This window comes from Marmota monax, unplaced genomic scaffold (genome assembly GCF_021218885.2).
Source record: "Marmota monax isolate L192 unplaced genomic scaffold, Marmota_monax_Labrador192_F-V1.1 WCK01_AAM20220418_F8-fsc00525, whole genome shotgun sequence".
Taxonomy (NCBI): Eukaryota; Metazoa; Chordata; class Mammalia; order Rodentia; family Sciuridae; genus Marmota; species Marmota monax.
Window position 1 is genome coordinate 186,456 of NW_026693628.1, and position 144,179 is coordinate 330,634.

A 144,179-nucleotide genomic window follows, 5' to 3' on the forward strand; every position below is an offset into this window, starting at 1 on the left:
GACTATCTACTGCTAGGCCAGTCCGAAGGCCCAGATCTTATAGTGGCATCTTCATAAAACTATGGTCCCAGGAGGTTAACACCATTTGGATCAAAATAGAAGTATTCAGACTCCTAATGGCTAATGGCCTAAATGCCAACATTTATTTTACATTGACTGAGATAGCTTAGTAAGACAAATATATTAATAGTGCAAAAATATGACATTTCTCTAAGCTTTGAGTCAAACTGAGAAGTCTACATAACTGATTTTGAGTCTTGGGGATCTAGAAAAAGTATTTCACAGGCTGTTCCAGGACCCACATCTTTGTAGAAAGTTCAGAAGCCTTCAGGACACCACAGTCTACTGATGGAACACTGCCAATAGCAAAAAAGTCTGAATAATGAACAAACTAGCTGTTTGTCTATCCACAGAAGAGATACTCTCAAAAGTCTGGCAATGCTCCCTGTCTGCACAACCCCCTCTTTCAGCATGGACGTTTTTCCACATTCTCCATGTGCAGCCTTCTTGACATTAGAGGCATCTTTAGGTGTGGGTTGGACTGTACAAAGCCTTCTCTTCCCAACTCCTGCAGCTTGGCTTACATTGCTCAAGAGTCCCCCACAGTCTTGGCATCTGGTTTCCTTCTGGGAGGCATCTGCCCTGCTGAAAGAACAGGAGGCTGGGGAGAGAATAGAGAGAATAGGATCCACAGGGCTCTAATTCTTAGGGGAAAAGCAACATGACCTTGGCCTAGTGGATCTGTTCGAAAGGGGCTTAAATAGAGGCCCTGTTGCTTTTTACAAGAAGTTTGGACAAACTGTGATGATGTGATTGGAAGAAAACCTTCTGAACACAGTGCAAATCCATGGCGTAAACAAAAGAAGCCTTTTGTATGCTTTGTATGCCCCCCACAAAGTGTGCTCAATAATAAACTACATGCTGTTCTGCTCTCTGAAAAATGAAACGACTGGAATTTTTAATACCGTTTCTGAGATTTCCTGTGAGACTTGATGTATACTTTCTACTAAGTTCAGAGCACCATTTTCCTCTAATTGTTTTCAATATTTCTTCATATTGTTAGCATCTTTCAGAAAAGCATTGGCAGATTGCTTTCCCTAGAGGGAATAGAAGAGAATAAAATTCCGTGATTTAATTTTTAAAAAGATGAGGATAAAAAAAAACTTAAAAACATCCCAATTCAGTGCTAGCTTTTTCTAGTTCATACATGTTAATATCTACATAATTTCCAAAAGTATGCAGTCTTTCGTTTATAGAACTAGATCACAAATCAAAGAAAATATTATTTTTTTTTTTCCTTTTTGGTTATGAATGTTCTCAAAAACACTGGAGATAAGATTTCTGTTCTTTCTATAGCAGAGTTTATAAATCATCAGAGAAACCCCAAATAGGGCTACCAAGTTCTGGTAAAGTAAAAAATATATAGTGGAAGCACAGAGCATGACTGATGAATAGTACACAAGGATTTTGTGTGTCTGGAGCATTTAACATTTATTGAATGCTTTAGATTGGATCCCAACCTGGAGAGAGTCTCCACTGGCTCGTTACAGGGCTTGTTCTGCAAATGAAGGGTGTCACTAGTTTTGTCCTTGCAGAAATGATATAGTAGGATCTGAAAACTTGCAACAACTCTCTTGAAGTCCCAAATGTCTGCAAAGCAGTCATTTATTCCCTAGATCCTCATTGGACCTTCCTTCTAATACAGATTTTACAAATGATTCTTTAAAATCACTTCTGATTTCAAGACTTAAGGAAAACTTCTTTGAAATAGACACTTATCTCTGCTGATGCCATAAAAATTTCAAGAGAAAAAAATATTTCAAGAGCATTGAGTCAATTATCTCTTCATCTGCCTTATTACACATACTCTCAGGTTGGAAAAAGTAACTTGGTTTCTAGAAAGAACTAATTTGACTCTAAGGTTAAAAACTCTGAGGTTTACTTGGCATCAGAAGAGTCTAAGGAGAAGCCCTATGTACAGCAGTCAGGTCAAAAATAGCTTAGGGTCAGGCACTCAGTATTCAGTTACTCTGTTAGTCACACTTTCCTCTGGCTTTATATGGAACTATGCACCTTCGCCAGCCATACTAGTTTTCTTGGGTTCGGTTCAACAACACAGACACTGGCCAAATCTTGTGTTTTGTTTCTATCACTGAGTGGCCAGGTTCCTCACTCTTTTTTGTCTTTCCTACAGAGTTCTTCTGCATATTTCTCCCCTGCTTATCTCCAGGGCGGCTTCTCTTCAGTTACTTCTTTTTTTTTTTTTTTTTTTTTTAATTTTTTATTGTTGGCTGTTCAAAACATTACATAGTTCTTGATATATCATATTTCACAATTTGATTCAAGTGGGTTATGAGCTCCCATTTTTACCCCATATACAGATTGCAGAATCACATCAGTTACACATCCATTGATTTACATATTGCCATACTAGTGTCTGTTGTATTCTGCTGCCTTTCCTATCCTCTACTATCCCCCCTCCCCTCCCCTCCCCTCCCTTCTTCTCTCTCTGCTCCCTCTACTGACATTCGTTTGTCCCCCTTATATTATTTTTCCCCTTCCCCTCACTTCCTCTTGTATGTACTTTTGTATAACTCTGAGGGTCTCCTTCCATTTCCATGCATTTTCTTCTTAAGAGGAAGCTGCTGCCAAATCTTTCCTATTTCATCAAGGGATGACAGCAATTGTTCTGAAGCAAGACCTCAGTCCTGGTTTCTGCAAAACTCAACTAACTCAACACAAGACAATCTTGTTTCCTTACTCTTTAAATCATGCTTTGTTTTTCCAGGTTATTTATTTATTTATTTATTAACATTTATTTCAAGCCAGGCATGCTGTGGTGGTAGAATGTGCATATTGTGGTGTGCAGAACAACTGTCTCAGCTTAGAAAATACCTGGCTATATGGCTTTGGGGAAATGATTTAACCTGTTCGGGTCAGGGGCTATTTTTATGGATTGTGATGAAGAGCTTTCAGATCAGCCAATGAAAACTATTGGCACTTACTCAGATAAAAACTTCCACCTCCTCCTTGACTTTTATATAAAACCTCACTTACTCAAAGACAAAGATGCGTGGGGCTAGGAACAGAGGAAGTTACTACATTGAAGAAATGCATACAACTTCTAGCAACAACAGTTGAGTTTGTCATAATTCCCTAAAACTCTACTACGATTTGCTTTGAGCTTGATCCCTCCTGTTGAAGTACAGCTGGCATTTTGAAAAACATTTCTCTTTGTTGTTTCACTGTGATAATTTTATAGGGAGTCTTGCACGTGGGCATAGAGAAGGCCGTGTTTGCCATAGATATGGAATGTGAGGAATACTCTTCTGCAAGAATTGGTCCCTTTTAAGGTCATTGAGAATGGGAAATTTCTCTTCCAACCCACATTCAGGGGAAATCTGGAATTGGTGAGTGGATACAAATGGATAAGTGTGGGAGGTTGTGGCACTATGACATTACCTAGCCCACCACCATCTTTGGAATCAAATTCCTGTTCTCTGCTTATAGCATCATCTTGTGTAGTCTTTCCTCCATTCACTGGCCTTACAGGTCCATGAAGACACTAAGTCCCTTCACATTTCCGGGCTGTTCCTTCATGCTATTTCCTCAGCTTCCAATTTGTCCCTTCTTTGGAATTTCAAGAACATGTTCCTCATTCTTTAGACCTGAGTTTCTGAGAGACCTTTCCTGCTGTCCCCTACCATTCTCCATTAGTCCCCATTTTGTTTTTACATAGAACATTCATCAAATTTATTTATTTTTGATCTATTTAGTCTCTTGTAAACATTTTATTGAAAGAGCAGTGTCTTAGATTAAATGAGTTTTGAGGGATCCTGGTAGGTCAAGTGACATGGGAATGGGAAAGACTGGCCATGGAACTGCAGCCCAATATTCTCTTTGTGTCTGCCCTGATCCTACACCTTTGTGCCCTCTGAAAAATGAAGAAGGCAAGGAAAGCCCAGTGATGTTCTCAGACTTTGCAGCTCAGGACACTTGTCACTTGATTCCGACTTGCCTGGTGATGTTCCAGTTTCTGCCTGGTGCTCAGTCTTGGACTCACCTGCAGTCTATAGCAACAACATTGCTGTCTTTGAACTTGGTGCTGGTCTATGATTTATTTCTTTGGCTGTAACTCAGCCTTACCTAATCTGACGTGACTTGGACTCAGCCACTCTGGTTTTGTCTACTCCAGACCACCATAAATAGTGCCCCTTTGCCCTTGTTCTGGCTCCTGGCTGGATCTGCTCAGTATATGCCACGATTCAGCCCAGCTAAGTCATGTTTCAGCCCAAACCCCTCTTTGGGCACATGCCAGGACATGTGCATCTCCCAAATGCCTCTTGCAAAGGATGCTAAATGTAAGGCTGAGTGAAACTCTCATTGGAATATATGTGCTTTCAGGGCAAGCTGTTCTTTTCGGGATCTTGTTTATAAGATAGAGAAGAGAAGTGCCTATATTGTAGCAGGCGCTGTGTTAAATGCTCTGTACAGATTGGCTCAGTTACTCTCACTCTTCTAAGATTATTAGTTGCTTTTCTTACTCACAAAGCCATTTCACAGTGTGACGCTAAGCACCCAGATAGACAATTCTTAGAGTCAGTGAAAAGAGTTTTTGCAAATGTCTTAGGAGATGAATTAGCTACAGTGTGAGAGATCAATTTGCATTGTATATTGCTTTTCCATTGTAGGCTTTTACTAACTTGATCCCATTACAGTATTGAATTAGGAAATAAGCCTGAGGCACAAATAGCTGTGAAAAAGTTTTGTTGAGTGTCCTGAAATTTGGATGCTTAACAGAGTTTGCAAAATCCTGTGAAATTTCATCACCCCCGCCCCCTCCATGTTTTTTTTTTTTTTTTTTTTTTTTTTTTGGCATTTTCCTGGACCTGGCCTTATTTTTCTTTTGATCTTATTTTCAAACTTGTACTTCAGACAGACCACTGAGCTCTGCCACGGACTGGAATTTCCAGATATGGATGATTCCATGAAAGAGGTGTTTCTGTCCTGCCCTGCAGAGCCTTTCTGTCCTAGAGATCCCATTGTGCATTAGGAAAGTCTCTCCTCCTCCAACCAACCCTGGAGCATGTTAAGAATAAAGCAGAAAACAGCAGGGCCCATTCAAACAGGAAGTCGTCCAAGGAAAGTGGGTGGCATTGGGAGGTGAAGACAACAGAGGAAATTGAGTTCTAGAATGTTCCAAGGGGAGACTGAACCCTGCATATTTGAGCTAGTTATGTAAGGAGAAATGTTTTGCTAGAGGAAAAAAATGAGAACTAGTTTTGGTTTTCTGCTTCTCAGGTAGACTTGGACCATTTCTTTCCGTTCAGTTTTTTCTTCAACTGCTGATATTGATTTAGAGTTTTGATTTTTACATGTATGAAGAAGAGAAGAGGATAAATAAGCTAAGATGCCAAAAACATTATTTGCAATTAATTTAAATCTATATTAGAATAATTCAAAACTCTGAAAGTGTTCATAGTGTTTACTCCTCTTATGGCTTTAACTCTTCCTGTGTAAATTGATCCTAAATTGATCTTCAGTCTCAGTCACTTCCTGAACTTGATTGGCTCTTCTACTTCACAGAGCGCTGGTTTCTTGGCTTCAGCTGGAATTCATTTGTTCAAAACTGAACTCCTTGTCCTCCCCATCAAGTGGGCCACACCCAGCTACCTCATTTCTTTTAGTGACACCATCCTTCTTCCAATTACCTTCTTCCAAATTCCATTGCTTCGTCCCTTTTTTTCTTTCCCTCCCTGTTTTCCTCATTCCACTTTTCATCTTTTTTTCCAAATTGGAGATATTTTGATTTCTTTTCCTACTCTAAAATGCATTTGTGTTTCCAAATCTTGTTACTGCATGTATTGTGTCCTGCCTACTGTTTTCATCCTCATAATACCACCTTAGTTTTGACCGACGGCTGCCCTACCATAATTGCCCATGTTTGGGCGTATATTTATTGTATCTTTTTTCATTTTTTTTGAAAAAGTGACCCACACAGCTCTCTTATGCATTGAGCATTATTTTCCTCATTTTATAGGTAATTCAATTGATGCACAAGGGCTTACTAGACTTGCCAAAATTCACACATGTAGTTAAGTATTGGAACCAAACCAGGTGCCCAACTCTTCCAAAAGTAACCTGTTGCCAGTAGTTTCTACTCTACAATGGACAATGAGTACCCTTCATGTACTTTATTCTTCATAACCAAGAGCTATGGACAAAGGTGTTTTATAACCTAAAGGGAGAGTTATGGTTTTAACTCTTCCTGTGTAAATTGATCCCAAGAGCTCTTTGGTTGACATTAAATATCCGCCCTAATTTATGAAATTTATGTATCTGATTATCTCTCACTCTTTTCAGTTACTGGAAAACTGCTTCAGCCAGATCAACCTAAGCCTTTTTCCTTAAGCACCCTCTGGATACATTTTTAAATTTCTGATCATTGGTTCCCTGTGCCTGAAATGCCTTTCTTCCTCATGATGAAATTCCATATTTCTAATGTAGCCTTCTGTGTTAGTCAGTTTTTCATTGTTGTGGCCCAAATACCTGACAATAACAACTTAGAGAAAAAAAGTTATTTTAGGCTCACAGTTTTAGAAGTCTGGTTGAACAACTCTATTGCTCTGGACCTCAAGTGAGGCAGAACATCACGGCAGAAGGGTATGGCAAGGAAAGCTGCTTAGCTCCCGGAAGCCAGAAATCAGAAAGAGAAAGAGGAACTAGGGACCAGGTAGATTCCCCAAGGCTATGCCCCCTATGACTTGGTTCCTCCAGTCACACCCCACTGTAGGCAGTGACCTATAATGACCACACAGGAGTCGGTTCAAATGATTAATCCTGCAAATTAATTAATCCAAGGATGAATTCAGAGCTCTCATAATCCAATTATATCACCTTTGAACATTGCTGCATTGCCTAACACATAAGCTTTTTGGTGGCCATTCCAGATCCAAACCTTAAGACCTTTCACATCTGCTCATATAGATTATATGCTGCTTTGGGACTAGTGTGACTCCTCAATCTGTATCTTTTTGGAAACATGGCAACACTACATTGCTCATACTCCCTTAGTGTTGTACTGGAATTTGTGACTGTATTCTGGCCAACGGTACGTGGTGGAACTGATATATGCTCCTTCCAATGTTGACCATATGATAGTACTATCTCTTTTTCTTTGGTAGCGACTTAGAAACTTCTATGTTACAGATGGTGTAGTCATACTAAGGAATCAGTTCAGATCTCTGGTTACCATTCAAAGGAGATCTACCCCATGGAGGGTCATGGAAAAGAATAACATTGCATAAATAAGACATGAGCTTTTATTTTGTTTAGTCACTGAGAATTTGGGGTTGCTTGTTATAGCAACTGGTGAGGACTGCCCTAATTCAGCATGATTCAGTGTGATTTTATGACATGGATATATCTGAATATCCCCATCCAGATTTTAGAGTTAAGAATTAGCATGCCACTTAGTTTTTGCCTTTTTTCTCCTTCCTGTTTCTTCGTCCCTTTTTTTCTTTCCCTCCCTGTTTTCCTCATTCCACTTTTCATCTTTTTTTTTTTTTTGGCTTTATCGAAGTTTCCATTTAATCTCAATTGGCAAACCACTAGAAGAGGGACTATGGTGATTGTAGAGAGTTAATAAAACTCGATCTAGACTCTCAAGAAAGTAATTGTTTGATGAGAATCTTACAGTCTAGTAGTTGCTAATAATTTAGATTTATGTTTCTGCATAAAACTTAACTCCATTTTCTTGGAAAAACAGATGTTCAGTGACTAGTCACTGACTACACATCAGGACATCCCAGGTTTTCAAAACTTCACTGTTCTTGAGTGATGTAGGAAAGGTTGGTTGGGGCCAAAATTTGTTTTGTACTCACATATCCCAGATAATCTTGGTCAGATAATATGGTTAAGCTTCTACAACCCTACAGGCTGCAGCACAGAATTGCAGATAATTTTGATTTAGAGAATGAATTTAAATGAGTATTGTTTATTATTTTCCTAGAGAAGGGCCATTCTGGGGTATCTGACTTTGTGCTCTGTGAAGTCTCAGTTCTCTGGTTATCAGATGTTATGGATTACCTTTTTTTTTTTTTAACCAGTTACCAATTGTGCTCTTCCAAAGCACCATGAGATTACCTGTCAGACTGTTATTTTAGTTTGCATACTTTTGCCCTGGACTGATTTTTTATCATTATGATGTCAGCCTCCATTTTTATGCTGATGATACAGTTATATCTGTCTTTGATTTTTGACATCCTTTCTCTTTCTCTGTCTGGCAGGCATTAAATCATTAACGTTTCAAAATCACATACAGCTGAAACTTTGTAAAACAGAATTTCTAGTGATGACTCCTTAAAATTGCCGAGATAATCCAGTTTTTTTTTTCTCTTTCTCTGTTTCTCTTTTTTTCTATCTAGGCTGACCTCCAATTTCAAACAGGTATCAAGGGGGTTATCTTTGATTGATAATTGTTTTTCTTGATCTTGTATGTATGAAAACCTGCCTTTTATCATGAAAACCTTAGTAGAATGTAGGTATTTCTATTAGTGATGCAGGGAACTTTTCAGTCATGATTTATATCTTTAAGATTAAATTAGTAGGAAATATGGCCTTCCTGAAGGCTGGCAATCTCAACAGCAAAAATTATACTGACTTTGCGGCTTCGCTTTTGACACTCACAATTCATCATTGCACTACTTGCTAATTAGCAGCTTCTCTGACCTATTTTTCCACTATGGGGACTTTGGTACAATTTTCTTTCAAATCAAGCTTCCATCTTACCTAACCAAGCATCTTAACCACTGAGATTATCTTTCCCTGGAGAGACAATGCTGGAGATCTTACAAAATAACGCAGTGACTCTTACTGAATGATCGGGGTGGGGCAGGGGTGGGGGTGGGGGGGGAGGAATGCATCTAAAAGGAGAAGGAAGGGAATAAGAAGCAAACTATTATGAGACTCATACATACTGGGTGACAGGCAAAATGTTGCCCTTTGATTATCTCATTTAATTCTTATTACTACTGTGCAGGCTAAAATCAGTTGAGAAAACTGATTAAGAATTAAGAGATCGAACAACTTGCTCAAGGCTACATAGTTAAAAAGCAGCAGAGCGAGATTCAAACACAGATATGTCAGACTTCAAAACACAGGCTTTGATTACTATAAAGAAAGAGGAATACTCTCATGCTAATGCTAATGCTAACACAAATATTCATAAAAATGATAGAAGGAGCATTAAAAATAACTAATAACAAGGTAAAATGCCAAATTAACTTATGACGTGATATTACAGACTGGGAAGCTGTTCCTGTTAATATTCTCGTACCTTGAATATAAAGTCCATCAATCTGAGAGCCTATGCTATGCCTTAGTGGTGAGTGTCAGGAATCTGAACACTGTTCAGAAGCAAGTGTGGGGAGGAAGGAGAGAAGTTGCTACTTGTTTTGCAAATGTACAGGTATAGTCCTAGCACTCCCTGGTGGTGCCCTTTAGGAGTGGGCAGAATTGGGAAGTGGGCATGTTTCCAAGAGACCACCAGATAGAGAATGAAAAAGAGAAGGCCCTATAGCCTCATAAGGGAAACAGCACTTCACTACTGGATTGGCTTTTCTTTTATGGATCTTTTGATATTTGGCATTTTTTTCCAATTTAGTATTAAATATATTTCAGTAATGATTTTCCCTTAATATTACCTGTTGTATTATTCATCTTTTCATAATGGTGACCAAAATACCCAATAGAAACAATTTAGAGGAGAAGTTTATTCTGGTTCTCACTTTCAGAGATTCAGTCCATAGTGGGCTAACTCCATTGCTCTGTGCCCAAGATAAGGCAGAACATCATGGTGGAAGGGTGTGGTGGAGGAGTGCTGCTTGGTTCATGGTGGCCAAGAGGCAGAGAGACAGAAAGAGAGAAGAGGGGAAAAGGCCACAGGGAAGATGTACCTTTCCAGGGTATGACCCCAGTGACCCACTTCCTCTAGCCATACCCCACCTGTCTACAAAAATTATCACCCAGTTAATGCATTCAGTAAGGTTAAAGCTACCATAATCTAATCATTTTACCTATGAACATTCCTGCATTAACACAGGAATGTTTGGGGGACACCTCATATTGAAACCATAATACCTGCTATCTTTTAATCTCTTGTGTCAAATTGTCTGTTACTTCCTTTCTTGAACTCCATCCTCCCAATCCCCTCACCAACTACCATCTGGGAGACCTTGGTTAAGTCTTTAAGAGCCTAAAGGGTTAATGCCTTTCTCCTACTTTATATATACAGAACATAAGGTATGATATATAGTACATATGTACATAAAATATATGAATGTGTGTGTATATATGTATATACCTTATTTTACTCACACATACATATAGTATTAAATATAGAAAGCATTTTGTCTTCTATACTTTATTAGATTACAAATGTTTCCCTATTTTTGAGTTCAGTGTGCCTATTAGATGGGTGATCTACTTTTCTGATTGCATTTTAATACTAAGGATCAATACTTTTCCCACTATTTTTGATGGAAATTTTAAAAACTATTATTACACAGTATCTGCCTTAGTAAAAAGAGGTTAATCCAAACTTTTCTGGGTGTTTTGGGTTCCCCATCACCATTTATCCTTCTGTACTTTAGATGTAGATTTTTGGCTGAGTCTGCCATAATGTGTTCCCTTAAATAACTTCCAGATCAGTTTCATTTCATTTGCCTCTTTCTTATAAGAGTAGAATTCAAAATGAGCAGCTGCATGGCTTCCTGGGCATTTGAATGAGACAGTTTAGTTACCAAAATAACTATGGACTCAAAGGTAGAATAGTCATTATTCTGAAACATCTCTCTGTGCTCACCTCTATGATGATACGTCTATCTTTGGTTAGCACCGTGTCTTTATTAGGACCCATTGTGTTTGGACAGCTTACACAAACCCTTCTCATTTCAGCATTATTATCACAGTTATGTGATACTGCTTGTATTTCCCTCTTTCACTTCTCCTTAGCTGATTTTTCTTCTCTCCAAATCATTTAAGTATATTTTTTGCTCTATTTATTTTATCCTATTCTATTTATTTCAATACATCCACCCTATTTGATAGAGAATTCTTCCTTATATTTGTCCTTAGGACTCCTTTCTTGAGCCCATATATTCTCTTTTGCTTTTATTATGTACATTTTTGGTAGAGATTTTCCCTAGAGTTCTAATCAATAGCATTGTCGTTTATGAATGAAAGGAAGACCTACTGCAATTTCTTTCAGATTTCAGTTCACACATAGTATCTGATCATCTAGAAGCTGCCTGAAGCATGAGAGCCAGTGGTATTCTACTGATCTTGTTATCTTTACCCAATGGAAAGGAATTTTTCTTGGTAAGTCTGGGGAGAGAACTCTAGTATATTACTTCCAATCCCTTTACTCATTATCCACTTTAAGTTGGGATAGAAACCCCTCTCCAATTAATATACACTGGTATAAGCTGTGTTCATGGCCAAATGAATGTGGCCTTAGGCAATTCTGTTATGGGAGTTTGTGGAAGTAGCCATTTCTCCAGGCAAAGACAGTGTTTTATTATAAATGCAAAAAACTTGCTAGGAAGAAGGCTTTTACAGTTTGGTTCTTGGAATGCTGTGCTCTGTTGGAAGTCATTAACCATTGGCGGAGACAGAGCCCTTTCCCACTACAGCTTATGTATTACATGGTTTCGAATCCAGACTCGATTCCAAAGCTTTCAACAACTGTATTGTCATGTCACTTGTTCTGATGTGCGAAAACATTTTTGAGGCTGTGATATCTTTTGTGCTCTATAATCCACTCATATTCCCCCTGTGATTTCCCCTGAGAAAAACTTTCTGGGACTGTGTTCCTCGAGATGCTGCGCCACAGTATGTACCTTTTCCATAGAATAATTTACCACAACAGTCATTACTGACTCTTCTGGGATCCTGGAGAGAATTCTGTCTCTTTTCTTCATTTTTTTATAGTGTTATTTTGATAAAAAGAAAAACGAGGGTGATTTTTCCGTCTTGTTTTTGAACTGATTGCAAAATAACCAAATGATATAACAGACAGTCAAACCCTGGTATGTTTCTTTTCATTGTTGTTCTTTACTAAGGGTTTCTACACACAAAGAAAAGGGCTCTGAGACAGATTAATGTAGCAAGAAGCTCTCCGTGCTCATTGAGGTTCTGATTGTTTCCTGGTGTTGGCTGTGGGAAGCATCTTCTCTGAGACTTACCTGTGATGACAGAGTCTCAAGTTTGATAGGTTGCAGCGCCCTTTCTGTCTCTACTACCTCCCTTTATCTGGAGTAACACATATTAGTGTTGAGATGACATATTTCAAAACTTCCCCTTAAATTTCTGCCTTCTTTGTATTGCCAAACCACCGACGTGTCTGTGTGTGTGTGTGTGTGTGTGTGTGTGTGTGTGTATGCACCATGCATCCATATGTTTATGGCCAGGAGATGTGGGGGTAACCTGGGGAGAAAAAGGGAGCCAAGGCACCAAAGACATATACTTGACTTTGAATTTAGGACAAAAAAGAGTATTTTGGGGTAAAAAGTTCTTTCTTTACCAGAGCAGACATTCAATTGTTTCTAGTTCTTTTGAAATACCCTCTTTTCTTCTGGTTTAAGTACTTAGTAATATTTGGGCAGCCCTGTTCCCCTAAATAAATAATCAGCATGTCTTATAGCTATGGCTGTAGCTTGGGGGTAGAAAATATAATGTATGAAAGAAGTTAAATGGAGTGAGCAATTCATATGTAAGGTTTAAGTAACTAAAATATCTGAATAATCAATTAATCATTTTGAAAATATTTTAACATGTTATAAAAATGATGGCAGCCAAAGGGATAGGTAATACTTGCATGTACCAACCAGCTCCTCTCTTCTTGGTAAGCCAGAGAATTGATTTTCTTTAGTTTTATAGATTTATGGAATTAAAGCAATTTATCTGAGGTGTGAAACACAATATAGAGAACATTCTAATTCAAGTCTGTTCAATGGACCATTTTTAGGTTTATAGGGCCAGTTAGTAAGGCTGATTATTTCCTTTAAGCCATTTTTTCTTTACTTTGGGTAAATTGTCTGGAGGTGAGCATCAATGAGTACTTTGGTTGTCATTTGTTTTATATTCTGAGGACTAGCCTTAGTTTAAGTCCTAAGTTTTAATCTCTTTACCAATAGTACCACAAATATTCTTCTCAATTTTTAAATGAAAATGAAAAATGTAATTCATTATTAAATTATCTAAACATGATAGCCTTCATCGATAATTAAAATCCCTCAAATTTGAAAAATTTAGAACCAACAAGTAGCTCTTGCCTAAAGTTTTTTTATTTTAAGGGTGAAAATAATATAATTAACAGCGATACAGCCCATCTGGCCGTCAGTGTTGTATTAACTCATTTATTTCTTAGTTTGATGAAGTAGTTAGGATTGTTATTCTTATTTTACAGATAAGAAACTTAAGCCTAGAGAAGGTCCTTTTTCCCCCTTCAGCAGAGATAGAAGGTTGCAGAACTATAATACAAACTCAGACAGTTGACCTCCTGAGGTAATGCAGTCTACAGCCTTGGAGGAAACCTAAGTGCAGAGAATAGAGGTGGCTTGGTGAGGTCACCTAGCTAGCTGATGGCAGCAGCACCATATATTTAAAAATGTGCATAAGCAAAACAAACAAATATAAAGGTCCATTACTTGTTATTTTTCTTTTAGATAAATTCTAAAATATTTTATTGTAATCAGAAATTCATTGAGATATTTCCTAACAACCAAACCAGATTCTTTTAACTTACATTAAAATTCTTTCATATGTCTTCTCTTTTAGGATAAAACTCCCTCGGTAGGTCTGCCAGCCTCTCTATTATTTGCCAGCAGCTCTCTTCTTTCTTTTTTTGCTAGGGGCAGAATAGGAAAGTATGAACAGGCCAAAATTCTGTGGTCTTTATCAGTGTCCTTGGTTCCAATCAGAAGGGGCTTCTTTTCACCAAATTTCCTAAACCAGAGTCAAGTATCTTGTTCCCAGCAAGCACGAGCTGCCCTTTAGAGTGCTCATAAGAGATTTGCACTTAATGGTCTCTTTAGTAATCGGCTATTTTGCAACTTCTATTGCAAGCTTTTTTTTGTTTTGTTTTGTTTTTTCCTCCCAGAGATCCATTATTTCTTTAGAACTGTTGATTTTAATGACTTCCATCTTTATTTTGGATTATTAAATTAACATATGTTCAATTATAAACAAGTTGGAAAATATAAAAACACAGTAGAAAACATCTATTACTATCCTTATTATTACATTTTATTTTCTCTAGAATGTCTTATTGTGCACACTTGAAAACAAATGGAATCATAATATAAATACCAACTTGTGTCTTTTCTTAACATGATATCATGAAAAATGTCTGTTATTAAATATTTGTCAAAGCCAATACTTTAGATTGCTGCATAGTTTATATTTCATCACTGATGGATCTGTACTTGACGTTACCATTCTCCTATTTTTAAAGGTTTGGTATTTTTAAAATTTTGCTGTGAGAAACAAAATTTAAAAATTACTTTCTTATCTGTCTTGGCCTGAATTTGTTTAGGTTAAATTTCTAAAAGGAAGAATGTAAGGTCAAAGTTACAAACATTTTCAAAATCTTGAAATTTATGACGATAGTTTTTCATAAAATTATTTTACCAAGGTTCACTGTTACTAGCAGTATGTGAGTGAACATTTCACTAAATCATAATCTATATTGATTAGTATTAAGAACGATAAAAACAATAATTTGATAGATATTTAAAAATGTGCCCTAATCTAAGTTTCCCTGATGAGTTATGAGACTAATTTTTTTTCTGAGTTTTTAGTTCAATCCCTTTGTTTATTTTTATCTTTTAGATAAATTTTATGTATTAAAATATTAATTCTGTGACAGTTGCATTCTACCTTAATTTTTACTCTGTTAAAGTGTCCTCCTGTTTGCCCATCCCTTGACAGGGCTAGAGAGGTCGCTTGCACACCGTACCAGCTTCTGTACTCTCTTTCCTGAGCTCTTGGAAGGATGCAAACATCACAGGAGCATCTGACAGACTCATAGGGATCCTGGATCATTAGAATGGCAGGGAAAGCGAGTTGGAGGTAGAAAGTCATTTAGTACTCTTACATAGCTACCAGTAGCCCCAGTTTGGTTCCCTGGTCTCTCCTTTTGTTTGTTATGCTTCTGTTACAGTATTATCTTCTTTAAAAAAAAAACAAATTTGTACATGGTACATAAGGAAAGGATTAAGAAATAAATTTCATGGTCTGGTAGGGAGAAAAAATTATCTGTTACATGTATTCTTAAATATGTGTGTGTACATATAGACAGTTATGCATGTAAATGTTTATAATTATATGTAAAATATGTATAAATAATGATATATGGCACATATAAACACATATTTAGCTATCTATCAATATATTAGTCTAAAATTGTATGATACAAATATTGTATGATATCTAATGTTATAAATTATAATTACATGTTAGTATATTAAGTATAGATAATTATTTAGTAAATTACATAGAATATAAGATAAATGTAATAATTGGTTGATACATGAAATTATCATGTACATATAAACATGGTATATAATATGAACATATCATATAGGCAATATGATGTACATGTGCCTGTACATATTGATATGTATACTCACACACAATGCTGGGTCATAATATATGCTAAATTCCAGCAGATTTGTACAGACAAGGTATATAGACAGCACCCTGAGGATGGTAGAAGCTTATCAAGTACATGGGGTTTCACTCAGCACTGAGGAACCAACTTCTCTACAGGTGAAGAGGCAGAGAGGTCATTCTTTTTTTTTTAATTTTTTTTTTTTTTTTTTTAGTTGTGGATGAACACAATATTTATTTATTTATTTATATTTATGTGTTGCTTAGGATTGAACCCAGGGCCTCACACATGCCAGACAAGTGCTTTGCCACTGATCCACAACCCCAGCCTAAGAGAGGTCATTCTTAAGCTCAACCAACTTGTTTCTGAGCACTTGCTTCCTCCAGCAAAAATTTCTTTCCAAAGAATCAAGTGGAAATAATGAACATATTATATTCTGAAGAGAATAAGCTAGTTTGGGAGAGGGCCTTCATTTAGGTGAATAGTGGTAACATTTCAGCAATAGTGAGCTGTGTTTTAAAGTGTTATGGGTTTTGACCTGTTAACTCTGTTTTAACCTGTGGTTAAGGAGTCAATGCAAGTTTTTCTGTAACCCATTGACATATGCAAATTATTTTTGTGAAGGGATTACATTAACAGCAGCAGTGGTTAGGGAGACTGAGTGAGGCCAAAAGTTGAGATAAGGAAGGCAAATGAGAGATGGTATCATTGACCTGGTGAATTGTGGTGAGGTATAAGGGGGTTGGGTGAGACATTCCTGGAGAATGGCTGGGTAGCTGATTTGGGGTGGCAAGAGGCAGAGATCACAATACTTTGAATAATAATATTATTGGCAGAAATAGGGCAGTTAAAAAAACCCAAAAGTTGGTTAGAAGGAAAATAAATGATCTGTTTTGTGTGGGCAAAGAAAAAAAATAAAGTAAAAAGCATATCACCTTACTTTAACTTGCTAATAAGTCTTATAAAATCTATCAGTGACAGGGACATAAATAATGGTGGCACATCATTATTACTGGGTTTTAGGTATCCATGTTTTTCCTTTCCCTATTAATTCTGAAATATAGAGAGACCATGTTCAGAATTTCAGAGAAGCATGAATTCTCTTGGGCCATTATTTAGACTCTATGGCAGTATTTTTTCCACTTGGAACAAACTATTTCCTTTTTGTTCTTTCTCTCCCTCTTTTTCTCCCTTCTTTCCTCCCTTTTCTCCTCTGTTTCTGTCTCTCTCATGCATTATGCATTCTACTCTGGTTTTTCAACTTAATAGCAGGTCCTTAGGGATAATAGTCTTTAAAAGTTGATGCTTAGTCACTCAAAAATAAAAGTTATGACCATTTTAGTTTTCCAGCATGGTTCCCCTCTTGTCTGGGTTGGCAATATTTGTTGTGGAATTCTGGTAGTTTTTAAAATAACAAAACAGCTATTTGGAATTTTGGTAGAGATTCCCTATCTCCTACAGAACTAACTGAATGCTACTTCTAATGGCTGATTATACTTTCTGAAGGTTCTATGTATTTACCATTGGAGGGTTCCTTCCATTACTTCTACTTGTTAATGGATAAAACTGATTTTAATAATGATACTTATGCACCAAAGCTCATATGGTGTTAATTATGGTGTTACATGTTAAACTATAAGATTCTGATTTTATTTACTAGAATTAAAGTATTGTTATGGGAAACTTAGGCCAGATATCTGAATGTGGGGTTCCAACACACTGGGGTCTGCCACCTGTCACCTCAGGCATCCAGGGACATGAGAGGTAATGAAGCAAACAAAGAATTTGTTTGCTCATATGGCCACACTGAGAAGAAGCAACTGGATGGGTGTCTCAAGCCCTGTATTCAGAAGTACTGACAAAAGCTCTATGATTATATAGGGGAGAACAAAAACGGGTTGTGTGTGTGTGGGGGGGGGGGGGCGGTCATGCATTAGTTAAGCAGCCTTAGTAAAACTGCAGTCTGGTTGATCATTGTCTCAGTCCTGGTTCTGTGAGGTTCTGCTTGTTCCGGGGAAATTGTCATTTGCTTATGTGAGCAATTTGGTACATAATATGGTTGCTCCTGCTTAAAGGGGGCAGCCTCAGTTCTTGTCATGGGGCCATTGCTCCCACTTAGGAAGTCAGTATTATCATGGGAAAATTGCCTGAAAGATTCACTGTTCCTGGAATTATTGAAAATTTAATCTTAGTTACTCTTATCTTAGGATCTTCAGTCTTGAAGGGAGATGAAGAAAGTCAAATAAATTTAGAGCTAACCAACTTTGTATTATCAGTTTTTATGCAAGTACTCCTTAAGTGCTTACTATGTCTATGTGCAGAGTTAAAAAGGAGTATGACCTAAAGTTTAAGGTAACAAAGGACAGATATAAACCAAAGGTGAATATGCCAAACTTTCATCCTGCTTTTATTTCCCACTGGACATTTCTACCCCCTTGTTAAGAGCCAAGAATGACATAAATACAAAGTGGATATACTTTAATTGCTTCTTCCTCTACAACGAATTTGAAATGGACAAGGAAATGATAAATAAAACAACAAAAAAGTATTTAACTTGAAATTTCAGGTAACAAACACACAAAAATGAGTTGGAAATTCCTACTATTAGAAATTCCTACTTCTATGCTCTTGCATATCTTGGAAACATTTAGCAAAAGAAAAAAAAATGAGGGGCAATGTTTAGGTTTTAAATTTTTTTTGACTTAATAGCAGGATTAAATAATTTATTATATATATACTTTTCATTTTCCATCTTAAAATAAGATGTTTCATGGATGCATTGTAAGTTTTTACAGTCAGGGTTTATTAAAGAATAATTTATGTATGGGTGATGGGCTTTTGGACATGCTACCCCAAAATAGGGTACTTAAGCATTTGAGGAAACAGCAGAAAAGGAAGGCCACAGTCCTCTTCTCCTTGCCTTCTACCCTAGAGCAGAAGATGAAATAATTCTCTGATCTTTCTTCAAAGTAAGTCATAACACCTTTATTCTACAGCTACCCATCTCTACTCAAATGAAAAGGATATCTTTATCCTTGAATACACAGAGATCCAAGAATAATCTGAACAAACAGGACTTGCTAAATTCTCTTTGGTTACCTCTGTTGGCCTGTAATCACGTTTCTCCCCAGTTATCCACTTTCTCATTAGACTTGACATGAAATATGATAATTTCCACATTTCTGTGAATCTTTAATTCTGCAGGCTTCCTGTTATGTAAAACTTATATTAAACAAGTTCGTTTGCTTTTGTCTTATTTATCTGTCTTTTGTGGTATGAGTCTCAGCCATGAACTCAGCAATGGGTGAGAAAAAGATCTTTTCTTCCCTGCAATGTAAAAAGTCACCCTTCTTAAGTGAGTATGTTGATGAGTTTGGATAAAGGTACAGAGTGTTTAACTACTACCACAATCAAGATATGGAACATTTTTATTAGCTCCTAAATTTCCCATGCCTCTCAGCAATTCCGGATGGCTAGGTGCTTAGCCTCTAGTGATCACTTATCTGTTTTCTTTTCCTAGTTTTGCAATTTTTTTTGTAGGGCATATAAATGTAATAACACAGTGTGACTCTTTTTTTTTAAACTTGGTTTCTTGCACTTAGACTAGTATTTTTGATATTTATCCATATTGTTGGTTGTATCTGTATTTCATTCATTTTCAGTGTTGCTCCCCCCTCCAGTTTTTAGTTATTATGAATCAAATTGTGTTAATATTTGCATGTAAATATTTATGTGTACTTATGTTTTTATTTCTTGGGATAAATATATAATTCGTGTTCTAAGCCTTTTTCAAATATAAGGAATAGTCCCATTGGTCTTATCCAAGTGCAAAGAGTTACAGTAGCCAGGACAAATTTTCTCTAGTTTAATTTTCATTTCAGTTCAAAGGGCAGATTAATGTCATGGAAGTTATTATTTACTTCTTCCTAGAGCCAAAACATTATCCTCCGATTAGAATTTTCTTTCTTGCTTTCATTAAACCAATATTGATTGATTGCCTATGATGTGACAAATGTAATAACAGCCAATTCCTGCTGGTAGTCAGCTTTTTGTTGCTTTGACCAAAATATCTGATATGACAACTTAAAGAAGAAAGATTTATTTTGTTTCATGGTTTCAGAAGTTTCAGACCATGGTCAGCTGGATGCATTGCTTTGGGAGAGGGTGGGGGACAAGGAGAGGGCCAGGGACAATATATAGTCCCTAAGGGTATGCCCCCAGTGGACCACTTCCTCCAACCATGCCTTACCTGCCTTCTAGTTTCTACCACCTCTCAGTAGTTCATTAAGTTATTAATGGGTTAGTCCACTGATGAGGTTAGATCCCTCATGATTCAATGACTCCCCAAAGCCCCAGTTTTGAACATTGCTGCACTGGGGTCCAAGTCCTCAATACCTGAGTCTTTAGGGGACACTTTATTCCCAAACCATGACATCTACTTTCTAGGAATTCTTGGTCCTGTGGAGGAGATGAACCAATAAATGAAAAAAATTATTAGTATGATAGATACTAAATCTCAGAGGAGGGATGTCTAATAAATTTAGTGTGATAATCCTTAGCTATTGATAGTATTATTTTTAACTAGATGCAGAACAGACTCTGGAGTGGCAAGGGCTAAAATTCATGTATGTGTCTGAGAGATTCTTCCCTTGGCACTAAATATGTGGTATCTTTTCCATGGTGAATTCTCTAATTCTCTGATACCAACTGAATATCCAGCAATTCATTTCTGACACTAACTCCTGGGGTTGGTTCAGACCCCATAGTTGGGCTCAATCCCACAAGATTGCCTCCACTTCAGATGCCGGCCACACAGGATGCATGGGCTACCCATGGTTCTGTCTGGCTGAGTACACATGTGAGGGTTTCCTATGATTCTCCCTGCCTCCTTCAGGTTCAAAAATTCAGTAAAATGACTCCCTGAAATCAGAAAGACACTTTATTTAACTACAACTGTTTTATCATAAAAGATGGAATTCAAGGACAGCCAAAAGGAAGAGAGGCACAGGGCCATGTGTTGGAGCAGGGATTTGTTCGAAGGGAGCTTCTATACCTTCTGTAGGCATTCCATCTTCCCCATACCCCAATGTGCTCACCAACCTGGAAACATTCCAAACCTTATTTTAAAAGAGTTTTAATGGAAGCTTCACTATGAAGGTTGATTGATCGAATATTTGGCCTTTGGTGATTGAATTGAATCTCTAGCCATTCTTTCTTCCCAGAGGTAGGGGAAGTGGGACCAAAAATTCTGGTACTATAATCATGTAGTTTTTCCTTTGGCAACCTGTCTCTGTCTTTCAGCTATCTAGGGCCCCATGGATCATCTCCTTAAACTCATTAAACTCAGGTATGATTGAAAGGGGCTCAATATAAATAACAACAGGCACTCCTGTCATCTGTCATTCAAGAAATTCCAGGGATTTTAGAAAGAAACTAGAATGAAATACTAAGTATATATATATATATATAACCACAGTTGTAAAGCTTATTATTAAAAACAAAAACAAAAACAATTATTCATAACAAAACAGTAATTCAGACTTTATTCAGGGGAACTATCTCAATAGGTTTCGGGACTTCTGCAATGATATTTTGCAGTAGAGGTGATATTTGGCTCAGCTCCAAATATAGTATGTATAGGTGGGAATTTCTGACCAAGAATGAAGGTGGGTGGATAGAAAAATTACCAAAAAACCCCGTCGGTGGTATAGGGAATTCTTGCTAAACCTACACAATGGAATTGTTGCTGAAGGCAGTCAAAGGTGATCTGGTATCACCTGGGTATGTTCGGGCATGAGGAAATTGACAAGATCAGATATTCAGACTCGGGGATTCTATGTAAACTGATTTAGTAGGATTCTGGTTCTTTATTATTGTTATTATTATTATTATTTGTAGATGGACACAATATCTTTATTTATTTGTTTTGTTTTGTTTTTTAATGTGGTGCTGAGAATTGAACTCAGTGCTTCACATGTGTGAGGCAAGCACTCTACCACTGAGCCCAGACCCTTGCCTGGATTCTGGTTCTTGACAAGGTCCAAGGATGGGGCTAAAGTAGCATAGGGAAGTCTGACTACAGAATGGTCAATGAGAGAATCTTTGTCATTATTTAACCCCAGGGTTTTAGGCATTTGGCCAGAGCCCATTTCACCTTTGGATGGTATGTGTGCACTGGAATAAGCGGAGTTCTAAATTTGACCTGAATTCTCTAAATTCAAGCATGACACTGGTAACTTTTATAAAGAATTTGCACATGTATTCTCATCTAATTGTGACACTGACCCTTTCCCCAAGCTTCTGTGCTCATAGACCTTTGTGGTAGCTTTATTGTAGAATGTAACTATTAATGTGTTTTTATATCAAAATCCATATGTTAAACCATGTGAGTTCCTTTAGGGCAGGGACTGAATCACATCATTTTATCCTCACATTCAGTAAATTATCCATCATAAAAAATATGCTAAATGAAAGAATACATGCATCAATTTCTTTTTCTATAAAGTAGAACTGGTGATTTATATTACCAGGGATTAAAATAATTCAAATGATTCAAGAGACTTTAGTGCATAGAAGATAAGTCTGGATAACAACAGGAAAGCAAAAGTCTAAGATCCTTGTTTAGATAATTTAGGCAAAAATACTCTTTTCATCTAAAACACCTCAATTATTTACTTTGCTCAGATAGGAAAACCCATTGAAAAGTGTAACAATGATCAGAGGAGCAATACCAGAAGAAGAAACAGGAAGGGTCATGGGGCATTTTTGTTTTACTTTACAAAACAGTTTATAATTTGAGGACAAATCTCTTAGAAAGGTGGATTTAAACTTTTTCTTTTATATTATTATTTTATATTTATGCTTGTATTTATAGGCAGAAAATAATATTTGTCAGATTTAATCTCTGATGAGTTCTACTATATGATTATGATTTCATTTTGCTTAATTCAGCATCATTTATAGATTTTCTTTAATGTACCAGGTGTGTTTATCATAGGACCAAGTGGCTTCTCTATGTCCAGGAGTTGATTTGAGTAAAAGCAGTAGGGACATTTATCATGGCATTTTACTTACATTTTTTTTTTCCTCCATGCAATATATGCATTCAACTTCCGAGGTTTGTCAACAAGCATTTCCAATTTTTTTTAATTGAAAAGCCTTCTTTTAAATGACTTATTTGCTTACCTGTGCTTACTTGTTTGATTATAGTTCTTAAATGTCAAGGACACAAATTGATAATCAGGGATTTATTTTAAGGTTTTTCTTTTTTTTCCTCAAGTCCACTGACAATGAATTGCTCTTGGTGTTCACCCTCCTCTTCCTTAAATTTAGATGAAATTTCCCTAAGTGTTGGTTTAATTGTATTTAATCCCCCCACAAAGAAAACAGCCATTGTTTTCCAAGTGAAATGTCTACCTTCCTCCCTCCCTTGTCACTTCCTTCTTTCTTTTCTTATAATTGGAGAACAAATCTCTTAGAAATCTCTAAGTTAAAATAGAAGAAGAAGTAACTCTGTTTTGTTCATCACTGCTTAAATTGAGTGTTGAAATTCAGGAAAGAAACTGTAAATTATTCCAGCTCAACAAGAAGGAGGAAGGTTTTGCAGCTACACAGATGAGGTCACAGTTGAAAGACCACGGGAAACATTTGAAGCATTAAGAATTAGACAACTGTAACATTTTATCATGTATGATATTTCATTTGGTATTTACAAGATATACCCAAAGGGATCCTCATCTGCTTTGCCATATGGAAAGTTTGCAAATGTTAGAGTGGAGAGTCAGAGCAAAATGTGAAAAGCAAAGAATTTTAAGGCAGGTTAGGTACTCAAGAGCAGTGGCAATTTTTGTTGTCATAGTTGGGAGAAACAGCTGTTGCTTTAGAGAAAGGTAAGCACAAATTATTTCCCTTTTTGCTCCTTTGGGGTTTAGTTAAAAATATCAGAGAATAAACAGTCTTCCATTTATTTTTTATGTCATGTTCTAAAGGTGACTTTATTCCATGATAGAGTTAACTTACAGAATCAATCATGTCAACGTGAAGGGCTTTTGTTTATTTCATCTCAAAACATATTTTAATAAATTGAAGATGGGACTAAGTTTCTGGAAAAAAAAAATCAAGGAGTTTATATAGAACAAGAAAACTGAGTATCCAAGATAAAGCCATCCAAAAAAGGACTAAAAATCAGGTTAAGTGTAGGAAAATATTTCATTTACAATTTAGAAGAGACCACATTAATTAACAGGAACATTCATACATCTTTCATAAAAAGGACAAACATACTTCCATGATGTAATGGGCTTCACAGGAAAATAGTTGCCTTTATTTAGAGAGGGGACTCTTCAAGGTTTCTGGGGACATCTTTTCTGTGATTCATGTAACATCCTGATGATTGCTGAAATGAAGTAAAAAATTCTGTCTTGCACTAAGAAGGACTGATTTGATTTTTTCTATTAGAAGTGATTCTAGTTTTTAAAAGAGTTTTGCTTTTGTCTAATTCTTCTGGTTTTTATATATTTATAATTTTATTCAGAGTCTGACCTTGAGAAATTTTCTATCTTTGGTTTCCAATGTACAACACTTATTCCTGATGGTTGCACCGACCTCTGTGTCTGAAGGTAGGATTCATAGGAGAGACAAGTGGGCTTCATGGGACATGGAGTCTGATAGGAGAGTAGAAGTAAAATCAGATACAGTTGATAAGGTTCAGGACATGCTATCCCCAAGCTTGGCATCTTGGCATGTGAGAGAACAGCAGAAGCAGGAAGGTTACTCTGACCTTCATTTGCCCTTCTCCCCTGAATTATGCAATAAAACCTAGACAAGAATTTTCTGAACTTCCCTGGCAACAATAAGACCTCATGTGAAAGATGCCACCCTGTAGTTAAAGGTGCCACCAGATCTCTGAAGACACAGGAACACATCTGAACAAGCAGGTCTAGTCGGCACACCACTCCCTCCAAGTCGAAGAGGTTCGTGGACACAGCACGTTCTGAGTAACCTGCCTTCCAGTCTCCCCTGTGCCCCTCACCCTATGCAGCACAAAGGGTATCAGAAACAGGGAGTGGTGAAAGACATCTGGGTCCTAGTCTGCACATCTACTCCCTCCCCTTCGCCTTCATTAAGGAATAGGGGCCTCTACCATGAACTCAGGAATGGGTGAGAGAAGTAATCTTTTTTTTTTTTTTGACACAATTTCCTGAGATATGCACTATGAGTGATCTAAGTGATGTTCAATTTGATTCCATTTCTTCTTAGAGATAAAAAAAAAAAAAGAAAATAAGAAAAAACTCCACACTTCCATTCTAACCTGGAAAGACAACAATGACTTATTATGTGAAGAAAAATTGACCTTAGCAAGAAATGCTGTTCTTTATTTTCTCAGTGAAAAAAAAATGCAATACAGTTAAATCATTTTTCATATATATATATATTTATCTAATGTTTCATGGTCATATGCCTGAGACTTTAACAGCTGAATATGTAGTTGAAAAATCTTAGGATAGGAACTTCTATTCCCATAGAGTCAATGGAATGTCTTTTCTATGGAACTTTTTTTAAAAAATATTTTTTAGTTGTCAATGGACCTTTATTTAACTTATTTATATGTGGTGCTAGGAATTGAACCTGGTGCCTCACACATTGGGCAAATGTTCTTCCACCCAGCTACAACCGCAGCCCATCTATGGTACTTTTTGAATGCAAGTATCTATACCCTGTATGTTTAGAGGTCCTCAAGTAAATCCTGGGGTCTTTTCTATCCTCATAAAAGTTTGCAAAAAGCTCAGATTCTTCCAAATATGGGCTAATTAAAAAACAAATGCAGATTAACTTCTAGTAGTACTGTTTTATCAGTAAATGGAAAATACTAATAACGTGAATTGCATTTTCTTTTAGAGTATGGAAGTAAGTTTTTTTCTGATACATTCTTCCTGTCATCTTCATGTGAATAAACACACACATACATGTGTGCAGACACACACACACACACACACACACACACAGCAATTGACTGGAAAATTCTCATTGTTATTCTCTTATTGCTATCACTACTTTTGATGTTTGAGAGTTTAATTTAGTTTAAGGAAGAATTTCAAATTTGGAATTCTCCTTGACTTTGTACTAATTTCTAGCCAATGGGAAACAGCAAAAAGGAAAAAAAGCGAAAAGAAAAAGTGCTTAGAGTTTCAACCCTAAATCAGTTTCATGGGACTATTTATTTTAAAACTATCCCTTAAAATGCATCTCCATTTCTTTGTATATTGTGTTACTAAACCTGTGTCTGTATTAATAGATAATGCACGTGGTCTACTTGGTCCTTTATATAAGTTCACACCATTGTTATTTTTCTTCACACAAGTCGGTAGAGTGTTCACGAGGGTAATTGGAGGGTGAGGAGACAGTCCTTAGGAGCCTAAGTACCAAGTAAGCTCTGTTGGCATTTTTCTTTACTGATGTTGAGAGGAAACCCCTCAGAAGGGGCACGGTGAACATATGAAAGTTTTATTACAAAGCTGCCAGCATTTGACCTTAGCGCAGGTCCAATTGACAAAGGAGCTGCAGGATATGAAACATTCTCATTATAATGTCATGGCAACATTACTGAAATTATTAACTATCCGAGTGGGATGACGGATGTTACAGGGTAGTGATGTCCTTGGCAGAGCATATTGCTTAATTATCTTTTAGTAGCAGTGTACAGTCACGTTCCTATGATCAAGTACTATTTCAAATGAATATGAATTGAAATCATAAGGAGAGAATATTTAAAGATCTTATCCAATAAAAGAGCAGATTAAATGTCAGATCTTCATTAGGGGTTCTTTAATCAAAGTTCCTTTTGTAGTTTTATGACAAATCCTTCCATTTTGGCACTTGAACCAAAGACCTCTATATCTAAAAAGAACTGTTCTTTCACTTGAACTAAAGGGGAATTTAATGATTTTTTAAAAGTAGAATTTATGGTCTGGTGGGTAGAAGTCATGAGTAGAATCTGGAAAACCTTCAACTTCATTGCTGCAGATAATGTCATCCCTGATCTGCGGGGTTAAGTCTTGTGACTTAGTTTCCCCACATGTTACAGAGCACACCATGCAATAAAATATATGAGTACTCATAAAGTTATAGATGGGTAAAATTTACCAGGTGCCATCAAGGTTCTTAACAGTCTGTAGTGGGTTCACATAATTCTGAAAAAAATATAGTTACTATCTCTAAGCAAATTACTTAATGAAATTGTCTGTTTTAATTAGTTTATGTTTGCGAGATACTTTAGAGATGGAATGGATAATAGGATATAATTTTATCCAGGCCCCACAGCAAAACAGGCTCTAATAGTCTTCTGTTTTTCCCATTGAGAAGTATATTACAGAGTGTGAAAATCCCCAACAGCAGAGAACTTCATGAATGCTCATCCAGGCAGCTTCTGTGGAATTCTAAAGTACCAGATCCCCAAATTGCAAGCTGTACCATAGAATGAGCTGATTCAGCAGAGGAATGAAGCGATATCGCTTTTGGTGGTGTTAAACTTGGAAATAACATTGTTCATTTGCTTTTATAATGCTGGTTATATTATATAGTATGCAGAAGTAAATGGAAAAAATAAAATAATAATTCGCAAGTGCAGAAATAAATAGAAAGTAAAGTCGGCTACCAGAAACCAAATATGTGTGTCTGTATCTTGGGAAATCATATGCTTTCAAAGTTGAAGTCGAGTATTTGTCTCATCTGAAAAGTTTTCATGTAAGAGATTATAGCCTTAAACCCTTATGTTGGGTTCAAATATGGGAGAACTTGTCCTACAGAAAACTCCCTTTTTGTTTATTGATTTGTATCAATTAGAAGTCTGTGAAAATTTTTGAAAAGATTACAAAATGCAAAAATGTTATAAAACAAATTATCTTGTAAAGCTCCAAAATATAAACAAGTGATCAACTAGTCAATTTGCACTTATGTTAAATTTGTATTTATATTAATTTATTTCAGCTTTTCATAGATCAGATATGACAAATACCATAACTGAGAAAGTCTTCTATGCTTTTCTTGTGAACTAGTTCCAAGAAATATGCATGAGAGGTAATAGATTTACAGAGGTTTGGGCTAATTTGAACAACTGTTTAGGGGATGTATTGATGAATCAACATTAGCCTTAAGAAGGTGTCCAGTAGTATGATAAAGAGGTATATATTCCATTCAGTGTATTTGTTTTTTTTAAATTAGTTTTTTTATTTATATATGACAGTGGAATATATTATAATTCATTTTTTTTCACTTTTTACTATATTTTATTGTGGTATAAAATACAAAACCACAAAGTGTATCATATAAACCATTTTTAAAAGTATACTACTTAATGGCATTAAGCATATTTACATTTTACTGCAACCATCAACACCATCTAGTCCCAGAACTTTTGATTAACACAACAGAAATTCTAAATCCAATTTATAGTTAATACTCATTTCCTCCAGCCTTGGCAACCACTAATTTGCCTTCTGTCTCTGTGGATTTGCTTGTCCTGTATATTTTATTTAAATGTGATAATATAGTATGTGCTCTTTTATGAATGGTTTAACTTACAATTTTTAAGGTTCATGAATGTATATCATTTACTAGTACTTCACTTTTTATGGTTAAGTCTTTTTATTTTTTATTGATTTTTTTAAATAAATGACAGTGGAATGTATTACAATTCTTATTATACATATACAGCACAATTTTTCATATCTTTGGTTGTATATAAAGTATGTTGACATCAATTTGTGTTTTATAGGAATGAAAGCAAAGTTGTGATATAGTTAAAAAATATAAATGTAAATATCAGAAAGTAGCTTAACAGCAGTTCTTGTGAATAAGACTTAGAGAATGAAACAGGATGTGATTCAGCTTCTGAAAGTATCAACAGGCAGATATCTTGACTTACTTGTATTGTAATCACTATAAACCAGCCTGGTATCTGGGATATGAAGGACACTCACTGTAGCTTTGATGAATAAGGGCATGTATGCTAACTGCTTTGACCCATAAACTAAGACGCTGATGACACTCTTTAAGTTCTGGGTGTAGTCCTTAAATACTAATCAAGGGTTCTACTTCCTGCTTCTTAGAAGTCATCTCTCACAAAAGTGCAACTATTTTGGAGTCATTAAACTACGATGTGACCAAGCCAAGTGGCAATTCCCTGAGAGGCTGAAAAGACAAGTGAAGAGGGAGAGGAGTAATGAAGCCACCTTATATGGACATCCCACAGGAGCCTTCAGATGACTCTAGTCCTACTGCTATTTGACTTGTAATCACCCGAGAGACCTGTATCAAGAAATAAAAATGGTCAAACCACCAAACTATGGAATAAACTGTTGCTTGAAGTTACTAACTTTGGGGATCATTTTTTAATATAGAAGTAGATAACTGGAACACTGAATGATATAAATAATTGTAATTAGAATCTAGATGGACAATGATTCAGATGAAATCCATCTCTTTTTCTAGGAAAGCAAAAAAAGGGGGGGGGGATATGCTAGTTATCCTAAAATATAAAGGGCTCTTGAGTGGGAGACTGAAGAAACTTAGCGCTTCCCCCGCCCCCCAGCAAACACTGAAAAAGGTTCACCTGCCTAGCATGCAGCAGAAGTCATGTGTAGGAGTAGGTCACTAGCTGGGGAGGGGTGGCTCGGCTAAAACCTAAAGGTGATGTTGTTTAGGTCTAGGAAGAGTGTGTTCCCATTTGAGTTTCAAGGAGCATGAACAACCTCATCTTGCAAAATTGGATTTTTCTTATTGTTTATTACATATATGATTCAACTATAAAGAAATGATAGATATCTTATGGAAACTACATTTCCTATCCATTATCAACTATGTAAGTCTCCAAGATTATATTACTTTGTGAAGAATTAGGCCAATTATTGGAACAATGTAGACTGTGTCTATTTTTATTTTTCTACAGAATACATAGTATACAGAAGCTATTTTCAAACTTTGTGCACATAGAATAACCTAGGGAGCTTTTAAAAAAAATCCCATTGCCCAGGCAGTTCCCCATGATAATCTGATCAGGAACTCTTAAAATATATGGTAAGAAATAAAGATTGAGAAAGAGTCTTATAGAAAAAAAAATCCACAAAGTGTTTAAGAAAGGCCTTGAAGAAGACAATTATAACCTCATTAGAGAAACATGGTCATGAAAACAAAGACCCAAAGTCACTTTAATTTTCTGGCAGTTTCTCTGTTCTAAGAGATTATATGATTTAAAGAGTCTAGATTCCTTTTTAATAAGAAACAAGAGGAGGTCACTGTTGCAATAAAAGTACAGGACTAAATGCTTAGATTTTATTCATTTCACCTCCTTGTCCTATTTTCTATATCTGAAAATGGAAATTATTAGTGTCACCATTTGGTATTCTGCGAGGGTCAATATTTTAGTGTTTTTGAGATTCTTTGAACTATTGAATGCAGGTATTGCTACCTTCATGAAATACATAGAAGAACATGCTTATTTAGATAAGAGGAGATTCAGTTTACTGATATTCTTCAAAGAGTGCTATTTGTGATATGTTAGAATACAATGGCATCTAATAATTTTAGGACTAGCTATATAACTAGGGTTCTAGGCCAGATGCTTGACCCTGGGAGTCCAAAAACACATGTTATGGCCACTGCCCTCTCCCCCCCAAACAAAGCAGAAGATATAATGGTGAAAAGCAGGAAAGGAAACTTTAAATCAACATTGGGAAGGCAAAGTGAGATCCAGCATCTCGTCCCTTCAGGCTGCAAACACAAGCTTCGGGTTTCAATAGAGCAATAATTGAGGCAGCCAGTAAGAAGTATGCATAATTCAGGAGTCTTGGTCCAACTGTGGTCTGGTTGATGATTCTCAGTTTTGCTTCTGCAAGGTAGCTCTGGAGAAGTCTTTATCATCTGATAGGGCAATTTCTATGTGTTGTTCAGGGCTTTTTCCTGTTTTTATTTTTTTTTTGTACCAGGTATTGATTGAACTCAGGGGCATGCCACCACTGAGCCTCATCTCTAGCCCTATTTTGTACTTTATTTGGAGACAGGGTCTCACTGAGTTGCTTAGTGCCTTGCTGTTGCTGAGACTGGTTTTGAACTCTCAATTCTCCTGCCTCAGCATCTCAAGCCACTGGGATTACTGGCATGCACCAGTGTACCCTGCTTTAAAAATTTTTATTTTATTTTATCAGACCTGTGATCCTGGTAGTGGGCGTTGACCGCTCCAAGAGTCAGTTGCTATAAATCTGACATTAGAATGTCCCTGCAAATCTTACCTCAGTGTTGGAGGGGGATGAGATTTAGATGAATTTGGGTCTAATAAACCCTTGTAGTACTATTTTATAGATGAACACTCCTTAAATGATTAATATGCTGAGCAGGGACCTGACACAAAGTTTAAGGTAATTAAGGAGATAGATACAAAATGAAGACAGAGATGCCAAGGTTCATCCGATTTTCAGTTACCTTTTGGGTATTCTCAGGCCTAAGAGTCACTGCTTTTAGCAAAGGCAGACTCTCTAAGACCCTGTTATGGCTAAGTTATTTCATGCTTTCTTTTCCCTCAACACTAAATGGCTTTCAAAGATTGCTTTGTTTTGCATGTAAATCTTGGCTACCTAAGTTGTTAACCAAATATTTCTATAAGTGAATATTACTTTCTTGTGGAGATAATCATTCCCACACAGGCATCACCTCTGGTTTCTTGAGTCAATAGCAATTCCTATAACTTTTATATTTCTTTAAGGACTACACATATTTTCTCAGTTACACATTAGCATGCATATGCTATTGTATAACTAAGAAAATTTATTTATTTAAGACATGTCTAATTGCCAAAGATAAAAAAAGTGGCAGTGTTTTAAGTGTAATTTTGTTCATGTTGCACATGGAAAGAAACTAAGCCCAATTTAAATGGCAAGGTAATTTTAAAATGACTTATTTCAGTAATAAAACAAGTTTAATCTAGACAGTTTCTTCTATAATATAGTCTCATCTGAGAACTCATCTTTTCTGCTTTACTACCATCACTAGATGAACCATTGATGAAGAAATTGGGAAATGTGTTTTGAAATCCTACAATGTTCATGAGTTTATGTAGAATTAGCTTCCATTCTGTCCCCCAAATTATAGTACATTTCAAAGGTCAGTACTAGATAGATTCACCTGTGAAAGGGGAAATATCCAAGATTCACTTTTGACTTTAATGTCAGTGTTTCTTGATTCCACTGAATGCTACCATTAGCTTAAATGGTGTTTATTGGCAGAAGGCATAGACTTAACTCTAATATCTGTAGGATATGGAAAGTAATAATAGATATTAGCCCAAATAGCTTCAGAAGAATTAATCATTTGCTCAGAGATAACAGATAAAAAGTGTGCAGTACTTCTTGATGGGCTGGGTTATACTATCTGTGATTTTCCAAAGTCACTATGTTAATACACAAAAAATTCTTACTGACGTATTGGCATATGCAAATGTCATCAGTATATCAACATAATATTATAATCATAAAATAACATGATTCATGATTTTCCAGTGTTTTTAATAGATTTAGAACATAATTCCTAAGATGATAATTAATACCAAAATGGATAATATTTTGAAAGTTTTAAAAATTTTAGAATAGTTTAGAATTCAGCTGAAATAGACACGCCACTATCCACTTAGTGCTATGAACTTATTATACATCTCTAGTATTTGATTTTTAAAACAATTTGTTGTTCTTAACATTTAACATCATAAAGGTGAAATAAACAATAATAAGAAAATGCCAAACCAACTTCTGGGAGCTCTGAAAGCCTCTTGCTGGGATCCTGTGATAATGTTCAAATACCGTATTTTGTTGACAACTTCCTGAATGATATTGGAAGATACAGAGCATTTCAAGCCAAACAACCATGACATACACTGTAGATTTGGAATGAATGCTATTAAGATAACATATCTCTCTCTCAAGGGGCAGCTGACCATGTGTGTCACCTCTTCTGCTTTATCATCGAGAATGACTGGGGTGTGATGGGGCCAGCAATGTTGATGGGCATTGATCTGTTTCGGAAAGGAATTAACTCAGAGTTTCAAGGACAGGGAAGTGGCTTCAGGCTTTCCCTTTTACAAAGATGATATCTCATTTTCTAAGTTCAGAGATGAGAAAAAATAGACATTGAGAAAAGCAAGGTAAAAACTCAAGTAATTTGGGTTAAGTTGGAAGGAGATTTTTTTTTTCCAATATTATATTTACTAGCTGATTATCCTACAGGGGAAGTTCATGTTTTCCAACTGGTGAGAGTTAATACAAGAATGTTGATTATTAATTTGGAAAGTGGATAGAAAATTATCCCTATCATAATCTTTTTTCATTTTATATCCCCCTAAGATAACTAAGAAAAAGATTGCTTTCATTAAACACTATAGAGAATACAGCCCTGAAATTCTAGTCATATAACTACTTTCAGATGGAGGCATAAAAATGATATTTCAAAATTTAGAAATAACCTGGGTAAAAATTGGACTTTGAATATTTGACTGCAGTGTTATTGCTTCCTCTTAGTGTGTGTTTCCAATTTTAGGGACTGTGGGGGAAAGACAAACTGCATGTGCGCGTGCGCACACACACACACACACACACACACACGTCTACCAATATTGGCTCCATTTGTTTAGAAAATTTAATGGTTTTATTTTTAGCACTAATGCCCTTGAAGCTCCTTAATAATTTCAAATTCCTCTCGAAAGTCTATACCTTCAGAAACCATGTCTAATAGAGTCATTTTTTTCTGATTTGTAGAGTGATATAATAAATTAGTCTTTATCACAGATATTACAAAACACCATCATTAAGCCAATTACTAAGAATGGTTCTAATGGGCAAGACTTGAATACTCATAGTCTCAGTATATTTATCCCACTTGCCTTGTGGGGAGTAGAGTGTGGGTGATTGAACAAAAAGATTGGCAGACCGCATCAGGTACAGTGGCTTGTGGGAGGAGACAAGTTCTTGAATGATCAGAATAGACTATGAAGTGGGACCTTAAAATATAGAGCAATTCATATAAATACCAAAAGCTGTCAAGAGCAATAAGTAGTAAAAAACGTTGTGGGGTATAGAAAACACATTCAAAGGTACATGAAGAAAAATAAAATGAGAAATTAATGAAAAAAATTGCAGATGTCAAAACTTGGGTATATTTGTTTGCAACGAATTTCTTCTCCATTTTGAACAACAATTAAATGTCTATTATTCTATATTAGTTCTTATAATTTAAGGACTAGGTTTTTGCTCAAATCCTATAAAATTTTTGGTATATATATGTATATTCATAATATGTATGTTTATATGTTTACATATATCTGTACATATATATCTGTATTTCATATATCTGTCATAACATTTTATCATTCACATATATTATGGACACATTATATTCGACAACTGTAGTACATTTAGTATATATGTGAACGTCTCATGATTGTTATCATAATTGATTAAATTTTCGAATAGAACATTGTTTAAATACAAATGCTGCTTTTACTCCTTTGGAACTTTGTTTCGGGAGAAAAGTTTCAACAGGCCTGCTCAATAAACCAACTTCTCAGAAGATGAAGCCTTTCCTTGAAATAGAAAGTTACAAAGTTTACCTTTTAAAAGTTCCCAGTGTGCATACATCACTGAGTTTTTCTCTTCCTTCATTATCAGAGACAGCCTCAAGTCTGAAGTCAGAGGCATCTATTTGAACCAGGAATGCTTTATCAAAGTCAGGAAGGTATAACAAAGCTGGGTTTTCACTGAGTGCATTTGGTAGGGTCTTGAATGTTAAATCACAAGGGAATCATTGTCCAGCTTTTTGTTCTGTTCTTCTCTTTCCTTCTTCTCCTCTTTCTTTCTTTCTTTCTTTGCAAGTCAGAAACAGCTTTGCAGAGATGAACTCCAAGCTATCTATTAATGGGCTAATGGTTCCCAGTTTCTATCAAAACTCATCTCATTCCAACTGTTTTCATTAATGTGCTTTTCTTATGAGGAATGTAAAATCTTCAAAATGTTACCAAGAGGATTCGTGTCTTGGGTGACCCATCAAGCATCATCAACACAAAGCAGATTTACCACAAAGTTTGAATGTAACAACTATGTCACATCAGCAGGGAGATACAGCATCTAGTTTGTGCACTCCTGGGATGCTAGATTTGTTGCTCCATATGCCAATTTGTTAAATAGACAGTAAACACACATTAACTGTTTATTGCTTTCCATAGATCCTTTAGCATCTCTTTCCTCAGGAACAGTTGAAAAACCTTATAACCTTTTAGTACTTTAGCTGACTATCCATTTGGATACTAGCAGACTGATTTCTCAGTGAAGCTACTGTTAAAATTGTGATTTGCCCAATTGAATGTACTCTGTGATTTGCAGTTTTCTGCACAGGAATCCATGGATGATGCTTAGGAGTGTCGTGTGATCAAAGAAAAGTACTTATGACACTTACTTCCCCAGAAACATTTGTAAAAGAAGTTTTTGAAATGTTATTTGCATTTTAGTGCATGTCTTTATTCTTTCCACCCCAAATAACATAAAAAATAAAATACAGAGAGAAGTCTCTATTTGTATTATCAATAATGGAAATATAATTTGTAATTAACAAGTTGTTACTATAAGTTGAAAACAGTTGGGTACCGGGCATAGTGGCATGTGCCTATAATCCCAGTGGCTTGGAAGGCTGAGGCAGGAGGATTGAAGGTTCAAAGCCAGCCTCAGCAACTTAGTGAGGCCCTATACAACTTAGTGAGACCCTGAGTCTAAACACAAAAATAAAAAGGCTGGGAATATTGCTCAGTAGTTAAGCACGCCTGTGTGAAATCGTTGTTACCAAATACCAACAACAAAAACCTGTTGAGTAATTGCAGTGATCACAGTTCACAGGTTGTAGTGATTCAGGGACAAAAGTTGAAATTTCTTTAAGCAAGAAAGAAAGTGCTCTTCTTTGAGTGATCTTCCCCTGGTACCTACAGCAACCTAGTTTTCTTGATTTCCATTGGTTGTCAGTGACTTGGGAGAAATAGGGCCACATACAGTTCATTGTGAACTCTAGCATCTGGGAAGGAACAGATTCTCATTCTTCATAAGTCTCTGTTTGATGCTGGGTACTTGTTCCTTATACTGTTCTCCATGAGCCATTTTTTTCCCCTGTCCTGCTAACTTAACTTTCCCCAAAGTTTTGGCTCCAAGAGCAATCAGACTTGCTTCTCAGACATTCCCAGAAATGGTCTTTGAGTCCTGAAATACATAGGGGTGGTGTTGAGAGGGAGGTACCCTCAAGGCAAGTCTGGTGGTTTATTACTCAGTTGCGATCATAATTCATGAGACCCCCACACTTTTCTTTGGCATCTGTGGAGGGGCCTTTGACATTTTACTTTCTTTCAAACTCAAAGCCTAGAGGAGTCTGGGTTACTCATAAGCAAGGCACAAACAGCAAAAATTGATTTGTGAGCTAGTCATTAAATGTTATTTCAGAAGTAGAGAAGTTCTTGAGTGAAGGAGGAGGATGACTGAACAGACTCATGCATGTGGTTAGTTCAGATCATTGAAGAGAGGGTTTCCATGATATGAGAATGACCCTGTCGAGAAAAAAAAAAATTAAAGTCTTTTAGAAAGGGAGCAGACACAAGGTCCTCATCTGGCAAACACTACTTCTTGTGTCTTAATTTTTTTTTTCAGTTCCAAGGGCCTTCATTTTGCTCTGTTCTTGAACAGCCTAAGTAAGCACCAGCTGCTGTTTCTATGGGTTGGATAATAGCAGTGGCCTCTAAAGTGCTTTACTTCTATGTGCCCATCATCAATTTCTTCTTTTTTAATTTGTTCTAATTAGTTATATATGATAGCAGATTGCATTTCAACTTGTACACAAATGGAGCACACCTTCTCATTTCTTAGCCTGTAAGTTAACCTTGAATTCCAGGTAGGGGAAATTTACCTGGTATCCATGTACCAGTGATGAACCCATGGACAGAACTCTGCCTTCAGTAATTGGTATTCATCTTAATCCTATGTATTTAATAAACATTGTTTATTGTTATTGTTTCTTCTAGCTTCATGATATTACCAGAGTTGTTCCAAAAGAGGCTGTGTCCCCTTCCCTCCAGTGAGCCTGCTGCCTAATGTTTTAGTAACTAAGGTGTCCTTATATCCCTTGACCAGGCTTCCTTCTTTAGTTTCTTTATTGCAGATTCTTAGCTCAGCAGACATGTTCCCATCCTCCAAGACAAATTCTCAAATGCCACCAAAACACTCCTCTATTTTGTCCTTATTTCATTCTAACCATTTTTGTTTTCATGTTCCTCTTTTCAGTATGAAGTCCTTGCGTCCAGGGTCATATCTTAACTCATCTTTGTATTCCAGTCATTATTTGACAGCAACTAAATGCTTAATCAAAAGTTGGTGACTATTTGAATGATGAACCATCTTATAGTAAATGCGGAAATCTGATTTTCCTTTCTCCCTATTACAGGATCAGTATCCTTATATTTTCTAACTCCCTCTGGAGATAAGCTGTGCTTCTAGGAGCCCTGAGAGTTCCTGGTGGGTCAAAGATAAATAGGATAAAGAAGACAAAATGGAATGGGAGAAGAAGAGGAAAAAGGAAAAGATAGAAAAGGAGGAAAGAGAGGAAGAAATTGTGGAGAGGTGGCCTGCTCCCTGCCTTAAGAGCATGAGTAAGTTGCTTCTAGCAGTTCACCCATAGGGGTTTGTGATTTCAGAGACTTTTCCCCCTTGTGCATATTTCTGATCCCTTGTTGCACATTCTTTAAGAAACTCCTTAAAAACAAAACAAAACAAAAAACAAACAACAACAAAAAAAAAACACCAAACCCTGTGGGCCTACAGGAATCTTTGAAGAATGCTAGATAAAATGCATCTTTTCTTATGTATATAAAATACCTCCAAGCTAGATGTTGTAATAGTGTGGTGTGTGCTCCACACCATCCTCTTTCTCTCGGAGGTGCCTCTGCATTTGGATGGAGAGGGAATGTAAAACGCATTTTCAGCTAGGTCTGGGACTTGTCTCCCCTAGCAGCACGACTGCAATTTTGGTATAATATGGACATCCATAAACAGCTGTAGTGATCTAATATTTTCCCCTAACCATCATATAGTCTTCTCTCTAGTCTGATATCATGCCAATCATAGTATGTATGATTGACGAGTTCCTTCAAGTCTCTCAATACATAGATACACTTGCAATGAGAAACATACTAAGCCCCTATCAGCCCCTCTTATCACGACTTCTGAAGCCAGCCTTACTCAGGCATGTCTGATAGAATAGTCAGCTTTTGTTAGAAGCTCTGGGGAGGAGGGTCAGAGCTGGCAAGGACAGCTCAAATGCCTTCTGTAAGAAACCCTAGAAAAACCAGTGACACCCTGATGTTGAGAAAACACTGATGAAAATGTTATCTCCAATTTTCCTTTAACTTCCCACACCAAGTATGGGTAATTCTGACACCCATGACTTTGACAAGCAAAGGGGTCTTTATGTTACAAAATTAAAAGGGAAAAATTAGACGTTTCTTCTTTTTTTCTTTTCTGTGATAGGTGGAAGTGATAAAAAGTTATTTGTGTAATTCAAAATGTTTCCATATTTTTATTTATATTTTCATTGACAAAAGTTTGTACACACTTAAGGTTTAACCATGTGATCTTTTAATATATGTATTCATTTGTAATGTTCAAATCTGGATAAATATATAAATATACCTAGCTCTTCAAATGTTTATCATTTCTTTGTGGTGATAACATTCAAAACCTTTCCTTTAGCTTTTTTAAAAGACATTGTTCATTGCCATTATGTACAGTCTCACCCTACTGTGCAATATAACTTAATTTTTTCTTCACTGTAACTTAGTTGATCTCATAGAAGTTAAGAGTAGGATTATGGTTACCAGAGGCTGGGGATAACAAAGGGGAGAGATGGATAGGAAGAGGTGAAAGAGGTTGGTTGGTCCTATTTTTAAAAGGAAATGATTGCAGTTTTTAATCTGAGCAAGGTCTTTCTGTAAGCTCTGGATGTATGGAACAGCTAGGGTTTGAATTGCATCTCCAGCTAGGTGTTTCCATGTTATAGTTGCAAGCAACAGGCTTGTGAGTGTGGGTATCCAAGAGTATGGGTGTGGGTATCCACTCTCTCAACCCTCCAATTTGTAAGCATCCCATTATAACCACATGTTCTTCTCCATGGGTTCAGGTCTTCTTGTTCCACGACTTTCAACTGAGGATGATGACTTCCCTCACAACTGTTCTAGTTACTGTATTAGTGTTCCCCAGTCCTGGGTTAGTGCTTTCCTTATGTCTCTCTGTGTAAACCGTGGCTCTGCTAACATTTTTGGGATGGATGATTCTTGGTTTGGAGGGCTTTCCTGGATATTGTAGGATGTTTTAGCAGTGTTTCTGGTATCTACGCACTAGATGCCAGTAGCATCTTCCCCAGCTGTGACAATAACCCCAGTCTCTGGATGGTGACAGATGACTTCTTGGTGGAAGTGGAGCAGAACTGTAATTAGGTGAGAGTGACTGCTCTATCCCTATCATAACAAACTGATTTAGGAAAGTCCCTTTCTTCTGTGTTTGCTGATTAGGTATTTATTCATTGCACAGATCTTAATTGCATAGCTACTGTGTGCATAAACAACTGCCAGTTTGGTTCTGTGCTACACAATACAAAATATTCCAGGATCTTTTTACATTTTTCTTGGCCAAATTTTCAGGAACTTGATTGATTAGAATAACTATTAAAATAAATGTAGTTACTGGTTAGGGCTGGGATTTATCTCAAAGGACTCAAAATCCAGTGTCTAGTCCATGAGGCTCAAACCCTCAAATTCAAGATGTCAAGAGACTGGAACGAAGACTTAAAAACTATGGAATATCTGTACTTTTGCTTTTGAGTGGCTTTGAAACTAGCAGAATGATATTGTTTTCTGCTGGCACATTGAATGCTGGTAGGCTGTAAGTCCATACTCAGAATGATTATGAATTTTGTAATGAGTTAAACCAGCTGAGACTTCGTGGGTAGACCCTTCGAAAGTGTGGTTAGATCCATTACCAGGGTGTTTGAATAGACGAAGCCCTGGGATGTGACACTTAAAATCAGCAGGCCCATGAAGAATACCACACCTCTTTAAACTGCAGCCTGTGGTGGAAAAATAAAAACGAGAACGAATTAGTCTTTGGGGGACTAATCTCCAGGTTGAAATGGAATAGAAATTTTAGCTGCAGCAACTTTCTGAATTATTTTCTCATGCTTCGTGCTGTTTTTTCATCTGTATTTTTAGTGTTTCCACCTACTAACTTCATTCTCTTTCCTGCTGTTTCTAATATACATCTCCAATGATGTGTTTTCAATGAGAATTCAATTACCTGGACAGGCAGATATGCTAAATGACAAATTCTGAGGATTATTTTTTTCTGCAAAGCTGACTCATGATTCCAGTGCTGGGCCTGTCAGAAGAGACTCATTGTCAACAAGCTGTTAAAAATGAAATCTAATAATGAAGAAGAATAGATGAAACATCCACTAAACCTCTTTGTTCTTGCCGATTGCCTCATTTAATTGGCACTCTTTTATTGAATTTTTAATAGAATGAAATGAGATTTTAATGTAATCTCATTGAGTTTAGACCTAATTCAATATATTAATTTATTATGAATCTTTCCTCATTAATTTGTTTTGTATGAAGTTATGCAATGAAAAGTTTCCCCATCTGCCAGTTATTTGTAAACTTTTAAAATTTTTCTCGTGAGGAGTTTTGGTACTTGTAATGATGTAAAAAGCAAAGTGAAATCCTTCAAGAATATTTTGTTTACTGCTGCCCTAGTTAAAGATACTGTGAGTTTTTAAGATGATGTGTGTTTGCATTTGCTAAATTTTCATTGACTTGGAGATTGAGTCTCAATCATTTTAATCCTTGAGATTGATACAACAGTGTCAATAAAGTATATGATTCTGTGATGTGCATGGTGATTGAAAATCGTGAGTGACTAGTGTCATTTAATGGTGTGATCTGAAGTGGGCCTTACTATAAATCACATGCTTAATTTGAGTTATATAATGTAATTTTTAAAAGGGAAAACCGTTCAGATTTCTCTGAAAAACTGGTGAGGGTGCTTTTTGCCTATTAATTATTCTGATTATTTTATTCCAAGGTATTCAGTGAATTAGCATTAGACTTCTAAAATAAGGGACTTAATGAACAGCAAATGCATAGAGCTACTATTTTAACAAGGGGTTGGTAAAACTGGGAAGACATTTCTAGTTGCCCAGAGGAAAAGTATCAAAAAATCACCTAATGACATTTAGTGTCATTAAATGAATAGAAGAAATTTTGGAAAAATGCATGATAGTTCATATGTTCACAGTTTTCTCACAGGTTTTGTTTTTTGAATAACTCCTCATTTATATTAGCAATATATGTTGATTTTTGAAATATTAGAAAAGTGTAGAGGAATCAAAAAAATCACTTATAATTTTATACCCAGACAAAATTACTATTGATATTTTGTTACAGAGTTGATTCTCTGTACCATGTACATCTTGGATTCAATCAACTGTGAATCAAAAATATTTTTCTTAAAAAATTGCAGCTGTGGTGAATATTTTTTTCTAGTAATTTCCCCCTAAACAATATAGTATTAAAAATAACATAGATTTTCAATATAATAGGTATTATAAGTAATATAGAGATAATTTAAAATATAGGATGGATACATGTAAGTGATATACTACATTATTTTATGTAAGTGACTTGACCATCCACAGATTTTGGTATCTGTGGGCATCCTGGAACTAATTCCCCATGGATATTGAGAGACTTTAATCAGATAAACATTTCTTCTCTTTGCATATTTTATACAACATGGGGAAAAACTGTGATATTTTATAATGGCAATAAACTATATAATTGTGGCAATAAACTATATAACATATATAGCTTATTATCTGTCAACAAATACATCACTAGTAGCATCCTTTTTAAAATGTCACCATAGTATCTTTTGGTATGGTTCTACTAAAATGTAGTTAGCCTTTTCTCCATGTTGGTTATTTAGTTTACATTAAATATTTTTACTACTATATATAATACTGCACAGATACTTTAACACATCAACTTTGGGTACTTTTGCACTATGATTTTATGTTAGATTTCCAGAGTGGGGGGGGGGGAATTTACATTGCTGAAAAATGGCTTCTAGAGAACTTCCGAATCTTACAAATAACCTGTTCCAATTCTTACGATGTTTCAACAAAGGAAGTAATATTTCAGTAGGCAGTATGTAAGGAAGTACTTCAAAGGAGAGATGCTTATTTATTGGGTGCATGGACAAGAAGGAAAACAGAAGAAAGAGTCTTCAGAGCAGAAGACTGTAATAAGTCTAGACATTTCCCCTAGAGTGGATATTATTTATGGAGGATCTGGGATCAATTGCTACCTGAACCCTAGCTGAACTAACTCGTCTTCATTACCTGTTCTGGGAAGAAAGAACACTGTTGGATCTTAGCACATCACCTGGCATTGTGACCTCCACACTTAGGTTATTTATAGAGTTTTCTTTGTCATTTCCAATAGTAGCACAACAAATTACCCAAAACTTAGTAGGTTAAAAAAAAAAAAGGCAACAGTATATTCTCTTACATTTCTGGAGGCCTGAAGTTTGAAATCAAAGTGTAGCTAGGTTTTTCTTGAACTTGGAGCTTTTTGCACTGTTGCCACAGATTCAGCTCTGTGACTGGTGCTCACCTTCAAGAAAAACAACAAGAGGAAGACATGCAAAAATCCTGGATTCCTCCCTCTCCTATGGGCAGAATCAGGCTTGTTTGAGAACCACTGGCTTAAAAGGAGAAAGAGTTGGCTCAGGATGAAAATTGTGCAGTTGTTTTGAAGGTCTTGCTAGCATTTGAGGCCAAAGAAAAGGCCTGATGTTTATTGTGGGCTTGATAAATATCTGTAAAAAAATGGTCTAACAAAGCCTGCACTTTCACATATTTCCAAATATGGATTTATGCACCTCTTATGGTTGATATGAGGCAGGTGCAGAATCCCTGCATTCTGTTTCCTATGCAAGGCAGTATTTTAAATGTTAGTTGAAACATTTTAAACTATTGACTTTCCATCACTGGTTTTGCTCCAGTAGAAAGCATGAACTGATCAATTCTCCCATCTCCAAATGTATAAAGCAATATGATTGATCCTACAAATACAGCAGGATTTTTATATTATTTTCTGGACAAGAACTCAATGTTAAAATTTGAGAAATTTTAGGAGAAAAATGTATTTTATGGATCTTGGCTAGGGGTTTCAAATGTCAATCAAGATATAGATAAAACAAATGTCATATTGAATTCATTATTTTTGTGACTTTGAGGAATGGTATGAAAATGTTATGATTAGAAAAAACACAGCAACTATCACAATGCATAGATGAGGAATAAATATGATAGAAACTTTGTGAAGCTGAATATGAAATGCAAAATGTGTAGCCCTTGTCTAGAAACTTAAGATTTCCATAAAAAATTATAATGAGTGTTAGGCTACTTAATGGCCAATTTCCACTTTTAACTTTCTCGCACATCATTGAAAAAATTTGAATATATTTTAGAGAATGTATACATATTAGAGAATATGAATATACATATCAGAGGAAATAGATAGTTCTTATCTTACAAATAAAGGACTCATTTGAATCTTTTAGGATCTAATTGTGGAAAGGAGGAAGAGTATTAACAACATACCATGAAGTTTGTGTTCCTTGAGTGATAGTATCTTGGGGTATTCAATTAAAATATAAAATGCATTTTAGAAATCTTATTTTAAATATAAGGCAATGGATTCACAGATTGAAATATTTTTGGTCTGATTTCTTATTTTTTCAGATTTCAAAAGGACATCTTCACTTAATCATCACCAAAAGCAGAACGTTTTCGCCCATTATCCTTTTTCCAACATTTTTATGATTACTAATAGTGACATAAAATGCAAACTTTGACCATTTTTATCTTGTTACTCTACTTTTCCACTCATGCATATCTTGTCATTAAATTCTGTTGCTGCTTTTCTATTTTCAGATTTATTTCCATTTACTGATTCCTTCATATTTCTCTGTGTCTTTTTTTTTTCCCCTCCAATCTATCCTGTGCATGGCAGTGAGGTTCATCTTCCTAAGTTCTTTTCCCATGCTATTTTCCATCACAGTCCATTAGTTCCCATTTGGATTAAATTAAGCTACACCCTCTTGTTTCATAAAACATCATCCAAACCAAGCACTTCTGAAGGAATAAACCACCAAGACAACAACAAAAATATCCTAAGACTCGAAGCACACTTTTCACTGTGATCACTATTTTGACTTAGATGACATATATTCATGGGAATATGGTTCCTTTTCTAGGGAACAGTCATAGCTTTCTCACTTAGGGAATTGTTGTGCTCTGTTCTATTGTGGTATTGTTCTATGCCATTGTGCAGTGAACCTGAGAAATCCTGATAACTTGGTCTCACAGAAGAATGGGATCTGAGGATCCATCTTTGGCAGGTGTCTGATTCTGAGCTCTGAGCCAGGTGTGGAAACTGAGGTCAAGTGCAGGTGCAGAGTGGGATGGTCCACGTCTAGAGGGAAGGAATGAAGATGTGGGTAAAGGTAGACAGGCAGTCTGTAATCAAAGAAAAAGATAACGCCAAACATCATCTCTCAAGGGGTTGGGTGCTGGAGAGGAAACCAGTTTGAAGCAATGAGACAATGACTGTAGACGGCTGAGAGGGAAGAGGAGGGTTGAAAGGAAAGCAGAGATGAAAACTGGAAAATTCCTGATACAGTGGAACAGGTACCAGTGACATTTTAATAAGGTAACTGGTACCTTGGTAATAGACAGGAAGAGAAAGGGTAGTTCTGATAACTGAATCCTGGGAATTTTATTTTGGATTTTGTAGAAATATTAGTAGCTGAAAATGAATATTAATATGTTAGACACTGGGCAGATTTTAGCTTAAAGGCCTTATGAAGTTGGAAAATATAATTTGGAGGTTTCTTTAATGTGAATTGAATGGTTTTAGTAGTGATTATAATGCTAACAAAAATGTTAATGTTTGGGTAGGTCACATTGTGTGCTAGGATATTTAGACCCTCGTCTACTCTGGTAGACTGAAAACATAGCCATAGGATTCTACTGCTTTCCCATTTGTCTACTTCTTGACTCTGGGCTGAACTGGTGACTTGCTTTGATTAGTAGAACATACTGGAAGAATCTAGGCCTAAGAGGCTTTGCCTACTCTTTCTTTAAACAGTGCTTCCTCCATGTAAGGAAGTCAATTTGTTTTCCTAGAGAATGAACAATCACATGGCAAGAAAGTCCACACCTACACAAGACCAGCACACGGGCAATGCAGTCCACACCTATATAAGACCAAGAAAAGTAGCTGCTGCATCCAGGAAATTGTGAAAAATTTGGCTCAGAAAGGTTTGCTGTGTTTTGTTGAGCAATATTAGGTAACTGATTAATCTACAATTTTGATAAGCTTTTGTTGTATGTGGTCATCGGACACATTATAAAGATGACAAACAATGTGAGGGCTTGGACAAAATAAGGTGGCACATCAGTAAATACCCCTGTCCAGGCCATTTAAGAATTTTTCTGTAATTAATAGAACTGGATGAAAATTGTGCTATGGCAATATAAAGATTGGCTATGAATGTTTTTGGTTCTAAGAGAATATAACACCCCCAAAATAGATTTTTTTTTATTCAGAAAATAAATCTCACATTCAAGAACTGATTGATTTAAAAAGAATTAGGTTGAAGATTTTGATGGATTTTTAATCATAACAGACACAGGTAAAGAGATGCTGGGTTTGAATTATTAGTCCCACGACTGACTAGATTTATGATCTGAGTGAACAGCCTAACTTTCTGAATCTTTGCTTCTCCATAAATGGAGACTAGTAATATTAACCAAGGTAGATTATTTTGAAGTACACAGTCAAATTACCCAAACTAGTATTTACTGCATAGTAATTTTCAAATACTGCAAATTCTCTTATCCTGGTGCAGTGTTTTTCCAATTGTTACACCCTGACACTGTGCATGAAAAATCAACTGGAGTTCATGTTTTAAAAGTGGGTGTTCAATCTCACCACAAGCAGTAATCAGTAATATTTTTATCTTTGAGAGTATTTGTTGATTATGTTCTTTTAAAATATTGTAAATGTGACACTGACTAGAATGGCTAAAAGGGAAAATACAGAATGAAGGGTTGGTTAGAACATGAAACAGCTCCTGGGAGTGTACATTGATGAGACTATTTGACAGTATTTACTAAAGCTGAACATTGCTTTTGACACAGGGATTACAATCCTAGGCATTTTCCCAGCCGCCTCCCCGTGCCCCCAAAAAACCCAAACCCAAATGTGTACATGTATTCACTAAAAGACATTAAAATGCTCATAATAGCACTCTTTTTAATTGCCCCAAACTAGAAACTATTCAATGCTCATCAACAGTAGAATGTATTTATAACATTGGAATGATATACAGAAATGAGAATGAATAAACTGCAAGTTTATGTTCTAGCATGGATGAATATTATGAATGCTTCTTGAATACAAGAAGCAAATATAGCAGTAAATACTGTGATCACATTTCCATAAACTTAGAAACAGACAAAATTAATCTAAAATGTTGAGAATGTATTAGTCAACTTTCTGTCACTATAATAAAATACTTGAGATAATAAAATTATAAAGAGAAAAGGCTTATTTAGGTTCACAATTTTGGAAGATCCAGTCCACAATTGGTTGACTTTGTTGCTTCAGGCCTGAGAAGAGACAAGCAAATCATGGTGGGAATGTATGGCAGAGCAAAACCACTCACCTCATCACCAGGAAGCAAATGAGAAGTGGAAGTGTTCAGGGCCTTACAGTCCCCTTCAAGAGCCCTTCCCAAGTGACTAATGGTCTTCCACTAGGTTTCATCTTTCAAACAGGACCACCTTGCAGACCAAGCCTTTGACAAAAGGGCCTTTAGAGGATGTTTAACATGCACACCACATCAGAGTCAGAATAACTATTATCCCTGGCTGTTGGAGTAATAATTGGAACTGGACTTGGAGAGACTGCTGGTATTATGGTAATGTTCTCTATTTCTTGATCCAGTTGCTGATTAGATAGTTATGTTCTCTTTGTGTGAATTCATTAATTTATACCACTTACAATTTGTATACTTCTCTTATACTCAATAAAAATGTTATGTTTACTAAAGAAACAATGGAACGCAAAGGGTAAGTCCTGTAAACTTTCTTGATGTCTCTACAATCTCTCCCTTTATTTCTTCAATGTGAATATTTAGAAAACTAAGAGAAATTCATATTCAATTAAAAATAATGTATACAAATGACTTTATGTTATTTCTCTTATCTCTTCCCCCATTCACAATGTGACCCAGAAGTGGCTTTTGTAAACAAGGGGAAAATAATACAAAAACTAAATGTTGCAGGACATACTACCTCTGAGAGTTGTAAGGATGAATGAATTGGTTTTGTGTAGTGACCTTCTCCCTGGTGCTGACAGACCTTATTTAGTTAGCTTCTCCATCCTCAGGCCCTGGATAAATAGCACTGCCAACTGGATTGTCCTGCCTCCATCAATTCTATTCTAAGACTATTTTTTTTTTTTTGTCTAGGGATTCCTTCTGTGGTATTTTAAAAAAAAAAAACTTGTTGACTTGATATGACTGCCCTGACTTCATTCTGTGTTTGTGCAGAACACTCATGCATTCTTCTATCTTCATTAAAGAAACTCACTTATGGTTTAAATTGATGGAAATAATTAAAGTCATTTATATACTGAATTTGGTGTCTATCCCAAACTCTAGTCTATGAATTGCCCATCTGTCCATTCACAGCAATTTGAAATGAGTTTTAAACCATAGAATCATTAATTTGGTGTTCTTCTAGACAGCCTAAAAACTTACTAGCCAATTTTAATCATTCTGTCAGTTTACAATGTGTATTTTATTTGTTTTGCAAATAAAACCAGGGAAATTTGCATGGCCTAGGGTGAGAGTAGTGGTGAAGGGAATCAATGTTTGTTGATGTCTTCATATGTGTTTTATAGGCTTTGTGTGAATTTTTATATGTAATCCTCATGGTATCCTGAAAAGAAGATAGAAGTACTCTCATTTTACATACGAAAAAAAGTGACTATGAAGATTCATTGTCCTCTGGTTGCTAACTTGTCCATTCAGTGAGACAGATGTCACTCACTCAATTAGTTACATGAAGGAGTGTCCCTAGGCAGCAAGGGACAACAGAGTCCCCCATGGCTCAGAAATCTATCCAGGGCAGTCTCAAGTCACTCTGTGTCATTCTCCTGACCAGTTGGCTAAGCTGTTGGCAATGACCCAGGAATCTGTGAGAGTGTAGCAAGGTATGACCATAGAGAAGTCCTGCCATCAACACTAAAAGGTTGTTTGACTCATTAGTGGAAAATCCACATCGGGTCTCTGTCAAAAAATGGCCGTCACAGGGTAGATGGTGTCTGCAACCCCATGCATACTGTCAGCTTGCTTGGCAGAGCCTTCTGAAACTGTGCCATGCCATCAGTAGACACATCCCTGAGTCTTGGGCCCCTGGAACTACAGGAGGAGCCAAAGCATTCACTGTGTTGCTTGGTCCTTCTAGTTGGCCAGCCATTTGTTTGTGGAACCTATGTTCCTGGCTAGGTTTGATCTTGAACGTACCATTTTCACTTGACATATGTTGAGTTAGTCCAGTTTTTTGGTGGGGTTTTGGTTTGTTGAGCCAGCCCAGGTCTATTGGTGGGGTTTATGAATACTCAGTAAGAATGGTCATTTGTGTCATAGATTCACATGTAGCTCTCTTGGACCTTGAGATACTCAGTCTTCACCAGTGCGCAAAGGCAGGCAAGAAATTGTCATACAAAAGTGAGGAATGCATCTATCTGCTGTTTCAGACAACTTATGTATCCAAACTGGAGAGGCCATGTGCCCCAGTGACAATTTTCTGTTGCTAAAGACCCCATTCAGCATGCATGGAGATTGTGGATGCCTATAATTCCAGTAGGTGTGCAGGCTCTAAAGGTTTTAAAGGCAGTACCAGGACTGTGGCTTATTGAATGGTTTCTAGGGCCTGCTGTGGCCAAAGGCCTGGTTCAAAATGGGCAGAGAAAGAAGGTAAAGATGAAAAGCCAGAGATGTCTTCCATCTGGAGAGCTATTCAGTGATATGATGCAGTAGCAACTTGAATTGATTAACACATTTATTTAACACATATTTAAAATTTCCACACTTGCAGAAAAGGTATACAAAAAGAAATCTGTTTCTCTTCAAATTTTGTATGAAGGCAACCATGATACAAAGAGAATATTGTATTTTGGTGCACTTTTAAAATTATATTTTATAATTATTTTTAAAAATATGAACAATAGATGACTGATTTCTTAATGCTCTGCCTATGTAGAGGCATTATTGTCAAATTAACCCTTTAGAGATAAACAAATACTAGACTATGTATAGAGCTGAAAGACAAGACAATGATATGGAAAGAGGTGTATCGAGGCTAATAAATTTGCATTTGAAAGTGATGCTGAACTCTTTGCCATTAGGATGCCAGGGGATCCGAATCTGAGACACTCATGACTTGTGGGGTCCTAGAGTCTTCAGAAATGGCTGTGTGTCGGTGTGTGTGTGTGTGGGGGGGGGTATGTGCACATTTGTACATTTTTCTTGAGAAAAGGTCCATCAAATGGACAAAAGAGCTTGTGTTCAGCAAAGGTTTAGAATGATGGGGCAGAAGTTAGTTTTGATCATCTGAGAGTATTTTTTTTTTCAAAAGAGGTAACCTATTTACCATTATAAGAGATCATCTAAAAATTACCCATTTTGTATGGAGGAGGGAATGAATCCAGATAATCAAATAAACTGATTATCCTTTAAAGGTTCTTTTTTCTTTATTTTCTTCTATTTCATTTCTATATTACTGGTATGGCATTATATTGATTTTTTTTTTTTTGTAATTTTGAAGGCAGCTATGCTTACTATTGTACATGTAGGTGTTCAGGTGGATTATATTATCTTCAAATTTCATTTCAAAGTAGTAAATGGGGTATTAAAGCAGCTTTATTTTTTTTTAAAGAGAAGGCTTTGGTCTAGTAGAATTGAGAACCACACTCTTATGCTATGAACGATTCTTATTAAATAAAATCTAATACTTACACACTGTCATCAGAGACTCCACTAATTTTAAGGCAAGAAGAAAAAAAGAATCTATGTAGATTCTATCTTTGGGACGGTGAAGAACTGCATGTAAATATAGAGAAAAAAAACAAAGTTCCACGATCAAGAAAGAAAAAAAGGAGAATGTGGATCTCTTCCTCTCTGTTCCTCCTTTATTTCCATGTATAAAAATTCTATCCTATCATAACTTGTCTTTTTTTTTTCACAGCTTTAAACAGCAATACTTGCACAAAGCAGGCATATAATATATTTGTTAATTGATTTGTATTCTGCTCAATCATCAACTCTCTTGTTCTTATCCCACCTGCAACAAGGTTCAATAGTACTAACAATGGAAAGGATAATAAGTGAATCTAAATTTAATCCCTTTTTGTTTAAACTAATCTCTCTCTAATTAATGGCTGCTCATACCATTATTACTAATGAATCAGGAGACCATTCTCTACATCTGTGCAAGAAGCACTCTATTAAGTCATCAATTCAAATTCAAAGGGACTAGCAGAGTCCGGCTCCCCACTGTTCCCTTGGTGACTTTCAGCCTAATGAAAAGGGTGTCTGAAATATGAAAACCAGATGGAGGCTCTCCCTTTAGTGGATAGGTCTTAATTCTGGACTGCGTCCTAGCTTTTTCCAGACACTTTAAAATCCAAATGTTGTAAGGATTATGTACTTTAGAATAGACAGTGGATTACACTGAGGCACAGCCAGGGATGGAGGCAGAGTCAAGGAGGGAGAGGGTCAAGTTATAAGGGAAGATTTTTTAAAAATATCTTTAAGCCTCAATTCACATTCTAACTGAGGTCTGGTGTCATAGGCTTAGTGATTTCTGAGCATGTATACATTGAGAAGCCTTCTCTGTATGATTTCTCTGTGACAATTGACCTCCACTCCCAATCCATGCACACAGGTGACAACCTTTGCAAGAGGCATTTATAGCAGTACAAGCAGACTTTCCTGGTAGTATATTGCTTTTCAAAAACAGGCAATCTTTTATTCTTTTGGAAATTGTTTTTGACTTTATTGTTTAAAATAACCTGAGAGTTTTGGATTTATAACAAAATATTACACATAATGGGTCACATATTGACCTTTCAAAGTGCTGAGAATCGTGCAGTATAATTGAGTATACAAAGATCAAAGACGAGGCTCCTGTCTTATGGTAACTCTTGGACAAGACATTCAGAGACACTGACATTGCAAACCTCAGCAGTAGAACATAGAATTAAACAGAAGTCTTGATACAAGTTTGCCACATGTGTTAATTGAGATTTCCAAATAGAATTTTTAGTCATTTCTAGAAGAATGTAAATATATATATCATGAAAACTCTCAGTCAAGTCAGATATCCTAAAACAGCATCCACGTAGAGCAGAACATCCTGACATGCAAAAGCAAGCTGTTAGGGTGTTAGTATATCCTATTTATTTCACTGTGGATGTGAATATATACAATTAACCCTGAGGGTAAAAATGCTTTTCTAGGAATATGCAATTACTGTTAGACCCAAATGCAGAAAGATGCTTTGGATGTGTTATGGAGGCCACAACTTAGGAACACGGATAAAAACCTATGTGTTTTGAGTATTTACATCTTGAAGAAAACAATTGATTATTTGGTCCACAGGGATGTTGATATATATTTTAATTTTACATTTATTATATGTTTATTGTTTACTAGCTTTAATATTGATCCTGAAGGTAGAAACAATGTAGACCTTGTCTTCAAAGACTTTGCAAGCTAAAGGGGGAGACGGCCTTATGAACAATCATTTTCATATCATGGGGCAAGTGCATCATCAAGTGTGGCAAGGCACAACTATGGTACAGTGGGGGAGGGATGAACCATGAGTTACCCAGAGAAAAGGATGGCTAAGATGCACTTCTAAGAGCAAGTGATAGCAAAAGAGATGAAAAGAGAGAGAGAGAAAAACAAACAAACAAACAGAAACCAAACAACAAAAAACAACCTTCTTAACAAGGACATGAAGGAGAAAACCATTGGTCTCAATTATTTGGTGGATTGGAAACAAGAAATCTCTGTGAAGAACTGGGAAACAGACCTATTGGAACCATCACTCTGGGTAAAGTGGTAGAGTTCCTAATGACCAAAATGACCACTTATTTGGAAAGTTTGGCTCACTGAGAACCAGTTGCTAGGCTATCCCAAGGCTAGGTATCAAAGTGCCACAAGTTATGATATGAAAGTGAAGTGATGCACCAATTTGTAGTCCCACCAGAAGTGTAGGAGTGTGTCTTTTTCCCCACATCCTCGCCAACACTTATTGTTTTTTGTGTTCTTAATAGCTGCCATTCTGACTGGAGTGAGATGAAATCTTAGAGTAGTTTTGATTTACATTTCTTTAATTGCTAGAGATGTTGAACATTTTTTCATATGTTTGTTAATTGATTGTGTATCATCTTCTGAGAGGTGTCTGTTCAGGTCCTTGGCCCATTTATTGATTGAGTTATTAGATTTTTTTGGTGCTTAGCTTTTTGAGTTCTTTATTTACCCTAGAGATTAGTGCTCTATCTGATGTGTGAGGGGTAAAAATTTGCTCCCATGATATAGGCTCTCTATTCACCTCACTGATTGCTTCTTTTGCTAAAAAGAAGCTTTTTAGTTTGTATCCATCCCATTTATTGATTCTTGATTTTAATTCTTGTGCTATAGGAGTTTTATTAAGGAAGTCAGGGCCTAATCTGACATGATGAAGATTTGGGTCTACTTTTTCTTCTAATAGGTGCAGTGTCTCTGGTTTAATTTCTAGGTCTTTGATCTATTTTGAGTTGAATTTTGTGCATGGTGAGAGATAGGGGTTTAATTTCATTTTGTTGCATATGGATTTCCAGTTTTCCCAGCACCATTTGTTGAAGAGGCTCTCTTTTCTCCAATGTATGTTTTTGGTGTCTTTGTCTAATACAAGATAATTGTAATTTTGTGGGTTAGTCTCTGTGTCCTCTATATGGAAAGCAGTATGGAGATTCCTTGGAAATCTGGGAATGGAACCACCATTTCACCCAGTTATCCCTCTCCTTGGTGTATACCCAAAGGACTTAAGAAGACATACTACAGGGACACAGCCACATCAACGTTTATAGTAGCACAATTCACAATAGCAAAACTGTGGAACCAACCTAGATGCCCTTCAGTAGATGAATGAATAAAGAAAATGTGGTATATACACACAATGGAATATTACTTAGAAATAAAAGGGAATAAAATCATGGAATTTGAAGGTAAATGGATGGAGTTGGAGAATCTAATGCTAGGTGAAGTTAGCCAATCCCCCAAAACCAAATGCTGAATATTTTTTTGATATAAGGAGGCTGATTCATAGTGGGGTTGGGAGGGGGAGAATGAGAGGATTAGATGAACTCTAGATAGGGCAAAGGGGTTGGAGGGAAAGGGAGAGGGCATGGGGGTAAAAAAGATGGTGGAATGAGATGGATATCATTACCCTAAGTACATGTATGAAGACAAAAATGGTGTGAATATACTTTATATACAACCAGAGATAAGAAAAAATGTGCTCTATATGTGTAATATGAATTGTAAGGCATTCTGCTGTCATATATAACAAATTAGAATAAAAAACAAATTAAAAAAAAAAGTGAAGCTATGAGGAACAGCATTCTCCCTTGCCTTCTCAGTCTCATGGCTCCCTATGCTTCTTAGATTGGAGCATTGATTCACTACAAAAGACTCTTTGTGTTTGTTTGGTACTGAGGACTGAACCTATGCAATGGGTTCATAGTTCATAGTTCATAGTGTCCTATGCAATGGACACTACCACGGAGCCCCTCCCCAGCCCTATTTATTTATTTATTTAGAGACAGGGTCTTGCTAAGTTGCCCACGCTGACTTTAAACTTGCAATTCACCTGCCTCAGCCTCTCAAGTTGCTGGGATTACATGCCCAGAACAAAAACCTCTTTTTATGATACTGTTATGGTTTGGAATAAGTGTCCCCCCAAAACTCATTTATTGAAGATATGGTACCTCATGCAGCAATAGTCAGAGTTTGGGCTTTTTGGAAGGGAATGGATCATGAGGGCTCTGATGTCCTCAGTGAATTAGAAATTTGATGGTATTACTGGGAGGTGGTAGATAGTATAGGAGATTCGACTATTTGAAGGGAGTGAGTCCTAGGGGTGTGCCCTTGAGGACTGTATCTTATTCCTGGCCCCCTACCCTCTCTTTCTCTGTTTCCTAAGTATTATGGGGTGAGCATTTCTGCTTTGCTACACTCTCTACCATAATATTCTGTCTTACTTTAATCACAAAGAAATAGAGCCAGGTGACCTTTGATTGAAACCTTTGAAACCATGAGCCAAAATAAATCTTTCCTCCGTTAAATTGTTTTCCTCTGATATTTTGTCACAGAATGAAAAGCTGACTAACACACCATCTTCATCTATAAGCTTCTCGAGGGAAGGGGCCATGTCTTATCTGAGTTTGCATCTATGTTTGCTTTTATGGTACCTTGCCTATATAAGGCACATAATGTATCAATGTTGCATGCATAAATCATTAGTAAAACCTGGAGGAAGATTTAATCAAGAAAGATAATTGATGTTTGCAATAGGTTAGGAACCAGCAGGACACAAATGCTAGAGGTTAATGCCAGCCAGTCTACAGAAGCAAGAGAAGATAGAGTCCTTAGCAGATAGGAAGCAATGCATCCTCTTAGGATGGAATTTATTTTGAAGCATTATTTACTTTTCTGATTAGGAGTTGAGGGCTTTCAGCTCATGGTATCAAATAAAAGTATTTTACAATTCATTCTTTCCTTCTTAATGGTTTAAGTGATTTTGAATATCTTAATAATCAAATGTGTAATAAATTAAGATGGAAAACTGCGCCTGTTAAAAAAGAAAAAGGTGTCTGTTAAAAAAGTATGCACTTCATGCTTGCTCAGACAGAGTGATTTGCTTTGTATCATCAAACATGGTGAGACTAGCGTGCAGAGAGCAGCAAACCCCATCAGAGGCTGGTCCAGGCCTGTGCCATGAAGGTAGGGAAACCAGGCAGGTCACGTGGTTCAGTACCATCAATAGGATTCTCTGCTATAAACTGAATATTTGTGTATCCTGATCTAATCCCATGTGATAGAATTAGGAGATGGAACTTTGGGAGGTAACTGTTAGTTATCAGTGCAGTAAATTTCTCCAAAAGAAAAACAAAAGACAAAGTAAGTGTAATCGCATCCAGTCTTTTAAATGATATTGGTGCACTTCTAAGATATTTCAGAGAGGGCCCCCTTGCCTCTTCAGCTGAGTAAGGACGTGGTGAGAAGGCACTGTCTGTAAAACAGAAAGGGGATTCTCAACCGAAACTGAATCTGCCAGTGCCTTGATCTTGGACTACGCAGCCTCCAGAACTGTGAGCAATAAATTTCTGTTGTTTACCACCCACCCAGTTGGAGGTATTCTGGTATAGCAGCTCAGATGGACTAAGACAATATTAATTGTGTAAAGCATAATCATTGACTAGGTTTTAAACCTGTTGTTGTACAGTTGTCCACATTAGAAATAAAGAAACACATTTAATGTTAATAAGAAACCAAGTAGTTAAAGTTTATAGTCAGAAAGTGTCCTAATCTCAGCTCTACCATTCATTCCTAGGTGATCTGGGAAAGGTACTTCGCTGGCAATCAGTTTCCTGTCTTGTAAAATAGGGATATTAGAAGTTCTTAGGAGATTCAGACATGCTAAACAGCTGAAACAATCCATGTCTGGAATCACTCAAAAAGAGTCAGTATCATCTTTGAGTATGCATATTAGAAGTCCATGATACTCTTCCTGCCATATGTCCTTACATTTGCTCCTCTCTTTACCTGTAGCCTGCCCTGCTTTTGTGTGCTTAACTCATTCAATTCTCACTTCAAGCATGACCTCCTAAAAGAGCTTTCCAGCCACCCTACCTATATTTGCAATTGCTATCACATTACCCTTTTTACTTTCTCCACCATGCTTTCCATCAACTAATATCCCCTTGATTATTATATTTGCTTGCCTATTTTTCTTCATTCTACTCCTAGTAGAATGAAGGTGCTTGAAGACAAGTATCTTGTCTGTCATCCTTACACCATATTCCCAAGCCCTAGAAATGTACCAGGACATGGGATGCACTTCATAAATACTTTTTGAATGAATAAGTAAATGAACCTAATTGATGCTTTTTCTTACTGACACTTGAAATTTTCTTTTTTTGCATTTCTAGTGATTGTATGCTGCGTCTCCTCTGCTTGCAGAAAACCCTCAGCATTTGATATGCACAATTTAGAATGCTTCAGGCAAGGATAAGAAACAAGCCCCATCTGTATCTGTGGGGTTCTCCCAGTGTGGCTAGAACAGATAGGGCCAAGAAAATATGGAAGAAAGGAACAAAAGAAAAGTCCATGTGCACTTAATATTTATCAGCATAGTAAATTTCTCCAATAGAAAAAAAGACTGTGTTAGTTTAATTGGATCCAGTCTCTTTGAGTGCCTTTTGTCTATTCTCCCCTGAAGAAAAGAAAGAGAAAGGGACTTAGCCAAGTAATGATTTAAATTTAGTCAAGTGTTTCTGGGAATGCCAAGGTAAGAAGTTGCTAAAGTTTATTTCTCTTTCCTTCACTGAGGTGAATTTCCAGCTCAGGCACCTGGGTTGGAATGGAAGAGCAATGAGTTAACAAAGAAAAAAAATATTTTGGTGTCTGTCTCTGTTGGAAAAATAATTGAAAGCATGAGTGTTGTGTGGTTTTGTTAAAACTTCAAAAGTGTACATAATCACAGAAAGGGGAATGCCATCTGTTTGTTGTTAGGGTCATGTTTTATTTTCCTGCTTATATTTTCAATATATTCAATGAACCTCACTTTCTATAAAGAAAATTAATTGTTTTTTATGCTAGGCTTACACTAGTGATAAATTTACTCATTTCCCCCTTTCCATTAGTAGTAGAATGGTGTTAGATAATAGATTAGAACCATTTGGCAATTAATCACAGTCGCCCACTCTTAGACGTTGCTCGTTGGCCAAAATAATCAGTAAAATACTACTCAGAAAAGAAAGAATCCATCTTTTGTAAACCTAATAATATGTTGGCAGGTTTGCAAAGTTTGGTTACAATAGCTTTTGTTCTTCCACATAAAGGGGTGCATTAGCAAATAGAATTTGTAGATTATTTGCAACCAGTATCCATCTTCTTTAACAGCTTTAGAATCCCTGATATTCAGCAATCAAGGTGTACAGTGAATAATACGGAACTACAGAACCATCCATCCAAAGTAACACCAAAGCTTAGTGACAGAATCGAGCCTTACATCCAGCTCAATGACCGCACCATGAGTGTTCTGCATAGTCACCATTGCCCTTTTCTAGAAGGGATGCCACTCACATTAATTCATGAGGGGCTTCACACATAAATTCACAAACATGTTTAGAGAAGACTATTCTAGGCTGTGTCGGGTAAACTGTTTCAAGATTTTGTTAAACCCAAACTCTAGAGAACAAGAGATCTCTGGAATAAAAGTGTTTATTGAGCCAATATGGATGCTAGCCAGAAAAGGGAAGGACCACTCCTAGGAGAAGTTCTGGCAGCCACCAATGGAAGGGATTTGTGACAATTGGAATATTCCTGCAAGAATCAGAGAGAACTAAGATTGTAAGTATTAGCGAAGGAAATCATAACCTACACTGGCCACAGATAAATGAGGCGTGACAAGGAAGACCAGGAGGAGCTTTGGAATAAGTCAGTAGTCTATCAGGAGAAGTAACGGTCACTTCTGGATTGGTTGGTCCTGGTGGTCTGCTCTGATGGACTTCAAGCATGGTTTTAACATACACAATCTTTTTGCTGGTTTTTTCAGCAGGTGTTAACTGATTAACTTCCCTTCTCTCTTATCCCCTTTATGCTATGTGAATAATGCTTTGTCATAAAACGTAGGACATCTCAGGACTTTGTGGCTTTTCTCAGTTTATACATACATATTCTTTAGGTTGGTTGTTGTTTTCACTAATTTGAAGTCCTGTCAGGCTTAGACTACTAATTCTCATTATGTATAAATTTAATTAAAGGTGCTGTGTATCAGTGGAGTGTTTCCCATATAGCAATCAATTATTAGACACCTTGAAAGAATTTTTCCAACTCATTATAGAAAGAACAGATCAACTGGTGCTGATTGAAAGGTACTTTTCCTCTAGGATACTGTGGTTTTGTTTGTTTAGTTTTCCTTTCACAACTTAGGTTATTTCTTTCTCAGTCTACTCAGTCCTCCCTCTACTGGGTCCTTAAACATTGGGGTTCCTTATGACCCTGTCCTTAATTCACTTCTCTGATCTCTTCCATAATTGTCTCATCAAATCCTTCAACTTCTCCGAGCCCTACAGTTTTTCTTATCATCCATAGCAGAAATTAACTATAGTCTAAAACAAACCTTGGGGGATTCTCCTAAAATTATATATCAATTTGGGGTATATATCATATTGTTTTTCTGGTTTGCAAAGGTGTCTCAGAATTCAAAGCTCCATTGATGTGGATGATTCCCAGGTCTGTATCTTCCCTCATCACTTGAGGCTCAATCTGACTACTTCCAGGATATCAGGATATCTCACAGCTGCCTGAGACTTAAAATATACAATGCCTGCTGTATCCCAGTTTCCCAATTCTTCCAAACACCTTGCCCTTCCTCCATTTGTGTTCTTATCATAGTCAATAACATCCTTCTCTTTCAAGTCGACCAAGCCAGAATCCAGGAATTTTCCAGAATTTTTCCTGTCCCTCACTTCACATAGCCAACCGAAGTCCTGTGGGTTCCACCTCTTAAGCCTCTCTCTAGTCTATTTCCAGAGCCACCACCTCATCCAGCTGCCATCATCCTTCCAATTGAAACAGTAGCCTCCCAGCTGATCTTCATCTAGTTTCACCACAATTTGTTCTCTATATTGGGACTTGAGTGTATTTTCCTTTTTAAATTTTCTAAAATATTTTTATTTGTTCTGTTTAGTTATATATGACAGTAGAATGTGTTTTCTTTTTTGGGGGGGTGAGGTACCGGGGATTGAGCTCAGGTGCACTCTACCACTTACCCATGTCCCCAGTCCTATTTTGTATTGTTTTTTAGAGACAAAGTCTCACTAAATTGCTTAGTGCCTCCAGTTGCTGAGGCTTTGAACTTACGATCCTCCTGTCTCAGCCTCCCGAGCTGCTGGGATTACAGGTGTGCACCAGTGTGCCCGGCTTAGAATGTGTTTTGACATATCATACATATATGGAGTAAAACTTCCCATTTTTGTGGTTGTACATTATGTGGAGTTGCACTGGTCATGTAATCATATACGAACAAAGGAAAGTTATGTCAGATTCAACCTACTATCTTTCCTATTTCGAGTGCATTTTCTAAAATAAAATTTGAGTACATCATTGCCAGGCATAGAAGCCCTTAGTGGATCCCCAAGCTCCAGATTTACATATCAACAGAATCACAGACAGAGCTTCTTGCATATTGTTTTATGTTGTTTCTCCAGTATTATGACTTGCTATAATCCCTCACCCTCTTTGGACAGGCACTTTCTATTCTACTCAAATATGCCATGCTCTCTCCTATCTCGGTCCCTGAAACATGTACCACCCTTCTTCTGCCCCCACCCCTACTTCTCTATCCTCCCCTAAGTCAACCTCCCCATCCCCCACTCTCCTGATTTGCCAGACTGACTGCTGTTCATCCTTCAGCTTCCACTTCCTGGCAGAAGGCTGATCTGACTTCCTGGAATAGCTAATATCTCCTGCTCTACAGGCTTTCGTAGCACCTCTCCTTTTTGCCTGTCCAGAATTTATTAAATAGTGTTTATGTGTTTGCTCTTCTTCCTCCAAGGACTGCAAGCCTCCTGAGGTCGAGGCTCACATCTGTCACATTTATTATCATATTCCTAGCATCCAGGATAAAGCTCAGTGCTCTCTACATACATGGTGATGAATTCAGAACCAGTTAATTATTTATTGCTTAGCGCTGCAGAGAGAGGCGGGACGGGGGGAGGAGGAAGAGGAATCAGTTTGTAAGGAACAGTGAAGTACAATTAGAGATCTGAAAAGGATTATGCAGTTGATTATACTCATCACCCAGTTAGCAGGGCTGCAGTTTGGCCCTGAAAATATGGGTGAGATACGGCAATAAGAAAACACACACACACACAGCCCAAGGGGTATGTGAAAAATAGTATTAAATCTAGGGAAAGTGAGCTGATTAGAGGTGAAAAGACAAAAATATGATCCGTGGGTAGCAGAGACACCAGAGATCCTGGGGGTTGTGGGAGGTTAATGTCTAGTAGAGGAGGGATTGGCTGAATTGTTGACACCAGGCAAAATGGCCTTGAACATGAGGGTGAACAGGGCTGCCATTGCAGTTCTTTGAGCAAGGGAATGACATGAAGCTAATGATACAATATTTTAGAAAGATTGATACAGCGTTTGTTTAATTTTTCTGAATCTTCAGCTATTTGTGAATATCTTCAGGATTTTTTCTATATCTGAGTACTACTTTTACTTCACATTACTTTATATTTTTCTTTAAATGACTATTTAATTTAAATGGTCTTTAAAAAAAGGAAATTGTATCACTATTATACATGAAAAACCAATAGCATGTGTCCATGTGTCATTAATTGAGACATAAATGTAATGAGAATTTGTTGAATTCTAGATTAGTATTGTTTTCTGCCTAACTTTCTAAGTTTGAGGTTTGTTCTCTCTTTGTTATAAAGAGATAAGCAAGTTTCTAAAAAGTAATAAAGATCCTTACCAAAATATATCATCTATTACATGTAACAATGATACAAAAAATTAAAAAGAGAGTGCATTTCTCACTGCGATTATTAGACATTATTTGGTCTCATATTTGGGACCACATAAAACCATCTTCACTCCAACAGTGTTACTTGGCCTGACTTTGGGAAGAAATGAGATACATCAGGAGCCTGAGAACTTTGGTAAATATCTTTGGCTTTGCAGGCTCCTGACTCTGTTGCAACAACTTAAGTCTGCTTTTTAGTGAAAGTAGCTATAGACATTATTTCTAAAACCTGGCAGGATACATGGCCTACAGGATCTAGTTTTCTGACCCTCAGTCTCTATTAGTGGCTTCCAAATTTTTGGTTGGTAAGAATTTCCTTGTGTTGTGGACTGAGTTGTGTCCCTCCAAAAAGGTATATTGAAGTCCTAACCCCTAGTGTGACAGAACATGACCCTATAAGGTCCTTATGGAGGTAGGTAATCAAGTTAAATGAAGTCATTAGGATGCACCCTAATGCAATATGATTGGTGTCACACTGAGGGAAGTTAATATGAAGAGTCACAGGGAAAAAACAGCTATCTACAAGCCAAAAAAGCCTTAGACTACTATATCCTGGGAAAGAGACCTGGCATAGATTCTTTCCTAGTGATTTAATATCTTCACCATACCTTGATTTCAGACATCTATCCTCCTGAACAATGCATTCCTGTAGTTCTGAGCTGCCCTGTATGTGGTACTTTGTTATGACAGCCCTAGAAAACTAATACGACCTGTGAATTTTTAAAAATGAAAATATAAAACTTGGTGCCCCACCTAAGACCAATTATGTCAGAATATTTATGCATTGGAATTAGGAATATGCTTTAAAATAAAGAAAAATAAATAAAAGCACTATGGGTTTCACAGTTGGTTCTAAGCCCACAGTTTCAGAACCACTGGTCTTCATGAAAGAATGGAGCAGGCAGAAATTGGGCTCGGACCACTTAAGTGCAAGAAAGTCTAAGAATCCACACAAGAGTTGATGGAGGGCTATATTAGAAATTGGCAGTGGAAATGGAAAGGAGGATGCTTTGATTGGTCTGATCCAAAGAATCACACAGTAAATATTTGGGGAATTTGGGATTGGAGTGAATAAATATACATATTCATTCCAGTGGAAATTCACCGCAGGCTATGACACATGGGTGTGAAGACTGAGTTAGAGACAGATGTTTTGGAATCATTCCCATATTTAACATGAAAATCAGTGAGTACTCAGTGGAAGAGAGGGATAAAGACTGTGACTCCAGAGAGGGGAGTGGAAGAACTAGTGAAGCAAAGAGCAAGGTTGGTCACAGAAGTACCACGAGAAACACTTATCAGAGAAAAGTTTTAATAAAGAAGGGACAATTTCAATCAAATCTTAGAAAGCAAAGGGAGGAAACTTAAAAGATCAGTGATTTGGGATTAATGATATATTGCCTGCTTTGAGAAGCCATTTCAGTAGAGTACAGGACAAAGTCATATTCATAAACACTAAAAGTTTTGTTGTAAAAGGAAAGGGAAAAATACAAAGAACATCACCAAATACACATTTTCCGCCATGGGAAACAATGTACACGTTTGAAGGCATGGAAAAGAAACTAGGGGAGACATACTAAAAATAATAAGTGCAGAGTGGCACTTATATTTAGAAGGGGAAATAATAAGTTCCCCTTCCCAGAGTACATGGAAATAAGAGGGAGTCTCTGATTCTTGGTGCTGTTTCTTTTCCCAATTTCTGTTTTTTGAACAGATTAGCCAGCCTGCCTTCCCTCCTTCTTCCCTATAAGATCTGTTTATTAAATATTGTTCTGGCAGTTTGAAAACTTGTAATCTGTCATTTCTTTAGAAATCCATCAGATAGTTGCTTTCAGAGTCTAAATGCTAATACAGGGATTGCATATATTTTTTTCTAGGAACTTCTTCCAAAGGCTCTGAAGTATTTATGTATAATTTTGTGACAGCTTATATATCTATCAGTTCACCTATTTAGTACACATTCTGTTTCTAAAATTGATTTGAGGTGCTACTATACACTGATGATAAATTATAGATTAATAGTTATAAACAATTCTGTTTTCTCAAAATAATGTAAAACTAAAAGCTAGAAAATGACAAATTAACCAATTTTGGTGATGAAAATATGCAGACTGAGACAACAGTTTAAGACCCACTACAGACAAGGGACAGAGGATGAGAGCAGGCTTCGTTCTAGGTTGATTGAATAGGAGCATCTGATTTTGCCCAGGGAAGACAGAGCCAGCAGAAGCGAACGCCAGAAGAGATGAGGTATGCGGTACAAACCCATGGACTTGATTATGACATCAATGACTGGCTCTGGACTTCAAATGCATGGCTATGGAAGAAAAAGAAGGTTTTTGGCTAATAGTTCAGCCTCTCTTCCAGTATCAACACAAAGCAAAAAGCAAAAAGAAAAAAAAAAGAAGTCCAAAAGATTAATACAAAATGGAAAGGATCAAAGAAAACAGAGGACAGAAAGAGTCTGAACACTACGAATTCACTAGTGGTCTGCCAGGGAGCATGCGGGTTTTAATGCCACTTGAGGGCCATAAAAATGAAATGTCCCACCATCTTAAAGGTTTGGAACTTCTAATAGGATAAGCATTTGATTAATGAAACAACATGTACTATAAAGAAGAAGGGATCATAAAAAGATGGTTTTTAACAGCCTAAGTACCTTTTGCAGCTTGAGGTCTTTTATCACCTTGTAAATCACCCCTGGAGAAAAATTACCAAAGTGAGGGAAGGCAGACATCCATAACCAGCCTGTCCACCTTGGGACCTTGGCTTGAGTTTCCCAAACACCTCGTCTTTGCTAGCTTTCTGTGTACTGTGCCTCTGTTATGGAGAAAGGAGTATTGTGGTGGTCCCGTTTTAGTGGAGATCTCAGGACAAATATGGCCTCTCCAGAGGTCATTTCCTCTCCCTTGATGCTTCTGTTCTGCTGTCGAGCACGCCTCTGTTAGTAGAAATTAACAGCCCTGTGTTTCAACCACCAAAGGCCTCAGATCTTGTTGTTTACAACAAAAACCACCATGCCTCCTAAGGTGGTGTGTCATTTGGCTGTGGTGGAGTTCAGAGCAGTTGTGCATGATTTTCATTTCCAGATCAGGTGAAAGAGAAGCAGCAGAGGGGCATGTTCTTCTCAAGGCATGGGCCAAGAGCAAAGGAAGATGAAGGAAACCTTGTGAGCTCATTTGGAGCTTCTGACTGGACATGATATACTTGAGGTCTACTCAGGTGCCAGAAAGCTAAGCTCAAAGTCCACGGGAGTGAGGAAGAGGGAGTATTTTTACCCAGAGACAGTCTGAATCAGAATGAAGAAGGGAGGGTAAATTGAGTTGGAATTATTCCGTGGATCACATCAGAGTTGTCCAAATAGATTGATCACATGGGCACCTATTTACAGGGCCTGAGTACCCAGTTGACAATCTCTGAGGTCCAAGCAAGCTGTTTCATCCTCCGGAGATATGTGTGCTCATACTTGTATATTTTACAAAAACGTCAGAAAAGAGCCCCAATTTTCAGAAGTTTGACTTTCTTAGATGTTTATAGTCTTGGCCTCAAGCAAATTCTTGATGAAATAACTTTTGACTCTTGAGGTAAATACAAAAAAACTCTGCTAAGAAGGTATGCACATGACCTCATTCGGTTCTCAGAACAGCCACTTATGAAGTCTGTCATGCCCATTTTTCTTCTGAAGGAATTGGATAAACTTCTATGCCACATTGTACAGGTGTCCTCAAGCTAGGAATAGGAAGTCCAGAGATGGGATCTGAACCATGTCTGTCTGACTCCAAATTACTATTTCATGTCAGAAGAATGTTTCAGGGCTTACACTTAGGGAGAAGCTGACAGTCAAAATATACTTGTAAAACTTGCTTGCACATTCATAACTTTTGCACCAACAATTCCACCTCAGGAGACATATCTTAGGGAAAATGTCTTTGATATAAAAAAGATGTTTGTATAAGGATGCTCAAGGTGGTATTATTTGTAATGGAGAAACAATGGAAATAATCTAAAAGATTAAACATAGGGATTTGTTAAGTAATTTGATACATTTGTAGACAGCCATAAAATATTATTTAAAAAAAATATTTAATGAAATTGAAATTGTTCATAGTGGAAAGAGACCATGAAGTCATATACCTGGTATAACCTCAAGTTTATAGAAAGAATTCTCAAATATTAATAGAAAATAATTCTGGGTAATGTGCTTTTAGGTGACTGACCCTCAAACACACCAAGTTTGTCAAGTAGATTTATATACACAGAGTACGTACATATGTATTTATTTTTGTATATTTTAACATATATACAAAACTCTGTGTAAGGAAACATGCTATGTAATGACATTTTGCTCATTATGCTACTTACCATAAAACTTTTAATTGTCTTTGGTTTTGAATGGAAAGGGTCTTTCCAGGAGATACACCAATGACTCTAAGAAAAACACTGGTTTTGGGATTTGATGGTTGTGTTAGCTTTTCATTGCTGTGACCAGAATGCCTGATACATACAACCTAAAGGAGAAAAGGAGGAAAAGTTTACTTTGGCTCATGGTTTCAGAGATTTCAGTACACAGTTGGTTGGCTCCGTGGCTTTGGGTTTGAAGTGAGGCAGAATATCATGTCAGAATGGCAAGGCAGAGGATAGCTACTCAGCTTAGATCAGCCAGGAATGTGGGGGGGGGGCAGGTAAAGATATATTCCCCAGTCTAGATCCCCAGTGACCTACTTCCTCTAACCATGCCCTACCTGCCTACAGTTTCCATCTCCTTCCTGTAGTCCATTCAAATTATTCATCCACTAAATGGATTAATCCATGGTCAAGGCTAAAGCCTTCATGATCCAATCATTTCCTGAAAACCTCACCTTTGGATATTGCTGGACTGGGGCCTAGACCTTTACACATGAGCTTTTGGGGGACTTTCCAGATCCAAACCATAATAGTGGCTACTGTGTTAATAAAACCAAACCAAAACAACAACCCACACCATGAAATTCAATATGCCTCATTTGAAGAGTTTTTGAGGAAGGGGAATATCTTCCTCATAAGTAATTTCTCTTTAAAGCAGAACAGAGAAGAAACAAGAACTAAAAGCATTTACAAATGTATACAAATTGTTTATTTGCCAAAGGCAAAAATTTCTCCAGCAGGAAAACAGAGCCTTGGGCTCTGCAATAATAGCTGTACTTATGAGCGTTAACTTTTATGAGAATATACTATGTATATAAATCATTTCCCCTTCCAAAACACATTTTGGTTCATTTTACAGTAACTAATTTCTGCATTTAGTTGATCAAATTTGCTCATTAAACTCCCTAAAAACATTGGATTGCTTTAGATCTGGTTTTTCTTTTCCTTTTGAAAGAGTATTTTAGAAACTCAATTTTATTCATTGTTTTTTTTTTTTTTCCTTTTCAACTCGTGACCTATTGGGTGATCCTAGTCATTCTATCTTTATTATTGTAATTTCTTCTTATGTAAGATGGTAATATTAAGTTCATTTTTACCTCAGGATTTCAATTACTTTCCATGAGCAATTTAGGGCATCATTAGAGTGAGATATAATTTAACTTAAAGAGTGAGTAGATAATATCTGATCTCTAGGATGCTTATAAACAGCTATTAACTTTTTAATACAATGCTGAAAGCTTTACCAAACTATTAACAAGTCACTGCACTTAGGCAAATGTTCAAGGGAGTAACTTATTCACAACTCTTAAGAATATAAAACTACCATCTCATTTAAACTTGTGAAGTTTTGAGAAAATATCTGAGTATTAGAGCTCTATACACATTAGAGATAGAGGGAGGCCAAGTGGATTTGATAAAGACTTTGGAATGGGCTTCTGGATAGTTGCATTTTATATTAATTGGAAAAAGAGCCATCAAATCCAAACAGATATTGTAAACATTTTGTTCTTTTCAACAAAATTAAATGAAATTTGTTAGTTAAGGAACCACAGAATGTAACAACAGGAATTATCCTTGACTTTATAGATGAGACAGTGGAGGTTCAGAGAGATGAAATATTGTGTAGAAAGTCACACAAGGATATTGTTCCAATGACTTTTGGCTCTTCGTACATTGACTTCTGATACCTAGGATGCCATTTGAAGGAGAAATTTTAAACTTTTATGAAAAGATCACTGCTCTCTAATATTTACCCTTATTGAAAATGGCTTTATTTGGAAAACCTGCATTAACTTCCATGTGACTGAAACTGGAGCTCTTTGGAGTTAATGTTCCATGTGGTGATAGTGGCATCATAAGCCGTTCCTGCACAGGTGATCCCTCTGTAGGACATAGGGGCAAAAAGAAAGGAATTAAGAAAGAACAAGCATTATTCTCAAGGGAAAGTGAGGAATTTCTTGCTTTTTGTCTAAAATAAGATGGATTTTATTAGTAACTATATTCACAGTGTGAAGAATAGCATGAAAAAGAAAATAGTTTTATTTGCTGATGGATAAGGGCCCTTTGGTAATTCATATGGTTCTGATCGGACTGTGCATTGTATAATCAATGGGCAATATCACTAGCCACCTCACTTTTTAAACTTAGAAGGAGAGTGAAAGTCATGATTTCAGGCCACCTCACATTTCGCGTCATTTTTCTTGTCTTTAATAATAAAAAAGCATGCAACTTCACAAAAAAAATGTCCAAAGTGAGTAGCTGAATCAGTGAGCATTTTCCAGCTATCTGGCTTCATCCTCTCAGTAGAAAACACATGAGTGATGCGGATGTGACTCATATATAATGCCCTCTTTTTCCCCCCGTTATGTAAACATTCCAAAAAGGGAAACAACATTAAAAATTGAACCCAAGAAAGATGCATCGTTATGAATTATGATTTAGCGGCAAAGTCACTGCCAGAGAAAGAGAATCTGTCTCTCTTACCCTGATGGTACTTGCGATAAAATACAGGAGGATGTGGCACCACTCTCCTTGATAAATTGAGCACTAGAAAAGCCATGAATGTGAAATTATCTAGCACATGATAAATCTGCTGTAATAAATAAAAATCCAATAGTCAGAAGAAGTAGGAACTGTGTGAAGTAAACTTTTGCTTCAAACTCTGCCTCTCTAACTTTGGACATGACACCAGGCTCTCTGGGTGCTGAATAATTAGTCTCTTTAGGTGATGATTAGCACCACAAAAAATGCTTGTCAGAAAGGAAAAGTCATGGAAATGCAAGTTTCACCTTTAAAAAATACGCCCAAAGGACTTGTCAGGATGAATGTGGAGTTAGATGAAAATTTGTTGTTGCTATCAAAGGAACAGGAGTGGTGTGGTCTCTCAAGTGACCTTTGGAGAAGTTAGCACAAGATGAGTCTTTTAAACATGTTCTTCATTTGCCTCTGCAAAACCTGCTCTATCCTCCAGGAAAAAAATGAGTGCCACCTTTTAAACTATTCTTGTAAAATTCTAGACATCATCATCTAGAAAATCCCATTTTGTTTCTTCATTATTAAACTTATCAACAAAGAGATATGAAACATCTCCAAGACTATCAGGTCACTCATGTCTTCATAAAAGCAAATAGAGATTTTTAAATTCATTTAAATTAATTATAATGATTTGTGAACAAATTTCAAGATTCAGAAGTTTGCTCATAATATTTTCTAGTTGTTGAAAATGTAACTCTTTTATAGATTTGAGTTGAGTAAGTGTTAAACTAAGTGATAATCTTTGCTCTAAAGGGATCTCCAATGCCTTAGGAAGTTGTTGAATAGATAGATCGATACCAAGTTGCTTCACACTTATCTTTGGCTTCCCAAAGTTCAGATCAGCAAGAATAACTAGGCCTGCAGGTAGAGCATGACTGATTTCAGAAAAAAAGTTAGGGGAGTTTCGTAAATAAGTACCAAAGCATTCATATGTTATTAAGCGTGAACTATGGATACTTGTTTAAAATGCTGCTCTACATCATGTTTTTAATATAGTAAAAAAGAATTACTTTTAACTATAATACTTACCTTTCTGTGAGTCTCTTACACTCCCTTCTCATTTTCCATTGATTTTATTTTTGGTGATAAGCCACAGCAGGAATTAATACATGTAGTCATTTATGTCCTTTATGACTCTTCCCCACTTCTGCTGAATCCAAGCCTGGGGATCAATCTGAGCTCTTTGCCTCAGTTTTAAGATATAACAGGGTGAAAAATCTAGTCTTTCTTTAATGTTTTTTTTTTTCTTTTCCTAAATGTCAACACTGTTAGGGAATCAGAGAAGATTCCAGGAAGCAAAGGAAAAACTAGAAAAGCTCCAAGACTATACAAGCTCATCTGGATGGGGGTAGGGTGGGCTAGTGTTAGAGAGAGCCATTAGGTGACAGAAAGAAATGGCTCCAGAGAGGTAAAGTCTGGGAATGCAGTGTTATAGATAAAGTCACTAACTTTTCCATCATATCATGTGGCACAGAAATCTGGGATCAGATGTTAGGACTCCATCTATATGTAAGAGAACCACCAACCAGAAAGTTGACACTTGGACAGAAATGTGTGTGTGGCCAATGGTGACATGAATGTATGTATGGATGATCAAAAGATTTAGTCACTGTCTGTTACTCCTCTTCTCTTGGCTTCAGTTTCTAAGGTGAAAAATGAAGGTTTGGACCAAATGATCTCCAAGGATCGACGAACTCTGACAATGTAATGCTGTGAGTCTTTACTACCCTGTTTGCCAAATTGTTAGTAGTATCAGATGAGGTGCCACAAGAAAAGCACTAATCTAGGAACTTGACACTTAAGTGGTCCATAAATGTTAATGCCTAACATCTTCCCTGCTTAATGGCATTATCTAGTGGCCATTCTTTTAAATTCAAATGTATGAGTCTGAAGATCTAATTAACATGCTAGCCTAGCCCATGATTTTCTCTTTTTTCTAAGTTCTAAATACAGGTCCTCTTCCGGAAAGCCACAGAATGGGTAGATTTATCAATTTATTTGTTCCCAAGAATTCCTGAATTCCTGTTTTGCAGTTCTCTCTCTCTCTCTCTCTCTCTCTCACACACACACACACACACACACACACACATACACACACAGAGCTGAGATTTGAAAGTTTTCTTTCTGTTTTTAATCTATGCTCTGAACCAGAGTGGTGATTAAATGATCGGATGGTGGGTAGGAAGATCTCTTTCAATAGTGGTGATATGTGAAGAGAATATTAATAATGTACGGTGTTAGCTTTTTGTTGCTGTAAAAAATATGTTCCAGAAGAATGATTTATAGGAGGAAATATTTTGGGGGGTCCATGGTTTTAGAAATTTCAGTCCAGGATTGATCTGACTCATTGCTTTGGGCCTATGGTGAGGCAGAATATCATGGCACGAGGGCATGGCCGAGGAAAACTGCGTAGCTCATGCAACCAGGAAGCAAAGAGAGAGATCAAGAAAGGGGCTACGGAAAATACACAGCCTTCCAGGGCATGTCCTAGTATGTTAGTCAGCTTTTTGTCACTGTGACCAAAATATCCAACAAGAACAACTTAAAGGAGGAAAAGTTTGTTTATTTTGGCTCATGTTTTCAGAGAGTTAGTCACTGTGCCCACTCCACTGTTCTGGGCCATGGTGAGGCAGAAAATCATGGTGGAGGGGCATGGTAGAGGAGTGCCACCGCATTCGTAGTGGCCAGGAGTTAATGTTCCATGTGGTGTTAGTGGCATCATGGGCTGTGTCCATACGGAAGTGGCCATATGGAAGGTGAACTCTTCTAGGGCATGTCCCAGTGATGTACCTCCTACCTCCATATCCCATCTGCCTACAGTTACCACCCAGTTAGTCCATTCAAACTAGGATAGATAGGTTGCAGCTCTTATAATCTAATCATTTAAACTCTGAACCTTTTACATTAACACAGGAGCTTTGGGGGATCATTTTATATCCAAAACATAACACCCAGTGATCCTCTTTGTCCAACTAGGCCCCACCTCCTACATTTTCCATCACCTCCCAAGAATAGTAAGTCAATAACTAGGGTCAAATAATGAATCTCAATGGGTTATTCCACTGATGTTAGAGCTCTCGTGATCCAATAATTTCTCCAAAGCCCCATCTCTGAACATTGCTGCACTGGGGATCAAGCCTTCAATATGTGAAACTTTGGGGAACATTCCAGATCCAAATGATAAACAATACTCAGTGTTGTACTTGGTTTAACCAAATTTGTGACAAGGCTGAAACGGAGCTTTCTGCAACTCTCTTGACATGCTGTGGTGTCATAGTGACCATCCATGATGTGATAATGACCTGCTTTGGTGTCATAATGATCTCCCATGGTTTCATAATGACCTCCCATGGTTTCATAATGACCTTCTATTGTGTCATAATGACCTCACATGATATCATATTGACCTGGTATGTTGTCCTAATTATCTGCTGTGGTGTCATAATAACCAGCTATGTTGTCATGTACTGCTCTGTTGTCATAATGACCTTCTGTGATGCCTTAATGACATCACACAGTGTCATATGACTTGCTGTGGTATATCATAATGATATTCTCTGATGTGATAATGACCTCTGTGGTGCCACAATGGCCTGTTATTGTGTCATAATGACACACATGATATCATAATGACTTGCTATGCTAAATCATAATGATCTGCTATGATGTCATAATTACCTGCCATGGTGTCATAATAACCTGCTATGTTGTCATAATGTATTGCTCTAGTGTCATAATGACATTCTATGGTATCATAATGACCTCACATGGTGTCATAATGACTTGCTGTGGTATCATAATGAACTTCTATGGTATCATAATTACCTGCTGTGGTGTCATGATGACCAGCCATTATGTCATAATGACTGGCTATGGTGTCATAATAACTTGTTATATTCCATAATTTACTGCTGTGATGTCATAATGACCTTTTATGGTGTCAAAATGACCATCCATGATGTCATAATGCCTCTCATTAAAAAAAAAATCTTAAGAAGTGTAAGCTGAGGTCATGCCCACAGCAAAGGAGAACAAATTCTCCTTCTAGAAAATTCTTTCTCCCTGTTCCTGCAAAAAAAAAAAAAAGAAGGAAAAAAAGGCCTCAGGGCCTCAGGCTGCCTATGTTGTCACCTTTGCATTCTGAGTGTCCCCTCTTTGGTGAAAACTTTTCCTCAGATTTACCCTACTTCTCCTAGTGGTTCCTGCAGGGAAAGGGCCTTACTCTGGCCCCCTGATCTCTAGTTGTGTCCAATCCATCTGATTTTCCAATCTCTAAGGATGAGGCTTACTTCAGGGCCCCTGGGATAGGCCAAAAGTACTCAAAGGAGTGTGGCAGCTTCCAGCTCCTGGCAATCCTGCCTGGAAATCAGGAGTCCTCCAAGATTCTAAATGCACTCCTCTGGCCTGATCACATTTTCTCTCCTAGGTTTTCAAGTGACTGCAGGGAGACCACACACACACACACACACACACACACACACACACCATAAGCTTATCTACATATGGCTAGAAAGGAAACTGATTATGTTCAAACATTTATCAAAACATTTTAAGACTGTTATGATGCAGAAATGTATCTGCTTCTTTGACAATATATTAAATAACAAAAAACAGCAACAAGTTTGATGATTATTGCTGAGTTTGAAGAGCTGGTGATCATAAATAATATTTTGAAATAACTTTAAAAACAGTACGGCAATGTAAAAATGTCTGTAATTTATATTGAAACAAAATCACAAGTACTGCTAATAACTCTGTGGTTTATCACATATTCATAATTGGAAGAAGTGCTATAAATTTTAGCTGGAGATTATAGAGAATAGAGATACATTTTCCTATTTAAGCCTTTTGTCTCCCCCATGGATTTTACCAAGGAACAAGGGCCCTGGAGATGTAAAATGAATTTCCAAGATCACAAAGTTGGTTCTTGGCCAAGTGGGATTCACTCTTGGATCCCCTTAATTCTTTCTGTTTTTTCTATGCTCCATGGCTTCTGTTTACTGAATTAGAAGACGTATTTTATTGGGGATTTCACTTTATGATTCTCCCACAGTTCAGTTTTCTCTGTTACATTTGATTTTAGCAATTCCATACAACTCCCTTTCAACGCAGTACCTCAATATTGTTTGAACACCAGTGCTGTGTGAATGAATGACAAACTCAGTTTTCTTTCTCTCAGGATGTTATTATGGGCTGATATGAAAAGTTAAGTCAAGCTGTCTCCAATTTTCTCAGACTCTTCATGAGAGATCACTCATAGAAGTTAACACCCTACCCTCACCCTCTGGCACCTAGACCTCAATACCTTTAAACTATGGAGCTATTCTGAGTAGATACAAGAAGTATGAATTTTAAGAATGTTCTGTTAGTTGGAACTTTGTACTTTCATGACTTATGATTGTACTTGCTTCATCTGCTACCTCCTTTGTGGGTTTTTTTGTTTGTTTGTTTTTGGTCTTAAAGCTTGATTCTCCACTTGCACTCTTTGTCGAGGAGGCAGAACTTTTTGCTTTCTACTTTGTAGACCCTGGCCAGAATAAATATTTGTCTTTTACTTCAAAAAGACCTGGAGTTTTATTTGGGACTTTTTGGAATTGCACCTTAACAATATGATGGCAGCTTCTCTAATATTTTTTTCATTGTGATCAATCAACATACTATAAACAGAATAAACAGAATAATAGCAAATAATCAGAAATACATAGAATTACAGCAAATAATCACAGGGAAAAAAAGGAAGAGCATCCTCCTTTTGGGCAGTGTGAGTCTGAGCTTACTAGATTGCATTTATAAGATATGATACTTACAGAGGGAACAGAAGAGATCAGTCACATTAATAAAGATTTTTGAAGACAGAAATTGTCTTCTCTCATCTGAGTGAGTCATTGTGAAACCAGAGAAGGGTAGATTCTGCTTGGCTCAAAGGATCTCCATCTCTAAGAGAGTCTAATTAAATACAGCTCTTCCCCCCCACTCCTGCCTCATGAAGCAGAATCTTATGAGGGACTATATCACTTGGGGTTTTATGCATTTGTAGTTCAACTAGTCAGTTCACCAGTTTTGGAATATTTTTCAGAGTGGGATAAAAAATAATCCTAAATCTTGAGATCTTGTGTTGTTATTCAATCTTTCTTACATATAATTTTATCTTCTCAACTAGACAATATACTTTTTAAGGTTAGGGAACTGGTGTAAAATATTTTAGTTCTTTGCATATTTGTTAGCTCTTGTGATTTTTCTGTAAGTATATATACACAGTTTAATGGTAAGAGCATCAACTCTCCACCCAGATAGACCAGGGTATGAATTCTGCCTTTGCTTCTCATTTTCAACATTTCAATCTAGGTCAGCTATGCTTCAGTTTCCTTATCAAGCAGTATCTACTTATTCATAGCTCTTTAGTGGGATGATACCAGATAGAAGGTGGTCAAGACAGTGCCTAGCACACAGCAGAGGTTTAAAAAAGCACCTATTATTATTGTTATTATTATGATTCAACAAATATTTGTTTTATCAGCTGCTTTTATCTGTTAGTGTCCAGGATGCCTCTCTTGTACTTTCTATGATAACAGTCTTAGAAAAATTTGAGCTAAATAAGTGAATGTTTATGGAGTACAGTATGTTGAGCTCACGTACACATTTTAGTGACTGTTTATTGCAGATGAGTCACGTCTGTTTGTCATCTTCTCTTTTCAGAGAATTGATCCCATCCAGCATGGGTCATGTTTTCACTTCAGCTTTTTACAGCCCTGTTTACTAAGTCAGTGAAATTGTTTATATTGCTTTCTGAGGGCTGAGAAGAGAAACTATTTGAAAAGGGGAAGAATTATATTGGGATTTCAGAAAGCTAATACATAACACACACTTACCCCCCTTTTTTTATCTTGAGTTCAGAATATATTGAGAAAGGGCTTAGAAGACAGATGAACAGAGACCCAAGTTTAAAAATATACATCATATGTTTAAAAAGTTCTACTCATGATGGAAAAGATGACTTTAGCTTTGTGGTTTAATATTCCCTATAAACTTATGATAATGAATCCCCAAACCAAAAAAAAAAAAAAAAACCCCAAAACACCACAAAATGGGAAACTATTCCCTTGCACATGCAGACAGAGCCTGCCCTGATAAACTATTCTCACAGTGGATAAAAAGGCATCCTCTCTCCAGGTTCACACATCTGAAAAAAGAGAGAGGAAGTTGCTCTGCAGAGCATGCTCAATTTCTTCTCCCAAGCGCCATCTCTCCTTCTCCCAGGCCACATTCCAAACTTTGCACTGCTGTGGGGGTCCAGAGATCTGTGTTTTAGCAAGACTTCAAGGCTATTCTGATGCAACTTAAGTTTAAACACTGTTTTTTTTTTTGTTTGTTTTTGTTTTTTTTGACTCAAGCTTCCTTAGCTCTTGGTTGCACATTAGCATCTCTTGTGAACTTTAAAAATTATTCATGTTTGGTCCCCATGGGCAGGACAGTGTTGTAAATCAGGATCTCTTAGCACATGGCTTTGGGGACTTATAAGTTTTGAAAGCTCTGAAGATGATGTGCAGGCAGGTCTGAAGGTTAGTGCACATTCCAGCTCAAGCCATGTGCTATGGTTGGGAAGTGTTCCCCAAAGTCTCCTGTGTTAAAGCCTTGGTCCCCAGCTCATAGCTCTGTTGAGAGATGATGAAACCTTTAAGAGGTGGGGGTCTTGTTAGAGGAAATTAGGTCATTGGGGGCATGCCCTGGAAAGGGATATTTGGACCCTGGGCCCCTTCCTCTGTCTCTCTCTTTGCTTCCTAGTTACTGTCAGGTGAACAGCTCCTCTGCCATAATGTTCTGGCTTCAAATGTTTAAAAAGTTCTACTCATGATGGAAAAGATGACTTTAGTTTTGTGGTTTAATATTGCCTATAAACTTATGGTAATGAATATATAAACCATATGATGAAACATATGGTGTTGTTTCAGAGCCAAAGTCATAGATCTAACTGACCATGGACCGAAATATCTGAAACCAGGAGCCAAAATGAACCTTTCTTCCTTGAAGTTGATTTTCTCAGGTATTTTGTCACAACGATGGAAACCTGAGTCACATCTTGGAGGTAGAAGTTCTGGGAAACATCACAAAGAACAAAGGCTGATTGTGACTTCAAATTCTCACTCTTGCCACTTGGGTGTTCTTAGCTTCCATCTCAGTACCTGGCACTGTGACCATATGAAGTTTCCAGAGATGCAATCTTGACCACCTTGTGGTATCCAGTGACTAAGTGCCATAGTGAGTAATTCAAATATAGGAAACTCACCATTGCTGACATCTTTAAACTTATCACATAAAATGTGGACTGCATTGTTTCAAGACTAAAAAAAATCCAAAGTAGGCAGAAACCACCTACTGTGTTTTTAAATTATTTCTTACATCTTTGAAAGGAATCCAGATTTGAGACTTTGTTGGCACTTGAGACTATGCTTCAGAGGGCTAGTAAAAAAGTAGAAGATAAAGAGAAACCTCTAGCTTTATAGAATGGTTGTGTATGTATAAGAACAAAAGTTCTTATTGGAGAAGGTTTCTGTTGGAAGTGCACCAAGAGGTCTCCTGAAGGTAATGTGGCTGACTTTTTGGTGGTCTTTCTTATGCATTGTTATATGCATGTTAAATTCATGAGTAGTTTCTCCCCTACAAATATGTGTTGTGTATCCCTTCAATACATTGCTCCACATGGAATGATTAGGAAGTGAAGTCATGTGAGCCTGTACCTCCCAACATTCTTCTGGGGACCCACCAGGCAAATTGCCTGTGTCTGTCTGCATGGGGCCACCTCTAGAACAGCATAGTCCCATAGAAATATTTAAGCTGCAAACATGAGCCTCTGTATAATTCACAAATTTCAAATACTCACATTAATAAAAGTGAAAAGCACATGTGCAGTTAATTTCAATAACATATTTTATTCAACCTAATATAGTGAAAATATTTTTGCTCCAACATGTACATACTAGAAAAATGTATACTGAAATTAATATAAGCTGTTCTCTCTTTTTTGTATCAAATTTTCAAAACACAGTGTATGTTTTGCATTTATAACACTTCTCAATTTAGATTGAGCATGTTTTAAGCAATTGATAACCTCTGTAGGTTACCCATGACTATATTGGACAGGGAGTTTTAGTACCTCCTTTTTTATTTATTTATTTTTTTTGGTAAGGTGCTGGAAATTGAACCCAGGGCTTTATACATGGTAGGTGTTATGGTTTGGATCTGAGGTGTCCCCCAAAAGCTCACAGATGAGACAATGCAAAAGGTTCAGAGAAGAAATGATTGAGTTGTAAGAGTCTTAACCCAATCAGTGATTCAATCCCCTGATAGGGATTAACTGAGTGGTAACTGAAGTGGTAGGGTGTGGCTGGAGGAGGTGGGAATTGGGGGGTGGCTTTGGGTGGTTCCTTCTATAAAAATATATTTGTACCTGGCGAGTGGACTCTCTGCTTCCCCGATTACCATGTAAGCTGCTTCCCTTTGTCGCACTTTTACACCATGTTGTTCTTTTCTCACCTGGAGCCCTGAGGAATGGAGCTGGCTGTCTATGGATTGAGACCTCTGAAACCTTGAGCCCTCAAATAAACTCTTCCTCCTCTGCAGTTGTGCTAGTTGGGTCATTTAGTCACAGCAGTGAAAAAGCTGATTAAAACAGCAGGAAAGCAGTCTATCACTGAGCCACATCCCCAACCCTGGACCAAACATTCTAGAACCCAGTCCAGGCACCAAGTTTGCCTCTTACCTTTCTCACAATCTGCTGCTCTAGCAATTGATAACATTTCAAGCTTGATTTTTGAAATGTAGCCTAGTGTTTTTCCTTGATATTCTTTATTTAGAATCCAAAGAACACCATCAACAGTGGTTTTAATGAGCATTAAGGACGTTTCTTCTAAAAATCCCGTTTCTCTTTTGCAGTTCTCATTTATTTTGAAAAAAATTAGCATTCTATCATAGCAACTTGGGCAGTGTCTTACAAAACAAATCAAAAACAAAAATCCTTGCTGCCTCCAGCTAGACAAGGTTGAGATTGCTTGATAATGCTAACTAGAAAGAAACCTGGAATGATTTTGAATACATCTAAAAATTGGTTAGCAAAAGCCCAGGAATTCTACAGATAAGGAAGGGTTAGAATAATATTTGATATTATTGCATGGCATGAACTGGAAAGAGGAATTGCTGCAGGAAGAAATACAGATGTTAATATGTTGGTCAATGTATTATAACAATAGTGGCTCCATAATTATTTGTTGATTGATTAATATGATATTGACTCTTGAGAAGAAGTAAGCCAATTGGTATCACAAAGAACTAACTACCATGCCAGGAGCAAGCACCCTTCAGGTAAGCTTGGTTTAAATTTTCACATCTTTTCTGACAATTGACAATGGTCTTGGTTTTTCTCAAGAACTGGGGGAATAAACTGTTTACCATATTTTGTGCATTTTAAACAAACTACATGGTCTTTCCCTCACATTTCAGTTTTTCTATAATTAGGATGCATCTTATAACTGATTATAATTTAACATTAATTGCTGTGTTTTTTCCCCTCCATGTTGCATAAAATAATAGGGTATCTTACTGTCTTTGATGTACTAGACTAGATGAAATTCAACTACATCGAATACTTGTTATGTGCCATATTCTGTGCTTTACTCTATCCAAGATATGGTCTAGAAATTTTATTTTATCTTCATTAAAGGTCCCCTACACAAACAAAAAAAATGGAGGCTAAAAATAACTCACTTATTTTCACATATTTAGAAAATTTTGAAATTCAAATGTCTAATGTAAGTCCCATATGTCCAGTGTCTCCAGATGTCTGTGTTCTCCTGACTTCTCATATTTGAGCTATATCTCTTTATTTCCAAAAATATTTTCATCCTTCTGTTTGAGCTCCTAATCTATATTTTGAAATTTGGATAGACATAACTTCCTTTGGGATGTCACCCCTACATTTCTGAATTGGAAGTACTGAATTACTAAAAATTTCCACTGCACCCTCTTCTATCACTAAGTTGCACTTCAAATTTTTATTTCTTGTCTATTCCACCAGAACATGCACACTCCTGTGTGCTTTAACACCTGGCAGAGGACTTGTTATGGGCCAGAACTTCCACATATATTTTCCCTCTAATATGAGGCTATACTAGGAATAAGTGGATGTTTTGGCCCATCCATGGTCTTCTTTATTTTTAGTTTTTATCCCTTTTTATTATTTAAGTTTCTAAGTATTTTGCTTCCTGTTTCCCTTAAGTCTCTCTTCAAGGTTGTTGACATCCTCATCATACATTACATTCTACGTTACATTTTTACCACTCTGTCCACTGGTAATTTCCATGTAAAGACCTTGGATACTTCTATACTTGCAAATAACATTCCCCTTTGGCTGTATAGTACATGATTCCTTTTTTCAAAGATTATATTAAATTTTTGATATTATGAAAGAATTGTATTTAACTACTTGACCTCATGTTAGCTTTTCTTATTTTGGATTCATTATCAGCTTTTCAGAAGAAAAGCAAAGAATTCTTTGAGGCTGTCAAAACAGGTAATTCTTGAGCAAGCTTGTATTTCTAAAAGAAATGCTTTTAAAATATTTTCATTTCATATTTTAAGAAAACAGATGGGGAGATGAGATGTGCATCAAAGATAAGAATTGATTCTTAGGCATAGTGCATTATAAAAGGAAAGGAGGGAGACGGATGGTAAAGAGGTGCTGAAAGCATTTGGTTGATGTCAATTAAGACAAAGTGAAGTCCTGATTCTCTAAGGGCATTGAATTAAAAAATTAGCTTCAGATTGGTGGTTCCTCTTATAAAAATCATTAACTCTAGGGAAATAGTGTCAAGAGCCTCAGGGAAAGTTGCTTAATTCTTGAGATATGTAAACATTTTCATTTATTTCAATTCTTAAAAGAGTTGGACTCTGTAATATACTTCCAAAAAACGCGACATCTAGACTCTAGGTTGTATGTTACATAAAAAGTAGTGGGAAGAATGAAGGAAAAAAGAGAAGGGAAAGGGCAAAAGAAATGGAAGAAAAGAGGAGAAAGGAATGGAAGGAGGAAATGAGGATGGATGAATAGAAAGAGACACAAGAATTTTATTTTATTTTTGAGGATATATATTGTGAATGGGGTAGTTGTCCTCATTTCCATTTCAGAGAATTTGTCACTGATATACAGGAATGCCTTTGATTTATGCATGTTGATTTTATATCCTGCCTCTTTGCTGAATTCATTTACTAGCTCTAGAAGTTTCTTGGTAGAACCTTTTGGGTCTGCTAGGTATAGGATCATGTCATCTGCAAATAGTGCTAATTTAAGTTCTTCTTTTCCTATCTTTATGCCTTTAATTTCTTTCGTCTCTCTAATTGCTTTGGCCAGTGTTTCGAGAGCTATGTTGAATAGAAGTGGTGAGAGAGGGCATCCCTGTCTTGTTCCAGAGTTTAGAGGGAATGCCTTCAATTTTGTTTTATACTGGTCATTATATTTACATGAGGACAAAGTTAAAAAATAAAAAATAATAATAACAACAAAAAAAGAAAGAGACACAGACAGGAAGAGGGAAAAAGAAAGTAGAAGAGGGAAGTTGGGTATAGGTGGCAGAAGGTGATTGAGTGTTCAGCACAGAGTCTTGTTGACCCGGCATTTGGCCTTTGGTCGGTTACATATCTCCCAAGACACTTTGAAATAATGAACTCTTTGGCCTGTTTTCAGAGATATTTTATGGCTCTTCATTCTTTAACTTTAAGAGGTGCTGCATTAATGGGATGTTATGATAATCCCACAGAGTAGAAATTAGTCCATGAGCAGCAGTTTCAGTGATAACAGCAGTATTAATTGGAGGTCCAAGTGAAAGCAAACAAAGGGTTAGCTCTACCTATGTACTGGAGGTTTCCTATTCTGACTCTGGAGTTGGAATTTATTGATCATTTGTACAAGAAGTCGTCTCTATAAATTCAATAGATATCTGAAAAGAAAAAAAAAATGAAATGACATTGCTATATACTGCTGCCAGTCGAATACCGAGCGAACATTGATAGAATTAATGTGCCTTCAAAAGTGAACAGACCTTTCACTGTCTTGAGGATCAGACCTAAATAGGGGTTGTTTTAGCAGTGTGAATGCCGGTTGTGATACCTGAGTTATGGTTCATTGCTAAGTCACGGTCCTTGCAGATTATTCTGGCAGCATACTTTGGAGTGGCAGGCTGAATCTAACCCATCTATCATGCTGCTGGGCCCAATTTTCCTTTCTGATTTCCTTAGCAGACTCTGGGTTCCCTTAAGGAAACTGTGTGACACTTGCTATCCTTGGGCGATTATTAGAGGTTGATGATCAATCTAGTTATCCCTGAGATATCTGATTTATGTGCTTGGAATTTTCTATTTCCTGGGCCTCATGATTTGGTAGAATAAGTTCAAGGTAACAAGAGTTAGGAGATATATATAGCAATAACTTTTAGTGCTCCTGTGTTTATTTCATGAACATTAGATAAATTCTAAACATATATAGTCCATGTCTTATTTGAATCTCTTTGGTGTACCGTGTTTCCACTCATCTCAGGGTCAGGAGTTGGCTCTATAAAGAATGTGAGGCTAAATGATCTGCTCACAAGTTTACTGCTGGGAAGTGACCTGAGCTATGATTTTCATCTGGAATATCTAGATTAAATGCTGGCACTTTGAATCAACTTATCATTCTGCCTCTGTATTCATTAACTCATCTAGTTTGGAAGCAGATTCTGGAGGCTATGGAAAGTGCAGAAATAATATATATAAAAGGTTTAAAAATAATGGGTAGTACACAATGGATATTTGATATGTTATTGCTTTCCTTTCAATGAGAGCTATATTATTTGATTCCAGAAAATGGTTTAAAGCTTATAAACCTATTTTAACTTCATCTAATCACAATTCTAATACATTTCTTATGTAGTTTGTAAGCCTGTTGATCAGAAGAAGAAAATTAGGATATAGAAGGGGTTTGTTACAGAAAAGTACAGTGATAATTTTGAGAACTGATATCTAAAAGCCTGAAAACAATAAAACCATAAAATTCTAAAACAAAGCCAAGAAGAACCTACTGAGACCACCTAGTGTAGGAGTAAAATAAATTATTAATTCCATAATCCTTGAGGACCACTTTGTCATAATGTACATTGATCAATCATATGTAATCTTGTGCTGTGATCTGCTAATAATGAATTATTTATGCTTTTGCATGTCTGAATAAATCTTTTCATTTTTGGAAGACATTTTCAATCATGGAGAAACTTAGGCTGTTTTTTTTTTAATATTTCAAAAATTTTAATCCACTGTTTTTTTTTTTCATTTGCATAATTTCCAGTGAGAAAGAAACTCTAGTCCTCTCCTTTGTTCTTCTGTGTACGACTTCCCTCCTTCCCAAATTTCCTGGCTGCTTTTTTAATTTTAATTTTTATCATTGATTTTGAACAGTTTGGTTATGACATGCCTTGGTGTCATTCTTGTTGCTGAGATCTGTGGACTTAATAGTTTTCTATTCCCATCTTTTGGGACCTCAATTACTTGTACGTTGACCACTTGAAGTAGTCCCATCCCACAGCTCTGTTCTTTTTTAAAAAATATTATTTGTTTTTGCCTCCATGTCATATAGTTTTGACTGCCCTGCCTTTAAATTTATTAACATTCTCTTTTGTAATGTCCAATATACTGTTATTTGTATCTTGTGGTACATTGTGTGTGTGTGTGTGTGTGTGTGTGTATGGTGTAGGGGACTGAACCCAGGGCTTCACCCATGCTAAGCAAGTACTCTACCATTGTGCAAACCACCTAGCCTATTCCTTTTTAAAGCCCCTCAGAAGGGCTGGGTTTGTGGCTCAGTGGTAGAGCACTTGTCTCACAAGTGTGAGGCACTGGATTCGATTCTCAGCACCACATAAAAATAAATAAATAAAAATAAAGATATTGGGTCTGTCTACAACTAAAACAATTTTTTAAAAAAATGTTCCGCAGAAAATTGTGATTTTGATTTTAATCTCTACCATTTCAATCTGGGCATTTCTTATTGACCTTATTGCCCCTACTTAATGTTTTAAATATCTGAAATACATTGATAATAACTTTTTAAAATCAAATTTTCTAGTAATTCTAACATCTTTGTAAATTCTGGGTCAGATGCATTTGTTTGATTTTTTTTTTTTTTTCATTCAGATGTATTTTCCTGCTTCTTTGAATGCTTGGTGATTTTTGAATGTCAGACATTGTAAATGTTATCTTTTAGTTTACAAATATTCTTGATTTTTATCCTAGGACACAGTTATATTAGTTAGAAATAGTGTAATTGTTTTTTTATAAACAGATCTTGATTTCAAGATTTGTTAAGGGAGAACAGAGCAGCACTTAGCCTAGGGCTAATTATCCCATAATACTAAGATAAATTCCCACTGAGTTCTCTATTCAATACTCAGGTCAACATCATTCTAAATGGAGAAAATTTGAAGGCATTCCCTCTAAAAACTGGAGCAAGACAGGGATGCCCTCTTTCACCACTTCTATTTAACATAGTTCTTGAGACACTGGCCAGAGCAATTAGATGAAAGAAATTAAAGGGATACAGATAGGAAAAAAAGTCCTCAAATTAGCACTATTCGCCAAGGATAGGATTCTATACCTAGAAGACCCAAAAAATTAAAGAAGACCTTAGAAGATGGAAAGATCTCCCTTGTTCTTGGATAGGCAGAATTAATATTGTCAAAATGACCAGACTACCAAAAGCATTACACAGATTTAATCCAATTTCAATCTATCCAATACTCTGTGAATGACGAGTTTCCTGCTCTGGCTTGTAGAAAAAGGACACTTCTCATCCCTATAAGAGTTCCCTGCAATTTGTTTGGGCAATTCTTTTTTCTTATCTCAGGTAATTTCCTTTCACAAATACATGGATTAGTATTTTGCTGAATAGCTCTAGAGGATGTGATGGTTCAATTTGTGGGTCAGCTTGAGTGGTCCACCGGATGCCCAGACATTTGACTGAACTCCATTTGGGGAGTGTCTGTGAGGGTGTTTCTAGGTGAAGTTAACATATGAATTTGTGAATTGAAAAGTAGATTGCCCTTCCTAATATGGGTGGTGTCATCTGATCAATTAAAAAACTGAATAGAACAAAAAGGCTGACAAAAGAAATTCTTGTTGTCTGACTGCTGAAGCTGGTACACTGGAGTTTTCCGACCTCTGGACTTCTGCTCTTCTTGGACATTTAGTCTGCTGTTTTCAGACCACATATCACCTCTCCAGGGGTCTCCAGCCTACAGATTGCAGATCTTTGGACTTTTCAGTCTTCATATGCACATGAGCCAACTTCTAATAATAATGCACAAACATACACACTATGTCCTTTTCTGTTCTGCTCTCTGTATATAATAGAACACACACCAATATCTGCTCTCTTTCTTTCTCTCTACTGCTCTGTTTCTCTGGAGAACCCCAACACAACAGAGTTCTTTCCGTGACCCTCCTCTCCAGCACCTTGATCTGCACAGACTCTTAGATCCCTCTCCAACTCATAGATTCTGCTGAAATATACCTGAGAGCGCATCTCTTGAGTATCATTATGATTTCTTAATTGGCTCGGTATCCTGAAAATTGTTTTATGTGGTTTTATTTCTTTCTTTCCTTTTTTTTAAGGTTTTTGCTTGTTTTAGGAGAGAAGGCAAACCTAGTTCATCTTGGCTAGAAATACAAATTTTTGATCAATATAAATTATAATTAAGAGTCAACAAGAAAACTCTAAAAACACTTTCCAACAAATACAGTGTTTATAAAGACAAGAATTGGTAATATATTTTACAAAATATTTTTATCCTTGTTCAAAATAAAAAAAAAACACATAGAATTTTAAAACCTCAAATATTTGGAAGTCTGATCTATAACTTATTCTGAAAGGGTTTTGGAGGTGGAGATTATCTAGGGCAATAACACAATTGCAGTATTTGGGAAGTCGGTATGTAGGTGTCTTTTAGGGGAAATGCTTTCTGTTTAATAAGTAGAATTCAGCAGAATGGTGGTTGGGGGTGAAAAAGCATGGCCAGAAAATGCACTGTGTGGGTGGGCTCAGCCTCTGAGAATATGTACACCATCCTTTAACCCTTAAGTAGGCGGGAAACTCCTGGGAGATCCATTAATATGCATTTTATCTTTGATGTACACGTGGCCACTGTGTAGCTTTTATTTCTTACTTTTAAAAATGAAGCTTCAGGAATAACTGCAGCTGACTTGTACTGTGTGTCCTTTACAGATCCCAAACCCGTTTCATCTGTGCCCTTTATCTCGGAGCTTCAGCCTGGATTATCAGCACATATGATAACGTAAAACTGAAGTCAGGCCTGCTTCTGCCTATTTCCTGCATCAAGTTAGCAAAGAGACTTGTATCCATAATCAAGTGGAAGAAGAGAAAATGGGTTGTCTATAGGTGTTAAGGAGAAATACTTCCACAGAGTATTTTGGGCCATTGGGAATGACTGTAGCTAGGTTCCACCTAATTCACTCGAGTCAATTAAATTGCCAACAGTTCTGTGTTTTTCATGGTGCAAATGCCTGACAGTGCCTTATTTTTAGATATAATCTAAATCTTCTTGTAGCTAGAATAGTGGGTGCTGTGTGTCTGTTAAAGTATAAATAAATTAATATAAAATTATGATCTATTCTTGGGGAATATTTAATGCATGCTACCTGTCATACTCATTGAATTTTGAGTTTTACAAATACATGGACTGCATCTTTATTTCTCAATGTAGTCTAGTCATTGTTGATGATAAATATTTGTACAATGAACAAATATATTCGTGGGTTATGGTCACACCAAAGCAGTATGTAATGTTCACTGAGAGAAGCATTATATGTCACACCTAAATATTATTAAGGAGAAGGGTTAGGGTCCAGTAGAAAAATGAAAATATGAGACACCTTTGCAAAAATTATGTCATTTGAAGACAATGACAGTGAGGCATTAAACCAAATGCCTTGCTCTGTGCAATTGCAGAGGTTCTATACCCATGAAGTCAGTCCTGTTAAGAAGTATTAGCCTTTAAAAGGTAAATCTCATTTTCAAGTTCAAAGAACAAAAACAAAACAAAACAAAACAAACAATACTGCATATATTTCCAAATTGCCCAAGGTTGGAGTTGATTTGGAAATAGAAGTCTGGTCAGATTTGCTATATTTAATACCAGGATTATGCAAAGTTAATAGTTGATGTCTTAGACTTTTAAAGTAAAAGATACTGGATATTTTGATGGCAAATATTGGGCTTCATATTTGGAGAAGACTTGAAGTCATCTTTCACTGCTGATCGCATATGTCATGGATATTCGAGCATCTTAAATGGGTTGCATTACTTTTATATTTCCATTTTGTATCCTGTCAAAGCAAATACAAAAATTTAAAGCTTTAAATTTAAATACTGTGGCTAAGACTATTAACTTGAACATATGAAACTAGGCTCCTTGAAATATTCCACATGAAAGATCTTTGCTTTGGGGGAGCTAAATAATTTTCTTGGGCACATCTTTTCTTTGTTTGATTTGTTTGGTTCAAAAAGAGCATTCCTATTATGGGTTAATATGCCATAAAACTTTGATTTAAATCTTTAAAAGCCAGAATAAGACTATCTACAAAACTGTCAAGATGCATTTGGGGCTGCTTCTCTCCTTCCATTTTTTCATTTCTTCAAAGGATTTAAATGCAATTGGGATTATAAAAATCACATTAAGATTGAAAGACTATAGGATAAGTTTCACCTGGGGTGCTTGTTAAAAAATGCAATTTCTGGTGTTTCATTCCAGATCCATTCAAGGAGACTCTGCAGGCAGACCCCTAGAATCTGCATTTTTTACACTTTCCAGATGTTTCTTACACATGCTGAAGTTTGAAAATTACTGCCCTCAAATTTAACTGCCATCAAATAGAAACTTTAATGAATAAAACCATAATTTCTGAATTATTATTAAGAGGACCTGCTTTTAATATACACTCACTAAAATACATAGCTGCATGAGCTGAAATATACAGATGTGTTGCCTTGCAGAAAAGAGGAAGAAAGTCAATCCTCTGACTCATTTGAAGTTCAGCTGTGGAATTTGATGGCTTATAGCTGAATCTAAATGCCAGGCAAAATGTGTCTGTGTTCTCCTCCCCTCCTCTCTGACACCATTTCACTGTCTTGAGGCTAATCTTTATGCAAGAATGGCTTATCACTGCTCCCTGGATTTCTACAGAGAGACATGGGCTACAAAGTCAAGAGCTGCTGACTTCTTTGGGTTTCTCATCTGAACAGTCAGTGACATAGAGCGGAGCTTGCCACTGATTTAATTTGATCTTTCCAGGGAGGATTAAAAATATTGTTCTCACCCCAGTTCGAATGGTGTTGTTAAATTTCTCTATGTCGGAGGCTTTTTCATTTTCTCAGTGCCAGTGCTGGCTATGATGGTAGGTGACAACGTTGCAGTATTTGCATTATCTTCCTTAGCTTGCACATTTTTCAACCATGTCAAAGAAGAAGTGATTGGAAGGAATACTCACAGAGAAAATGAGAAGGGCTCCTGTCCCATGCTCTGAAGGGTTGCAGATGGAGCTAAGAAATGCCCAGAGGAATGCCTAAAGCCTTCTCTCCTATTCCAGCACTTTGCTTCCACATGACTTTGTATGCCACAGGTTGAGGCTGGCCAGTTTGCTTCAAAATTGGAGATCTCAGTTCAGACTTTAATAATAAAAGCCTAAACTGAGGCCATGCTTCTCTGTCAGTATATTTCCAATTTAAAGATGGTTTAATAATGACCAGCTCATGTAGGTAAAAAAATACTTCAGACTTGCATTTACATCATCTCATTTAATTCTTGTCATGATTTTGTTTGGTATGCAAGGAAGGTACTATTATCTCTCCTATTCAAATCAGGGGAAAAAAAGTGCAGTAGGTAATAATTAGAGGAACCAGTGTTGGTCCCAATGTTTTTGAATTCTAAGATATAAAAGAAATCATATCTTTGGAAAGAAAATTGTTGTCAACAGCACATCTGGTTTCTTGGCAGGAATGGGGAGAGACTGTTTGGCATCTGTGTTGTCCCTTACATCAATATCAGTGTGCACTATGCCCCGCTATCAGGAGGATGACATCACTTCTTCCTACTCTAGAGGCCATGGGGTGATGTTCTTCCAGAATTTAAAAGGTATCTTGGCTGTTTTTTAGGGTGCAGCATTCATTGTTCTTATTTGTTACAGAATGCATGATTAGAATTTTAATGGCCATTATGTTCTAAAATATGAAATGGTATATTCTTAGAGTGCTTAAAACCCTACCTGCTGATCTGATGGGCTGCCATCACAATTCTTCTCTGTTTACAGCTCTATGGCCAATGGGACATCTCAAGAGATCTGAATACCTTTCCTGTCCACAAGCAGAACATATTAGTGGAGGTTTCTGTGATCAGAACTTATTAGGCATTAAATTTCTAATACCTCATGCTTGTGGCACAAGATGATAATAAGAATTGCTAAAGCCACAACATGAATCTATGCTCACAGCCAAGGTTATAATGAGAACAGAGGAGGAAGCTGCAGAATGAACCCATTCTCATTAAGTTCTAAAGCTAAATTTTCTGCCCTTAACATGAATTGTATTGTCTGGGCTCTTTCAGTAAGAACATTCCATTGGAAGAAATGCCTATCTAGCAGAAAACATATTCCACCTTTGAGCACTGTAGAAGGAACTGTTTTCTTATTCAGTTAAATGAATTGAAATAAAAGCACTATTACAGAGGCCTCAATGTAGAAGATAAGCATGTGAGTATGTGTATGATGATCATTGCTAATTAAAGATAACATTTGATGCAAAGTGTGGCTCACATTGCTATTCACTTATCATACTATTTCCAAAGGACCTGGACTATATGCTCTGTGGCCAAAGTATTTTGCTATATTTTTCATGACGCTTTGAAAAACCAGCCTCTATCTCAGAGCAAAGCCTGTCCAAGAAAGGGACATGACCTTTGTCCTTGGAAAAACCCACAGAGCACTCCTAAGCACATCCCCACCCTGCTAAGTTGTTTATCTACAAATAACAGGAGAGATCTGCTGTGCCAGGTGTCCCTGACTCAGTCAGGCTAGGTGGAGATCCATAGCAACCCCCTAGCAGCCACCAATCAGCATGAGACAGGGAAATACCTGGGATGCCAGATAACCCTCCCAGTTTATGGTGGTTGATAACAAGTTGGGAAACCATGTAGTTCAGCACATACACCCCTCTTGGCTCAAACCAATCAGTTCAAACGAATACCCCTTTTGTACTGATCAATCACCCTTTCCCAACTTGTTCCCGCCAGTGAATGCGCTAATCATGTTTTAGAGTTGTTATTTGATTTTCCCGCGGTGTGTGATGATTTGCTAAAAGAGGCTATGATGTATGTGAAGTCCCTGCCTTCTCCAAAAAATGTATAAAAATGCTGCAGTCCCTGGGCTGGGGCCTCTCAGCGTCATCAGTTGCTGTGTGTGCGTGCGGAGGACCGAGCTAGCTCGCAATAAACACCTCTTTGCTGCTTACATCGATCTTGGGTCTCTGGTGGTCTTTGGGGGTCCTGAATTCGAGCATAACAGCTTCCAGCTGTGATTAATGGAAAGATTTTAGTAAATGTTGAAGCAAAATATTCCATTATTTTTGTTTTGTTTTTGTTACAATTGCTTTAGGCATTTGTGATTTTTTTTTCTTTTCCTTCTGAGAATAATGCCTCACATTGCTCTAGACAATGATAAAGCATGTTATTTTATTTATTTTCCTCTTGGTGTCATTTGAGAAACTTGACTGGCCAAACAGTCCTGTAGGTCAGTGGGTGTCCTTTTGAAGCTCCCAGGCTGGCTCTGTTTTGTAGTTGCAAATGGGATAAAGCAACCAATAGAACCCAACAGAAGTGTCAGACCAAAGGTAATTGCTCCTGTTCTATAACTTCATAAAATGCCTTTTGCCTCATTTTTGTGGGAAAATAATTCAATTCAGAGCAGAACCTTCTTTGAAGTTGCTTTGGGTATGATGATGATGAAGGATTGCAAAGTCAGATCATTGATATTTTTGATATGGTATATACTAATATTGTGAAGGATATTAAGTTCCCGCATGCCTAAGAAAAACTACATCTTAATTGGTAGCTTTGTAAATCCCGTCTTCCCATGTGTGATGTCATTTATGACATATTTCCAAGTTGGAATGTTTTTACTGATTGAGTTCCCATGGCTTCTTCTTCTTGAACTATTCTCCAATCAATCTCATTGATGTGTCCTTCCTAAATATTAATGTTGTATATGTGTTCATGGTGTGTTCAGCTGTCTGTGTAATTTCTGTGTGTTATTGAGGCTGATGGACATGGTCATGGGAGAGGATTGGAGCATGTAAAAGAAAATGGGTACTGTGTTGTTAAGTCAGTGTGAGCGGGAGGAATACAGCGTGGCATAGGATGAGTAAAACCCCATAAGTGCACTTAAGAAAAGACTGAGCAGGGTGGGAAGAGAGGGCTGGTTCAGGGTGATCAAATTTGCATAAGTTGCACAGAGGTGGGAGTGGGTGGCGGTGAAAGGTGAGAAATATGTGCTATTCGCATGCAAATAACAACCTTGAAATTGAGTCATCCCTTAGCTACAGAGTGGGATGCTCCCTCTGTCACATCAGTGAAAGGTCTCTGTCTGCCTACCTCTTGAGCAAACCTGTTCACGTGGTGTGATTTTATGACTTTTCCTGCATTATTGACATCTAGACTTTTAAGAGGCAAGAGAGACAGAGGTCACAGTAGAATCAATATTTCTATTATAGATAAGAAAATCCCAGAAGGAGGGCCTACATAGATTCATCTGTATATGACCAATCCCAGACTTAAGAATCTTTTGACATTAATACTGAAATTGTGTCTCAAATTTAATTTTAAGCTTCTTTCTGGATTCTCCTTTGCTTTATATTTGTGCTCTTTTTTTTTAATCCCTCCTTCAAATGAAATTGGACAATAGTATATTTTAATTTTAGGAGCAAGGGCTATGAAATCATCATTTCACCTGCTATCATTTACATTGAATTTAAATGCCTAAAGAAGTACTTTGTTAATTCCTGGTGAAAATTAACTTAGACCCCACAGGACCTGATTATCAATCCACACTTTGCTCACTGAATCCTACAATTGGCTTTTTTTTTTTTTTTCAATAGAGGAAGACAGCATGAGAGTGACAGGCAGGGAAGGAGGAGATAACAGAAGCTGCAGTTACTGCAGTTAGTTTCTTGTGCTTCATCCAGGCTTTCTCTGGTTTAGGCTCTGGGACTGCAATGACATGACACCCTGCACTTTCATCCAACCCTAAACTAGACGTACTCTTCTATTACTAACTTTAGTATGAGAAAGATACTCAAGCTCAGCAAGTTTCCTTGGCTTTTAAATCTTAGGAGACTTTCCTCCTCTGATTTAATATAATAACTTCTAATTCATCTTGGTGTTCTTACTCAACCAGTGGAAAAACTAATATCCATGTGGAAAGTGTAGGAAAAAATACAATTAGAGATACTCCTAGACATTTTTCTTAATTGAAGAATTGAAAAAGTTATCTCCTACATTAATAATTTTACATTTAATTCAAACAGGTCAACCTTAAATTAACAGATCATAATAGATCATAAATTGATCTATTTTTCCTAGGGGATTAAAAAAATCTTGCTATTTCTTTCAATTTCTGGTCCTACTTTGAAGGCAGCAAAGATTCCTTCCTTTTTTTACAAAAAAAAAAAATTGAGTACAGTAACTTTCAAGGTCTTAAGTTTATTGGCATAATTTAATGGAAAAATTTATGCTCCAAAGCATTCATTTTTCTTCCCAAGCTTTGTGGTTTCCAATTTCTCAACTACTGGGTGGCGTTTAGTTTACATGGCAGAACAGAATCTTCTTCTTCTTCTTCTTCTTTTTTTTTGATTCTTTTAAACAAAATGTGCAGTGAAGGACTAAGCCAAAGTTTGAGTTGATCAAGGGTATGATCTACAGCTTGTTCTTGTCCTTGTGATGGTTGAAATGCAGTTATTCATATATAACTGCATTCATACACACACACAAATGTATATATATATTTCTAAGTAATAACATCAGTTGTCCTTTTTTTTGACTAATTTGTTTCAAAAGTGATTAAGCCCAAGCACAAATAATAAAATAATAGTTAAAACAGTAAGGTTTCTTGTACACATTAATGCCATTGTTATTTCTCAAGATTAAATGACATATTCTCCTCCCTGCTTTCTCTGTGCCCTTCCTCACTGAATATGACACTATCTGGAAAAGAAATTCAGGCAAGTGAAGAAGATATTAGTTTAAATGCTGCTACTTTATATCAAAGTATACTATCAGATATGCATTTCTGAATTACATGAAAGGATGTTAATGGATTTACATGAAAATTCCTGTATTCCATTTCATGAAAATTGGTGGATAGACAGGGTATGGATTTGTAAAGTAATTTCAGAGATGACCTCTAGGGGCCGCTCTAGGCCAGAGTTTGGTTTCTAGAAGCTGCTCCCACTTCACATTTAAGCCACAGGTAAAGCCCCAACCCTGGAAGTCCTGAGCCTGCCCCCGCCGCCCCCTCTCTCCTTTTAGTTTTTTTTTTTCCTTTTTTTTTTGGTGTTCTAAACTGCACTGTCGGGATCTAGGTGCATTTGATGTATACCTCAAGTATATGATAATTCTTCAGAGCCCTAGAATGTGCTGATTCCTCAGGTAATCATGAAAGAATGAAAGACTGACAATAATTTCCAGGTTTGGTGGGGGCCTATTGTGAATCACTAAGCTGCCCAGGTCAGAGCAACCATCCCGTGTGAATTCTGTCATTGTCTTTCTTTCCCTCTATTATCAGTCAAGCTTCATGGCATCCCACCAGGTATTCTGTAATTTACCACTTGGTATGAAAAGTGACCTGGCATTGTTTTGTAGTCAATAATTTGGGTTGTTGTGTACTTATAATTTTATAGACTAATAAGAAAGGACAAGATAGAATATGATTTGGGGCAGGAGTCTGGTCCATGTGTTGCCCCTCTGTAACAAGGCATTACGTATTTTGATGTTGGAAGGGTCCTTAAGTTTCAAGACTTTTTAAAAATGAGAAAATCGAGACTCAGTAAGAGTAGGGGGTTTACACCTATTTTGTGGCAGAATTAGTATTCAACTCTAATTCAAGTTATCAGCTCTCCTGTGTTAGATACAAGTCTTTTTTGAGAATCCAAGAAACAATAAGATTCTAGTTTCAATGAAGATTTGGTTCCCACTTTGAGATGTAGACCACTTTAGCAGCAAATACTATGACAAAGCTTTATATATAGTCCTCTGTCAGGTTGCCTTCAACTCAAATGACTGTGTTCAAAATAGCTACATCTCTTCTAGAAGCCAACTTTGTTTGATCATAATGTAGACCGTGTTTTCATCCCATTTTGAAACACGTTGATTGTAGGTAGCTATATTTACTATAACAGTTGAAAGGAGAAAGCCATAAAAATAAAAGTCTCTTACAAGTAGGACAGTATTTCATCTGATTCAGAATTGTGGAAACTGAAAGCAAAAATAACTGAAGGTTTCCTTAAAAGAAGTTCTAGAAAAGAGAGACAGTGCTTTATTTCCCTCCAGTGATCTAAGTAATGACTCCAAAAGTGAATGCAGTTTTGGAATGTCTATGAGTATTCCAAGTGTAATGTTCCTCTTTTTAGGACACTGCATATTTCTTTTACTCCTTATTCTTTCCTCTACTAAGCCAGTGAAAAGAAGGCCTGGATATATTTCGTGCTTACACCCAATACAACTACCATTTTTTTTTTCCTCCCCTGTTTCTAAGACAATATGTCATTAGGTAGGAATGAGTGTGCAGAAAGTGGTAAGGAAAATTTTTACTATTATTATTTTTTGTCTACTGCTTTTGTCTTTAGTGAGTTGTGAAGTCATTCTCACATTTTTGTGGACAGAAGAATCATCTGGGGCTTTTTAAAAAGTATATCCCTAGACCTGGCTCCCAGGAATCAGTTCCTTCTGGAAATACCCTGTATGGTGATGCCTGTGGCTCCAGGCATTTTGAACACTCCTAAGAGTCTGGAGTGTTTTCAGAAAGGACTGTTGCTGGAGCTGTTTTCAAATACTTGCTCTCCTAATCATAGCTCTCAGTGAATTGGAATTCCATATTTTTGCATTTGTTTCTTCTGATGTTAAATCTTCCCACAGTTGAAGCTTTTAATGGCCAACTAAAAAAAAATGCAAATATATCAAGTATTTGCATGTCAAAGGAAAGGATTCCTTGGCAACCCAGAAGGAGATCCAGAATTTAAGTTATTTCCTCCTATTTAGCTGTGCAGCATATGCAGATGCTGCTGGGGAAGCTGCATGAAGTGGAGAGAGGAGGAGAAATTCCCTGTCCTCCCTGACTTCTGCTCTGCAATCTCCTTTCTGGGCTTTCCATTTGTTGAACCCAGCCAGAAGCCCACTGAGCCTAGGAAACAGCAGCTAGCAAGGTTCATATCCAAAGATGCAGAACACAGCTGGGGTTGGGGGACAAATTGAATCTGAGAACAAACAATCCAAGGATTTGGAGGAGAGTAATCTTTGCCTCTCCTAGTAGAGAATCTAAGGCAAGGACATTATCTAAGATGACCTTATGGGGAGGTAAAACCAACTCCAGGGAACAAGAAGGGTCATGTCCATTCAAAATAGAGCTGTCTGGGCACTCTTTTGGGAGCCAGAGTGAGGGGCCCCCAAGAAGACTGTGTACTAGGAAGCCTAGATTTTTCAGAAGAGAAGGAACGCCTTTGGTGGCTAGCCTTCTCATTTCACCTTAGCACCAGGACAGGCATTTTTAAGAACTACCCTAGTTCACCAGAGCTGTGTCTGGCACACTCATCCTGTCCCCCATCCTCAGTTTGTGTCTAATGTCTGTTTAGAATGTCTGATCTCACTCTGTCCATGTGATTAGAATGTGCAGAAAACTGTGATTGGATCCTGTGGGGAAGTTAAAAAATAAGCAACCAACAATTATATCACCTGTCTTAGTGAGGAATGCAAACACAGAGCAGATGTGCCTTGGGTGAGTGTTTATTTTCTGAGTAAAAATAAATTCAGTTCTTATTTTCCAACTCCCCTCTGAACGCTAAGAAAGTGAATTTGGAGTCAGGTGGTAACTAAAGAATTTGGATTCTTTTTTTTTTTTTTTCCTTTTCAAATTACAGAGCTCTTTAAGGACCAGCAAGTAATGAAATCTGTGATGAGTGCATAAAACCAAATAAGTGACAATTACAAAAATCACAGTCTGAATGGGGCTTCATAAATCCACACCATGGAGAGGTTTCTAAAGGCATCACTGCTGCCCATTCAACATGGGCTTCAAAGGCTCCTACTCCCTGGGCTCCACTCAGTCTCTTATCCAGAGGCCCCTCCTTGGAGAAGACAGGCAGCACATCACTAACACCTGGCGATCCAACTTTCACAAACACCCAGAATTTTTGATGTGGTAATTAGCACAGGTCCAAATAACATTTCTTACAGTGAGCTTGGGTTTTAACTTTATTTTTTTACAAAATAATTTCTTGTGTTTCAGGCAGATGTAACCTTTTGCTTTTTGACTGAGGATGCCAGCCAGGTATTCCAGCTGATTTGACTTTGGGATATCCATCATTGTTTTATTTATTTTTTTCTTCTGCCAGTCTTGGTTTTAAAAATATAAATATTGCTTGCCCTGTTCAATCCATCATTTTACACTTGAAAAGGTCATGGTTCTCTCATCAGGAAACTTTTGAGAAATCCTTGACTATGATTTATCTTATGTTACATGCCCTGATGGAGATTCTCAGGAAGCAAGGTCCATTAGTTTCTTGTAAGGTCATTTCTCTGCTGTCCATTACAAAATGAGTACCAATTGTGCATGCTTGAGTTTGAAGCACTCTCTTGGATTATTTAAAATGAATTGAAGGAGTGATTGGCTTGTGTGTATCACTCACCTGTGCTGGACAGGTGACCTATGGGATAAAGTTTCCTTTGTAGGTGCTACAATGTCAATGTTGTACTTAGATGTACAAATCTGCTCCTCTGATATTTGGTTCACAAAGACAGCCACGGTCTAAAATATTTAATTTTTTATTGTCTTATTATAGTCACATTCTGTGTCTTTTTGAAAATCCTTTGGTATATTGTAATCAGATGGTCTTGATTCCTCTTCTAAGCTTCTTAGACATTAATCATTACTGACAGGAGGGGAAAAAAGCAAATCTATATTAGATTTTGAAACTACAATGTTCAAAAATAATGTTTAGTAAATTTCAGTGCAGCCATTTCTATTCTATTCAACATTAGAAGATGTTAGTGTAAAGACCAGATTTTGGGGAAAAAAAGCACTGTGAAGAACTGGGGCTGTAGCTTAGTGGCACAGCACTTGCCTAGCAAGTGTAAAGCACTGGGTTTGATCCTTTAGCACCACATAAAAATAAATAAAATAAAAGCATGCTGTCTATCTACAACTACAGAAAGTAAATAAATAAAAATTAAAAATAAAGAAAGAAGCACTATTTAGTAAATGATTTGTTTCCATGTCTGGGAGGACATTTGAGGGAGACTAGTTTTGCTTGTATGATTTCTTTGTGATGAGGGAAAAATCAAATATTAGATCCAAGGCATTTATGATGACCATTCAATTGTAAAATCTCATTATTTCCCTCTGTAAAATCTCAACCACCTAAAATATGTCAAGTGTATATTTTCTGTTCTGTCTGGATATATCCTTACTTCAAATGTTAATTTCAGCCAGGATTATTTATTGGAGAAGCACTCTTTTGTATGCAGTCTTATGTTGATTGCTGGAATTGAAACTGAATAAGGCACATGTTTTACCTCAATGAGTTTCCAAGTATAATGGGTCTCCTGGCATCAAGTTCTGCCAGCAGGATACACACGCTTAGTTGACTCTGGAGAAGCTTGTTAAGAGGCAGAAGGTAATTGTATAAATTCAAGTTCAGGTGTGAGTGGTGCACCTGAGATCCTTTCCCATCTGGCCTTGCGATGGGCATGGTCTTTTCCATTACACAGGGGTAGGGATGGGAGAGGTGGCGGGAGTGGGGGGGTGGGAGTGGGGGGGTGCATTTGTTTTGCTTCCTCCAGGTGCTATCCCCAAGGTGACCTTCAAGCAAGGTGTGAAGTTGCAAGGCTGTTTAACACTTGACTTAATTTTATGTCTGTAGTAAGTTCATCAACACAAGAGTTGAAACTAGAACCTGGGCTTAGTACTACAGTTCAACCTGTTACGGGGCTAGGGCCTTCCAGGAACCTGAGGCAGTGCAGAGACCCCCCTTCAAACCTTGATTCTTGTGATCAAGTCAGAAGCAGTTTAGATGTGTTGCTTTGAGTAACAGACAATGAGTTTATTGAAAGAATAGGAAAAGGGAAAGAGAAGAGCCTAAAGGGAGAGAGTGGGTCCTCTCAGAGAGGAAAAGGACAACATGTCTCTCCTGCACTCCAATTTTATTGAAGATCCCAGAGAAACTTCCAGAGTCCTGCCTAGTCCACCTCTTGACTTTTGACTGACAGCAAGATGACATCAGACTTTCAAGTCTCCTCTGCCATGACAACTCTAGGTCACTTTGGCCCATGCTGACTGGTTCTATTGGATTCTTAACCATAAATTTTTACAGACTTTTTGGTTAGGAGGATATCTCCCTGAATTTTGGGATGGGGTCTGTAAAAAGGATCACAAAATTCTTCCTCTTCAGGGTAACTTGGGTTCCTCTTATCAACATTGTTTTGGGCCTGCATTTCTCCTGCAGGTCACAGGTAGTTTCCCAAGGAATGTGACATGTCCTGCTTACTTAAGCCAGACAGGGCTGCAGTTAAATTGCTTATTGGAAAAGAAATCATGTGGGGGTCAGCACAGTGAGCTCATTTTATAGAATCATTCCCTTAACCTTGTGTTTCCATTACTCATATCTGTCTATCCCCTATCAAAACCACTAATGTTAATAAGTCACACAAATTACATCTAAAGACTTAAATGGAAGAAAATTTGAAGATTACTAGGTGACAAAAAGTCAGGTGAGTGTCTTCTGGGATGTTTATATGGTCCTTATGCATACTTGGGAACATGGTTGTTCTTCTTGAAATCAGATCATACACACTGTTAAGTTATTCTCTTTTACACTTTCAGTTTCTGAATTTGTGTTACTTTCTTAGCTATGACAGTGACTAAAGAGAATATCAGACCATGTTCAGAAACGATGCTCAGAGTTTTTCATTTAAGGCTTTTTTTTTTTTTTGAAATTACCTAAGCAGAAGGATATTTTACTGGAAAGTTCTTAGTGGTTTCATTTTAGAAATATGATTTGGCCCTACGAATGATAGAAGAGAAACTTGTTCCTAGTTCTGAGAAAATTAAAGCTTATGTTGCTACTTATGTTTGGTGAACTAAATATAAAGGAAAGAAAGAAGTTTTTATTATATAATGATTCAAATAATTGGAATTAGATTTTAAATTTGTCATAGTGGGTTGGCTTGCTTAGTTCCTTGATAATATGCTCCAAAATCCTATTCTGACTGCCTTCTTCTGGAGAAACATTTGACTTTCTTAGTTCTCCCCTCCATTGTCCTTGAAAGGATTGTGCCATAGTGGAGTGAGGATTAGATTAATATTTGGAAGCTCGAATTTTAGTCTAGCCTCCAATATTTACTCTCAGCAAATCTCTAAAGTTCTTTGATTTCAATTTCCCCACTGATTTGAAAGAATTAAATGATACAACCTCATGTAAGACACAGAGTCTCAAGTGGGATAATTGGTATGAAAAGATTATTAAAAATGCAAAATAGTCTGTAAATGTATTATAATGTATAGATTCTGGTTTAATACAAGATATGACATACATTATACACATGAAAAAAAAAAATAACCATGCAGTACAAAACAAGTTTTCCTTTTTAGTAGCACATAGTTTTTCAGTGTGTGATGTGCTGTATTACTAGAGATTTAAGGAACACTGTTTGATGAATTTTCTTGTTTGTGGCAAATAGAAATGAGTAGAAATCTGCATGCTGTTGGCTTGCCGAGCCAGTGAGTTTCTCAGATGTGTGATGAGGTTCATGGAGCACCTCCTAAAGGGCTGGAAATCACGCTGCCCAGGGACATGGCCTTTCAGCGACAGACACAATTTCACACCATACGTTATTACTTCTTGCAAAAGCTGTTGCTCCCCCTTCTCATCTCTAGATCACTGGATGACAGTTCTGGCAGAAACAAATAGCAGGTGGGATGACATGTATTTGTGGATTTTAGGTGATAGTTTGGCTTTAACATATTGCCATGTCTCTTTTTCCAGACTTGCCTTCCTTTAGGCTCAACACCTTTTTTTAACATAATGATTAGATTCAAGGCCTGCAATTCAGGCAAGATGTAGTCACGGGTCACTGTGCTCCTATTATCACAGCTGGGGCTGCAATCCCACTTTGCCTGGTCCAGAACAGCGAGTGTATTCATTTCAGCTGTGCCATCCTGGGCAATGTCAAATGCTCCTCACATTCTTTCCGGAATAGCTGGTCTCTTAGGTTTCTTTGGTTTTTTATTATTTCAGGGCCCATGAAACATGTGTCAAATGTCTCCCTTTAATTTGTCTGTGTTTGCCTTAGAGGTCAGTTTCAATTGGATACAATCCTAATGACTACACACCAGAATACAAAGGGGACAGGATTATGGTCATGCAGAGAGGAATTTACAAGGGCAACGTAATCACTCACTTTTCACCTGCCCATAGGTAAAAGTAGATCATATAATCATGATTACTACTTATGAAATTCTAAAACCATGAACAAAGCATCTCTTTAAAATGTTTGTCTCTTAAGTCTGACAAATACAGTTGTTGGCAATTTTGGTCATTGAAAACTAGTTCAGCCGAGGAGGAGAAATTGAGGAAGCATTACCGATAATAGTCAAAGAGAAAGACAATCAGGTCCATTATTTCAAGAAAAATAATAAGGAAATAAAAACACACTCTGTAGATTCACAAGTGGACTTAGAAATAGGCTTGTAGGTATTTATTCAAGATGATGTTTTGTTAAAGTATTATTTGTGCCCCCTTTTGAGAATCAATATTCTAAAACAATCATATGATAGGGTAATTCCCAATAGATAAATTTAACACAGCATGAGCACAAAATAGGGTTGAAAGGCCAAGGTCTGGAGTGAAGGTATGAATAATTCTTCTGTTTATTAAAATCAATAAAATGGCACAGTGATTGGACTACAAAAACATTTTACAATCTTAAACTAATGAGCAGTGTGATTGATTTCCATTTATCATCCCAGAATCACTAGATATTTTTCAGCATCTCCTTCTGCAGTTTCAGAAATATGATTGGAATTAATTTTTGCTTGGATGCAGTCATTATGTACTTTGAGAGGAATTGTTTTCTCCTGAGTCAGGTGTTTATTGCCATAGTGATTCCATCACTATGAAATGATGACCCCTCTCCTTTCCCTTTTCTGGGACCATCTTGGTGCCAGAGACATAGAATGACTTGGATTCTTGCGTCATGTTGGTGTAGCTGAATAGCGGTTTCTAAGAACCCTCATGTCTGATAGATAGGGGCACATCGCTTTAGTTCTGCCCTGGTGACTCTAGCTATCTTGGCCGCAGACACTACAGTGCTGCTTGGAGGAGTGAGGTTATTAGGTACCAGCATTTCCCTCTCCTCCAAGCTCCATGCCTTATATCTTCTCTTTTATTCATCCTCATCTATTCAATGTTCCCTCACTTCTTCCCCACCCCCAATTTCTGTCTAGTTTTCTGGCTTTACATTTTTATCAATTGGAGTGACTCAAATTGCATACTTATTGAAAATGATATTTCTGTGGTTGCAGAAACATATTTGGGTTTATTAGTGAGACATGAGAATTATGCTAATGATAAGTAGGACATGTGTTTAGTTCTTACACTCTGTCAGCCATATATTGTCTCCTTTTAATTTTTTCAGCAATCCAGTAAGGTTTGCTGAAAAAGTACCAATACCAGTGGTATTTTCATTTTGGTTTTAAAGGGAGCTAGGTCACTTATCCAGGTTACACAGAGAACATCAACTCATACTTACAGCACCATGCTATATCGTACTTACCAACCTGCATGTGGAGAAATATCAAACTGTGGAGAATAAAAATAGGGACATTTTTAATCTGTAAGTAACCACCACTAAGTGCACTAGGAACAATACCTTGAAACTAAGAAATGTTTTGGTCAGATTACATAATGGTCTTGTCATTTAAGTTAAGAATTGTCCCATTGTGTTTCTCAAAACTGTTCTGGGCTATTTGCTTTTTGAGATATAATATAAACCCAGAAAAATGTGTAAAATGGCAGCACAATAGATTTTTATATGTAAAAAATAAGTACATATAAAACCTAGATGGACATATAGAACACTTATAGTGTCACTGTTAGGCTCCTTCCTGGTCAATAGTGCTCCCTTCAAAGTCATTGCTATTCTGAATTCAATAATCATGTTAGTTTTGCCAAATCTTGAACATCAGGTAAATGGAATCACAGAGCATGTATTCTGTAGTGCTTGGCTTCTTTCTTGCAATGCAAAGTCTATGAATCATTTATGTTCTCCTGTGAAACAGTAGTTAGTTCGTTTTTATTCTACTGTTTGAGAATTCTTTCACTTCTGTAACTATTCTCTTGATGAATATTTGCGTTGATTTGGTTTATAGCACTGTCACAAATTTGCTTCTATAACTGTTACCTTAAACGTCGTCCTACCAGACCCTGTCACCTTTGGATTAGTCAAAACTCTCAGTCCCCATGTGGTTGTTTGGGAAATAGCCCACTTGGTCCTCACCTCACTACTCCAAACCCCACACACCCCACAACTGCTGGCCATGATAAGGCCTAATGGCCTAATGGTCAACACCGGAGTTATGTCACTAAGTGTCTTCTTTTACAACATTTTTGTTTCCAAAACTGATCGATCCACAGTCCCCACAGGAAAACCTCAGTAATAATGCTCAAGGACCTTACTAACAGCATAATTCCATGTACACATTCTCTCTTTCTCTCTCCTTCCATCCACTGATTGACTTCCCTACCTCCTCTAGACCTCATGTTGTACTTCTATAGGCATCTTTAACCTCCCTGGGACCTCTGAGCAGCACATTTTTTTCTGTGCTTTTTGGTTTTCACTTTCTCATTGCATCTCCCTGATACGCATCCAAACCTAACTCCCAACCCAATTGTGATGGTCAATCTGGATTGTCAATTTCATTGGATTGAGAGATGCCTTGGATTAAGACACCTCCGTGTGGATCTATGAGAAGACTAGTGTGTACGACAGCAAATGGAGGGGAGAGACCCTCCTTGAATTTGGGAAATACAGATTAAATAGGCTGGAGCACAGATAGAACAAAAGGCAGAAAAGGGAGGGAGTCAAGGTGGACGTAGTTTGATTCCTCTTGAGTGGCTGCTCCAACTGCTGCTGCGTTGCTGGAGAACTGTGGACTCTGGCTCCTTCATTCTTCCAGTGTGGACTCTGAACAGTGATTCTCCAGGTGAGTTCCTAGCCCTTCAGTCTGGGTCTGGGTCTGTAACAGTGGTCCCTTTGTTGAGTCTCCAGCTTACTTGGACTGACCAGCTACTGGTTTCTCCAGCTTTTTGATGTGCAGACAGTCACTGTGGGACTATCCAGCTTCTCATTATGTAAGCCAATCTAATAAATCCCCTTTTATAATCAGACATAAAAATATCCTGTGGGTTCTGTGCCTCTAGAGAACCCTGACGAATACATTCTTATCAAGGCTTTTCTAGAGAGTGGCTGTCTTGGCTTATGCCAACTCTTGAGAGAGACTTCAACCCAATGAAAAGAAACCATAAAAATAAACATTGCAACAGACTGTTATGAATAAAGGTGCTATCAATGTTTTTGAAAGATGTTTTCTGATGGACTCCTGGGTTAGCTCTTTTTGGGTGTGTAGTGAGGAATGAAACTGGTAGGTCAAAATGTAGCTGTGCGTTAATATTCTCATACATTGCTAACAGAGTGGTCAAACTAAGTGTATTCCCACCAGGAATGTATCACAATTTCTATTGTGTCACATTATTAACTACACTTGACATTGACAATTATTTTTATTTTAGGCATCCTGGTAGGTGTGTAATAGTGTCTAACTGAGGTTTCAATATGCATTTCTCTTATAAGTAATGAAGTTTACTTTTTTGTACACATATTGAATTTTTTAAACAATTGCTTAGCTCAAATGTCTATTTTACTTCTTTGCCTATTTAAAAAATGAAGCTGTCACCAGGCACAGTGGCACATGCTTGTAATCCCAGTGGCTCAGGAGGCTGAGGCAGGAGGATCTCGAGTTCACAGCCAGTCTCAGCAAAAGCCAGGTGCTAAGCATCTCAGCAAGACCTTGTATATACATAAAATATAAAAATAGGACTGGAGATGTGGCTCAGTGGTCTAGTCCCCCTGAGTTCAATCCCTTGTACTGCCCACACCCCCCAATCAAGCTCTCTCTCATTGACTTGTAGGAGTTCCTTACGTAGTTTAGATATGAATTCTTTTGTAGGTATATGTGTTGTAAATATTTTCTCCAAGTCTGTTTCTAGCCTTTTTTATCTTTTAATGCATTATATAGATAGAAGTTCTTAGTTTTAACACAGTCCATTTTATTAAATATTTCTTATATTTGGTGGTTTTGTTCCTGTGTAAGAATTTTTGCCTACCCTTAGGTCATATACAATTTTCCTCCAATCCTTTCTTAAATAGTTTTTCAAATTTCTTGTTTCATGGAGACTTTATTTTTTAAAAATCTTTTCATGGAGCTGCTAAGTCAAAAGAATTACCTGATTTTTTTTTTTTATTAAGTAGTTAAGTCCAAAGAACTTATTAAGGATTTATGTCCTAAAAGCATGGCAGGTGTTTAGAAAAATAGTACAAATTAAAGAAAACTAGTATTTTATTTTATTCTTAAACAACTACAGCTATTTAGTCGTGGAATATGTATACTTTTGCATTGCATAATTTCTCAAACCTTGAAATTGTGCTGTACATCATCACTCTCATATTCTGTTCCATGTTAATTGTTTGCACAATACTCGCTTTTAATTGTAACCATCAAATCCTAATTTTGTAAAGATAGGTGTAGAATAAAATGTAGCATAATTTAGTGTTGAAACTGTGAACAAACTGCACCTTGTAGCTTGGGAGGGATCTGACAGAAGTTTATATCACTTTGTTTCCCTTATAAATGTAAAATATCCCATGAATATTTTGAGTTTGCTGCAGCACAGCATGTTACCTTGGCATTTAGTTAATTCAATATTTATTGTTTAAGGTTTCACATTTAGGTTTATAATCCATCTCAAACAATTTTCTTATGCATCATGACAAATGGGTGTCAAAGTCATTTTTTTGCCATATAGATATTTAATTGCTTCAATATCATTATTTGTGGTAAATCAATTGATGTTATCTATGTGAGTCTATTTCTGACCTTTATTCTGTTTAACCTATACATTTACTAATGCTTGTAGCACCAACACAGTCTTAATTACTATGGCTTTTTAGAAAGTCTTGAACTCTGATAGTATAACCTTTTTCATCCTTGTTCTTGTTCAAGATTGTCTCGACTGTGTTTAGTCCTTTGCATTTGCATATAAATTTTAAAATTGGTTTGTGATGTTCTGGCAAAGAAACTTCTTTCCAATACAATTAAACCAATCTAATACTGCTATGACTTGGAGTGTGTAAAAAAAAAAATGAAATTGAAAAATCTCATTAATTAGCCAGGAAGAATGGGTTCTTGTTGTTGGTTGTTGTCCTCTCTTTGATTGCCTGTTTCTCTTTCTTATTTCTCAGTAAGTGTTGTTTGGACTTTGAGATCTCTAAGTGAAGGTATTTAGATGCTGGTTCTTCCACTGGGGCAAGTATAGGCTCATCATAGGGCCACATGGGGATGAGGACCTCTCCATTGTGCAGCTAAGAATTAACCTTTGCTACACTGCCCTTCACCTCTGCACAATCAGCCTCCCTCTTCTTCATCTCTCCTTCTGCTGCCATCATCTTCTTGCTACTGGGATCCTTTATCTAATGTGACATCTTGAGTGAAATACTCAGTGATCTTTGTATGGTTCTACCATCCTCATAGAGTGCTCACACTTTCTTTTCTTCTTCTTCTAAGATCCTCTTTGTCACACTTGGTGAGATAGGTGGTAACTGGTGAGTCCATTGGCTAAGCCAACATAGAGAATGAAGTGCTAATCTTTCTTGTAGGTCTCATCCATGTTTGCAAATGATTATTTTGGAGTCTTCCTTCCAGTTTTGGAGGAGTATGGAGAGTGTTTTGGAGAGTATGGAGGTATTGTTAGAATAATAACTTTATTCTAACAATACCTCTAGCTATAAATTCATCTCTTCATCTCTTTTGGTGAATAATGGTGTTTGTTATTGGGGTTAGATTAAACTGAAACTTCTCAGTAAACTGGGCAATACCAGTCTTAACCATTGCCAAATTGTCATCAGAATCCAAACTCTGTATGTGTGCTGATTAGTAACTGGTCTTCAGTTTTGGACTGAAGCTATGATTTCCTTCTTCTAAACAATAACTTGTCACAGTAACATGAACAACAATTAATTCCATGTTCTTTTTAAGGCCAGCTTGGTTTTAAATTCTAGAAGAACTAAAGACTGTTCTTATACTTGCCTTTAAAAACTGATAATCTATGCTCAGCAAGAAATTGTTTTCTTTTGTCAGCTTCATTGTATAGTGAGTGCAGATATTAACGAGACCAACACTTTCATGTCCGACAAGGTTTTTTGTGTTATGCATTGGTCTAACTTCTAGGTCTATACATTAACACATCTGATTTCATGCAGATAATTATTTGTGTTAGACATTAATATTTGAGTTTTAGCTAAAGAATGCCCCTAAAATCCTGAGGATATTGATCTTCAAGAGGTCCAGTTAGTTTGCTATTTTAATTGTAGCCATTTCCCTAAAGTAAGTTATTTTTTATGGGAGCAACCAAAAGGAACGTGCTGGCTGTGCATCTACCCGAAGGAGCAACTCAAAAATATATGACCTGTTGATATATCAACTGTGATCTCCTTATACAAAAGAAAGCACATTAAACATTGAAAGTCTGAGATGATTGAACTTCCACCCAAAGTGATTTTTCACTGGAATCTCTGGAGACTATAATCATGAAGTCAGTACTAGACCAATAATTCACTTTTACATTCCTGGAATTTCTTACTTGTTTCTTTGAACTAGAGACAAATAGGGAGAAAGCCAGAACAAAACCACTAAGTTTACTTCATTTAGCTTATTGACATATAAAAGATAGAAGAAATTTCCAAAAGTGTATATATCTCATGGTTTGATATGATTCAACCGTGCAGGTGTTTGGGGAATCTGAAAAATATAAAAACATGTCAAAGTCAAAGAAATACAGTCATAGTTTCCTTAAATGTCTAGAAAAGTTCAAAATAGTCTGAATCTTGAAATGAAGTTCTTTTCCTTTTCTTCATACTTTCCCTCCTCCCCTCCCTCCCTCCCTCCCCCCCCTCTCTTTCTTTCTTTCTTCTTTCTTTCTCAGAGCAGCATCCAATTCTTTCAGTAAATATCCTTCCCTGCATATTCCCAGATTGGTGTTTTTAAATAAGATTTTAATTTGACTATTGACATCCAATATTAACCTAAGAATTGTTGCATGGATTGGGGCCAATACTTTATATTTTTGGAGACTCTCATGAGAATTTTCAGTTCTTTATTTTAATTGTATATGTTACAAAAACCATAATCAATCTCACTTGAATTTGATTTGAACTGTGATTACTTGAGACCTACTTACTACTCCTTAATTAAGATGTTGGAAAGTTTGTGTTTATATTCACTTTAATGTATTATTTTTTTTCTCACACAAATATGAGTTTTATTTTATTCCTGTGAAAAAGGAAGAGTGGTAAATTCTAACCATGATTTTATCATATGGAGCAGGTGGTCCATATCATTGAAATTTATAAGGTAAGTCAATGCCATTTATTAGATACTAAATCAGAACAGATGAAGGGTCTTTCTCCTGGAGTTAGAGAAAAATGTAAAATTACATTATAAATAATGTAATTTTAGCTTTTGCTGTTTCTTAATTTTATAACTTGTAGATAATGCATGCCTATACAGACATGAGACTTCTTCAGATTTTAAATTTTCTAAGTAGAACCCTTTAAGTTGCATTCTAAATTGAATGTTTTTGTGTCCATATTGCAGATTACTTGTGTCAGGAGTCTTGGTAGCTGTGATGAATACTGCCCTTTTGTGAGAAAAATCCCCCCAAAAGGTCCTTACTTCACCCTTTCAGGCAGAAAGTTCTATGGAGTTTCACACATGGAGGCCCCTATTCATTTTTATGAAAGATTCCTCCCCCTCCAAAAGAGTAATTAAAATGATATAGATATGATGTGTCAAGAGGGATTATTACTCTTAATGATTGAAAAGAAGGAATTCAATTCAATAACTGTTGAAAATATTAATCATGAGTTCAAATTCAAAAATATTTAATTGAATTTTGATTTTACTGACAAAGTGAAAGGCAAATTCTTCATTCCTGCAGAATCACAGATTTCTGAATTCAGGTGTGCCATATATGGAATTATTTCTTATTTTCTATTTAATCTCACATCTCCAAATAGCCATAAAAGATTTTTAATATGATATACTTTTCTTCACATCTAATGAAGGCAACAGCATTGCTTGGGCTTAACTTCTACTTAGATTATAAGACTGGGAATGAGATCCAAAGCTAAAGTGAATTTGGAGTGATGCTGGGAAAATAACACTTTTAGTCTCTAGTCTCTGGTAATTTAAATACAGAAAACCTTCACATGAAAGTCAGTCATTCAGCCTGTGCTCAGCATGAAATAATGAATCAAGAGAGTAAGGAGCATAATGTAAAAAAAAAAAACCAACCACTCTGTAATTTGTTGAGAAGAAGAGGGATAGGGAGAGAAAAAGAGTATACAGCAATTAATGTGAGGTTAGTTCTGTCCTCTTTTATATTTGGCAACATAATATAATTGTGGATAAAATTTAATATTTATATAGACTAAATGAAGTTTGCAGATTTGAAAGTAATTTTCTTCTGCTTCATGTTTCTCTCTTGTTCATAGATAGACATTATAAAATGAGGATGTGTTGAGAACTGAGACATAACAGACTGTGGTGATCTCTTCTGTTAGGAGTTGTGTTGACATGGATTAAATGGATTAATGCAGTAATTAGGATGTAGCTCTCATAATCTAATTATTTCATCTTGAAACATTCCTACATTAACAGGAGCTTTTGGGGGATACCTCATATCCAAACTATAAGAGAGTGTTTCTCACACTTTCCTTGTTTCTTTTTCTCCTCCTCCTCCTCCCCCTCCTCCTCTTCCTCCTTCCTTCTTCTTTTGGTACCAAGGATTAAACTCAGGGACACTTGACCACTGAGCCACATTCCCAGACCTATTTTGTATTGTATTTAGAGACAGGGTCTCACTGAGTTGCTTAGCACCTCGCTTTTGCTGAGGCTGGCCTTGAACTTGAGATCCTTCTGTCTCAGCCTCCAGAGCCACTAGGATCACAGATATGCACATCCTTGTTTCTTATGACCATTGCAATTTTCAGAAATATTGGTTAGGTATGTTAATCAATACACTTTCATTGAAATCTGATGCCATTCTCATCATTAGTCTAGGTTTAAGTGTTTTGGGGTGAAGATCACAGAATATAGTATCATATCTATCACATCATATCAAGGGCACATATATCAAAATGATTCATGGCTATATATCTTAAACTTAATCACTTGGCTGAAGTGGAGTTCATCAGAATTCACTGCTGTGAAGTAATCCTGTTTTTCCTCTTTTTATACTGTACTCTTGGGAGTATGCTATACTCTACTATACTTTTTGGAAAGAAGTCACTTTTTTGTTGCTTTCACTTAAGGAGAGCCTATATATGACAGAGTTCTTATTTACTTACTTATTTATTTATTTTACAAAATTATCTCAAATTTCTGAGTTTGGAAAATAATTGTAGCAGGCTGATTCTAAGTCTCTTGTAGACCTTCTCCAAATATTCATAAAATTCACATGGAGAGCAATTATAAACATAGAATCCATGTATTCTGCATTATTAGTATACAAAGAATATACATATTAAACCCTTCAAATTACCATAAAAGAGAATAAAATACACAAGTGCCAACAGAGCTCTCAGATACCCCATTACAATCTAAAGATGCAGAGTGGAGGGGCTTAAAGACTGTAATAAAAGGTTAGATGGAAGAGAAAGATGTGCATAAAATACAAGAAAAAATATTTTTCAACAAGGAAAAGTGCAACAATGTATGGCAAAATATGGAATAAAGGTTGAGACTTACAATTCAGTGAAATTCATGGAAAAGGGGCTTGGAGTACAAAGAACTAAAGCCTCAGAGAAGGATTTCTCCTGATGGAGAATCACATATATGGGTATGAGACCCACTGGAGACAAGACAATAAAAGGATGAGAAATAAAGGATCAGAGGAAAAAAAAAAACTAAGAATTTTGTCAGTTCTTTTTTTTTCTCCCTATTCCATCAACACCCACAAAAAGAATTTGCCTAACAAAATGCAGAACTGCCAGAGAGGGAACTTTCAATCTGGGGACTCTGGCTATGAAATTAGTAAGAATAGATAAGAAGCATATTACATACAGAGCCTATTTAAAATCAGCATGTACAAATAAAAGCTTCAGTTCTGATTAAAAGTCACCCACAAAACCATAACACAATACTCCAAGCTGAATTACACATTACCAAATAAGCATTTGGGAATAGAAAAAGAAAAAAAAATGAAAACAATGATAAAAGATGGCAGAAAAGAACTCGGAACCATAAAAAAAAATGACACAAAAAACAATAATAACTGACCTAAAATGATAAAAACACGGGAAATGAAACAAAAGTTGATTAAACTTGAAAGAAGTAAAAGATGAAAGTCACATTATAAATGAAGACTAAATGAAAAAGGCTAATAGGATAATTAATTTAAAAGAAAATGACATAATTGGCAACTGTATACAAGGAAAATAAAACTAAGAAAATAAAGATGATATAAAAGAAGACATAAAAATTAAAAGGAATGGTATTCAGCAAAGAAAGTCCAACAGACATGTAATTGTTGACTTATTATTGACTGTATACAGTCAGTATAATTGTTGACTCTGAAAAAGAAAATCAAAACCATGACACAGAACTTATTCTTAATGCTATCTAAACAAAAACATTTCAAAAATAAAACTTGACACTACAATGAAAAATTTTAATTTTCAAGATAATGACCTGAAACAATCATACTCCAGATATACCCTGATAAAGCTGTTAGACTTTAGAGGTAAACACAGAATTCTTAGAATTTCTAAGAAGAAAGATGGAATAACATGTAAATCAAGATAACTAGACAAACATGATTTAAAAAAAAAAAAAAAACAGCATGGGAAGGAAGTCACCAATGGAGGTTTATTTTTAAGAAATTTAAGGAATGTGTGAATCAAAGCTAAAACATCTCTGCCTGGATTGTCTTTCTTATATCAAAGCATACTTTTTGGTGCACAAGAACTCAGGGAATACTAGGCAAAATTGTCCTTCCATGGGCCTTTACTAGAAGATATGCCTCATCTAATGCAAAAACTTCTGGGGAAACTTTAGAAAGAAGACTGAGTAGGTTTTGTATCTAATTGCAGATATAAGAATTGCATAACCGTGAAGTAGAAGAATTATATGCATCCATTACATATTATGTGTTCTGATAAAGTAGAAGAAATAAAACCCATGAATGGGAGAAATTAGAGAAATAGAATAAGATTACTTATTTCTTTATCAGATTGAAATCAGTGGACACTATTTGAAACCAGTAGATCAAATAATAAAATAAGGAGAAAAAGAGAATTGAAGGCTTATAAAAAATTTAATTAAAAGTTAGCTAGTAAAACAAAAATTAAGATTCAAATCTTCTTAAACACCAGAAGAAATTTTAAGATAATCAAAAAGGACACACTAAATCTAATAGACCCTTCTCTTCTTATTTAGTTACATTAAATAACAAGAGAAGCAGACATGAGAGCAAATAGAGCAGCCGCATTAATAAGTATTGATGAGCCTGACTTCCTTTATAAAATAAAATATTTTATAATTGACTCACAAAACAAAACTCAATTCCATGCTACATATGAGGTCTACTTATATTTCAAAGGTTTAAAATGATGTAAATAAAAGGCAGACTAGAGATCTACCAATTCAGTTGAAACAGTAAGAAAGCAAGGGTTATAATCATGGTGCTACTTAAGGCAGAATTTAAGCCACACTGAATAAGGCAAAAAACACTTCATAATGTTAAAAACTACATTGTCAATGAAAATATAACAGTCATCAATTTCTACATGCCAAATAATATAACAAATATACATAATAAAGAAGAATTTGAAAGACTGCAAAGAAAAATAGATAAAACATGTTTATTTAGTAGATTTTTAAAAACATACCACCCCTAGTACAAATAAGTAAGTGGACAAAATATAAGGATATAAGGTAAAATAAAACAATACAGTAAGGCAAGGCAGAACTTTCCAGGTATATATTGAACAAGACACCATCAAAAAGAAAATATCATCTTCTTAAGCATATATGGATTGTCCAAAAAATCCTGAACATATCCTAGGACCTATGAGAAAATATCTGTAGGTTCCAGAATGCAGAAATTTTCTGAACAGCAGTTTCTGATCGCAATGAAATAACTCTGAAACTAAAAATGAATCCCAAAACGATTTTTTTTAAAAAGGGCTTATCACCTGGAAATTGAAAGACCTATTACATGAAAAGAGAAATGTAAACATTAAGAATTCCCAAAATGCAATAATAATGAAAGTACTACAGATATGAGAGTCTACAAAATTCATAAATTTAAGGCAGTTATCACAGCAGTACTCATAACGTTAAACAGTTCTTAAGAAAAAGAAAATGATGAAAGAGTAGAATTCTCAGCCAGCCCCAAATATAAAACAAACAAATGAACCCAAACAAACAAAAACAAAGAAAACAAAATTTAGAAAAATAAGAAACAAATTATAAGGATAAAAGTAGAAATCAATGTGACAATATTTGTTTTGGCTAAATTATTAAACCAAAACCTGGTGCTTTAAAAATTCAACAAAATGGGCAAATTACTAGCTAAGTTAAGGAAAAGAGGTTAAAAGAAAAGTTAAAAAAATACAAAAAGGAACTGATAGTTTAACATAATTAATGAGTAATTTTGCAAGACTCTTAAAATAATTGGCAAACAGACACTAATATTGCATTAATTATATATACATTAGCCAGGGTATCTGTAAGAAAGAAGAATAGAAGCTTTAGACTGTCCTTCTTGTGTACACACTAATTCAGTAGCAATATGTGGATCAGCTCCCTTTGTAAGAAGTCCAGGAAATAGTTGAGAGGTTGTTGCAACACAGGGGAGTGTTTTTAAACCAGCCACATCAAAAACAGCTAAAAAAACCAACAATAAAAATTAAAAAAATCAAAAAAACAAAACAAACAAACAAACAAAAAAAAAACAGCTAAAAAAGTAGAGCCACCCTCCCACCATAATCCCTCCTGCTAGCACAGTACCATGTAACTGGGAGGAAAACAAGTGCTACCAAGGGACCAGCTTCTCTTACAACTATCTCACAGTGATAATGAAACCCAGCATAAGCTAGGTACCTAGGAAGGCAACAAAGAATACAGATAGTGTTTCAACTAATATGTGGACATTCATCACAATCTTCTTATTGGTTCAGTACAAAATAAGTGGGTGAAAAGTTCCTAGCTCCTCCCAGCTCTTTCCGGGGAAAGAAAAAAGTAGACTACACGACAAATATTCTAACATTTTCTGAGGCTGACTTAGGGATGAGCTTCTATTTTCCCTGTCTTAGGTTGTTGATGAAACCCAGCATGCACTATATGGCTAGGGACTACCGATAAAAAGAAGATGGTTTGAAGTAGCACACAGATTCTTGCCACAACCTCTCTTCTGTCCCAGTGCAGAGCAGTTGCACACAAAAACTCCAGCCTCTACCTTCTCCATAGGTTGGAAAAGAATTAGACCATGTATCCAATATTCTAGCCTCTCTAAAGACTTTCTGATTTTGGAGTACTCAAATGCTCTAGATACCTAGAAACTGCTAAGAATGAAGATAATATCAAGATAATATCTTGGACTAGCTAGAAGATTTGAGAGGCCCAAAGAAGGTCTGAGGTTAATTGGTAAAGGCTTTCTCCTGTACTATACCAACCTATGAAGACTAGGAGAGGTTTCATGTAACATGTGGACACCAACATAAAACATCAAGGAAATTGAAGAACCAGGGAAACATTATCCAAACAAAAGAACAAAGTAAAAATCCCGAAACTAACCTTAATAAGTGGAGCTATGTCAATCACCTAACAGAGAATTAAAATTAATTGTCATAAAATGCTCAATGGTATTAGAAGAACTGTGTTCAAATTAATGGTCATAAGAAAGAGTTATACAATTTAAAAATACATAAGTGGTAATGTTGAAGAATGCAATAACTAAAGTGAGCCCCATGTTTACTGCAAATAAATATCTATAGTAGTTATACAAAAGAGAAAGGAGTCAAAATATATTCATACAAAAATAAAATCAATGAAACACAAAGGTGTACAGTAAGAATGAAGAAAAAAATAAAAAACGAACCAAAAAGTAAACATAACAAGGTGGGAAAGTACCAATAGTAAATCCTTGCTAATGAATAACTAGTTTAAAAGTAAATGGAATAAACTTTCCTATCAAAATATATTCAGTAGATTTTTAAAAAGGGTCCAATAATGTGCTGTTGACAAAAGAATCACATTAAAGACACACATTAAATTGAAATTGAAGGATTAGAAAAAGATCTTACATGCAGATGGTAATCAAAAGAGAGCACGGATTGCTATATTTTATCATACAAATAGACTTTTAACAACTATATATAGCAAAACACAAAGAAGGACATTACCTAATGATAAAAATGTCAATCCACAGAAATTTGTATTTATCAATTATGAATACACATATATTCACATTAGGATATGAGAAAATATATAAACATTGATGGAACTGAAAGGATAAATAATGCAGTATTAGTAGGAGACATGAATACCCCATTTCAATAAAAGATGTAACAACCAAAGAGAAAATCAACAGAGAAAAAGTGGACTAGAACAGCTGTATAGACTAAATGAATGTATGTTGTAAATCTGTACAGAACATTCTAACCAATAGCAACAGAATATACATTCTTCTCCAGAGTACACAGACTATTCTCTAGAATAAATAATATGTAACAAAACAAATCTGAGCAAATTTAAGAAGACTGAAATCATGTCTAATATCATTTGACCACCATAGAATGAAACTGTACATTAATAACATAAGGGAAACTAGAAAATTTACAAATATGTGGAAACTAAACAACGCACTTTCCAACAGCCAATATTTAAAAAATGTCTGGAGTAACTAAAACCATGGAATAGTAAATAAATGAAAACAGATAGTGAGGGTCTGATATATATTATGTATATGTACGAATGAGAGAGAGAGAGACAAAGGCAGAGAGACAGAGAAGAAAGGGACAGAGAACAGCAAATAGATAAAATTGAACAAGAGGGCTTTCTCTGTTTCCTGGCTGTCATGAACTGAGCAACTTTTATTCAACACACCTTGGGTCCAGAACTGTGGAGTCTGTGGAAGATAGACTGAACCTCTGAAACCAGAATCTACAGATGATCTGGGATTCAATGCTCTAGAAAGTTCTAAAGCCTACAAGCTGAAATAATTAAAGAAAAGCAGATCTAGCTGTTTTGAGAATCCTGTGCCACAGAGAATGTTCTGCTCCGTTGATGTTAAGCAAGGGCAAGTAGCTGGAGCCCTGTACCACCTTAGATTGAAGGTGGAGGTAGGAGGAGTGTTCTTTCCCTTGAAACCCTATTCATCCTGACTTGTGTCACAGAGAGAGACTTGTGTCACTCAACTTGTTGAGTGCTTGGGTTTTGTGCCTACAGCCAACATCAAATGAGGAGACAGTGTATTTGATTATACAGGAAACTTGATGTTCAATTCAGTTAATTCTCTCTACTTCCACTCATTCAGTTGTGACCAGCCCAAGGTTAGAGGCCAATCTAAGGATCTTTGGTCAGTCTAAAGATATCTTCCCCACTCTGAGGAACCAGGGTATCTGGCTTCTTGGGTAGGATTTCTCCATCCTTTCAGGACTCCCTGGAATCTCATTTTGTTGGATTGGTGTGTGTGTGTGTGTGTGTGTGTGTGTGTGTTTCAAATAACAGTCTTACTCAATGTTTTTATAAGTTGAAGAAAAATTGAGTAGTAGATGATTTTTATTAAGGGAGTATGAGTGTTCTTTGCATTATTCTTGCAGTTATTTCTTTAAATTTAAAATTATTTCCTATTAAAATATTTGAGTCACAGAAATGGAGTTTTAAGGGTTCATGAAAATACCTGGGAGCAAATTTGAATATTCCACAATGCTTAAAAATAATTTTTAGTTAATAAATGTATGTCTAGTATTATTTTCATCTTTCAGTGTATTTTTATGGTATAAACAGTTGCTAAATATTTAGACAGATTGTTCTCATCAGGGCAGAAAATTGGTGGTGGGAGGTACAGGCAGAGGTCATGGAGCAATGAGAGAAAGCATGGGTCAACAGAAAATGAACAGCGCTCTGATGATATCCTAACTCTGAACCCTGGCCAACAGCAATTCAATATAGGCTCAACCCAGAACTTCAGAACATATTGTTCTTCAACTATTGGGTAAGCGTTCAGCAAATCAAAGATTAAGTTTGGTCTTTGAGAGTATGAGTTATTCTACATTTCAAGAAAATAAAAGTCTTCTTTTCCAGTGTATTTTAGAATTTGCATAAATCTTTGGTTTTGTTTGACATCTAAAGTATTTCCCTAAAGAAACCAAACAAACAGCAAAAGAAAAGAGAAAACCTCTCTGATTTTCCTATGGTGATATTTGCAATAGTTAACTCATCTCACTGTCATATCTTTAATTATATATTGTTAATATATAAATAACTATGCATATATTATTTTTCTTTCCTCTGTGAATTGCCATTTTCTTCTAAGCTACCTATGAATGGAATTCAGATCCAGTTGCTCTATAGTCCCTTGTAAATTTAAGGGTGAACTGGGCCCTCTTCTTTATCTCTGCATTTACACACTTTTATTACCTTTTAAGTAGATTTCAAAGATCATTCAAAAATTCTATTTGATCAGTCACACCTGCCAAACTGTATATTCCTTTCTATAGTTTTCCTTCATTTTAGGCATTGAAGAAAAAAACTGGACATCTGTGGCGTATAGATACCCTTCAAAAGCAAAATAAAAGGTGAAAGAAATTAGAAAGGAAAGAACAGTATAAATACATTTCCCTCTTGATTTCCAGTAACTGGGTAATTCATGCTTGGCATTTTGATTGTCTTAGGTTTAAAATACTAGGGCTTATAACTACTCTAAAGGTCATCATTTACATCTTCAGGAAATGAATAAATGAGGAACTAGGTGGAAAATTAAGAGTGAGCAAATTAACTGGAGTCACAAATGAACCAATATAAAGAACCAGAGCCAGAGACTTTATTTTTTTTATATCATATGGTACAGTCTGAAAGTTGCATTCAAAGTTGTTTCCTCCATTATATCTTGACTGTTCTGCCTTTCTTTCTCTTGCCCAAGTCAAAGACTTGGGCAAAAAGGGTAGCAAAACTGCTTTGTTGGAACTGAAACTGCAGAGTGACAACACATCTTTTAGGGCTGAGAGAACTTGTGGAATCCAGTGATGGTGGAAATAGAAAGCACTTTGGCACTCACCTATTTCAACCCTTCATTTTCAGCTTAAAATCAAATAGCAAGAGCAAACAAATAAGGTCCAGAAAAGTTTATGGTTGTTCAAAATCTCATAGCAAAACGATTAGGCAACAATCTCTCTAAACCTTAGATTGCTTATATGTTGAAAATATGCACAGGCCTGTTGGAAAAATTTTAAAAGATCATGTTTATTAAACACTTAGTACTGAATTAAATTTTGGTCTAAGGCTATCTCTATACTTTGAGTTTTTATGTAATGAACAGCAATTGCAGTTAATATGCAAACAAACTGAATTCTAACTAATTTGGACACACACATACACACTGTTTGTGTGTGTGTGTGTGTGTGTGTGTGTGTGCGCGCGCGTGCGATGAAGGGCTAGAACCTTGCAGTCAAGCTTCAGCCAATAATGGCAGCCAACTGATCATAGATGTTCAAATAAACCAAATGTTTAGTGTTAATACTGTAGAGCTGGGGCCTTTTGAGAAACTAAGGTAGTGTGATGACCAGCCCTTCAAACTCTGATTCTTGCAATTAAGTCAGAAAGATTTCAATCCTATTGCTCAGATTAACAGGAATGAATTTATTGAAAGAAAAGGGAAAGGGGACACTCTCAAGGGAGAATGTGGGTCCTCTCAAGGAGAGGGATAATGTGCCTCTCCTACACTCCAGTTTTTTTTGGGTTCCCAGAGAAGTTTCCAGAAAGTCCCATTCAGATCCACCTGTTGACTTTTGATTGACAGCAAAATGACATGATATTTTCAAGTACCCACTGCCATGACAATTCTAGGTCACAATGGCCCATGCTGACTTATTCTAATTTCTTTTTTAAAAAATATTTTATTTTTAGTTCTAGGTGAACACAATATCTTTATTTTATTTTATGTGGTGCTGAGGATTGAACCCAGTGCCTCATGCATGCTAGGCAAGTCCTGTATCTCTGAGCCACAACCCCAGCCTATCTAATTGGATTCTTAATCATACATTCTTACAGATTTTATTGTTAGGAGGAATTGCCCTGATTTTCCTGAGTTTCAGGATCTGGTCACAAAAGTCTCCTGGGTTCTTCCCATTGACATTATCTTGGACCTGCATTTCTCCTGCAGATAACAGGTAGTTTGCTGAGGAAAGTGACATATGCTGTCCACTTAGGCTAGGCAGGGCTGCAGATAAATTGTTTTTTTTTTTTTTTTTGGCAAAGAAAAGCAAATGGGGCTTAGCACAGTGAGCTTATTTTATAGAGTTATTCTCTTAACCTCATGTTCCCACCATCGTCATCTGTCTGGCCCTGATAATAACCTACAAGCCATAACTAAACTTTACTTTTCTCTTTTGCCTCTAATAATTCACTTCTCTTCCCTTACTACCACCTTCCAGAGCAGAGCTCTCTGCATGTCTTTGGGTGTAGAGTGCCACAAAGTCTCAAGTCACTTTGTGCTCAAATAGGCTGTTAAATTTAATCTGTATAAAGTTTTCTCTTAACATTAGTACAGTGATAGACATTATGAAGCAGTCAATGAACGTGGGCTTCATTATTATAGTTGTTGTTCAGATTGTGGCTTGAGTTTTAATCTTATTAATCATAATAATTATATTTGTTATTGGCTCACTTCAAAGTAGTAACAGAACTTTTGACTCCAGGCTGGTCCTCTATCTACTCCCTGACACTTCCCTTACATTTTGTAGTCTCATCACTTAGGACGTGTGCTTGTTTGAAATCAGGGCCTTCTAAAGCTGGAGTGGTGGAATTTAAATACAGGGGTCTTGTTAGAGTGAGCCTGAACTCTAATCAGAGTTGGAAACGTCTTGGGTCCAGCACCTTGTCACACGTGGTAAGATCTAGTCTCATTTGAAGTTATGATCAAAGTTTTTCATGGTTCGTGCTGAGATATTTTTTTTCCCTTCATCTCCCATGTGCCCCTTGCATTAGTTTTGCTCAGCTTTAAAACATTTGTTCTATTTACATGAATGTATTCAACAGGCAGATTGTTCCTTGCCTGAGAATTCTTCCCTTGAATGCAAATAACATTTCTTAATCTCTCACAGCTGGTTCAAAAAATATGCTTGATGAATCACCTAGAGGAGATTAAAAAAAAAAGGGTAAAGAGAAGAAAAACAAATGCAGAACATTATACAACCCTTGAGTAGCCCATTAATGATTTAACTTATGCAAATATGCACTGTGTGAGGAACTGCTTTACAAGACTTTCTCTTGGGCCTTCAAAAGACAAGGTCAGACCTTTGATACTTTAAAAATGCGGAAAGCTACGATCAGATGAGATTTCCATATCAATTTTGTGAAGCAAAGTTGGGCAAAAATAAATCCTTTTGAAATCATAAACACTTATGCCTAAGTCAAAGCCCTTTCCCTATTGGAGAGGGAAAGTATTTTTCTCAAGATTCAGTTCCTCAAGTCTCTTGCTATAGGTCTTCCCCATGGCTTTTCTGGGGAAATTTGGTACCTACACTAGCAATCTTCAATTTTATTTACCAATTAAAAATCAGCTCCTAGTGTAAGGCTTGCTGTTCTTTCCCTCAGAGAGGTGTTAGGAAGTTGCTGGCAGCCATAGGTACCCTTGTCAGCAGGCACAGAGGGACACTGCTGCTGGGTTTGCAGAACTGTGTAACATATTTGCACACTCAACTGAAGTAAAGAAATGGACATTATGCTCCCATGGAATTTCACTCCTGTAAGAAATATTCTCATGATGGAGGAGAAGACTTGTAGGAGGAGATGAGCGAGTTGCAAATTAGATCTTCTTCTTTTTTGAAAAATCAAATGCAAAAGTCTGGCAGCAATTCTGTGTCTTGCCACACATTTTAAGCGGTAGCTTTCAAGGGATAGTTGGCACATGGCTCTCTTCTTTCAGTGAGTTCTGCACGTGGAAAGAAGCAGTTGCAAAGGACCAAAGGGGCAGAGTTCCTTACTCTAAGGCGGTGAAGAAAGGATAGTAATAGGGAGTGCAGAAGACATGGAACTAAGGAGACGCAAGCTATAGCGGAAGTTTTAGGATTGGCAGGAAGTCCATTCACTTACCATTCCTTCCTTCATTCTGCAAATATTTACACTAAATAAAACAAACTTCTCAGATGCTTGTGACCATAATGATATGGTTCCTGCCTCCCTCCCCAACCTCATCTTATGCCCTCTCATCCTTTAGTCTCCTCTTTGGACACAATGTTTTCTTGTTGGATTCAAATGCTTCTCCCTATAGGAAATGCTCCAACCCACTATACCCCCACCACTGACACACACTGCATGTCCTGCGTGTGATCATTCTCACCTTTCTAATCTCATCTACTCCAGGAGACTTCCTCCTGACCACTCTATCTAAAGCAGGTATTCCCTGCCCCCCTTTCATCTCAATCTTAATGCTCTACTTGTTTTTTTTTAATATTTTTTTTTAGTTTAGTTGCACACAATATCTTTATTTTATTTTTATGTGGTGCTGAGGATCAAACCCAGGGCCTTGCACGTGCTAAACAAGTGCTCTACCCCTGAGCCAAAATCCTAGCCCCTTAATGCTCTACTTCTCATCACAATATGTAATTTGATTTTCTTGCTTATTTCTTGTGTACTTCTACCACACATGCCAAGAGAGCAACTATGCCTAACTTGTTCCCATGTACCCATAGCACCTGGCACTGCATAGGTGCTCAGTAATGAATGAGTGGAAGACTGACGGTTGCAGAGGCTGGGATGATAGATGACTGTGGAAGAGGCTAATCAACAAGATTCGTTTATTTTTAAAATCAATCAGCAACTTTCATGTCTAAGCTTCTTCAGGGATGGAGGTCTTCAAGAAAAGCAGTATCAAGCTCCCAGAGGGATCACTGGAGTCAGGTGAGCCTGATATATCCTACAGATTGCTGGTGAATTCTGCTCTGACTGTCTTAGTATTGATGAGAACTATGTTTGCCAAGATAGGTTTTACTGTCGCATGTGGCCTGTTGGTTTAAGGACATTGTAGATTATTCACATTGTGCCAAGAAGAAGTTAGAGTGCTGGTATTGTTGTTGAAGCATGAATTTTCTGCTCTTGATCTCTGGCATCTCACTAAGCCCAGGCTAGTGGTGCCTATCCAGGGGGCAGTCCCGGCAATGTTCCAGCAGTGACCAAGTGCTCTGTCTTCCAGGGAGTGGGTCTTCCAAAGAAGCCTGTGTATAGTTGCCAGGTGCATTGAGGAAGCAAGTATGCAGACTTTTAGCCTGCTCCTTTACTTTCCTTCCTGCTCAGCTCCTTTCACTCCTCCTGGTGGACTTGCACTCCCAGTAGCATGGTCCTCTTCTGCCTTTCAGGCTGCCACATCTCTAGATTGTTACATGGTAGCAACTATAACTTGCAGCTAGCAGCAGGCAAACTCAGGGGGTTGAAGAACCTGGCAGTACTGCTGTCTTTAAGCCTGTTCCCCATCATGCTTAAGAATAGGTATGCAAATCAGTTCCTAAAACCAGCTTTGGGAATCTCAGGGTTCCCAAGGTGGTTATGCAAAGTAAAGTCTAATAATGATTGCTTTGGCTTTGGTTCCTTTGTAGATCAGTGTGAATTTAGAAAATGAGAGTAGGATTCTAGTGACTGTTTTTTTCAGTTCTTCTTTCTGTTTCCTAATTTTTTCCAGCCCTAACATACAGATTGGGCCAGAGTTGAGATTTATAAACTCCAAGACAACAAACTGAGTTCCAAAGGTAGATGCTGGCTGAATTTAATAGAATATAGTGTCATCTCAGTGCACCTATCTTGGAACAAAGAAAGAGAGTGGCTGCTGTGTGAGACAAGAGGGGCATATGCTCTTTGAGGCATGTCCTGTGGGCTGGTGACTGGGATCCTTTGTAAAGAAGCCAATGTGCATTGGCAAAAAGAATGGCATCTCTCCTCTGCTGTGTTCAGTGAAAATGAATCTGCATGAAGAAGCTCCAAGAAAATGCCTCTTCTCTGGGGATGCCTGAAAACTTGTATGATGTGCCAGAGGAATATAAAGCACTGATTTTTAAAAGCCCAAGATTTTTTTTTTAAATCTTCCTTTCTTTCATGCAGAATTAATAGCATTTCCCACCTGGTCATTTCTCCCACAACAGGGAAAATTGGTTTTCTGTTGGAACATGAAAGACAGTGAGAGCCGCACATATCACAGAAATGAAGACACTGTGCAGTGCCTGAGTAACAGTGAAAGGAACTCCCAGGCTATTTATAAAACATCTCAAACCAGTTTATATCAGAGTCCATAATTTCTCTAAAATGCATCCCTACTGGGTAGTGACTAATAAGCCTGAGGACATGTGATTATGCACACTGTTTAAATAGCTGCGTAAACAGGTGTTCCTTGGAGTTCTCAGTAACTCATTTCCACTGGTCTGTTAACATAGTTGTTGATCAAGGCGGTCTCCAGATTGTGCTGCAATAAATCAGAATTTCAGATGATAATTAGGTATGGTAGAAAGAAAAACCCTGAAGATTTAGCATTCCCTAATATATAAATACATAGTAACTGCTGAAGGTATGTTAAACACTGTTTATTGTTGATGTCCTTATCACTTCCATCAGAGGGACGGTTGGCTCCCCAGACAAGGTAATCTCTGTCCTCTCAGCTTTGGAATTCTTCTGGGAAGAGGAGTCCTTCAGCTGCCCTTCATTGGGTAGTGCTCACCTCCCAGCATACTCTGGGTATGGCTTGTGAGGAGAGAGAGCTATGTGGTTATCTTTTGTGAGATTTTTAACAAATCACTATATTTTTTATTGCCTTGAGTTAGAATGCCTAATGTCTCAAGATTAATTATGGAGAGATTTCTATCAGTGTTTTATAAATTTAACTAGATAGATTGGATTAGTTTTGAATAATCGAATTAACCTTTAAGACCCCCAAAATTTATATTAATATTTGGTTAATTTATGTCTGGTTATATAGAGAACTTTGAAGAACTTCTATGAGCAGCCAAATTTTATGAGATAGAATGAAATTAGTGCAGTTTCTTAAACTAGTTCACAAAGTAATAATAGTAAAAATGGCAACCATGTCCAAATTACTGTGAAATTGCTGATATATTGAATTTATTTTTAAAAGACAGTGGTTTACTGTGATGAGCCAAACACAAAATATTCATGGTGGGGGAATAACCAAACATCAGGTCTGCATTTCTCTAAGCTAAGATTGTAGCTGTTTTTTCTTTCCCTGGGCAACTAAATCTAAATCCAAAGAAGAGTTATAATTTGATCAATGGTTTTATAATTTGTAGAAGTTCAATATTAGTCTTAAAATTTTCTACAAAAATTGTCTTATAAAGAGCCTGTGAGACTTGGTTTGCTTGGGAATGTCTCTGATTGCCTGAAGCCTTCTGGGTTATGCTTCTTGTCTAGGTGAATCATTGATATCACCCCTTTCCAGAAATGTTGTGGTTTAAACAATAAATTATATGGCCACCGCATTTACCTGTCACTAGGAGATGAAATTCTAAACCAATGTCAACACCAATAACAAAGAGATAGAAAAACAGTATTTATAAAGTCACAAGGAGAAAACTAGTTTAAACTGGGACATAAATAAAACCTAGTATTAAGGTCAGTAGGGAGATAAGGAGAGATCAATTTATCTGCCTTGGGCTATGTGAGCTGTGGAGTCATAAGCAATCAGGTTGGATTACTGGGGTCCAATTATGCTGGAACCCTTAGAAAGCCTTGCAGGGTCTGAGCTGATACAGTAGGAAAGAGAAAGTCATTGAAGTTTTCTGAACAGATATGTGAGAGGTGAAACACTGCTATAAGGAAGTAAGCATGGCAACAGTACGTGGAAGTCACTGGAGTGTCAGGTGAAACTGCTTCTAGGCTAGAACCACTGATAGTGGAGCCCAAGCACCCACAAAGGCATCCTTAGAGCAAAGGCAAGCAAATCAGCTTACATAGCATCCAATGGACTCGTCCTTCTTCAGGGACTGGAAAAAGAAAGGCAATATTTATAAAACCAATAATGGGGGAATGAAACAGAAACAAGATTGAAATATAAAATTTGGATAATCTGGCAATTCTGTGGTTATTAGTTTCAGTGACATTTTTGAAAAATAATTTTTATAGCTAAAGACAGTCCTTGAGGATTTAGTTCAGGACCTAAATAATTGTTCCCTTTCTTAGGGGATAACAGATATCTATAGTTATTATACAAAGTCATATTTCACATTTGAGACATACTGGAATTTAAAAGTTAAAAGAATGACAAAGATAAAATCTTTATTTTATTTGGATTTTACTTCATAAAGGTATATATATTTGTGTGTGTGTGTGTGTGTGTATTTCAAGAAAGTTTAAATAAAGTCATGGATGAGTTTAATAACCCATTTGAGTTTTTGAAGATTCATTTTATATACTCAGGAGACCACTTGATCTTTGAAGCTCAGCATCATGGAGAACCACAATCATACTCTCTCACAAATCATACTGTGTCTTTGACAGAAGCAGTATGCACTGATCAGTGTTACTTTGTCTTCAACCAGGATTTATTTCTTATATTCTTATATTAAAGAGTTGTCTACTGCTGGCGCAAGATGCCAAAAAACAGGGAAGAGAAGGCTAATAGAACTCCACATTTCAAATGTCAGGGTCCCTTTCTTAAAATGGTAAGGATTCAATTTTCATAATCTACCAATACTTCCATCCCTTATTTTCCTTTCTTTTAAAGCATCTGTTTTTTGTCCTCACTAACTCAGAGCTAAGCAGTGACAAAATCTTCTGGAAAGTAGAAGCCAAAAGTATATTACAGGAAAATATTGGAAGGGCACACTTCCGTGTGATTTACATAAACACCTTAAAACTTGTCCAACTGACGAGTCAGGAACTTCTTGTATGTGGGTAGCAAAGGTGAGGGGGAAATCCATCCGAATCAGCGAAGGAGAATGTCCCTAATGTGGACAGCAAGTCTTTCTTTAACATATGGGTTTTTAGATTTATAATCATGAATAAGTTCATTGTCTTTTACTTAGCAGATTATAGTAATGTTGGATAAGTACTCAACCAGTATTAATCAACAATAATTAAATCCAAATTCTTCTTTGATAAAAATTAGAGTTCATGTTATATTTTTTTCAGTTAAAAAAACGACATTTCCTAAATACAAATTTCATTGTTTTAAAGGTAGCTTCGAAACTTTTAAACTTTATGTTTTTTTTTTTCTCTCAGAAGATTCTGGCTATTTTTAAGGAGTTCTATTTACATATTTTTTTTAAATTTTTTATTATTGGTTGTTCAAAACATTACATAGTTCTTGATATATCCTATTTCACACTTTGATTCAAGTGGGTTATGAACTCCCATTTTTACCCCGCATACAGATTGCAGAATCACATCAGTTACACATCCATTGATTTACATATTGCCATGCTAGTGTCTGTTGTATTCTGCTGCCTTTCCTATCCTCTACTATCCCCTCTCCCCTCCCCTCCCCTCTTCTCTCTCTACCCCCTCTACTGTCATTCATTTCTCCCCCTTGTATTATTTTCCCCTTTCCCCTCACTTCCTCTTGTATGTAATTTTGTATAACCCTGAGGGTCTCCTTCCATTTCCATGCAATTTCCCTTCTCTCTCCCTTTCCCTCCCACCTCTCATCCCAGTTTAATGTTAATCTTCTTCTCATGCTCTTCGTCCCTACTCTGTTCTTAGTTACTCTCCTTATATCAAAGAAGACATTTGGCATTCACATCTTCAACAAATGGTGCTGGGAAAACTGGAAATCCATATGCAACAAAATGAAACTGAATCCCTTTCTCTCGCCATGCACAAAAGTTAATTCAAAATGGATCAAGGAGCTTGATATCAAATCAGAAACACGCCGTCTGATAGAAGAAAAAGTTGGCTACGATCTACATACTGTGGGGTCGGGCTCCAAATTCCTCAATAGGACACCCATAGCACAAAAGTTAATAACTAGAATCAACAAATGGGACTCACTCAAACTAAAAAGTTTTTTCTCAGCAAAAGAAACAATAAGAGAGGTAAATAGGGAGCCTACATCCTGGGAACAAATCTTTACTCCTCACATTTCAGATAGAGCCCTAATATCCAGAGTATACAAAGAACTCAAAAAATTAGACAATAAAATAACAAACAACCCAATCAACAAATGGGCCAAGGACCTGAACAGACACTTCTCAGAGGAGGACATACAATCAATCAACAAGTACATGAAAAAATGCTCACCATCTCTAGCAGTCAGAGAAATGCAAATCAAAACCACCCTAAGATACCATCTCACTCCAGTAAGATTGGCAGCCATTATGAAGTCAAACAACAAGTGCTGGCGAGGATGTGGGGAAAAGGGTATACTTGCACATTGCTGGTGGGACTGCAAATTGGTGCAGCCAATTTGGAAAGCAGTATGGAGATTTCTTGGAAAGCTGGGAATGGAGCCACCATTTGACCCAGCTATTCCCCTTCTCGGTCTATTCCCTAAAGACCTAAAAAGAGCATGCTACAGGGACACTGCTACATCGATGTTCATAGCAGCACAATTCACAATAGCAAGACTGTGGAACCAACCTAGATACCCTTCAATAGATGAATGGATAAAAAAAAAATGTGGCATTTATACACAATGGAGTATTACTCTGCATTAAAAAATGACAAAATCATAGAATTTACAGGGAAATGGATGGCATTAGAGCAGATTATGCTAAGTGAAGCTATTTACATAATTATATGTCATCATAATCTTTAGAAAAACCTATAGAACTCCTAATAAATTTTAAATGCTCATAATCAAAATTAAAAAAATAAAACTATACTAATAGAGGCAGAACTTCCAGAATACTGGATTGATAATCTCCATAAACATACTCTAACATAAAAGCAATGAAAACTGGCAAGGCCAACCCTTAGAAATCTGGAAAACAACTAAAGGCTTGCCACAGTCTGAGGAGTATTTACTGAAGAAAAACTGGAAGTTTAGTAAAAACAGCAGGTTGTGACATTGCAATCTACTCTACTCCTCAGCTTTGCATCAGCCTGAGACCTAGCAACCTTACAACTGAGCCAGTGAAAACTAGGGGTGCCATCCACAAACTCATTCCCAGAGCAATGCCACTCTTTGATCTGTCTTGCAGCTCTCTGAAAATCTACATTTACAGGGTGTTGTCATTATTTGACCTGACTCAGTTTTCCCTTTATGGGAAAAGGCCTATCCTCAAGGAGTTTGTTGAAAACAGTCAACAAAATGGCTTAGAATTGTAGCTGACTGATTCTGACATTACTTTGGCACAGCCAAGAGCTTGATCAAAACCTTAAAACATTTGGGGAATGAAATATCCACAGGGCCCTTTGAACAACTCTGCCAGATCCCTGAGGATCTGGAAAACCCTGTACAACCTGTATTGATCTGTATGCATACCACACTTGAAAGGTCCCAAATCTTTTCCCTTTACCTGACCTGTGAGCAACCCTTTGCAAAAATATTATAAAGTTTAGAGACAAAGTATTAACTTCCTAGAAAGATGTAAATTACTGAAATTAACTCAAGAAGAAATGGAAAATCTACATAGACATTTAACAAGTAATGTGATTTAATTAGTAATTTTTAAATGTTATAAGGAAAAACTCAGGTCAAGCTGACTTCAATGTGTTCTATGAAATATTAATAAAGAATGAATACCAATTCCTTTACAAACTCTTCCAAAAACATAGGAGGGAACACTTTCCAACTAATTCTTAAGTGATTTGAGATTACCCTGATACTCAAACTAGACAAAGTATTACCAAAGGTGGGAGGCGGGGGGGGGGAAGGCTGGTAGAACAATATCCCTTTGGAGTATGATGCAAAATCTTTAGCAATGTACTAGCAAGCTGAATCCAGCACCATGTAAAATAGATTTTATACCATGACCAAAGGATATTTATTCCAGGAATGCTAGACTGGTTCAACATTCAAAAATCAATCATAATACATTATATTAAAAGAATAATGACAAAAGCTACATGATTATCTCAACAGATACCAAAAATAATTTGACACAAATCAAGATCATTTTGTGTTTAAAAACACCCAATCAAGTGGGAATAAAGGGGAAATTTCTCCACCTGATAAAGGGCATTTATGGAAAGTACCCAGATAACATCATACTCATGAAAGAGTGGATGCTTTTCCACCAAGATTATGGAGAAGACATTTAAATATATTATTGCTACTTTATTCAATATCTCTGATTTCATGTATCTGTTGGTTCCGAGTGAACAATCAGGTTTTGTATTCTTGTCTTATGTTGTAACACTTTTTGTGCATCTTGTCTTCCAAACTAATTCTGCATTATTTGAGAGACCACATATTATACTTTTTTTCTAGTTCCTTCAATGTGGTGAACATAGTGGGTGCTCAACAAATATTTTTATTTTTCATGGCATATTTTTTCTTACTTGTGAATTAAAAGTATGACACCCATTTCTTACTGTCTCTTAAAACATTTTGTATTATTTTAAAAGAAAGAACAATTCTTCAGGGTATTAAAATACCAATATTAGATTATAGCAAAAGGAATTATTGTTCTTTTACAGTTTAAAATAAAACTTTATAGCATCTGCCAATAATTTCATATTGGCCTTGGTCTGTTGTCTGAACTTTCCCATGCTCATTAGACACTTGAACTTGGTTTATGTGGATGAGATTAAACAGATTAGACACTTGTATGGGGATGCATATATAGAAAAAATTTTCTTCTGCCCAAGATTCCCGTTGCAATTCAATCTATGCACGGTATGAGTAACAGGGTTCGACAGGAGGAGGATGAAAAATCACTGAGTCACTGCAAGTAATTTAATTATAAATAGAGGTTTTATGAGCAGTGTTAATGTGTGCTACCTCAGCTAACCTGACAATAAAGGTTTCACAAGCTCCAATGACATCTGGAACCAAATCACATGTAGGAATTATGCAGCCGCAATAAAAGCCACTTAATTAGCATTGCAAATGGTGTTCCAGCATTTATGAGATGTCTGCAAATTTGCATACAGATACATAATTACATAATTTGCAGCTGTTGTGTTTGTTCCATAAGACCTTGCCACTTTATTAGCAGAATATGTAAATCAGAAATTAATTCTCTTTATCTTTCTCATTCTCAGTCTTCTAAAGATGTGTGGTGAATCATGGTGACTTGGTTGGACTCTTTCATCTGGACTTTATCACCTTGTCTTCAACTAGTTTCAGAACAAAAACATACCCCATGACTTATTTAGCAATTGAGTTATTTTAAATGATTTGTAAACACCATTTGCTAATGAATGAATGTCATTTATTAGTTAACTTTGGTTTTCATGATTCATCTTTAAAATCCTTCACTTGTTCTGTCACCATAGAAATATGACCTATTTATGTCCTGCTGGTTTAAAGAGGCTAATTATATATTGGCTCTTATTTGTATCCTTCAGATAGTTGTAGCTATCTTATATTCTAAATTTATACAGTCCCTTGGAATGGAAGAATTTAATCAAAATGGAGTAGTATCTGGTGAGGGTTTTAGATACAGAAAGCTGAGCAAATCTGGCAGCTAAATCCAGAATAGAAAAGAGGTGTAGCCCATTCAATTTATTGTCAGTATTTTGGAAATGCTAGTTGAACTAATTTAATAATGTTTAGTACAATTTAAAGTAGTAGCATTATAAGATTTTATACGTCAGATCTAGAAGATGTCAAAAATTTTACCATGGGCTTTCAACTTATTATCAGCTAATCAAATTAATCATATGCAATTGAATGTGATGTGATGGATTTTAGATAGTCTGAACTTAAGCAGAGTAAGTACAAGGTATATCAGGGAAGTCTGAATTACTTTTGATAAATAGGGAACTTCTGTCTGACATCTTTAGAGTTATTCCAGGATATCAAATTAGTCATAGAAATAAAGAGCTGAGTCTGCTTGAGTAAGATGGGATTAGAAAAAGTAGACTCTACTGTTCATTCATCTATTTATTTAACATTTATTGAAGTAAGTGAAAAGGAAGAGGAAGGATTGAGCTAGGCTATTAGGCTAGAGGCTGAGGATAAGGAAGACTAATATTCTAAGTCTGACCATAAAAATCTCGAAGTTTAATATTCTCAGTCCCTGTCAAATATGCCTTCTGAATGTTCATCTTTTTTTTTTAAATTTTTTTATTGTTGGTTGTTCAAAACATTACATAGTTCTTGATATATCCTATTTCACACTTTGATTCAAGCGGGTTATGAACTCCCATTTTTACCCCATATACAGATTGCAGAATCACATCAGTTACACATCCATTGATTTACATATTGCCATACTAGTGTCTGTTGTGTTCTGCTGCCTTTCCTATCCTCTACTATCCCCCTCCCTCCCTCCCTCCCTCCCTTCCCCTCCCCTCCCCTCCCCTCCCCTCCCCTCTTCTCTCTCTGCCCCCTCTACTGTCATTCATTTGTCCCCCTTGTATTATTTTTCCCTTTCCCCTCACTTCCTCTTGTATGTACTTTTGTATAACCCTGAGGGTCTCCTTCCATTTCCATGCAATTTCCCTTCTCTCTCCCTTTCCCTCCCACCTCTCATCCCTGTTTAATGTTAATCTTCTTCTCATGCTCTTCAACCCTACTCTGTTCTTAGTTACTCTCCTTATATCAAAGAAGACATTTGGCATTTGTTTTTTAGGGATTGGCTAGCTTCACTTAGCATAATCTGCTCTAATGCCATCCATTTCCCTGCAAATTCTATGATTTTGTCATTTTTTAATGCAGAGTAATATTCCATTGTGTATAAATGCCACATTTTTTTTATCCATTCGTCTATTGAAGGGTATCTAGGTTGGTTCCACAGTCTTGCTATTGTGAATTGTGCTGCTATGAACATCGATGTAGCAGTGTCCCTGTAGCATGCTCTTTTTAGGTCTTTAGGGAATAGACCGAGAAGGGGAATAGCTGGGTCAAATGGTGGCTCCATTCCCAGCTTTCCAAGAAATCTCCATACTGCTTTCCAAATTGGCTGCACCAATTTGCAGTCCCACCAGCAATGTTCAAGTGTACCCTTTTCCCCACATGCTCGCCAGCACTTGTTGTTGTTTGACTTCATAATGGCTGCCAATCTTACTGGAGTGAGATGGTATCTTAGGGTGGTTTTGATTTGCATTTCTCTGACTGCTAGAGATGGTGAGCATTTTTTCATGTACTTGTTGATTGATTGTATGTCCTCCACTGAGAAGTGTCTGTTCAGGTCCTTGGCCCATTTGTTGATTGGGTTGTTTGTTATTTTATTGTCTAATTTTTTGAGTTCTTTGTATACTCTGGATATTAGGGCTCTATCTGAAATGTGAGGAGTAAAGATTTGTTCCCAGGATGTAGGCTCCCTATTTACCTCTCTTATTGTTTCTTTTGCTGAGAAAAAACTTTTTAGTTTGAGTAAGTCCCATTTGTTGATTCTAGTTATTAACTTTTGTGCTATGGGTATCCTATTGAGGAATTTGGAGCCCGACCCCACAGTATGTAGATCATAGCCAACTTTTTCTTCTATCAGACGGCGTGTCTCTGTTTTGATATCAAGCTCCTTGATCCATTTTGAATTAACTTTTGTGCATGGCGAGAGAAAGGGATTCAGTTTCATTTTGTTGCATATGGATTTCCAGTTTTCCCAGCACCATTTTTTGAAGATGCTATCCTTCCTCCATTGCATGCTTTTAGCCCCTTTATCAAATATAAGATAGTTGTAGTTTTGTGGATTGGTTTCTGTGTCCTTCTTTATGGTGTGCTAAGCTAACTATAGTTTCCTTTTTCCCCCTTCCAATGCTAGGAATCAAACCCAGGAGCTTATGCATGCTAGGCAAGTATTCTACCACTGAGTCACACCCCCAGATGTAGAGCTGAATTTTAATAAAAGAGTTGTTCTAACTTACTAGCATTTTAATTAAAGGCAAAATCCATGTGCAAAAGTGGGTAAATACACGTATGTTAAACTATGGTTGATTATGTACTTGTGGTTTATTGGAGGCACATTTCATATTTGAATAGAATTAAGGGAAGAAAAAAATCCCCACATCCTTTGATACTCGGTCTCTTGAACTTCCTTCTATCTTTATGATAATAGCTACTAATTTAATACACTTTAATCGTTGATGAGAAAAAAGATCATTCTTGGAGCGAGTATAGAATCTATGTAACCCTCTCTAGCTTGCCTTTTCTCTAGTCTACTCAATCTTTAGAAAAGAAAACAGTATGGCAAATCCCAAGAGCACCCTATATTTGAGAGGGAGCCTCTGTGCTCATGAATGATATTGCTCAGCCCAGCTTTCCACCTGTCAGCATCTCAAGGGATGGAGAATAGTATCATCGTGCCTTGGCCTTAACTGTGGAGTGAAATGATACCATATGAAGGGCTAAAATATAGTTTACATACGCATTTTGTATAAAAGGACTTAATAATGCAAAGTTCATTCTTTTGGTGGCTCCTTTATTCTTTCTCTGTAGGACACTTTTATTCTTTTACAGATTATTTAGCTATGATAACAATTTCTGATTGTTAAGTTATTTTAAAACCAACTTTGTAAGGAATGTGCAAGTTGATAATGGGACTAAATAAAACAGGAAGGATCCTGCCTCAGTCAACAACACTTACTGGGAGAAAAGACCTCACTCCTACAAGTGGCTACTGGCTACTTCACCTGGTAGTACCATATACTCTCTGAAGACCAGGTCATTGGTTTTACTGAGAGCAGTCACAACACTCTCATAGTGACTGCTCTCCAAAGTAGATAAGGGGAGCACACACAGTGATGGTGAAATTTCTGTATAACTGTCTGAACTTGTGTGATGAGCTTTTCTCCCTTCTTTCTGTATGTAGTACAGGTATAGGTACAGGTTGATTTTGGGAGTTATGCAAATGTTATATCCCTGAACAAACAGATAGTCACCGAAATGATCACTTCATTGTCTGTGTTGATCCCTGACATTTTTCTTTTTTAAAAATAATGTCATGGTATTTATACCTTTATTTTTATGTATTCTGATGTGATGCTGAGGATTGAACCCAGTGCCTCACACGTGACAGGGAGGTACCCAACGACTGAGCCCCAGCCCCAGCCCCAGCCCCGATATTTTTCATGAGACCATCTGGAATGGCATTAACCTGCTGTTGCATCCATGGCAGGTCGGCATGTATCTTCCTCTCTCTCTAGATGCTCATGGATTCATCTTCAGAAATGAAATACTTATTTAAGCTTTTCCCCCATTCCCTTAGGCCAACTGCATTCTTTAAGTTTTTATTAATAAATGTACTTGGAAAAGTGGAATGACTATTATACTAGGTCTGGTACATTCTGTTGAGAGGCTAAACTGAGGAGGCTACTGAATCTTTTCAAGAGACGATTTCCAGGGTCCACCTTGACAGCAACCAGACCAGAGACTTAAGACTGGTCCTCTAGAGCTGCTGTGTGTACATTGTCCATCTTCTTCTCTGGAGGTTCTTCATCTGAACTTCTTTGAATTGGGTAAAACTCTCTTGTCTGTAGCTTTAAAGATGCTTGTGAACCTCTAAACACTTGCTGTTTCTTCTTAAATATCAGAACTAATAGTAAAGATAATTAACATTCCTCTAATAGAAAGATGAGAAAATGAAGAAGTGTTTACAGGGCCATTTGGCAATATCCAGCTTAAATAATGGAAATGAATTAAAATTATGTCTAAAATATATGGATTATTATAGCATCAATTAACAATTTTCACTATAGTTTTAATCAAATAACGAAGTGTTTATTTCCTGAATTCAGCAATGGTTCCTGAAAACATGCAGAAAGTATTTACTTTATGCCAGAGCAGGCCATTAACTTTTTGCTCTCACCTATTGCAAATGAACCAGTTCTTGAATTTTATGGCTTCTATTAACTTATACAGTGAAGAAATCATGTCCAAAGCTTATAAAGTTTGATATACTCCCAGGAAACAAGAATATTATTAATTTATTTGTTTTGGTAATAGCAGGAACAGCATCTCAACAAGTTCTGATAACATAATTTTTAATATTTCAGAGATATTTTTATGCTTATGCTCTGGCATTTTCATTTGAAGTAGTAAAAAATACCTTATAGTTAATGAAAAACTAAAGTTTCAAAAACTTGCTATTACATTTAAAAAAACAGTTTCCAGGTTAAGATGGGTCATAGAAAGAACAAAAATGTATATTCGACAAGAATCCTCTTCGAAAAGTGAAATCACACTAGGTTTTTCAAGCATGATGGTATCTAATCCAAGGAATAAAATGCTTTTTTTTTTTTTTACACACTGTGAAGTGCTGGGAACAAGGTCAGGGCAAGCTGTGAGAACTCTCAGATGCACTGTAAGCTTTTAGGTAACCAAAGAATCATAGATCAGGTGCCCATGATTAGATTTTCTTCAATACTGTATTTCCAGGAGAATACTCAGAGACCACCACAGAAACCTCATGTTTGCCATATGTTTACTCACCAGCCCAGAGAAATGTTAGTATGGCTTCTTCATTCCCCCAATTCTTCACCAGAGATTTTTCTTGATAACTCTGCTAGCCAGGGCTGCTGGTGAACACATTTCCCAGATTTCTAAACTCTGTGATGCCAGGAGGGTAAAGAGAGGCACAGTAATGCTGTGGGGTCAAAAGATTAGGAGGAGCAGCATGATTTATTATGAATGCTCCCGAGTCTCTTTTTAAGACAGGGTATCTCTCCATATGAGATATTGGACATTACTTACCAAAAAAGCAAATTGTATAATGAAATAAAGCAATATCATCAACCCTGCTTGGTACCACATTACTAGCATAATTTACTCAGGGAAGGAAAGCCCACCCACCATTTTTACAATGGTAGCTATCATTGTCTGCATTTCTCATCATCTGTGAACACAGTCATCTGTACATCTACTTTTTCCTGTATCTTTCACACTCTTATTTACTTCTTTACTGCATTTTAACAGATATTGCAATTGTTATATAGGGATGAATCTTCTGCTGTTTCCTAATAATTATTTTCCTGCATTTCTCTCATTTCTATGTGGAATTTTCTCCCATTTGTATCCCTTCTCACCCTGGTAATTGACTTAACACCATGGTCGTGGTTAAGATATTCATATTCGGGAAAGACCTGTGAAATACTATTTCACCTATTACTGGATGGATGCCAGACATTGTAATTGGGCAGTTGGTGAGTTGAGTTCTTCCCTTCTTGGTTGCTGGTGATTTCTACCTCAGTTAAGTTTTGGGAAGAGCAAAGGCTAAGGAGAGATACAACATTCATTGTTTTTCTCCTGCAAAATTTTAGATGTGATTCATCCACCACATCTATCTTACTTTTCTTTGAGTTCTTTTGCTTACGCAGTCTTCATATCTGCTCCCTAAGCACCATTGTCTCTTATGGCAGTACTCTGAACTTGGCTGTTCCCAGAATAGCTTAATATCTGAAATATGTTCTCACATTTTCCAATTGAACTTTACTGTCTGTATTTCCCTCATTTAATGACTTGTTCTCTGATCTCACCTGGATCTTCAGTTCTTTTACCACTCTTAGTCTTCTAATGTATTATTTACAAATGTAATGTATCTCTTTACAAATGCTATTTCATTTGAATCTTGGATTATCTTGACTTGAAATTTCAGTATATAATGTTAATTCCTGAAGAAGGACCAATTAGAGTCCAGTGGATTGCCATTTAAAAAAAAATCTTGTAATCCCTAATCACTAGTCTAATGATTGACACATAGAAAAAACTCAGTTTGTTAAATGAATAGATGAACACAACTTCCTGTTTCTGTACTTCTATTCCTGTGATGCTGAAGTCATGTAACTTTCAGACCATTTACAGATTCTATTTTCAAGCAGCCTTTGGTCACAATCTTTTTGCTTATTCCTTGTTGCATATTGTCTCTTCCTGGGTTTCGTAGGAAATAAATGTTTGAAGCCAATATTAGGAGCTCTATTTATTATGAGTTCAATTCAAGAAAGCCGAGGGGAGAGGAGAGTGAAGCAGGGGAGAAGGAACTGCAAATCTAGAAGAGTTGTTGCTGAGCTGGTCACAATAATGTCTCACAGATGTCATTGAAAACCACCACCGAGTGCTTCTTCTCCAAATAATCCATCCAGAACATGGAGGGTACCTGCATTTTATCTGCTAGTAACTGCCTTCCACTGTGCTGTCTCCCTCACACTTCTGGGTTCTATCCATAATGATGTTGAGAATGTCCTATGGCGTCTTGCACTTTAGCACCAAGAAAAAGTCCTGGTAAGAGGTAAATGCCATCAGGTGTAGTTCATGAGTACAGGTCCAGGTAGATACCATCAGGTGTAGTTCATGAGTGACATGTGAGACCTGGTGCAGCTCCTGTGTGAAATGACTCTATCTTGTAGTGGCAGCTACAACAATCTGGCCATACCATCAAGGGAATAGCACGAGCTGTGGCTGGGGATTCTCTGACTAGAACACAAGTCAAGTGTACAGATCCAGGCTGGCACATGAATTAGGCTGTCACTTTCATTCCCTATAGAAGTTTTCACAGTTATTATTACTAGTATTATCAGGTAAAAGGGAAGTCTGGGTTGCAAACTAGTTACGAGTGGCATATTCGTGATTTTTTTTTGTTACTGAGATTTTTTTATTATTTTAAAGGATAGGATATGTTATATTTATATTTTATATTATACTCACATTCGAATGTGAGCTTTTTTGGCTAAACAACTCCATGAGTAGGTTTGTATAATATTACTATACTAATTTTGAAAATGAGACAAAGACTCAGAAAAGTGGAAAGTTTTGTCCAGAGTCACAGGTTTGAGTATTTTAGGGAATAGAACTTGTGTTTAGAACCAAAAGTCTTGAACTTTAATTCTAGTCCTGTATTTTTCTTCTATATTGTCATTTCCTAAACTCAGAAGCATTATTATCCAGACCAATTTAGAGTGATGGACTTGGCCATTGTTATGGTTTGGATGTGAGGTGTCTCCCAAAAGCTCATGTGTGAGATAATGCAAGAAAGTTTCAGAGAAGAAATGATTGGGTTATGAGAGCCTTAACCCAATCAATGAATTAATCACCTGGTGGGATTCATTGACTGGTAACTGAAGACAGGTGGGGTGTGGCTGGAGGAAGGGGGCATTGAGGGCATGACTTTAGGGTATATATTTGTATCTGGCAAGTGGAGTCTCTCTGCTTTCAGATCATCATGTGAGCTGGTTCTCCCACCCCCCACTCTTCCATCATGGTGTTCTGCCTCACCTCAAGCCCTGAGGAATGGAGCTGGCTGTCTATGGACTGAGACTTCTGAAACATGAGCCCTCAAATAAACTCTTCCTCCTCTACAATTGTTCTGGTGGGGTCTTTTAGTCACAGCAGGGAAAAAGCTGATTGAAACAGTGATCCTTTGATTTCCAGTGGGCTCATTAAACACCTCAACCACATTTTATGGATGTTTGTATATCTGGACAAATAGAATCAGGAGAGAAAAGGAGTGAGAAAAAATGTGGTTGGTTGGCTTATGACTTCTATGTGTTAGAAGCAAAGCAAGCCAGTTTTCTCTGTTTATTTTGAAAATAACCACAGGTTGAAATTGAAGAGCAATTGATTCCCATTAATGAAACAAAACAAAACAAAGCAAAACAAAACACACAAAGACAAGATCCTTCCTATTCTCATTTTGTCTCGCCTGACAGTAGATCATTTTGGTTTTTAAGTTGCAATAATTTAAATAATTGACATTATTATTTTAGAAGAGTGCATCCCATTGAGTGATTGCTTGAGGATAAAATGTATAAATTAAATTTAAGTACCAGTATTTTTCCTTCCAAGAATATAGTCTTAAATAAAATTTCACAACTAAACATGCTCTCAGAATATTACAAAGAACTATGATCACAGGTAACAGAATTTAGTATAACTGGTTTGCAATTGCAAACGATCCTAGTCATATTGCTGTACAAGTATAAATAAATGAATGGAAACATGATGAAAATGTTGGCCTTTTTCAGTTGCCAGCAAATGATGTAGTTTTTATGTCTTAAAAATATATAGTTTTCTCCTCTCCTGGTGCAAATAGTCATTTAATAACAGAGTTATCTCTGCATGTCCAAAATAGATTGAATTAGTCCCCATTACTCAAGTTGGATACTGCAAACCATTTATCCTGTTTGTCTTTGGTTTCCTCGCCAAGTCTTTGCATTTACATCTGCATTATAACTTAGCTGGTGCTGACCTTCCAAATCAATCATATATATTTGTTGTTTTAAGTATTTCTTAATAACAATTTTCCAGAATGATTTTGTTTCCTAGCCAAAAAATAAAGTAACATCAAATCATGCAGGCTTCTTGCCAGCATCAAATATGGGTGTAAATTAAATGGCATAGTTGGGAGCCAATTCAATATTTTTTTTTCTTGATCCAGAAGAGATAATTAGCACATCTGTAAAAAGCACATAATTTTTATTATCTGTGAAGACTTTACCACAATGAATACATCATTACCTGCACAAATAAAAAAGTAGAATGCCACAATTCATTTTCTGAGCTGCTATGATTGGGGAAGAAAAGCAATCCGACTTTATCTTTTTCTTTATAATTAGCATTGCTGAAACAACTTTAAAGGCAGAGCCAAAAGAAGATAAAAATGTAGACCGGTAACAAGTTGGAAAGAGTTTATTATAAAAGAGACCTGTAATTATTTAAAGAATGTTCTGAATAGAAAGACTTGTGTTTTGAAAGTGTGGGGAGCTGAGCAATAGGAAATTCCGGGCCTGCTGATACTATAGTACTAAGAGAAGGAATATAAAGGAGAATTTAGACTCCCTTAGAAGCTGAGCTCTGGAAAAGGAATATATTAATGGCTTGACAATGAAATATGCAAATGTATCCTTAAATTGCTGATAGAGTTCACAAGGCCAAGCTGCGTAACAGAGCAGGAATCAGGATCTTGGGGATATAATCTTTGATCTCGAACCATTGTTTATGTTCTTTATGAATCCTGGTTTTGTCATAAATAAAATTGTGATAAAGACTTTGACATTTTCCAATTTGCCAGTAGGCTACGGGCCAGGATTTGTCTGGATCACTAAAACCCAATTAAAGGGATTCGTACATTTTCTCAGGTTGTGTTCTGACTTGGGTTGCTGGGAACACACCAAGTGCTCTGTTATCAAATGGCATCCATGCTTAGGTGAGGAGAACCCGAAGTGTCCCAGGTGAGTGGAGATGGACTCTTAACTTAGATGCTGAGGATTATGCACATAGTATTTTCTGTCAAAAAAAAAAAAAAAACCTCTCAGGCTACATTTCAGTCCTGTGGCAACTCAGATTTTCTCTCCCTCTTCCATTTTTTTTTTCTTTAAAAGGTCATGTGGCTAGTTTGCCTGCTCCTCTTCCACCATGGGCATATCTGAAGCTTCCCATCATGGCTTCTCTACCCTCCTTTACCCATTGGAGGAAGGATCCAGTAAGTAACCTGTTCTTGTTACTCAGAATAACATAAAGCTCCTTTGAAATTTTAGATTAATTTTAACCAGTAGCCCACCTTCATTTTTTTTTTTTTTTTGTATAGTACTTTTGGGGGAGGACATGTGCTGTTCCAGGCACACAATTAGACATTAGCAACATAAAAACGAGTCTGTCCAGTTGAAAAGGCACAGTTCTCTTCTGGAAGAAAATCAGTGCCAGAGAAAAACACATAATTTAAATAACATGATAATCTCTTATATCCGTAGGATGACTGCCACTTAAAGAAACAAAACAAAGAATGAAATCAGAAAATGTAAGTGCTGACCAGAATATAAAAAAATCAGAAGCACTTGTGCACTACTAGTGGGAATGTAAAAGGTACAGTCACTATGGAAAACATTAAGTTTTCTCAAAAAAAATACAAATAGACTTACCACATGATCCAGAAATCACACTTCGGGACATATGTGCAAAATAATTGAAAGTAGAGTCTCAGAGAGAGATTTGCATACTGATATTCATAGCAACATTATTCCGAATATCCAAAGATGGAAGCAACCCATGTATTGATTGATGGATGAATGAAAAAGAAAATGTTATATACACACACATTGGAATATTTTTTCAGTCCAAAAGATAGACAATTCTGATACATACTGCAACATGGATGAACTTGGAGGATATGGGGCTAGGTAAAATAAACCTGTCACAAAAGAAAAATATGGTAGGACTCGAATATCACATAGGAAGAGTAGTCAAATTGATACAAAGTGGGAAAATCGAATTGAGAAGTGGGAAAATTGTCTAGTGGGTAGAGTGTCAATTTTACAAGAAGAAAAATCTGGAGATTGCACAATGCTACTAAACTGTACACGTACTAATGGTTAAGATGTTAAGTTTTATATATGTTTGCTACAATTACAACAATTAAGATGTTACAATCTATTATAAAAGTATGAATTCCAAAGGGTTCTATGAACACAGAAAATACCAACAACTTGAGGGCCGAGATGGAATATGTAGAGAAGCTGATTTTTGAAGCTGTGGATGGGACTCCTCAGCAAGCAAGCAGAAAGGCATTTCAGAAAGAAGAATCAGTGGGTAAAGGCAAATGCCATAGTGTGCAAAAGCAGAACCTGTTGGAATATAAACAAAGGGCAGAAAAAACAATTATAAGATAAGTACAGATCCTGAAATTTTTTGGGATAAATATTTGGGAGTGCTGTACTTCTGAGCCACAAACCCAGCCCTGAAACATGAATTGCTTTTGTGAATGCAAATCATTGTTATCTGGATAAAAGAGAGCTGGCTAAAAGGTAATTTTAATTTAGCACTAGCACTCCAGGTGAATTTTATTCTTTCCAAACATCTCCTGAGCTCCAGTGACCACATCCTCACCATCAGCATTAAGGGTCATCAGGAGAGACTCAGATTGAATGGGAGTAGTCAGCACATACACAGGATCCACAGAAAAGGGTGGAAGGAAAAGGTTAGAAAAAGAAAGTCAATGAAAATGCAGAGCCAAGGGACTCATACTTCTTCGTTCAAAGTTTGCAACCTGAACCCAGCAAGTAGGCAGGAGTTACCTGTAAAACATACAAGGTTACTCAGAAGATATTTGTAATGTGGGGTTTTTGAAATATGAATTGATTTTTTTAAGAATATTTATTTTTTAGTTATAGGTGGACACAATGTCTTTATTTTACTTTATGTGGTGCTGAGGATGTAACCCAGTGCCTCATACATGCTAGGGGAGTGCTGTATTTCTGAGCCAAAAACCCAGCCCTGAAACATGAATTGCTTTTGTGAATGCAAATCATTGTTACCTTGATAAAAGAGAGCTGGCTAAAAGGTAATTGCATTTTGAGATACAAAACATCAATCAGAAATGTGGCATGGAGTTTTTAGCAATACTAAACTTGAGGCTGTCAAATGACTTTTTTTTTTTTTTACATAGTTCTCAAAGCATTTTGGGTATGATGACTGCTACTGCTATGCCCAAGTGGCCCTATTGGTTAGTTCATTTTCCTTTTTTTGGGGGATGAAGATCCACACTTTTTTCTTGGCTTGTATGTGGAACATACATCAATGATGTATTATAGTGGAGTTGCTTTTTCATGGTAAGACCAGCATATGAATTTTGATATGCATGAGTTTTCATGCATATGAATTTTCAAAAAAACCCCATAACCATGAATCTATTTATTTATTTATTTGTTTATCTATCTATCTATCTATCTATCTATTTATTTATTTATGGTGCTGAGGATTGAAATCAGGGCCTTGCGCATGTAAGGCAAGCACTCTACCAACTGAGCTATATCCCCACCCCCCCACCCCCAATTGTCAATTTAAAACTGAAATAAAAATATTCCATTTGAATGATTATTGGAATCAAAGGAAATAATACTTTACCCATAAACCAGGACACACAAGCATATAATTGACAACAATGACAAACTTTAAGAATAAGCAGCCTTCATCCAAATGTTCTTAGATTTCTTCTAGGTACCAAGCCCATTGAAAGTCTCTTATGGTCTTTCTAGTTCTAAAGCTACATGAGTTTATATTGCTTGTTTTAAATTATATTTGTTAATAGGTTACTTTGCTGTCCCCAAACTGGGACTTCTGATTCTAAAATGATAGCACCTGAAAATAAAATGTGAGTTGATTGACAGTGCATGTAGAATTAAACTTCTTAAAGATTTTTTGGCATTCTGGGCTTCAGTGAATTTGATTTTTGTTTCTAATTTCTGAAAAATTTACCCAAGTCATGGTCCTATATGGGAGCCATAGATCACTTTTTTGGTATAATTTGGTCTTCTCCATTCCCCTGTGAAAATCCTTGTAGGAAGCTCGATCCTAGAGGGATCCATGTTTGCTAGCAGTTCTTATGCAGACCCAAAGTGGTAAAGAAACTGTGTTTAAAAATCCCTGCCCTCCTAGAGGCACTGCAGAAGGAAATTGACAATTTACACTGTTTTATTGTGTGCAGGCATAAATAGGTAGCAATGAATCCCAACATTATGTATAATTATAATGCACCAATAAACAGAGAAAATCCTGTTCTGGAACTTAACAGTGGAGATACCCTCCAAATGGATTTGAAGTCTTTAAAAATCACTTTAAAAAAAGTAAACTAGCGTAGATAAATCATCTGGGCCCATTTTTGTAAGGACAAAGTCTGACTTGCAAAAGAGATTTAAACTCTTCTGGTGACAACGATCCTATTTCCAATCCCAAATTAGTAAGTAGAGACTCATCATAAGTGCAATTCAGGGTTTTCCGATAAAAAAATCTCTTCTTGGTTTGGAAGATAGCTGAGTTAAGTGAGAATGAATGGACATATCTTTCCAAAGTTATCCTCATTTGTATCTCTATGTTACTTGCAAAGAAGGAACTGCCTCTGAAGCTACCAACACAATGCTTGAAGTTTACTGTACTTTTCTAGGACTGGTACTTTACTAGTATCAGTACTAATGTGTTCAATGCCATTAATAAATATTGTATGCTATTTTTTCTACTAAGAATGAGAACATGCTGGTATTCTTTATTTATAAAATAAAATTGTCCTTATCAAGCAGAGGGAGACAAAATAACTGTGGCTTTGTTTTAAAATTCTCAGTGTGTGCTTATTATTATAATACTTAGCATTATTATTATTTCATTATTATTGAAATAATCATAATTGGTTCCAAGGTAAATTCATTTAAGAATACTTTAATATCATATGTCTGTGTATGTACAAATTAAATTTAATCCACATTCTAAGGACTGTTAGTGTGCACTTGAAGGACTTTAATAAGAATTCCACACTCTAGAGGTTTTGATGGCAAATAGCTCAAGTTCAGCTAAACACACACCAGAGGATTTGTTAATAAGTATGAAGAATGCTAGAAATAGTCTTTTCCTTGATGAAATAAATAGTTCTTAAGTTATAAAAAATTGTCTAGACAAACCGTGTGCTGCCCCTGTGTGAGTAAGTGCTAGAATCGGGCAAACCTAGCGGGATCATAGTTCCAGTGTTGAGTGGACATTCTAGATGCCCACATGGTCCTTTACCCCACTCTTAAGTAGAACGGCTCTGTTTACTTAAACACAAAGGTTAGCACATCCAGCCATGACAATGTAATTGTTCTCCTACAGTAAGAAGCCCATGCCAAGTGCTTGTCAGAATGTTTAGAACAGAGCACAGGAATGTCATTAAGTTTTAAAAAAAAGTACATTGCATGACTATTCTAAAGCATCTTTGCTTTCGATTATTTGAATTTGTGGCAGATTTGGTCTACAAATGTAGACCATTATTGTATTTTTAAAATTTAGGTCTTTATTGTATTTTTTACCTGATTAAAAAAATTAGTTCTTATGTGCATCTCATTGCTAGAGATGTTTCTGAAAGAACCCCTCAGTTGTTAACAGCCATACTTTCTTGTGTCCATCTGAAGTGGTGTTACGATGGTTAAAATTATGTGTTAAAGTCAGGTTTTCTCTCTAGGTTTGTGAGCTCTTTGGATAAACCTTATTCTTCTTTGTACCCAGGAAAACTGCCACATTGGTAGGCTGGCTCAATTGCTTTCCTCCCTCCCTCCCTCCCTCCCTCCCTTCCTTTCTTTTCCTCTTCTTTATTTCATTTATTGTCTGACTATGTCTCATTAACCCCTTAATCTATCTATCGTATATCACCTATTTCTAAACCATCACTAAGGTTATATTTAGAATTGGGAGACTTATACCTTTGAAATCTGACCACTTAGAGTTCCTGCGGGTGATGTTAGACAAAATAATGACATATGATTATTTTTAAGGGTAGCAGAGGACATTATTATGGCCTTTAAGCTTTTTAGGCCAGGAGCTTTAGATTGTGTATCTTACATCAGTTTAAAATTGTTAAAATTGTTAGAAAACTCCAAAATGGAAGCTTCCAAACATTAAGTTTAACATGCTTGAGGAGAACTTTACAGATCAAAGCAGTCATGAGCTTTAACAAGTGCTTAAAAAATAAAGTAACTCAATCAGGTTTGAAAGGAA